Source organism: Durio zibethinus, chromosome 28 (assembly GCF_047325235.1).
Source record: "Durio zibethinus cultivar Kanyao isolate XHJ-2024 chromosome 28, ASM4732523v1, whole genome shotgun sequence".
NCBI classification, from domain to species: domain Eukaryota; kingdom Viridiplantae; phylum Streptophyta; class Magnoliopsida; order Malvales; family Malvaceae; genus Durio; species Durio zibethinus.
In genome coordinates, this window is record NC_143189.1 from 5124826 (window position 1) to 5255441 (window position 130616).

The 130616-nt window shown below is 30.2% G+C and overlaps 4 protein-coding genes and 1 pseudogene across 8 annotated transcripts; 2 read left to right on the forward strand and 3 right to left on the reverse strand.

Moving 5' to 3' along the window:
* Window positions 1–522: 522 nt before the first annotated feature.
* LOC111281043 (coatomer subunit zeta-3-like) lies at window positions 523–4771 on the reverse strand. The gene is made up of 7 exons (XM_089757105.1): window positions 4495–4771; window positions 3888–4079; window positions 1574–1733; window positions 1321–1468; window positions 1142–1219; window positions 928–1012; window positions 523–582 (listed from the first exon to the last, which is right to left on the reverse strand). Exons 2-7 carry the CDS (start codon window positions 3963–3965, stop codon window positions 523–525), a joined length of 609 nt encoding a protein of 202 aa, XP_089613231.1. The 5' UTR covers window positions 3966–4079; window positions 4495–4771.
* A 16886-nt stretch (window positions 4772–21657) lies between these two features.
* On the forward strand, window positions 21658–103113 carry LOC111280574 (IQ domain-containing protein IQM1-like; annotated as a pseudogene).
* A 10830-nt stretch (window positions 103114–113943) lies between these two features.
* On the forward strand, window positions 113944–116621 carry LOC111281246 (transcription factor MYB26-like). The gene is made up of 3 exons (XM_022868942.2): window positions 113944–114348; window positions 114555–114684; window positions 114839–116621. The coding sequence occupies exons 1-3, from the start codon at window positions 114216–114218 to the stop codon at window positions 115653–115655; spliced, it is 1080 nt and encodes a 359-aa protein (XP_022724677.2). The 5' UTR covers window positions 113944–114215; the 3' UTR covers window positions 115656–116621.
* A 721-nt stretch (window positions 116622–117342) lies between these two features.
* On the reverse strand, window positions 117343–118854 carry LOC111281247 (Ribosomal protein L34). Of its 2 annotated transcripts, none has more exons than XM_022868945.2 (3): window positions 118497–118854; window positions 117976–118069; window positions 117343–117689 (listed from the first exon to the last, which is right to left on the reverse strand). In XM_022868945.2, exons 1-3 carry the CDS (start codon window positions 118759–118761, stop codon window positions 117680–117682), a joined length of 369 nt encoding a protein of 122 aa, XP_022724680.2. In that variant the 5' UTR covers window positions 118762–118854; the 3' UTR covers window positions 117343–117679. The 2 variants fall into 2 exon arrangements, with proteins under 2 accessions (XP_022724680.2, XP_022724678.2); XM_022868943.2 differs by having other exon boundaries at window positions 117343–117657; window positions 118497–118852.
* A 1156-nt stretch (window positions 118855–120010) lies between these two features.
* On the reverse strand, window positions 120011–124405 carry LOC111280922 (uncharacterized). 4 transcript variants are annotated; one of them, XR_016334998.1, is made up of 10 exons: window positions 123906–124405; window positions 123362–123456; window positions 123045–123112; window positions 122913–122956; window positions 122585–122662; window positions 122337–122490; window positions 121187–121339; window positions 120931–121035; window positions 120499–120589; window positions 120011–120361 (listed from the first exon to the last, which is right to left on the reverse strand). XR_016334998.1 is itself a non-coding variant. In XM_022868462.2 (10 exons), the coding sequence occupies exons 1-10, from the start codon at window positions 124214–124216 to the stop codon at window positions 120352–120354; spliced, it is 1077 nt and encodes a 358-aa protein (XP_022724197.2). In that variant the 5' UTR covers window positions 124217–124405; the 3' UTR covers window positions 120011–120351. The 4 variants fall into 4 exon arrangements, 3 of the variants coding, with proteins under 3 accessions (XP_022724197.2, XP_022724196.2, XP_089613103.1); XM_022868462.2 differs by having other exon boundaries at window positions 120499–120557; XM_022868461.2 differs by having other exon boundaries at window positions 120499–120564.
* Between the last annotated feature and the right edge of the window lie 6211 nt (window positions 124406–130616).

The window sequence follows — 130616 nt, forward strand, 5'->3', positions numbered from 1 at the left end:
CAAAAAATGGCCAATAAGCGCAAGATTAAAATCTTTTGATTCATAGTTGGTGCAACATTTTTTTTTCTTCTAATTTATATGATCTCATAGTATACTTTTGCCAAAAGAAGATGGCATCCTAACTAAAAACAAATATGCCCAAGTATCATAACAGTCAGTCCAAGGCAACAAGAAATTCAAGAGGACCGACATGGTTGGGTTTTGAGTTTCTTTCAGGGTTTATAGCTATCAACTTTTTCTCTAATTTGGCTTTGTTAGCTTCAATTATAGGCAAGAAAAGATTTGAAATGATCATAGCAGGTGGAATAGATAAGATTTCTGAAAGATTTGGCACTGCCCAAACCAAAAATAATTGAGCAAAAATAGACAGAATTGCTATCTGTTTCATTTATTTTTGATTGGTTGGATAGAAACAGAGGCCATAACACATTGAAGTAGTCATGTATCAAAGCTCAGAAAAGAACAAAAAGGAATTACATATTGAAGAACTGACAAAATGGGATTTAAATCAAGGTTCGGGAATCATTTTAGAAGGGTTCTTGTCAAGTGTTCACGAGCTGTAGCCAATGCTTGAGTTATGGTCTGCAATATTATCAGAAATAGAATCAGTAATATTGCGGGTGGTAATGGGATGTAATATGTGCATAAAGAGAGAATACTGATATTGGTGTTAGGAATCTGATGTTTGTATAAAAAATTTTAAGGATTTTGAACCAGGCCTTAACTCGGTTTAGTCACAGATTCAAAATCGCCATCTTTTCTTTCGTGTTTAGGCCGCAACTTTCTTTATAACGAAAAAAAATATTTTAAGGATTTTGATAAGTTTGTTTTGGCAAATCTCTGACAGCTGACAGCTCTTCACTTGACACTTTTTTTTTTTTTTGGTCTCACTTAAAACACAAAAAAGAAAGATTAGAATAATGTTACCTGTTCAGACAATGGTGCTGAAACATCCATGCTCTGGATTGCCACCTTTCCTGCTAGAACATTTGCATCTGTTTCAAGTATCATCCTGGCCCCCCAACAAAAAAAAAAAAAAAATGAATTCTACATTTTATGCAAATTAAATAAATTCTGCCTATCAGCTGTTCAATGAAGGGCATTGGTATTGGATGATATCTTAAGTAATATATTTGCATACCCTTGATCAACAATTTCATCAATGCATAGGAGGATGAGATCTAAGTTCTCAAGTGTTTCCTTTTTATCAACAGTGTTCCTACAACGAAGAAACAAGAAATTGATTGATAAAGAAGAAGAAATCAGGCATTGCAAATCAAAATTACAAAATGATTGTTCAAGTTATTAGCTAAAGAAAACCTCAAAAGAAGAGAAATTGCATCAAATAGTCCCTGGAGCACACCGGCAAGTATGAGTTCATTTTCGTCATCACCCCCAGTTATAAAGAAGTGGAGGTCCTGGACAAACTTATAGATCACAATGTTGCTATCAAACATTGTGATCTCAGCTGCATATGTCACAGAACATATCAACAATGCAAGCCTATGATTAAAAATGAAAGGGTTGAAGAAGAGATTATGATTAAAGATTAACAAAAACTCATGCAGATGACCTTCTGTACGAGCATTTGATTTCTGTGTCTTTGCAAAGATGGATTTTTCAAAAGCTAACTTGGCACTATTTGTTGGCCATTCATCTGAGTAATACTTGACTGCTACACGTTTCCCTTCAGAGTCTAGAATAAGAATGTTCTTAACTGCAGGGCAGGAATCCTACAAGTAAAACAAATAAGGGTTAATATATAATTTAGTCATTGAATTATGCTATTTTTAACGATTTTATACCTATAAAAAAAATCCACAATTAAGTATTTGAACTTTATTTTCATAAAATATTTTGCACCATCAATTAAAATGCTGATGTAATAAATACTGACTAATAAAATGTGCCACGTGTATGATATTATAGGTTATTTTTTGACCCCATTTGCTTATTGTTAATAGAATTAGTGTGTGGGGTAAAATGTTTGATGAAAACAAAGTTTTAGTATCTAATCGTAAATTTTTTTATAGATATCAAATTGTGAAAAGTGATATATTTCGGGGGCTAAATCACATTAAACCAAAAAATAAACAAAAGTTGGATTGTTAAAAATTAAAGCATCATTTCCCAATTCGCTATTCAATTTACTTAAAATTGAACCCAACATTTTGAGATCCACTTAAAGTACCAGTACATGAATCACATTGTGCAAACTATTTACTGTTAATATCCACAGATATATTTAATGTAACAATTATAATATGCAGATCAATGAGAAAAACACAACCAAACCAAAAAAGGAAAACATAAAGCATGAATGAAGAAACTGAATTGTGGGTAAGAACTAAGAAAGAGAGACTTACCCTAGAGGAAAAGATGCCAGACATGTTTGAATGAAGAGAAGATTGCAGTTATTTGGGCTTTCGGTGTTTTCTTTTGGTTAAGGTGAGGGGAGATTTAGGGACTTTGATAAAAAAAATTTTACCAAAAAAAAAAACAGTTTGAATGACTAAAATAGTCGATGGAGAGTTTGATGTGATTTTTTTCGAACAATATCTTAAATTTTGGTCAAAATGTTTAGCTAAAAGAAAGGAGAAGAGATAAAAGAACCATTCAACTTAAAAATTTTAATTCACACAACTGACAACATTATACACTTTAAAAAAAAAAAATCATCCATTTCATTTTAATCATACGACTTTTATTCCATGTTCACAATCATTCCAACATGTTTCTGGTTATTTATATTTGTCTTAATGTGACATGAAACTTACCAAATTGTACTATGGTTGTAACTGGTTACATAACTTTTCTTTAACACTTTCTGTCCAATTCTTGATGGAGAATGGAAGTTCTGATATTGGTTCTTCAAATGAGGATGACTCTTATGAAAATGAACAAGTTCAAATTGTTCATTCTTTGCCTTTTTAATTTTTGCATGGTGTTAATTATCGCTGGAGCGATCTAGCACCTTCTCAAAAACGACGGATGTACCAGTAGCGCGAATCAAGATACTTTTGCAGGTAAACTATGTGATTTCTCCGCTACTTATCTGTTAATTTCTTCTTTTTTTTTTTCAAATGAGCTACCTCACTGTCCATTTCAAGTTGACTTTTTTCCCATCATAAGGTGGTGGATCGGAGTCAAAGTGGCAGTGATAGTCTAAGATGTATCCATTCGGGTCATCCTGCACATCAAGGGATTAAAGATGCCTTCAGGACAGTCTATAAAGGTGGAATGCGCAGTTTCTATCAAGGTATAGGTATGCAAGGCTTCTCTTCTCACAAAAATGAAAATATTGAATAGAGCATCTTGACAGCTTCAATCAATAATCATTAAAATCTAAAGGTCAGGTCCAACACTTGGAGGAATCCTCCCGTACATTGTTCTAAGGTTCTATGCTCATGAGGAGCTCAAGAGATGGATTCCCGAAGAATATCAAAGCTCCATTGCATTGAACCTTTCTTGTGCAGCTTTGGCTGCCTTATCTGACAGACTGTCATGTATCTATTGGATTTTGTTACTTGACAAATGCAGTAGTCCAATTTAATTTGCCTTTCCATTAAGCTAGAGAATTCTAATTATGTGTAAATTTCGTGTGATCTTTGCTGGTGATTTCTTGATGGTAACCAGACATACTTGCTTAAACTAGCTTTATGTTCAAACTTTAAATTCAATGGCTACAAAATTTTCTGAATCAAACTGAAAGAGAAAATATGGTGAACTCTGAGCAATGAGCAGCTTATATCAACGCAACTGTGGTTTAGTTCATGGGGTGTAAAAGGAAGGACCACACTTGCATTTCCAACTCTCAGGCTCATAATTGGCGTACTGCAGATCCACATTGCTGTGCTTGCTTATGGTAGGCCCTTGAATGGCTTCACATGGGATGCAGCCATAGCATTTGTGTTCACAGCTTGGAGGACTTGACCCGATACCCAGTTTGCTCTCTCCTTCAGCATGTGCTTCTTTATTTATGGCAGCCGTTCCTTCCTTGCTTTTAAAAGTCTGCAAAGAGATTTCTTTTGGGCTCGAACTTGGGCACAAGGAAACTTTTAAAGACTGTAGAGTCAGGCCTGTGATTGATCAAAATTAAGGTGGATTATTACATCTAGTTTGGATGCTATTGAACTCATCACACAACAAACAAAATGACCAAGTAGGGAAGAGTCAAGGTGTCGTCTAGAAGGTCAAGTGCCAAGCCAAATAATGGTGTCAAAGGTAAGAGACTGTTGAAGATAGCAAATGGAAAACAAAGGGACTTTTTTTGTTGCAGAAGGATTAATATTGTCAAAAGTGAAACTAATTAAAGTAACTTAATAGACATGATTGTCCCAACAGTCGTATGGTTTGTTGCACTAACTTAATTCACTTTCTTGATAGCCTCAAGTATAAAAGAAAAAAAAAAGACATAATCATTGAAAGAAAAGAGTGCACACTTTTGGTGGTGATAGATAAGAAGGCTAAGGCAGGCAAGTAGCTTTAGCTAACCTGATTGATGAACACCAAAACCATCATTTGGTGCTAAAGGCCTGCTTGTTGCAGAACTCCATCTCACTATTTGAAGAGATAACAGAAAACAAAACAACCTTCCCTCCATTTCTTCAAAACCTCAAAGGTTGATGTTGATTGACTAATTATGATGGCAAAGTGAGAGATCAAGGGAGCTGAACTGTTGGAATATAAGGTGGCTGGAAAAGCCTGGCAACCAGAAATCCCATTTCCCAAAGTGAAAGAACAAGCCCAAAACTATAATATTTCTTGGATTTTTTTCTACGTCTCCTTGCCTTGCATTGGCATGGAGATATTGCTTCACAAGCAAGTGATTCCGGTTTCTTGTCAGATGGTTAAAAGCGCCAGTAATTTCCACTGCTCATTTGACAACTCAACCTGAAGAAAGCCTTTAGATTCGTTTGTTTCTCTTTCTTTTCCCTTCTAACTTCTTTTGCTTATAAATGATACATTATTATTTATAAATTATTTAAATTAAATTTAAATAAAATTTAAATTTAATTTAATTATTATTGAATTAAATTTAAATTTAAATAATTTAATTCATGATTAAATTAAATTTAAATATTTTTATATTAAATTTAAATAATTCATAAATTTAATTAAAATTTTATATTTAAATATATTTTTATTATTTTAATTAATAAAATATTTTGAATTCAAATTTAAATATAAATAATTAAAATTTTATTAAATATAAAAATTAAATTTACTTTTATATATTAATCAAACAAACTCAAATAATTTAATTTTTATTTCAAATCAAATTTGAATAATAAAATAAAATTTAATTAAATTTTAATTTTTAATTTTTTAAATCGAATTTAAATTTAAATTTAATATTATATTAACTTAAATTCGATCTATTATACCTCTGCTTGCAATCTTGCTTCTCCGCACAAGAAAACTTCTCTCTCCTTCCCTCAAATCAATCTACTTATATAGTACTCTTTGAGGTGGAGCATTAGCCCCGGAGAACAGCTGCCTGTTTTGGGTCTATAAGAGAGCTCTTAATCAGTAGAAATCTTAGGTTTGCCTAGACTGCAGTGCCTTTTTACCTCTGATAGTTTCATTCCTATTAAGGGTAGGAAAATCCGATGGCAGAGTCCCATTTCTGTAAAGAAAAGCATCAATGTCTGAGACATTCAGGATTGCAGCAATCTTAAATGAGTTGGTTTAAACATTAGACTAAAGGTATAAAAACCTTTTAACGATAATTAAAAAATCATCTAAAATTTTATTTTTATTACAACCAAACTTTTTAATTTTATTTACATTTAATTTAATTTTTATTTGAATATAAAATAAATAAAAGTATGTTATATTGGTAGATTAATATATGTAAAAATTAAATACTTTTATTTTATTTTTTTATTTTAAAATTTTTTAAAAATTTAATTGATTATAATTTAATGATTGCTCGGTTTAATTTTTTCACATTATTAAATTTTATCTAATTAAGAGATTAATTAAATAAAAATTAAAAGTTTAATTAAAATATTAAAAATTTAAATGATTATTAAAATAATCTGAAGATATTTTTCACCTCTTCACTTAAAAATTGCTACCTGCGGTCAACTTTTCACCGGTTGGTTGGTGGGGATCACAGGCCTTGATCAAATCTTGATAGTCCATCTGGACAATCTGCCGAGATGCCAATTAAGAAATTTAGTGGTGATGTGCACATTTAATAGAGAGTAGTAAATCCTACCAGACAGCATCACCATCTTATTGCCTTTTAAGTTTTCTATTTTCTTCTAATGGTGAAAAAGCACCAGCTCCTACCCCATCAGCATGCAAATATCTTACAAGGCGATGCCATTATTCAATGTTATATCTAAATTTTAAACTTTGAGGTGATAGCTATGAAACTGAGCCAGGGAAGCAAAGCTCGAAATATGGAAATCTTGATTGCACCACTCAATGTACCTTTCCAGCTCTTTAGCTGATAGTCTGGTCAGTAGGCTGTGCTGCAGGCTAATTTTCTATGAGCTTGGGGAGAAAATTTTCCCTCAATGAAAGTGCCCAGGCCAGGGACTTTCAAAAGATTACTCAGATTTATCATCAATGAAAGCAACAACTGGCAAACAGCAAATGCTTTTTCTAAAATGTTTTCTATGGATTCGTGTCTGACTCTATTGATATGATCTTTCAGTACTGTACTATCCCCAGTATTTATCTTTTTCTATATGTACAAAAGTGAGAGAGAGCACTGCTGATTTCTCAATTATCACTGAACCGGAGTATAAAGACAGGTCTATGCTCTAAAGCATCCTGGTTATTGCAGAACCATCCACATTAAACACCATTTTGTCCATCACCACCACCACAATTTGAATTATGGTGAAGAAAACTTTAGTTGCTTTTACTTTCATTCATTCAATTTCACCAAGCACACCCAAACCATGAAAGACAACTTTAACTTGGCCTAACAGTGTCTAATGGTATCTTGCATTCATCACACACATATTCCAAAAATCCAAAAAAACAAAAAAGATGTATTCTATTTCTATAGTCTACAGCATTCGCCCCATCTTAAAAGATAAATCTGGATTAGGTGCAACTAAGCCGACATTATTGAGATGAAAGGCTGAGCTTAATCACTTTTGTGTTGATTTTCTATTGCATCTCATAATTTAAATGCTCTTGACGTTTTCTTTACCGTACTTGGTGTGGCAATCAGCAAATTTAGGAACTTTTGACTATTATGATCATTCTCCACATCGATGCAGTCATGCAAATGCATCTTAACTGTAGATTTACGTCGGGCCCCATCTTAATGATGACGTGGAAGGATCATATTCACCATTGATATTCTGAAATGGGTCATTTTAACTGGGCTACAAAGCCCACAGGGGTGCCTGGACTTCGGCTTGACCACTGGAGCTAAGTTAAACCCCAAATTGATAATTTCTCCTTTCTTTACGGTTTTCTTTTTCAGGAAATGGGTGGTATTTTCCTTTTTTAACCTTAGAAGTTTGAACTTAACATTTGTTTATGTGTCTCCAATTAACATATTAAAATTTTTTTTATGGCTGTACCTTTTAAGATGGATGAGGATTTTTTTAAACAAATTAATCTGCATCATTTTTAATTTCTTTTATACTAGAAACCCAAAGTTAACTTTAAAAAGTTTATATTTCGAAAAATTATCAAATAAATCCACCAACGAAGTCAGAGAATTTTCACATATCTCATTAAAATATATTTTTAAAAAATTAAGAATTAAAATAATAAACAAAAGGTACATGACATTCTTTTAACTCTGTCGAAGTTTAAAAACTTCATCAACAATATATGAAATGATAAATTTATATTTAATTAATTGCTAATTAATAAATTTTACATTGTTACTGAATTACAATTTATAATGTTAATAATTACAAGAAGCGAAAATATATATATATATATATATGCTTCATTGACAACTTAAAGATTATACACTAACAAACTACATTTGTAAGTGGCATGTTCCACTCATAAATTTATTTTTTAAGATAATATTTGATATGAAGTGATCATTGCAAAAATCATAATGATCTATATATAGTGATTAAATCATTGTGTTTGATAAATATTTGATTATCTTATTCTTTTGTGACAATATTTAAGATAATCAAGAGTTATTAAATCACTATCTTAAAAGGTAATTTAATTACTATCCAAAAATGTGAAAAATTTTTGTTATTGAAATGAAGTGATATGTAAAATTAATAATAATCAATGTTATCCATTTAGTTTATAAATTTAAAACTTACTTTCTTTTAAAATTATAATTATTTTATATTATAAACTTTTATATTTTCAAACTAATCTTTATTGTAATAAGGTAAAAAATAATGTTTATTTTTTTTTTTTACTTTTTTAATGTTTTATATGTAATATAATCTTTTTGTTTTTTTTATTATGATTTTTTTAGAATTTTTTTATTATATATGATTTTAATATATTAGTTTCATTTTTAATTCAAATTTTTTTACATAAATTTTATTATAAAAATTAGTTTACCTAATAAATAAATATATTTATTAATTTAATTAAATTTTACTATAAAGTAAACAAAATATTACTATATTTTATAAATTATTATCTTTAAACAATATTAAAATCATTAACTTGTGTAATTATTATAATATACATGATTATTTTCATATTTTTAAATAAATAATATTTAATTTTTAGTAATAAAAAATATAATGATATTTAATTCTTTATGAATTAATTGTAATTAACTAAATAAAATAATTTCAAATTATGAGTGATAAAATCAATTTAATAATAATATCAACTCACTGATTACATTATTATGCTAATTTTAAAAGTCATACCAAACACAAAATCCACCTATAGACAAGCTTTCCATTATAAAATTCATTAGAATAAGTAGTTTTAGCTTTTATAACGTGAAGTCAGTTTAATTATAATATGATAATTTATTTACCGTAATAGAAATGATCTTGGGTTCAATATTAGCGATCATCATAAATGTTATTCAAAATGTAAATTCTTCAATAAAACAAGTAAAAGATATGTACATCCATTTCGATTTTGCGTTGATTCTAATTTAAGATAGAAGTAACTTGTTTGTTCCTAAATTTTTTATTACCAAATAAGAAAATTAATCTAACAAATCACTTTTTAACATGATTGATTGGTTTTGAATAAATCTATCCATGAATCGAGTCAGTTAACTTTTGAAATCTCTTATTCAAAGTCTAACCTGATCAATTGAGTTCAAATATATTTAATTACTATTTAAAATATATAAAAACAATTGTATTACATAAAAAATAAAAGCATGAATAAGTTGTAGTTGGTATGTATTATATATTACATATATTACGTAAACAATATAAGTATTTTGACTTTTCACACATATCGATCATGGAAACCAAATTCAATTATTTGGACAAGTTTAATATCATGGATTGAAGTCATCCAAACTGTTAAAAGTCATCCAAAAGTTTAATTTGTAATTTTACCTTTTAAAGCCAAAAATAGTCTCAAATAGACATAAAAGATAACTTTTTCATACATATCAACTGTAAAAACTAAGTTCAATCAATCGGACAAGTTTAATATCAAGTATTGAAGCTATCCAAACTGTTAAAATAGAACAATAACAATAAATTTATATTTTTACTTAAATAAACGTAAACAATAACTTTTTTATACATATCAACCGTGGCAACTAAGTTCAATACTTTCAATAAGTTTAATATCATGTATTGAAACTATCAAAACTATTAAAACAAAACAATAATTGTTAATTTGCATTTTTACCTTTTAACGGTACAAAAAGTTCATTCATTGGAATAAGTTTAAAATCATAAACTTACTATTTCTTTTTACTTTCTTATAAAACTTTTTGATCCACTTGTGTGGCTATATTTCTGTTGCTTTTTGTTATCAATCCCAATCTATTCTCTTTTCTGTCATAAAAAATAATTTCGTATATGATAGAAACACAAATAATACCAACTTAAACCATAAAACACTTTCATTATTTCATTTTACTATACAAAGTTATAAATTAATATCTCTCCTTTTCTTAAGAACCAAAATCTAACTAATTGTTCATATTGTGACTTTATCACATTACATGATAGATTTTTCATTGTGGCCTTTACAGTAGTATTTCAATCGAAATACTTATTCTTCAAATTATGCTTATAGTTTTTCTATTTCATTCCCAATGACTTAAGCACAAATGAAGTTGGTATTTCAAGTACAAATCTTGACTGTAATAATATAATAAGAAAAGTTTGAATAAGTAAACCAAATATAAAATAATTATATTTTTATATGTAATTAATTATACTAATACCTCAATAAAGTTTAAAGCATCAGCCTTAACTTTTGCTGAAACTTTATGCCATGTTTCATAATGAATAGGCAATTTCATTCCATTACGGGCAAATATGCCTAGAAATCCAGCCAACAGTTGAGCCTCTTCACCATTGGTTGCCTATAGGAGTTTGTAGACACTACAATACGCTCGTTCAAAGGTCATGCAAACAATTCCTTCAAAGTTGTCCGATTATTATCAATTGCAAAAAATAAAAAATCAATTTGTAAAATGCCAATACTTTAATCATTATAATCGAATTCTAAAAATGGGGTATATGATACTTGCATTTAAATTTAAAATAGAATTAATTGATGGGATATTATCTAAACCTAGACCTCTCATATTGCCAGATCCAATAGCAGTTGAACGGTTAAAAGTAACTGAGTTAGAACCGATAGTACATTCATTCTCCTCCAAAGAATTCAATCCATAGCCAATATCAATAAGTGCTACAGACAGTTTTGAACTAATATCTCTGATATGTATTCTTTTCAATCTACTCATTCGCATTGTAGCTTACCTATATCATAAAAATGAATATATAAAAGACATTAGTTTAAAACATATATAAAGACATTGAGAAGTTAAGAAATCATAACCTATGATATATAAAGAACATATCAATTTAATTAAATTAAAAGATAATATATGATTTACAATACAATAAATATACAATAGCAAATACGATATTAATTACATACAAGCATTTACTATATTATGTTTTAAACACTTGAATTACAAAATATAGATGATCCATCATGGTTCATAAATGTCTTCATTAATATCTTCACAGACCCACTCAGTAGAGGTATTGGAGATATTTTCATCCAAGTTTTGTTCAACAAAAAGATAACATTCAGTTCTATGTTCAACATCATTTTGGTATCTGACCCCATATCAAATAAGTCTCTAGGTGTGTTTCGAAGAACAACAAACTAACCTAATTTTTTGGGATCTTCAGAATAAAAAATTTGTTTGACTTGAGATGAAAAATATAAGGTTTATTGATGAGCTATTGTCCTATGTGAATTAATTGAAAAAAATTCACAAGTGTAAATCCAAATTGATTTTTCTTAATACCCATCGTACTATTCACATCAGCCCAATCACACTGAAATAAGACACCTTTCCACTTTCCATAATAGTCCTACCCAATGATGTCATTAATCATGTCATAATAGTCAACATTTTTCTCTAATGGGTTTGTATCCCTAACATTAGTATAACTAGTAGTTAATGAAGTAACAACAACTCTTGAATTTTGTGTACTTCTAAATCTCTTATGGGATTTAGTGTGAAATCTAAATTCATTGATAATGAAACCTTTGTATTGTTTCACAATCCTATTCGGACCTTGTGAGAGATACTTCACCTCTTCACTAACAAGTTTTCCACTCCAAACCTATAAAGGTGGAATATATATATATATATATATGTTATTAATGTTAGCTATACCATAAGCATTTTAAGTAGATTTCTCATAATGAGAAGTATGACATTATTTACAGTTGCTCCTAACCATTCATGAAAGTTTTTAATGAAAAACTTATTAAGCTCTTGAGGGTTTGATTGTCGATAATGTGCAGGAGCTCTTAAATCATTTCTATACTCACTACAAAATATCATGATAAAGTATTAATAATAAAAAAATACAATAAATTATGCTTAATGGAATGAATAATTTTCTTGCAAAAAAACTTATATGCGAAATGATTCAATTGAGTCATGATGGAAAAAAACATATTAATGTGCTTGTGCCCAAGATTTATCATCTAACTCTACCATTTCAGCTTTGCCTATTGTTTGTCCAAAATTTTAAAAAGATAATTGTAGGTAAAGTCAGCATGCTGCATACCAACATTGCTCGATAATCTATTAAATCTCATTTCGATATCTTTCAAATAACAAGAACAAAATATCATACACTATTCTGCGAAATATCCTTCAGCAATAGAACCTTTTGGATAGCATTTGTTGCGACAATAAGACTTTAACATCCTCAAAAACCTGTTGCATAAAACATTAGTCATATATCTTTTTAACTAGAGTGGTATGATCAACAATAACAACCTAATCAATCTATTAACAAATAATACCTTTTGATAGGATACATCCATCGATAATAAATTGGCTCATTGATTTTTATTTCATATGGAAGGTAGATAACCAATGCATCATAATAGTGAATAAGTTTAGAGGAAAAATCTTCTCTAAATGGCATAAAGTAATCATCGCTCAATCTTCAAGTTTGTCAAGCTCTTCCACACTCAGACATTTCTCACATAGAGATTTAAATATGTTACTCAATTCAATTACCACAGAAATGACTTGCTTTGACATTGATAAACATAAAGCAATGTGAAGTAAGTCTTGTATCAAAATGTGATAATCATGTGACTTCAATGAAAAAAGTTTTCGCTATACATCTTGATATATTTGATGCATAGCCATCCAAAACTTTGACATTTTTCAAAACCTTACAAAACACATCTTTCTTAGCTTTAGAAATCTCAAAACAGGCAGGAGGCAATCGATATTTACCATTATGAAGCAACTTCGAATGTAAGTTAAGGCAAATCCTCATATCAACTAGGTCAAGCTGACTCTTTAAGTCATATTTGATCTTCTATTCATATTGAGAATTGTCCTGATAAAATTTTAGCTAACATTTTTTTCTATGTGCATCAAATCAAGATTATGACCTAATAAATTACATTTCTAATAAGGCAACTCAAAAAAGATATTTTTTTTTCACAACTCAGATTTATTGGGGTCATCTTCTTTGTCGTCTTCTTCATCACTTTGAACATCAAGATTATCAACTTAAGTATCAATATCACTAACTTGAGTAATATAAGGCCAGACACCTTCAAAGGTGTCTTTCACTTTTTGCCTTCATAAAGTCATTTTTTTATAAGTGAAATTGATATAGTTTAACTTTGACAAGATATTAGACCCACTAATTGGTAAAGGCGATCTCCTCACCTCTTCAGTTTTATCAAAGAAATATTTTTGAAATCTAAATCAATGATTATCATCTAACCATCGATGATGTCCCATATAACAGAACTTCTTACCATTAGGTAACTACTTCGAACATGTTTGTCCAGCATAATATGGATAAGCATAACGACCTTTTGTACTCCAACCAGATAAATTTATATAAGCAAAAAAATTATTGATAGTCCATAATAAAGCAGCATGTATATTAAAGTTTTTTTTTTTTATGCATCATAGGTCTTAACTCTTTTCTGTAATTGCTTTAACTTTTTAATAAAAGATTGTAAGTAGATGTCTATATCAGTACCTAGATCTTTTTCTCTGAAAATTATCATAGACAAGATAAATGACTATTGCTTCATAGCAATCCATGATGACAAATTATAAGAAATCAATACAACTGGCCAAATACTATGAGAAGTACTAAGCATTTTGAATGAGTTAAATCCAGTGCTAGTCCAAGCATAATATTTTGAGGATCAAATACAAAGTCTAAAAACCTAGAATGAAATAATTTTCATGCCAAAGAATTTGTAGGATGCCTTAATGATCCATCATCCATTTGTTTCTCATGATGCCACCTCATTGAATCTGTAGTTTTGGAAGACATAAAGAGTCATTGAAGTCTTGATATTAATGAAAAATAACGTAAAACCTTAATAGACTTCTTTTTGACATAGACCTCATCATTATCCTCATTCAATTTTTCATCAAATTTTTGTCTACCAACGAGAAATACCACACAAATGACAAGATTTTTTATTTTTTTTTCACCCCAATACAACATGCAATCATTTGGACAACTATGAATTTTCTCATATCTGAGACCCAAATCTTTGATCATCTTTTTTGATTCCTTATAAAATTCAGAGAGTTTTGCAAGAGGAAACATTTTTTTCATAAACTTTAATAATAAAGTTAGAGGTTTCTCGTCCATCCAGATAAGCATTTCAAGTGAAAAAGATGAGCATAGAAAGATAACCTTGAATTTTTCGATCTCTCATAAAGTTCTTTATTCATATCCTCAAGCGACTTATAAAACTTTGATGCTTCTCTTCTAGGTTATTGGCCACCTACACCTATCCATATTCACTAAATTCATTCATTTCAACATTGAACAGATTAAATCCATTATTTTGGGAAGATGGATTATGAAAATATTGGTTATGAATGTTAAAAGCATATCGCAACATGCCTTTAATTCATCTGCTATAAAATGATCATGTTGCTATTGGAAAGCCTTTGAATTTGAAAAAACTCTAGTGAAAGACCTTGATGGTATAGATTTTCTATAAAAATACCAATTAATATATCCTGAGGCAAATCCAATACAAATTAAATATTCAAAAACAACTTCACACATTTGCCAATCGATATTAACACATTTCACACATAGGCATAATATCATATTATCTTCACTTGTATTCTCAAATGCAAAATTAAGAAAATTATCAACTCCATCTTTATACTCTTGACTTAATTTTGATTTTTGTATCTAACTATTATCCATTTAGTATTTGCTACATTATTAGACCAAATTTATATAAATAATTTATATGAAAATGAACAAAATACTTAAGTTTGTTATATTTTAAACAAAAAATAATAACAAGACCAGTACTTACAGAAGACCAAAACTCCTTATTGTAAAGTATTTTCTCAGTTACCTAATATAAAGCATTTAAAACTCTACTGCTAACTCAGATATTGTCTTAGAGTATTTGTAATTAGGGTTGAAATAAGGTAAAACATGTTTAGAAGAAACCCCAAAAATGAAAAAAATGAAAGGGAAAGGGAAGTGGATGATGGGTTTCAAATGGGTATTTGATGAATGTGTGTTTTGGAGAAAATTTTTAAACCAAAAAAAATATCGCGAATTGCAAAAGTTGAAGGAATAGTAGAATGAAGTAAAAGCTAAAGTAAATAACTAATGAATAGTTAAAATGGGGTTCTAAACGACAAAGCTCGAATACTAAAAGCTGAAGGAAAGAGAAAGTAAATTGTAGTTGGTCTGAAAAGAGAAATAATAGAATAATGAATATGAAGCTTTAAGTTGGTGATTGGTTGCGCTAAGTTTGGGGACAATTTTATTGGACTAGATTATTGAAGGCATTTACTAGGAAAAATGCCTTTAATAATTTTCTCTTAAATATTGTTTAGGTATATTATAGACGCCTTCAATAACCTCGTAGCAAAATTTTAAGGGGATTATTAAAGGCATTTATGCCAGAAAAAAGTATTTACTAATTGCTTCTAATTTTTTGAAGGTATTTATTGAAGGTATTTTTGGCATAATATGCCTTCAATAATTCATTCCATTTTTATCAGTGAATATCAGTAAAGGTGATTTTCTACTAAAAACGTTTTCAATAATTCACTCCAATTTTTAAGAGAAATTTATTAAAAGAGTTTTATGCATTATATGCCTTTAATAATTTTTGTACAAAATTATTAACGGTGAAATTTGAAAAAAAATACCTTCAATAATTTTTTTTTAAAAATTATTTGAGATTATTAAATGCGTCTTTTAGTAGGAAACGCCTTTAATATTCTATTACTAAAATTTTAAGGGGGTTATGAAAGGTGTTTATTCCAGAAAAATACCTTCATTAATTCGTTCTAATTTTTTAAAAGAATTTTTTGAAAGCATTTTTTGCATAATACGCCTTTAATAATTTCCTTCATTTTTATCAGGTGAATATCAATGAAGGCGATTTTCTACGAAAAATGCCTTCAATAATTGACTTCAATTTTTAAGAACAAACTATTGAAGGCATTTTTTTTTGCATCAAACGCCTTGAATAATTTTCTTTTAAAAATTATTTGAGATTATTAAAGGCGTCTTTTACTAGAAAATGCTTTCAATATTCTACTAGTAAAATTTTAAGGGTTTTATGGAAGGCGTTTATTATAGAAAAATACCTTCACTAATTCGCTCTAATTTTTTGAACAAATTTATTGAAGTCATTTTCTGTATAATATGCCTTCAATAATTCACTTCAATTTTTAAGAAAAAATTATTGAAGGAGTTTTTACATCATACGCCTTTAATAATTTCTTTTTAAAAATTGTTTGAGATTATTAAAGGCATCTTTTACAAAAAAAAATACCTTCAATAATTTTAAGAAAATTATTGAAGGCATTTTTGTCCAAAAAAATGCCTTTACTAATTTGTTTTAATTTTTTTAAAAATTTATTAAAAGCATTTTCTACATAATATGCATTCAATAATTCACTCTAATTTTTAAGAGAAAATTATTTAAGATATTTTTTGCATCATACGCCTTTAATAGTTTTTATACAAAATTATTAAAAGTATTTTTTTGAGAGAAAACGCTTTCAATAATTTTCTTTTAAAAATTGTTTAGGATTATTAAAGGCATCTTTTACTAGAAAATGCCTTCAATAATTTTAAGGGGATTATTGAAGGTATTTTATCCAAAAAAATACCTTTACTAATTTGCTATAATTTTTTTAAAAAATTTATTGAAGACATTTTTTGCATAATACACTTTCAATAATTCTCTCCATTTTTATCAAAGAATATCAGTGAAGGCGATTTTCTACTAAAAATACCTTCAATAATTCATTCCAATTTTTAAGAGAAATTTATTGAAGGTGCTTTTTGCATCGTATGCCTTCAATAATTTTTGTACAAAATTATTAAAGGCAATTTGTTTAGGAAAAACACCTTCAATAATTTCTTTTGAAATTTTTTTTGGGATTATTAAATGTGTATTTTAGTAAAAAATGCCTTCAATAATCTTGTAGTAAAATTTTAAGTGGATTATTGAAAGCTTTTTTACTAGAAAAATGTCATCACTTATAATTTTTATATTCATTCTCTGTCTTGAACATTGGAATCACAAACTGCTAGTACAAAAAATGATTAAAAGCTGTATTAATCAACCAAACCAAACCCATAAACACTTTTAGATTGACTTTTGGTTTCTTTATATTTATCATTGCCACTGCCTTTTAATAACTCAATGGCATGCACCTCTTTATTTACTGATATATCTTTTTTTTGTTTACTGTATTATTTATATTATTCGATAGAGGTTTTTTTTTTTTCAGTTCCTTACTATTTACATATGTAAATATATTTTTATTCATTTCACCATAACCATAGTTGTCCAAGCACCTTTCATTGCATGTATGCTATTTTGGTGTAGCTTTCTTTAAATATTGTGGTTTGCTGAATGGTATTGTATGATATTGTTTTGCTGAATGGTATTGTATGATATTGGTTTATTGAATGGTTTGCTAAATGGTTTGCTGAATGGTATTTCTGAATGGTTTCCTGAATGGTGTTTCTAAACATATTGTTGATTGGTTTGTTGAATGATTTTTTGTACGCAGTATGATATTAGTTGTATTTTATTACGTACAGTCTTAAAGTTAGACAGTCATTTTGGTGTATTTCATATAATTATGATCAAAATTACAAGTATTATAGACTCTAAATAACATAATTCTCTTTGTACTGAACATGCACAAGATACATCTGTAGGCCAAAAAAAAAGAAAAGTGACAAAATAAATAAATTAAAGTGAGTGACATAAAAATTCATGTAGACTTCAATCAAAGTGGATAGCTTGTGTCTGATGAAATTGCCAAGTTGGCTACTCATATTGGTGCCGTCATTCATAGTAGCATTTTAATTACATACACCAATTGATGACGAGTTCTTGATGATTTAAATGATGGTATATGGTAGTCAATTGTGGTATGTTTATTTAACTATTTCGTAAAATTTGTTAAATGATTATTTAATTGAAATTCAATGTGTTCATACTAATTGTGTTAAATTATTTAGGAATGGTTCGACATCCCAATTGACTGTAAAAAGATTATGTTGTAATTTGTTGAAAAAACATTCAGAGATTTTAAAAGTAGATTGACAACCCAATATATTTTACCGCTCGCTGATTAAGGTGATGTATTAACTATTTCACCTACGTCATATATAGATGTAATAAGTGTTGAAGATTGGAAAAATTTTGTTCGAGATTGGCTATCAGACGATTTCTCAGTATGCAAACCCATTACCAAAAAAATTGTTTATAAGATTTTATGCAATATATTCAATATCTTTATATGTGATTGACGTAATTTTTTTATTTTGTAGAAAATCAAAGAAAACCAAAGGAACATTCGGATCAAACAAATATATCACAATCGAACAGCGAGAAAGGGATATGCAAATATGAAGTATGAGCTTGTAAGTATTTGTAGACTTATTTTATACTCATAAATGAATATTTATGAACATTCATTTCATAGATTCTAATTTTTATATTGCAGTAATTTATTAGAAATTAGCGAGTTCTGGCACTAAAGTTTTCAGATAGGATGTCTGAAAATAAAGACATCTACGAAAGGATGGATCTTTTACAGATAAAGCAACTGAAGAATTGGCTAAAAAGATTGTATGTATAACTACTTCTTTAATATCATGTATGATTGACATTGTGATTGTGTATGACTCTATATTAGCTTGTATAGATTTGTTGTTATAGCCTATCTTATTATTATTTTTTAGTCTGATTATGCTGTCAAAGTTAAATCCAATAAACTAGCAATCCAGTATGATGAAGATCGATTGTCTTTAGCATTAGGAGCTAAAGAAAGGCCTGATAGAGTTAGTGGGGTTAATAAATTTGTATTGCCATCAAAGTTTTTTAGTAATCAACCCAAAACCCTCGTGAATGAAAAATGCATAATATGAATCAATCATTGAGCAACAACAGTAATGACTTGATGACCAGGTAATGCCTCAATGAGCAACAATAAAGACTCACTGCTTTAGAGGTCATGTTGGCAGTAATGCAGCATAGCATGCTTGTAGGCCAGTCGAATAGCATCATTGACCTAGGACAAGCTTTTGTTGCAAGTTAGGCAGAGAACCCAACCTTCGTTACTAGCCATGAGTATGATTTTGTTTATAAGTTTAATATTAATTTGTTTATTATATTTATTAATTTGATTTTAATACTTATATTTCATTATATATTATAGCAGGATGTTAGGACTCAGAGTATGACCTTTATTCAAGCTATCATGGATGAGTTATCTAATTATTCACTTGATAATTTATCTGGAGGAAACTGTATAACCATTGAGTCTGAGAAAAAGTTATTTGATAAACCATCATTTTCTCACATTGGAGTGGATAAGGTTAAATAATTTTATGAACTGGATGAAATATCAGCTGTTGATATTGTTACTTATATGAGGTTAGCTTATAAATACAATTATTATTTGCTATCGTATAATGCGCAGTAAGTTATATTCATACGAATAATTATTCAAATCTTACCCAAATATGATATGATGCCTAATATGAGTATATCATTCTTATTATTTTACAGTTGTTATTGGGTGCTTATTATAATTGATACAAAATCCTTAACGCCATACTTACTTAATTCAGCTAAACCAACGGCGATGCCTAACCCCAAAATTCAAACTTTTATAAAGAGGTATTATATTTATTATATTACATATCTTCTGTTTCTTTATAAGTAATTTTATTTATGTAGTAAGTAATTTTTTTTCTTTTTAATTTAGGATAATATCTGCATTTGATAGGAATGCAAAGAAAAAATGGGTGTCATTATCAATAAATATAAAATTTATTCATTTTTGTTGAGTTTGTGTAGATAAACATTTCCTAAACCCACTCAATTTAATTTTCAAGTACCTTGTCAACTCAGATATACTGAATGTGGATATTATATCCTTCGTTTTATGCAAGAGATAGTTTTATATAATTTTATGATCACATAGTTTTATATGATTTTATGATCACATAGTTTTATATGATTTTATGATCACACCATTCAAAGTTAGTATAAATTTCATAAAGTCATTATATCTTCAAAAAAATAAAAAGCTAAATTATGTTCTTGTTTATTAATATTTACTTCTGAATTTTTTTAGTGGGAGAGGAAAAGAAAGCTCCACGGTAAAAGAACTTGATGAAGTCCGTAAAGAATGGTGTGAGTATGTATTATCATTTATTGATAAAACCTTGAGGTTAGACATTGTTGGTTGAATGTAAATATATTAGGATCATTTGTTATAATGTTTTTAACATGCCATGTTGAATGGATAATTTAAGTTTGTAGATTGGGGTATTGGCTTAATATTATTGGTATATATTTATTTTATATGAATACACATATATTGAGTACGATTATTTAAGAAAAGTATATTAATATGATAGTATTATCAGTTTTAAATTTGGATATGTGGTCAATTTATTGAAATACAACAATGTTCATAATGTAAATTTTAAAATGGAATTCGTACTATCATATATATAAACCAAATATTTTTTAAGCATAAACCTACAACTGACTTCAAATGTTTTCTGGACATAAACCCATAACTGACTTCACATATATAATTAAAACAAAGTTTTTTGGAGGGGATTACTGAAAGTATTTTTAACAAGAAAACACATTCAATAATTCCTAACAAAATGTTATTGAAGGCATTTTAAACCAAAACTGCATTCAATAATCCCATCTAAAAATTTATTATGTGGATTATTAAAGGCATTTTGGGTCAAAAATACATTCAAGAATTCGTTCAAACTTTTTTTATAGATTATTGAAGGTATTTTTTACAAAAACCACCATTAATAATCCCTCATGAAAATTTATTGATTGGATTATTGAAGGCACTTTCGGTCAAAAATGCCTTTAAGAATCCATTCCATATATTTTTCTATGGATTATTAAAGGTATTTTTCTGGTGAAAACACCTTCAATATTCCCTCTACAAAATTTTTTAAATCAATTGGTGAATGCGTTTTTACCCAAAACAAACCTAAAATAATCCATTACAAATAATCCATTCAAAAATCCAAAAAAAAAAAAACGAAAGGGAGAGATCGAGCCTACCACCTTATGGTTAACAAACTGTATGATCCTTAAAGTTTGATAGAATATTTATTGAAGGCGTTTTTGACTAAAAACACCTTCAGTAATCCCCTATTTATTTTTTTAACTAAATTATTCAAGCCGTTTTTTACCAAAAATGCGTTAAGTATTTACTCAAAATTTTAAAATAGGATTATTCAATACGTTTTAGTCGATAAACGCCGCTAATATCAAGTTTTGGGTGGCATTTATAAGTAAAAATGCTACTATTTGAATATTTAGTGGTGTTTGATAATAAACGTCTTAAGTTTTATAAAATTACGAAAGTTAACGGTGTTTGTAAGTAAAACGCTACTATAAAACTGCCACTAATTTTTCATTTTCTTATAGTGAAAAAAAGAAACCATGGAAGCTACAACCTCAAATGACTGTTCCAGCACTGGTTATCAAGAGTTACCGAACTCGAAGAAACCTTGCAGATTGTGCTGGCGTCGTTGAGGAGCTCTGGTTTGTTCTCTTAACCATCATTTCCTTCTTCCAATAAAGTTTTCTGAATTGGGGTGTTCATGATTTAAAATCCTTTTTTTTTTTTCTTTTCAGGTGGAAGGCATTAGAATTTGCAGCTCTTAGACGGAGTTCTGTGTCATTCTTTCATTCTAATAAATCAGAAACAGCTGTTTCCAGATGGGAACAAGCTCGGACAAGACTGGCCAAGGTATACTTTCTTTAATGTAAAAAAAAAAAAAAAAAAAACTCAACTCGACAAGGATTTCTGAAAATTTTCAGACAAATAGTCTTAATAATTTTGCTGGCACATGTTTCAACTTTTAGACAAATTTGATTCTCTGTATTAGATTAACGATGGAGACTATTATCAAGAAAAAATGTCAGTCAAATCCTTGTTTTATTCCTTGACCAGGTCCAGGATTTTATTAATAAATGATGACCAGGATAAAGTTATTCCAAAATTTAACATTTCTTGCCGCAAACTGATATTCACTTTCAAATTTGTATAGAATGGGAAATGGTCGTCGAAGGACGTGAAAGGTCGGCAGTTGGCTTTATGACACTGGCTTGAAGCTGCAAGTCAAAGTTTGGAGTATTGCTTACTAATTTCTACATTAGACTTTTAATAGGGATTTTGATTAAATTGATCATACACTTGACTAAACAATGTACCAACTGTTATTAATTTAGAATGTAATATATTTCATATTGGATAAAAAAGATTTAATTATTGATGAATTAAATTAATTTTTGTATTAATTTTTTTATATTTTAAATAATTATATTTATTTAAACAAAAATAATTATCATATGATAAATGGTTATAATTATTTGAATATAAATAAAGTATTATTTATAAAAGTTATAAATATAAAAAAGGTTATAATCATTGGAATAAAAGTTTATGTTTGTTCATTTATTATAAATAAATATTTTAGTATAACTATTTTCATTTATTTCTACTTTAAGAGTTTGAGGTTTTATTGTATCCTAAATGTATAATTACCTTTAAGAAAATGTTTTTCATGCCTTAAAGTTAAAATTCTTTTTTATTATTTTTATTCTCTTATTTATTTTTTTAACAATTGAAGGCAATTATGAAATTTCTATTTTGTACGGAAATTCACAAAGTTGGCAAAATTGACTTTTGAAACTAGCATGGAAAGCTTTAATTATCCAAATAGTTTCTTGGTGAAATAAATACTAAATATAAAATAAGTTTTTTGTTATTATTTTTTGTAGTTTTTTCTACTAAAAGAATTGAAAATTAATAATTCATAAAAGTCATTGAGCTGATTGAATTTTTTTTTTTTTATTAACTATCCTTTTAATCTTTTGATTTTGAATTAAATTATTTAATTTATGATTCATAATTTTATGGTATGTTATATGTGGATTTTCTTGATCATAGCATTGAATAGTCATAAGCATAAAATGAACATGGAGTACTGGCTAGCTTTGGCTATGATTTTTTATAGTCTTATTATATTTTGGTAAGACCATGGTTATCAAATCAAAATGATAAAATTCTCGAAAATTATTTTAAGGTATAAAAAAATTTGTGAATTTATAAATCTTTTAAAAAAAGAAGCAAGTATATATGTTCTTATCATAAAATAATATTTTATGGTCCATATTCCATAATTGCATTATATTGACAAGAGAATAATGGATGATTCATATTATTTGATTTATATAATATTATTTCGACAAGAAATAAACATATTATCTAATATTCTTTGTAATTAGTTAAAATGCTTTCTATTTGATGGGTGAAAAAATTTCATGTATTTTATAATTTGGACATAAAATTTATAATATTGTGGGGTTATACATGAAATATAGATTGTTTCTAATAACTGAACCATGGTGGATATGACTTTAGTATCCATGATTAAATAATTTTTAAGTATCCAAGAGTTGGAATAAATGTCTCAAAAGGAGACTACAAAAAGCATGAGTTTATTAGTTTTTTAGGGTTATTATATTTGGTATAATATATATTGATGCATACTCTCATATTGAGTTAAAATAAAAGTTTTGAAACTTTTATGAAAAGAAAATATTAAGATATAGAACATTTACTAGCTATCTTTCACTAAGAATGAATTTGGAGGCCTTCTACTTAAATAGAAACAACCACCAACTAATGAAAAGAAAAATGAAATAACAACTTGATTAAGTATATATAATATCTTAATAATTGAATGGAATATTCTTTAATAAAAGAATGTATATTTACACATGGTGGGGCTGATAAGAATCAAAAGAAGTAGAAATTGACATTATAGTGTTGTAAGATTTTAGTATAATTTTATAAGTTAATTATACAAACTAATAAGTTTAGTACACTTATTAAAGTAAAATCATAAAAAGGTCTTTAAATATCTTAAAAGGACTAAAATGGTTTGGTTTATTCATTGAGTTTGTCTAATTGTACTAGAAGTATAATTATATTAAAGATGTATAAAAGTATGGAGATAAAATGGTTGAAATTTATGAGTAAAAAGTTGTGGTCACAACCAAAACCATTTATTTCTTAAAATGACAAGAATGAGTGAACAATATCAAGAGCATATAAATGATATGCAACATGAAAATGTTTGGACATATTAACCTAAAGTGATTATATTAGAGATTAAATCTCAAATTGAGGTAATTACTATAAAAAAAATTAAATTATAAGATATTCAGTTAATAGTACTACAAGTAGAATGGATTTAAATACTAACTATTAGACACTAATAATGAGACCTAACTTTGAATTAGTAACATCTAATTAGAAAGTTTAATAGGTAAAAATAAGTTATTATTATGTATCTGTTAAGTATTAGTAAAATTTATTCAAAATTTATAAATTAGTGTGATCCATTACATGAGGAGAATGAGTTTTTATACTCTTAACAGAATTTTAAATATCTAAAGTAATAAAGATATAATAAAAACTCTACCTATATAAACATAAAAATGGTGCTACTTCAATAAAAAGAATAGGGGTTTCTCTTGTAAATATTTATGAATAGGATAAACACATGACCATAATAGTGCTAAAAATGGTTATAAACCTTTGACAAAACAATAAATAAGTATTATGTGTACTATATTTTTAATTCTAACACTAGAAGTTGAGGTTTAATCTAGGGACACCATCAATTTTATAAAAATTCTAAGATATATATGCTAATCGAAGATTTAAATTGATAGATACTTTTTTATATTCATAATATTTATTTGTGTGAAAGGTTAAAAGATTAAGCGCCAATATTCTAAAATAGTGGGGGATTGGTGGTAGTTTATAATGTAGTACATCTCATATTGGATAGAAAAGATTTAATTATTGATAAATTAAATTAATTTTTGTATTAATTTTATCTATATTTTAAATAATTATATTTGAACAGAAATAATTATCATATGACAAATATTCATAACTATTTGAATATAAATAGATTATTATTTATAAAGGTCATGATTATACAAAATGTCATAACTATTTGAATGAAAGTTTATGTTTGTTCATTCATTATAAATAGATATTTTAGTATAACTATTTTCACTATTTTTGGTTGGAGATTTTGAAATTTTATTGTATACTAAATGTATAATTACTTTTAAAAAAGTAATTTTTACGTCTCAAAGCTAAAATTTTTTTCTGTTATTTCTATTCTCTTATTTATTTTTTCTAACACCAAACACAATTATGCTTTTATCTAATGCAGTTGCAAATTATCTTTATTTTTTTTTCAAGTATTTTTGGGATGTTTTGGTAAGTAAATGTGTTAAAAAAATTCAAAACTTTCCTTTTCAAACCTAAATAATTTGAAATTTTACTTAGTGACGTTTGAGCTAGTAAATGCTGCTAAAATTTTTGCTTATAACAATGTTTGCTATACAAAATGCTGCTATTTAAAAATTTAGTCGCTTTTATGTATAGAACACCATTAAACTTATAAAATTACGAAAGTTAACGACATTTTTAAGTGAATTTTTACAAAAAAAATAATTCACTAAAAGTTCATTTCTATGTAACTGGAATCATACGTCCAAATTTATTAATATATCAATTAAGGTTTAAGTTGAGGACTGAGAAGATACCGCCCCTAGCTTATTCCTTTGCTACTATAATTTGGATGTGTAAATGCCTCGTAATGACTTATGATCATAAAATTCATTTTGTTGCGCAAATTGATCCATGCCATCGTTATGGTCACAATCTATTTGGTTTTAAAGTGGGAGTGCTCAGCCCTTCTTCTACTGGTAATTAACTAGAAAAAATCACAAAATTTTGCCAAAGATTTCATCTAGAATATAAAAATTATTTTAGTTTTCTTTTTTCTTCATCATAATTTCTTGAGTTAGTTATATGATTTTCATGATTGAAATGAAAGTTGGATATTGGAGATGGGAAAGAAGTTAATCTTGACAAATGCCCAAGGACCAATCTACAAAGGGAATGCATCAAATATATCGGACCTGTGAGGGCAATTTAATACCTATATTATATAGTAACTAGCCATTGACACTTCCCTACATTGGTAGACTCTATTCCAAATCTTAAATTTAATTTAATTGGTTCATATAATCATCTAATATTTAGTAAATTTGAGGTTTAAATCTTAATACTTGCAATCACTTTCTTTATCCCAAGCTGTTGCCATTTGATAAAGAAGAAATCTATTCTAATTGAAAGATATGGCATTCCAGGCAGCTATTTCCTTTTATTCAAGGCAATAATTTTCTCCTTCATTACTTCAGGATAATGACACTGATTTGCATAATATGTTTTAAGTTAAAAAAGTTTTTTTATTATATGAATATGATCACTTACGTATTAGATAATTCTAGGTAATTTTAGGATTCCAAAATCAAGTAAAAATTGAATTAAAAAAAATGCTATTTTGTATATTTGGCCTAACTAATTGATGAGGGAACGACTTTTCAATGGACAGCAAATAAAGCATATGGCTGAAAACTCTCCCTCGTCTCCCTTGCCACCTGTCTTCATCGAGGAAGAAGCAAAATTGCATGGAAGCATAAAAAAGTTAAGGGGAAACTGGAAAACAGTTCAGAAACAGGTAGTGGTACCCTTGTAAGCCCGATTGTTTCTTACAAAGATTCTCTCCTGGGTGCTAGCTACAGGGTTGATTCACAATCCTCATACCAGTCTGATGATGATGGCATAGAAACCGACTCGGAAGAAGAAGAAGATTACCAAGTGGCTGATCATGGCCAAGATCAAGACAATGTTAACATCTCACTTTCTAAGGCTAACAAGCAGCGTATCAGGTCAAGCTGGGCAAAAACCCTCGTCATTAAATCTTTGGCAAATCTGTCGGTTACCAATTCCTTGTTCATAAACTTTAACATTCTATGGTAACTGCAAGGTAAATTTTACACTATTGATGTGGGCAATAACTATTTTGTTATCAAATTTCAACAACCAGAGGATTATGATACTATTCTCAAGGGGGTCTTTGGTTTGTAGGTGGTCGATTCCTAGCAGTCAGGAAGTGGGAACCCAACTTTTGCGCTTCTAAAGCCTCACTTTCTATAGTGGTAATCTGGCTTAGATTACTAGAACTACCTATTGAATACTACGACCCAAACATCTTGAGAAAAATTGATAAGAGAATTGGCACTCTTTTTCACAATTAGAGGGGTAAATATGCCAGGCTTTGCGTCCAAGTTAACCAAGACAAGCCGCTGCCAAAGTTCATCACCATTAAAGGCCAAAACAGGTCATTATCTATGAAGGTATTGGCCTCCTTTCCTCCAACTATGGTAAGCTTGGTCATAAGAAGGAGACCTGCCATGATCAAGTCGTGCCAACTACCAACGTGGCATTACAAGTCAACACCGCTACATCCAGTAGTAAACCCCAAATCCCTACCTCAACAAAGACAGTCAAGGATCATGAAGATGAAGTCTACGGCCCCTGGATGTTGGTTTAGGGAAGTGGAACAAGGACAAAAGCTTCTAGCTCGAACCCAATAAAGTTAAGGCTAGAGACTCCTCTAATCAAACACGTACCCCCACCTGCCCTGACAAAAAGCTTGATGGCCTGTCTCCATCAATTACCCCATCTCAAGCTTGTCCCAATTGTTTTGTCGCCAAAAGTAAATCTTCCTCTCGATCCGTGTTACATGACCCGTTCTATCGTTCTTCAAACGCTGAACCTGACAAACCCTCCTTTGACTTTGCAACGTCTCATATTTCAAAATCATTATCTTGTGCATACAATGTCAACTCCTCTTTACCTCACATAAAAAAATCATTGCCATTTCCATGCAACGTCCCTTCCCTTCCTGAGGACACTTCCCAACATGCGCACTTATCCATGCATCCCCATGCACGTGATATCACCGACCACCCGTCAACCATCACCTCTCGCCTCTTCCCTCCCCTCCAATTCCACCCGTCATCCTCTCTACTCCTTCAAGCTCTCTAGTTCTTCACAATAATAACAGGTGGCAGGACTCATCACCGCTTCTAGAGGCCAGAATATCGAAACCTAAATGCCAGCCAAAGAACGAGAATATGTCTAGAACGTCAAAACAGGAGAGAACGCCTCAGAAATTCCATGAGCGAGACCAGTCACCTACCACCTCAACCATCGCCTTTGGTCTCACTGGGCTAGAACGAAGATCCAATGAGGAAAACCCTAAGTGACACGGAATCCATAGGAGATTCCAGCGTTCACTTTCGCCAAAAGGCAGCTTCAGATCAAGATCCCCACCTTCAACCCCTAACCACATTAAGAGTACAAACCTCATTGCGGCCTTTTGCACCGATTCTGATTTCACCATCGTCAGTGCAGCCATTGCTAACACCTAATTCGACACTATTACATGCACTGAATCTTCTTCTGTACGGCCTTCTTAGAGACTTTACCAATTGTCTCCTATGGCTGCTGACGACTCCAGAGATTCAACCTGCCAGCAAGTTGCTAGAAATCCATATGACAAAAATTGCAGTCAGTCACTTCATTCACCAACTCAGGGTCTTTGTGAGACCTCTCCTAATCCAAGATCCCAATATCCTGGTGCACAAGATGGAAGTATTCTCTTGGATTGAAATTGCCCTAATATGTCCACACCACCTTCCTCTTAACTTGATGGAACCTCCAGCCACTTTTAACAGCCCTACCCCACCTCTCTGTCACCCATGTCCATTATTGTTTGGAACTGTAGGGGTGCTCAGCACCCAGACTTCATCACCACTGTTAGAGACCTGGTTTCTTTCCACCATCCAGAGATCATGATTATCATGGAAACTAGGGCTCTTGACGAAGAGGTTCACCACATCATTGATCGTCTCTTCTTTGATGCATGGAGAGACACTATCACTATTGGATACAGAGGAGGCATCTAGTTGCTCTGGAACTCAATGCAGTTACAATCAATACCCTGTGCAACACTGAGCATGAAATTCATGAAACTGTCAAGGTACAATCTACAAATCTCTCTTGGCTCCTTACTGCTATTTATGCTAGTCCTACGTTTAGAGAGAGGAAAATCCTCTAGAATAACTTTTCTACTGTCGCTTCAAACCATAATCTACCTGGTTAGTCTTGGGGGACTTTAATGAGTGCCTTTCTTCAAATGATAAAATTGGAGGCTTGCTTATCTCTCCTAACCGTCTCAGCCTTCCACTTTTGTCTTAATGATTGCAAACTTTTTGACTTATCACTACAAAAAATTTTGTCATTAGTGGCATATTGAATAATGTCACTAAATATTTATTTTTCGTCACCTTATATATTTTATGACAAAAAATTAAATGTCATGACGTTCTCATATTCACTGTTGCTAAAAATCTAATGTGACGCTAGCAAAATATTATCATTTATTGTGAATTTATCATGACAATAAAATAAAACATCATCTTATGTTTTTTTGTAACATTAGTTTTCATCAATTTTTTATAAAAAAAAATAATTGAAAGTTATAATCGTCACAAAAAAATAAGAAAATATGATATATTAGTGACGAAAGTTAATTCATCACAGTCTTAGCGACGAAATTATTGTCACCAATGATTGTAAAATAAGATTTACCTTGACAATAAAATCAAACATCCATTTATGCTTTAATTTTTATGACGTTAGTTTTCGTTAGCCATTTATGAACAAAAACGTCATTAAAGGGTATAACCATAACAAAATAAATGATAAAATCTAATATATTATTAACAAAAGGTAAATCGTCATAATATTGGAAGCACAATTATTATCATAAATGATTATAAGATAATGTCAAACTTGACAATAAAATCAAACATCACCTTATGCTTTTTTTTGTGACGTTAGTTTTCGTCAGCTATTTATAAAAAAGAATACTATTAAAGGTTATAATTGTCACAAAATAAATGATAAAATCTGATAGATTAATGACAAAAGATAAATCATCATAGTATTGGTAATACAATTATTGTCACAAAATAATTATAAGATAATGTCAAACGTGACTATAAAATCAAACATCACATTATGCTTTATATTTGGTGACGTTAATTTCATTAGCTATTTATGAAAAAATGTCATTAAAGGTTATAATTGTCACAAAATAAATGATTAAATTTGATATATTAATGAAAAAAGGTAAATCATCACAATATTGATGACATAATTAATGTCATTAAATCTTATATATAAAAATATTTTTGTGGAATAATCCAATGTAGTGATCTTTCAAATCCATTAAATATTTAAATTGATTTTTAAATGTAGTATATCCTTTAAAGTCTACCCTAAAATCATACAAAAATAATATTGTTTAAAAAATAAAGAGTCATTGTAGACACCCCATTTTGTCCGAGGTCCTTTGTCAATTAAAACCGATCCAAGCTCGATTGTAAATTTTTTTTATTTCAGATTTTTATTTCAGATTTATCATTTTTTAATTTTTATCTTATGATCTACTTATTGTTTATTTTCTTTTTCTATCTTCATTATCTGATTATTTAAAAAAAAAAGGATTGAGATTAGGCTTGATGATGATTAGAAAGTATAATTAGTTGCTAATCTTTAGCATTGGATGACTAAGTGGAATTGAACTGAAACTCTATAAAAAATAGCATGGTTTTATAAATCAAGGGGGATTCACAGTTTGGAGGGGGGAGGAAATATAGAAAAAGAATCCGAATAGGAGAGGAGGAAGAAAGAAGAAAAATAGATTTGAGGGAGAGATATAGAGAAAAGCATACGGCAACCATAAAAGAGAGATTACAGAAAGGCATGGGAATCATCGAGCGAAAGTGTAATGACCCAATCTGGAACAGAGGCTGAAGTAGAAACATTTAGATTTCTTGTTGATATCTTCCATCGAGGTACAGAAGAAGATCCTGCAGATCACCCAAAAGTCGAAATCCTTCATGATATGTTGCTTGAATACACAAATGATTTCAAGAATTCTAGCTAGGAGCATTTCTCTCATTTGGTGTAAATTTAGATCAATAGAGGCTGCAGCAAAGGTGCGCACTTTTGAAATAACATTCAAGAAGTTTAGCTTCAGAAGCGTTGATTTGGATGCTCTTTTTGATATGTCCACTGATGAGCTGGTCAAGTTATTCCCTACTTGTGCCTGCAGAAGATTCTAGAGGGGTTTCAAGTGAAAGCCCATGGCTTTGATTAAGAAACTTCACAAGGCGAAAAGAGAGGCCCTATCTGACGAAAACATTTATTTTGGAGTCATTGAGTGTACGAGATTTCATGTGAATGGGGCAAAGAAAAGGGTTTATCATGCTAGGTTTTCTTCTATGACCAAGAAAAACATCTTAAAAGCTATGGACAATCTAGTGGAATCGAACAGACATGAAGCATTACAACTCCAAACAGTAAAATCTCTGAAATCTTCAAATTTGAAAGCACGTTTTCCTGTCTTAACCATGCGGAGGTCGGGGCTGCATAGGCAACATGAGAGGCAAAGAGAAGAAGGAGAACTAAAGGGAATTTACGCCAAGCTCGCGATTGTTGTTATGGTACTTTTGATCTGCACACTCTCACTTTTGTTTTCGGCCACAATTGGTAGAAATCGTGGATCTCTCCAGCCTTTTGGGATCAATGCAAAAGAACTTTAGAAAAGTGCCAAGTCTAGTGGCTGGAGGCCATTATCTACTCCATGATCTGATTGGCCTCTTCCTCAAAGGGAAACTAATGGCTATCTTTGAGTTCGTTGCAATGGCGACCTAAATTGGGAAGCCTGAAAGAAATAGCTACTTTATTCCATGTAAACTCAAATTTGATTAATAGAACCATTGAGGGTTTCTTGATTGCAATAAATTACAGTTGCCTAGTTGGCCATGATGAGTTTACTTGGCATGTGGAGTATGAAGTCCAACCTGAGGATACATGGGATGTCATTTCATCGAAATTTAGGTCATTTGTTGTGGAATATCCTGTAAGGAAACTGATTCCATCACAAATTATGATTTTAGATATTTTATATGACTGTTCTGGGAGTACAGATACTATCACGTACAAAGTCACAAAGGGAGATACACTCTATACAATCCGTTCACGATTCGGTGCAAATCTAAATAAGACTGTCAAGTTGAATAGGATTGAGAATCCAGAGCTTATTCATAACGATGATGGTGTTGAAAAGTCGTTAGAATTCAGAGAAAGTAACGACCACCATGAATGGAAGCTTAAGGAAAGTTTTCGAAAGCATCAGTGAGGGAAAGAGAAGGCTAAAAAATAAAAAAAGCTTGAAGAGTTTTAGAACGGGCCCGTTTCAAAAGAAAAGAAGATAAGCTCACCCAAAACCTTAAACCCGAGCCATTCATTGATCAAAACCAAAGCCTTGAGTCGGAACCCATTCAAGAAACAATCTAGGCTTGATTCAAAAAGTTGGTCTAAATTGGTTTTGATTTGGGATTAAGCTCAATTTTTTGTAAGATTTTTTTTCCCATTTTGATTTTTTTTTTGGTTCTAGCATGTCATTTATTCACTCATTTTATTTTATGTTTTCGTAATTTAAAAACATTGGTTAATAATAAAATAATAATTTCAAAAAAAAATTCTCGAGAAAAAGTTGAAAGTATCAATTTTCCTTAAAAATAAACTTTCCAAAAAAAATATTTTTAAGAAAAAGTTGAAAGTATCAATTTTTCTTGAAAATAAGCTTTCCAAAAAAAATATTTTTGAGGAAAAGTTGAAAGTATCAATATTTCTTGAAAATAAGCTTTCCAAAAAATATTTTTTAGGAAAAATTAAAAGTATCAATTTTCCTTAAAAATAAATTTTCAAAAAAAATTTTTTTTTGAGGAAAAGTTGAAAATATCAATTTTTCTCAAAATTAAAGTTTTCAATAAATATTTTTGGGAAAAGTTGAAAGTATCAATTTTCTTCGAAATTAAAGTTTCCAAAAATATTTTTGGGGAAAAGTTGAAAGTATCATTTTTCCTTAAAAATAAATTTTCAAAAAAAGGTTTTGAGGAAAAGTTGAAAGTATTAATTTTTCTTGAAATTAAAGTTTCTAAAAAATGGATTTTTTTGAGGAAAAGTTGAAAGCATCAATTTTTCTTAGAAACAAGTTTTCAAAAGTTTCTAAAAAATGGATTTTTCTCGAAATTAAAGTTTCTAAAAAATATTTTGAAGAAAAGTTGAAAGTATCAATTTACCCTGCACAAAAGTAATCATTTTTTTTCTTCTTCTTTTTTATTTTTTTGAATTTTTTTTAATGTTAAATAATTCGACGATGGAGCCTCTGCAAGTGAAACAGTAGTTTTATTGCATATTTTTGAGGTGAGAGAATTTTTTTAATTTTTTGCTAAAAGTATTAGAGTCAATTGAGAATAATTTCTAACAACTAATTACTTGATAAATTTTTAAGGCTTATTGGATAACACAAAATTAAGCAGGTACCATCTTTCGATGGACGTTGTGAGGGTGCTATAATCTTTCTCACATGTAACCGAACTCCCGAACCCTGTTTTGGTTAGTAGACTCGAACTATTCTTTTAGGGACCCTTAAACTTAGGTGTTCCCTGAAAGGATAGATTCCTTAGGTGGCCAATCACACTTAGATAAAAAAGATTGGTGGCAACTCCTTTAAGTCAATGTCTAACGATAGATCCTCGGATATAGACGTTATGATAGCTTGACAACTCCATTGAGAAAGTCCGAGAGTCAGGCCAGCAAATAAATTTGTGTTATCCAAAAGCCCAATAAAATTGAACCTTTTTGTATAGATTTTTTGTTCATTCATGTTTATTTATGTTATTAATTATGTCATTCATATGCATATGCATAACATGAGCTCTATACCCGAGCTCCGTCCTTCTAGGAGGAAGTAAAATACCTATTGCTTTCATGAGGTTTAATGCCTCTGCAGTGGCTAGCAAAATACTTTCACTCAAATTGAACCTTTTCCGCTTGTAACCTATAATGGGTGAGGATTAGGGTGCCTTACTAGTCTGTGATGGACAATGATGTAAGGAGCAATTTGGAAACCTTTAGATTTTAACCTTGAACTATATATGTTGAACCTTAGAAGTGCCTAAACCTAAGATAGAGCCTTTTCTACCCAATGATAGATATACCCTGAAACTAGGACATAAGAAGAATGTTTATCTAATTATTTTGATTGTCTGATTTTATGCATCATTTTTATTATCATATGTAACATTATGCATTGGTATCACTTTCATTTCATCTATAAAACTAACCATGTTGTTTGTCTGATTTTGTGCATCCACATGATCATGTTTTAATATTATCATTTGCATCCATTTCATATTATATTTTATCTATGAAAATGTACATTTCACTCATCAACGTCTCATACATGAAACATAGCATAGCATTTCTAATCATAATTATGGTGCTAAAGGTTCAAGGATAGCCCCACCAAGCAACTTAACTCATCGATATAACACAAGAGCTAGAGCCAGACAAATGGAGTAGAAAAACTCTCACAGATTTGAAAAATTAGAAAAAGCTCAGGAAAAGATTGAGAATGAGTTAAGTAAAATTTTGGATGCTCTCAATAAATTAAATAAAAGGAAATGAGTAGAAGAGAACACAAGCCAACAAGGTCCTATATTGCAAGAAGTGACTGACCCCTTATATCCACCTGGTTTTAGTCCACCTCAAGCCCAGTCTACACAAGAGGTTCCACCACAACACTACACATATCCTATATATCCTAGAATGCCATCAACTTCTAATCTAGGGCATTACCATAGCTATGTGAATCTTGTCTTTACTGAAAAGGCAGTTGAACCAATTCAACTCCCTGATTTGGATGAACTGAAAGGAAAAGACAAGAAAAAGATAAAAATGAAAGCTCAGAAAAATTTTAAAATTAGTATGCTAGAACAAAGGCTACGAGCTATGGAAGTAATTAATTTTTATGATTCAATTGATGCTATTGGGCTTTGTTTAGTCCCTGATGTGGTCATTCCTCCTAAGTTCAAAGTACCAGAATTTAAAAAATATGATCGCACAAAGTGTCCAAAAACTCATATTACCATGTATTATCGAAAAATGACAGCCCATACTCATGATGAAAAGCTACTAATACCTATTTTCCAATACAGTCTTACTGGTTTTACTGTTAGGTGGTATATCCAGTTAGACAGAAATCACATCCGTTTTTGGAGTGATATGGCCCATGATTTTATCAGTCAATATCAACATATCATGGATTTGGCCTCTGATCGTTTGTCTTTACAAAACTTGAAAAAAAAAACCAATGAGACTTTTAAAGAGTATGCCCAAAAGTGAAGGGATATTGCTTCTCAAGTACAGCTTCATCTGACTGAAAAAGAAACTACAGTGTTATTTGGTAGCATTTTAAAATCCCCATATTACGAAAAGATGATAAGGAATGCAAGCCGACATAGTGATATCTAGAGAAATTATTGAAAGTGCCATAAAAAATGGCAAGTTAAAAGGAGGAGAAACCAAAAAGGCATAAAAAAGAAAGAAACTGAAGCTTAAGCTGTGAGCTTTGATAGACAATAATTTAGAGGTTACCAATCCTATCCACCTCAAAGTTACTCTCCGTACTATCTTACTGTGAATAATGCCTCATCCTATCCATACCAGCTAGTTCCACAACCACCTTATTCATCCACACATCGATCAATTTTTGGCCCTCAAGATCTTACATATAGCCTTAACATTCAAGCTCCTGCAAGAACCCAAATTGGCCCTACTAACCCAGTAAGTGGTTCACAAGAACAGCAAATTACTTGAGAAAAACTTATATTTGATCCAATCCTCATGACTTATACGAAGTTATATCGAGAATTCTATAATAGCCATTTGATTACGCTCAGCCATATGGAGCCACTTAAGCCTCCCTATCTTAAGTGGTATGATCCTACAGTCCACTGTGACTACCACTATGAAATTACTGGTCATTTTATTAAAAATTGTACTGCTTTAAAGTATAAGGTGCAACGGTTGATCAATGATGGAATGACAAGTTTTGATCAAGAAAAAGCAACAATACCTAATGTTAGTGCTCTGGGTGTCAATCATGAACACATTGGTCAGAAAGGGTCCGAAGAGTCACAATGAATTGAGGGGCAAGATGTCAATAGTGATTCTTCATCTGATCGCATAGGGGGACAATTTTGAAGAATGGAGATAAGGCTAGTTAAAGGTTTTTTTTTATCATTTTAGGATTTCCTTTCGAGTAATGTTAGATTTTTTTTTGCAATATGACTTCACTTATTATCATTTTAATAAAGGCAAGTTAATGCATTTCATTACATTTTCTCTTTCACTCGACCATTACTCCATGCTCTATTACTTTTCATAAATTTATATTCCCATTATTAAATTTTAGATGATGAATATTTAGACAATGATAACAATAATTTTGAGATTTATTGTGCAGAGATGATTTGAGCAAAAAGTAAGCTATGAAATAGATATGTCTTGAAGATATGCAATCTTTTATATAGGTTCATGAGCTTTGTTCAATAGATGATGTTCAAGAAAGGCATTCACAATTGAGATGAAAAATGGTCATCTTTGTTTTACCATTCGAAAAACCATTTATTGTTACCCCTTTGAGCCTATTATGATTTTTTTTTCTGAAGAACCCTAACCAAGGATCACCCTCTACACTGGAGGGTAATTTTTGAAAAAAAATCATAAAAGGTCTCAAAGATGAAAAGAGAAAGAAAAGCAAAAGAAAAAAAATAAATGCCACACATGATTTGGGGTAAAATAATGAGAATCTTTTATGTGAGAAAAAAAAATAGTGAAATGATGTGGGGCAAAATACCAAGTTGCATCAAATGATCCTTGGTTTTGAATTTTTTTAATACATTTTTGAGCCTATTATGTCCATTTCTTTTATGACCCTTTATCTTGACCTACATTTCAACTTTGAAAAGTCCATTTGGATCAAGTGTGAATGCTCAAATTGAATGATCATATATTAGGCAAAGACATGCTTATGATGAAACAATGGAATCATGCTACATTGCTCTAAAGTTTGATGTATGGAAGATATCAACAATGGATGAAAAATGAGGAAAAAGAAAAAAAGATGATGAAAAAAATAAAAAAAATAAAAAAAAATGAAAGAAAGAAGAAAAAAAATGAAAAAATGAAAAAAAAAATCAAATTGAAAACCTAAAAGGTGATTTTGGTTGAAAAAGGTCCAGGTCAAATGGTTCACATAGATGGAAGATCAAAGACATCTGAAGATCCTTCAAAGACTAGGGTAAAGTTTGCCAAGCTCAAGATGACTTCAACAGTAAATGGAATGAGTTTTTGAAAAAGAATCCTAGATTAATGTTGAGAATTGTCTGAATATTCATCATTTGGACATACCATTCATCCCAATGACATGTATCCAATTTATTTCCTTTCTCATTTGTTTTGTACCAAAATAGATCTTCATTGATTATCTTTACCATAATTCACCTTGTGTTCTCTTATTGTTACATCCATAGAATAAATCAAGAAAATGTATGAATGCATTATAATTGTCAAGAATTGAAATGATGATAAATGAAAGACAATGTGCATAAAAGAGTCTTGCATTCCTTTAAAGAGAAATCTAAGATGATGGTGGTAACAAAATGAAGAAATGGTAGAAACCCAAAAGAGATGATTTGAAAGGATATATGATGTGACCAAGTGGAGAATATAATGATAGATTGGACAATAAAATGAAGATGAGGCAAATCTTAAAAAGTGGTATAACCAAGTGATGAGTAGAAGGATAATTAGTCGATATGACTTACAAGTTATGATTGAATGATGAAAATAATCAGTAAACAAAGTTTGTTTTGGGATGGTTAATGCTGAGATGTCTATGAGTAATGACCCGATAATGGTGGATGAAACTTGTTCTGAAATTTGTTAGTGCTGCGAAGTCTATGAATGGTGGTCAAGTGATGATTGATTGATGAAACTTGTTCTAAAATATTGAGAAACTAAACAAGAAAGACATGTGAAATGGTGAAGTTTTGAGAGCCATATTACCATAATTATTTAAAATTTTGTGACATAGATGTCTGCATTACATGTATCATGGTGGCATCATTGCTTGAATAGTACATGCACATAATTTGATGAATTAAATTTTATTTGGACATGCATGGCACTATGAAAATATAGGTTGCCACATTTGCATTATTAAGAAGGCATTTACATCTTTGGTCATAACATTCATTCATGCAAATTTTTGAGTCACTTGAAAAAAAATTTATGAATATTTTGATGAGAATTTTTTAGAACTCAAATGAGAATATTTGAGTTTCAAAATGAGAATCTTTGAGGAGTGAAACCCTAAAGTTCGTCGAATGTGAATCTTCGAACAAATGAAAAGTTTTGAACTTTTGGATGTGAATCTCCAAAATACAAAGCTTCAATTTTTTTTGATATGAATTTCTAATGTTTTAAATGAGAACTTTTGAACTTAGATGCAAAACTCTAAGTTTTATTGCATGTGAGCCTTTGAATTCAAATGAAAAACTTTGAATTTTTTTATGTGAATCTTCAAAATTCAAATGAAAAGCTTTAGATTTTTGGATATGAATTCTAAGTTTGCCAAATGAGAACCTTTGAAAAACCTTAAACTTTTGGATGTGAATCTCCAAAATTCAAATGAGGATCTTTGATGCAAGTCTTGCAAGTTGCAAATGCAAATCTTGAGATCTTGTAAATTTGAACGAAATTGAAATTTTGAAAATCAAATTTCAGTAAATTTTTACAAAGTTGGAAGGTTCTTGCGAATCTGAACCTCTGAATGTTGAAATCAAATTGTGAATTCTTGAGTTCCTATTACAAAATTCCTTCAGTCACGATCTATAACTCCTTTGAACATGATTGTTAAGGAGTAATTTATTTTCCAAAGTCGTGGTTGCCTTTATTTAGAGGAGCAATTTACTTTTCAAAGTCATGTTTGTCTCTATTTAGATGAGCAATTTATTTTTCAAAGTTGTGGTGCCTCTGCTTAGAGGAGCATTTATTTTTAAAGTCATGGTGCTTCTGCTAAGAGATTTTATTTGTTTTTCGAAGTTGTTAAGTCTCTGATTAGAGGAGCCATTTCTTTTTCAAAAGTCATTGAGCCTCTATTTAGAGGAGCTTTGATCAAAATTTAAAAAAAAATTAAAAAAAAATAAAAAAATTTACCTATGAATAGAGGAGCTTTGTTTATTTTTCAAAAGTCATTGATCCTCTACTTAAAGGAGTTTTGATCAAATTAAAAAAAAAATAAAAAAATTACCTCTATTTAGAAGAGCTTTGTTTAATCTTCAAAATCGTTGAGCCTCTGATTAGAGGAGCTTTATTTATTTTTCAAAGTCGTTGAGCTTCTACTTAAAGAAGCTTTGATCAAAATTAAAAAAAAAATTACCTCTATTTAGAGGAACTTTGTTTATGTTTCTCAAAGTTATTGAGCCTCTGCTTAAAGGAGTTTTGATCAAAATTTAAAAAATAAAAAAAACAAAAAAAATACCTCTGTTTAGAGGAGCTTTGTTTATGGTTGTCAAAAGTCGTTGAGCCTCTGTTTAGAGGAGCTTTGATCAAAATTTAAAAAACAAAAAATCCAATTGAGTCTTGAATAGGTGTCTACGTCTTTATACAATTTCTGTTTCACAGAAAATGTGCAAAGAGGGGCAGCTGTAGACACCCCATTTTATCCGAGATCCCTTGTCAATTAAAATTGGTCCAAGCTCGATTGTAAATTTTTTTTTATTTTAAATTTTTATTTCATATTTATCATTTTTTAATTTTTATCTTATGATCTACTTATTGTTTATTTTCTTTTTCTATCTTCATTATCTGATTATTTAAAAAAAAGGATTGAGATTAGGCTTGATGATGATCAGAAAGCATAATTAGTTGCTAATCTTTAGCATTGGATGACTAAGTGGAATTGAACTGAAACTCTATAAAAAAATAACATGGTTTTATAAATCATGGGGGATTCATAGTTTGGAGGGGGAGAGGAAAGATAGAAGAAGAATCCAAATAGGAGAAGGGGAAGGAAAAAGAAAAACAGATTTGAGGGAAAGATATAGAGAAAAGCATACGGTAACCAAAAAAGAAAAATTACAAAAAAGCATGGGAATCATCGAGCGAAAGTGTAATGACCCAATCTGGAACAGAGGCTGAAGTAGAAACACTTAAATTTCTTGTTGATGTCTTTCGTCGAGGTATAAAGGAAGATCCTGCAGATCACCCAAAAGTCAAAATCTTTCATGATTTGTTGCTTGAATACACAAATGATTTCAGGAATTCTAGCTAGGAGCATTTCTCTTATTCGGTGCAAATTTGGATCAATGAAGGCTGCAGCAAAGGTGCGCACTCTTGAAATAACATTCAAGAAGTTTAGCTTCAAAGGCGTTGATTTGGATGCTTTTCTTGATATGTCCACCAATGAGCTAGTCAAGCTGTTCCCTGATCATGCCTGTAGAAGATTCTAGAGGGGTCTCAAGCGAAAGCCCATGGCTTTAATTAAGAAACTCCACAAGGCAAAAAGAAAGGCCCCACCTGGCGAAAACATTTGTTTTGGAGTCATTGAGTGTACAAGATTTCATGTGAATGAGGTAAAAAAAGGCGTGTTAGGTTTTCTTCTGTGACCAAGAAAAACATCTTGAAGGCTATGGACAATCTAGTGGAACCGAACAGACATTAGGCATTGCAACTCCAAACAGTAAAATCTCTGAAATCTTCAGATCTGAAAACACATTTTCCTATCCTAACCATGCGAAGGTCAGGGCTGCATAGGCAGCATGGGAGGCAAGGAGGAGAAAGAGAACTAAAGGGAATTTACGCCAAGCTTACGATTGTTGTTGTGGTACTTTTGATCTGCACACTCTCGCTTTTGTTTTCGACCACAATTGGTGGAAATCGTAAATCTCTCCAACCTTCTGAGATCAATGCAGAAGAACTTTGGGAAAGTGCCAAGTTTGGTGGCTGGAGGCCATCATCTGCTTTACGATCTGATTGGCCTCCTCCTCCAAGGGAAACTAATGGCTATCTTTGAGTTCATTGCAAAGACGACCTAAATCTGGGAAGCCTGGAAAAAACAACTGCTTTATTCCATGTAAACTCAAATCCGGTTAATAGAACCATTGAGGGTTTCTTAATTGCATTAAATTGCAGTTGCCTAGGTGGCCATGATGAGTTTACTTGGCATGTGGAGTATAAAGTCCAACCTGAGGATACATGGGATGTCATTTCATTGAAATTTGGGTCATTTGTTGTGGAATATCCTGTAAAGAAACTGATTCCATCACAAATTGTGATTTTAGATATTTTATATGGCTGTTCTGAGAGTGCAAATACTGTCACGTACAAAGTCACAAAGGGAGATACACTCTATACAATCCGTTCATGATTCGGTGTAGATCTAAATAAGACTGTCAAGTTGAATAGGATTGAGAATCTAGAGCTTATTCATAACGGTGATGGTGTTGAAAAGTTGGTGGAATTCGGAGGAAGTAACGGCCACCGTGAATGGAAGCTTAAGGAAAGTTTTCGAAAGCAACAGTAAGGGAAAGAGAAGGCTAAAAAATAAAAGAGCTTGAATAGAGTTTCAGAATAGGCCCGTTTCAAAGGAAAAAAAGATAAGCTCACCCAAGACCTTAAACCCGAGCCATTCATTGATCAAAACTAAAGCCTTGAGTCGGAACCCATTCAAGAAACAATCTAGGCTTGATTCAGAAAGTTGGCCTAAATTGGTTTTGATTCGGGATTAAGCTCAATTTTTGGTAAGATGTTTTCTTTCCCGTTTTGATTTTTTTTTGTTCTAGCATGTCATTTATTCATTCATTTTATTTTATGTTTTCGTGATTTAAAAACATTGGTTAATAATAAAAATAATAATTTCAAAAAAAAAATATTCTCGAGAAAAAGTTGAAAGTATCAATTTTCCTTGAAAATAAGCTTTTCAAAAAAAAATATTTTTGAGGAAAAGTTAAAAGTATCAATTTTCCTTAAAAATAAATTTTCAAAAAATATTTTTTTTTGAGGAAAAGTTGAAAGTATTACTTTTCCTCGAAATTAAAGTTTTCAAAAAATATTTTTGGAGAAAAGTTGAAAGTGTTAATTTTGCTTAAAAATAAATTTTCAAAAAAAGGTTTTGAGGAAAAGTTGAAAGTATCAATTTTTCTTGAGATTAAAGTTTCCAAAAAATAGATTTTATTTTAGTAAAAGTTGAAAGTATCAATTTTCCTTGCACAAAAGTAATCATTTTTTTCTTATTCTTTTTTATTTTCTTGAATTTTCTTTAATGTTAAATAATCCGACGATGGAGCCTCTGCAAGTGAAACAATAGTTTTGTTGCATACTCTTGAGGTGAGAATAATTTTGCTAAAAGTATTAGAGTTAATTGAGAATAATTTCCAACAACTATTTACTTGGTAAATTTTTAAGGCTTATTGGATAACATAAAATTAAGCTGGTACCATCTTTCGATGGGTGTTGTAAAGGTGCTATAACCTTCCTCACACGTAACCGAACTCTCGAACCCTGTTCTGGTTAGTAGACCCGAACCTATTCTTTTAGGGACCCTTAAACTTAGGTGTTCCCTGAAAGGATAGATTCCTTAGGTGGCCAATCGTACCTAGATAAAAAAGATTAGTGGCGACTCCTTCAAGTCAATGTCTAGCGATAGATCCTCGGATCTAGACGTTATGACAGTCATAACTATGAAAAAGGCATTTATTGAGATCCTGTCTTCAAGTTCTCAATCCAAGTCTTGTGCTGAGGGAGATTGTGTTGATGGTGAGTTTGTGTCACTTGAAGCTGCAATAAATAAATAATAGCAAATATCAAAACAAACCACAATACACACAATAAGATCAAAACAAATGTAAAAAACAAACTAATACATTTTATGCATATGAAATTTTTAAATAAGGCCTTACCCTATATTAAAGAATAGTTTTTGTCAAGAAATTGACAAGTAAACTTCTCAATCTACAATGTTGTTACTAATAATAGGAAATAAACAAAAGATGGGTGGTTCAAGTTTAAATAAGTAATCACTATTACCTCAAGCCTTTTTTTAAATCAATTCGAATAAATCATGGGAAAATTACAATCGCACCTACTTTTAAGGAGCCTATGTTATTATCATACTTTGATATATCTTGCATCAAATGAATAATGTTTTATCATCCAAATCAAGATATATCATGCTCTTATATAGCTTGCACCTAAGGCTAGTGCATCACATAAGGATTTTGTTAGCAATTGATAAGAAATAATGCAACTCAAAACTATATTAAAATTCTTAGTTGTTTTTTGTTTTTGACAATCTTTAAGTAGTTCAAGCCAAAGAAAGAACTTTTTTTGACAATCTCTGCAATAGAGTAACATGTTGCAAAACATATTAAATTACAAACAAGTAGAAGTAGAAGTATAACTAAGAAACAAAGGCAATAAAGTAGCATAGTCCTTTGAACTCTACTGTTACAATGAGAAACACAATGAAAATTGACTACTGTATATTAAAAGAACTAGACAAGCATAGTTCCAATTTCTTTTTGGAGTTACGAGTGTGTTTGAAATATAAATGATGGCTAAATGGGGCTAGAAAGGAAGCCTAAGACATTTTTTGTATGAAGCTTATAGGATATTTCTTGATTACTTTATTGTTACCAAAGAAAATTATCCATGATCAAAAGTCAAAGGTTGTTGTTACCAAACTACCAATCATAGCCTTTAGTAAAAGCTTTTTACAATGAATGACTCCATCTACTTAAGGATTAAATTACATAACATCTAATGCACATGAAGGTGATGTACTTTTCTAATCTTCGAATTTTTTAGAGGAAAAAAAATGCTAAAGCAGGAAGTATAAGAGGTAAATTTAGCATACACTGATGTGGGGTAGGTAATATAAGATAAACTCAATGATTAACACAGCATTTCAAGGCTTTATCTCATACATCCATTTCATCCATACCAATCACGTACATGTCTTAGCAAGATTATTAGCTCATTATCTTAGTAACTGTAGAGTATTACAATTCAAAAAATAATAACCAACATTTGCAACTCACATGAAGTTTGACCACAACATTTGGATTATTTTCTATCAAACCAACAAATAGAATATAAAGGCACATTAGAATAAAAGTTGCAACAAATCAGTAGCCCATTTAGCAAATGATAGAAAAAACCTGCAATGATGCCTCACAAGAAGTCCTTGTCTTGCTCCATAATTTTTAAATACACATATATACATGTACATCTATATGTATATGTATATGTATATGTATATGTATACATATATATAAATTGTGTAGCTCATGATTCTATCTATTAGAGATACTAATAAGTAATAACATAGGCCTTCTTTTGTGTATTATTATTTGATTGCTATGCCAAAAAAAAAATGTAACAAAAGGAAATACAATAGGCTACATCCAGGGAAACAGGGGCATATGTTTAACTATATAATATTGTAAAGCTTGAAGAGTAAAACCCCCATTTATAATTTAGATATGCAACTATTAGACAAAACTTCATATCAATTTATCATCAATTAGGCTTTCCTAAATGGCTATCCTTTCTAAAGAAATAACGATATGGGTAATCCAATTAGTAAGAAAGTAAATTACTATCAAATCTTTATAAAATATTAGTATTGTTCATGCTATATGCTAAAAGAGAATCTAGCATGTTTATGTTCATTCGCAAGATTAGTACTGTTCATGCTATATCCACATCTCCAATGGATGTTATTCTTCAATCAAACTAAAGACTTTGTTTTATACAATATTATGCCATTGAGTAACAAATAAACAAACATTGAAAAATGAAATTGTTTTTGCATGTGATGTTTTATAATTTAGTAGAAAAATGGAATTGAGGTATGATGAAAACATGGAATAAGCTATTTAAGCACAAAAAGTGAGTCAAATTAGAGATAAAAATGCCAGTGAAAACCGTTGTCATTAACTAACGTGGCCTTTCTATCATGCCAAAAATATCAAAGTACACACAAAAAGTGAAACATAAATAATTGTTGTAATTGACCGAGATTCTTCTTCATCCTAATAGGGAAATATTGCTCTTATTAGCACATGATCCTTTTTTTTTTGTCACCAAAATTTTTATTTCCCTCATTATGCTATTTTATGTTGTGCTCTCTTGTCTTCAAAACATATTCGCTCACTACAGGCAAGGACACACCATTATCCCCTTTGGCCCTTCAACTTTTAGCTTGGCACAATATTATGAAATCTTTGTTAAATTTTGGAATCAAGAAGATGGTGCTCAATTCCAAAAACCAAATCCAAATCTAGATTTTTCCTCTTTAGTTTCAGAGATCTATGAAATTTTTGTTAAATTTTATAGAAGTGAATATTAACAAGCTTGATAATGGAAAGTCATCTTTTTCATTTTAGGCAAGTGAAAAGATCTCAAGTAATTGTTAAATGCTTTTTGATTTCCATAGAACCTTTCCAAAATTATAGATGTACATATTTGAAAAGAACTTCTTACCATTTTTAGAGATTTTGTGAAAAGAGAAATATAAAAGAACTCTACCACCAGTGACGATCAAGCAGCATGATCAACTAGTGAATGATAGTGCACTAAGGTTATTTCAAAGTTATAAAGAAATTAAGAGAAGTTCCAAATTGGATAGGTGAAAAGATGGTGGATTTTCCATAACTAGAAGCCAAAGTTCCTTTTTTTTCATTTCATATTTATAATCTTGATTGTTAATTAATCCATGAATTTGAAGAATCTATTATTATAGTGATCAAAATCTTGTTCGAAACTATCTGTATCAAATGAATTTGTCCATATATCTAGAAACATTACTATAGTATGATTTAAAGATTACCAAATAAAAAGAATATTGGTATTTAATCTTAGCTACATGGTACAAATTTTTTTGCATTATACTTTTAGGAGCTAATGTTGTATCTTGTCAAAACCTATAGTTACTTCTCCAAATCTCTTTTCAGCTCAGTTAGAATTTAATCCATATTCTAGTTAATTCATGAAGTATTAATAATAGTAGTGCTATTAGCTTATCATAGTTACTTCACATAAAAAGCAAAATAAAGCCATACAAATATTCTAACTAACCAAATAGTGGTAGGCAGATGGTAAATGCCCACCATTGTCAATTTCTATGTCCCTGCCATTGTTAATAGAAAGTAGAATAGAATAGAAATCAAACTTCTATTCTTAATTATGTTAAGTATTATGAACAAATGCTTGAAGTATACCTCGTTAAATTTACACTACTTTCAACCCAATTAGAAACAATAGCCAAAAATCCTTAAATGCCAAATAGCCAAACAAAAAAATAAGGAAAATGAAGAGATTAGTGCATACAACATTGATTTTGGCCAAGAAAAAACTGACAACCATAATACCTTATAATGCTACAACTTAAGATTTCCTAAACTCAACATCAGAATTTATCCCTTACTTCTATTTTAAAATAAAAATTACCAAACACAAATTCATTACATTAAAAAAAAAAAAAGCCTAAAACAAAATATTAACTAAATTTTGCTTCAATCAACATGTAAAAGAGATGAAGGCAAACATTTAGGCTTCTAGTCGATGAGCGATGGCTAAATTTGCTTCACCTGACTATGGTCGACAACAGCTTGAGAAGAGCAAAGGAGAGTGGCCTCTAATTGACAAGGTATGGTTTCAATATCATTAACCACCGAAAAGAACAAATGAAAGCAGAAGAGAGTTTGAAAGAGAGACAAGTTTGGAAAAAAAATAACCCACGAGATTGTTAGCATAGGTTTTGGAAAAAGTGTGAAAAACCTAATAAAAATCTAAAATGGTATAGTTTAGGAGTTTCTGGGAAACTTGAATTAAAATTATTTTTTTATATAAAAGTTACAATTTGTGGTTCAAGAGTCATATGCCAAGGAAATATTTGATTTCTTAAAATTTTTTATATAAAAGTAACAATTTGTCATATTTGATTTCAAGGAAGTATTTGATTTCCTTTTGTTTTTTAAAAGTTTTATATGTCAATGAAGTATTTGATTTCCTTCAAGTCAAACAAAAAGTCAGAGTAATTAAATTATGACCACATTTAACTATATAAAATTAAGCATTTACAAAGCAAAAGTTAATAAAATATTAGCTTAGTAATTAATCGACCGATTAAATCTACATCCGATTCAACCTATGATCCCATTATTACAATTTTGCTAGTAGCAATAAGAATTCTAATAAAATAGTCAATTATCGTCTTATATACATTTGATTCAACCTATGATCCCATTATTACAATCTTGATAGTAGCAATAAGAATTCTAATAAATTAGTCAATTATCATCTTATATAAATTGGTGTGTTGAAGTTTAAAAATTTTAGTTGCAATAAATTTTTTTGTTAATTTTACCTAAATAAATTATACGTTATAAAATTATGAACTTGTTTATTGATAAAATTTAATCTCAATAGGATCAATCTCTAAGTAGGGATATTAATGGGTAAGATATGGATGAGTAGAGTATCATCCATTCTTAAAGGCAATGCCTCATTGGAGCTTAAGGGACCATGACCCCTAAAAATATTTTGAAAAAATTTTTATACATATATATTTAAAAATGATTTTTTGCTTTAAAAAAATTTTTTAACAAAATTTTTAAATTTTAAAAATTTCTTTTAAAATTAGAAACAAAATGTGTATTTTAAAATTTTTATTTATTATATGTAATATTTAATTCATTTTTTTTAATTATAAAATTTTCATATATGAATACATAAATAAATTATGCTCAATAAAATAATTATATTCTTAAATAGATATAATTAAATGTATATATAGGCTAAGTCAAATCGTTATTTAAAAATTATACATTAATTTGAACTTATTAATGACGGATAAATAACATCACCTACAATCCAAAATGTCATGAAAAAAATTTCCCATCAAATTACTTGGCAGTAAAAGTTTGTTATATTTATGTTATTGTCATATAACACTAAATATTGATATGACAAAATTATAATGTCATTAATAGTTAACTAAAGTATTCAATCTATGACAAAATTAATAACATCAAAATTTATTAGAAAAAATTTATCACAGATAAAATTTTAAATTGATGACAAAATTATAATGTCACTTAAAATAAAAAATCTCATAAAAAAATTTCTCATTAAATAAATTTGGTGGTAAAAATTTGTGAGATTTATGTTATTGTCATATAACATCATACATTAATGTGACAAAATTGCAATATCATTAATACTTAACTAAGGTATTCAATTTGTGATAAAAATTAATAATGCCACCTAAAATCTATCAAAAAAAATTCGTCACAGATAAAATTTTAAGGTAGTGACAAAATTATAATGTCACTTCAAATAAAAAAAGTCACAAAAAAATTTTTCACCAAATAAAATTGATCGTAAAAGTTTATGACATTTATGTTCTTATCATATAATACCATAAAATAAAGGTGACAAAATTGCAATGTCATTAATAGTTAACTAAAGTGTTTCATTTGTGAAAAAAAATTGATAACGTCACTTAAAATCTATTAAAAAAATCATCACAAATAAAATTTTAAATTAGTGACAAAATTTAAACATCATATAAAATAAAAACATCACAAAAAAATTTTTTACCAAATAATTTTGGTGGTAAAAGTTTGTGACATTTTTATTATCGTCATATACCATCATACATTGACGTGATAAAATTACAATGTTATTCATAATTAACTAAAGTGTTCAATTTGTGACAAAAATTAACAACATCACTTAAAATCTATTAGGAAAAATTCATCATAGATAAAATTTTAAATTGGTAATAAAATTATAATGTCACCTAAAAGAAAAAACATCACAAAAATATTTTCGACCAAATAAATTTGGCAGCAAGATTTTAGTGACGTTATCATGTTACGATTTTATATATTGTTATATAAAATATCAAAACAACATAAAAGAGTGATAAAGTATATTTTTCGTTACCTTTTATATACTTTGATTAACAAAATATAATGCATCACTTAGAAAAAACATCAAAAATTAGCAAATTTGTTGTAAATTAGGTTTCTTTGGCCTAAGGTTTACTTGGACTAATCTTAGAGAACATAACATGTTAATACAAGAAAAGATCAATTATGCTCTTGCAAATGCACCCTAAAAAACCCTCTATCTGAATGCCATCGCTAAACATCTCTCTCACACTCGCTTTGATCATTGTCCCTTACTCCTTAACCTTGCCCACATTGACCTTTAATTCACAAACAAGCCTTTATGATTCCAATCCATGTGGCTTGATCACCTTAATTCCACTCTATCCTCCATAAATTTTGGTCCCTAAATTGCACTTCTTTACAACAAACCATCATTTCCTTTATGGATTAGTTGAAGGTTTGGAATAAACTTGTTTTTGGTAATGTGCATGTACAAAAAAGAAAGCTCTTATCAAGGTTCGAGGGTGCACATAAAGCTCTTACCTTCAATCCAAACCCTTACCTTATTAATTGGGAAAAATTCTTTTTTCTTGATTATGAACAAGTTCTTAAGAATGAGGAAGAGCTATAGGCCTTAAAGTCCAATATGAACTGGATTTTTTGAGATGGTCAAAATACTAAATTTTTCCACACAACCACCTTTGTCTATAGAAGCTACAACAAAATCTTAAGGTAATTGGGTCACCTCTTATGCTAATCTTCAGGGTCTTATCCTTACTTACCTCAAAGACCTCTACAAGACTAACTACCCCCATGTTCCACTACACATGAACTCTCTTATTCCTTTTGGCCCCAACTTTGAGAATCCAACATTACTACCTTAACCTAGCCTATTACTCCTTTGGAAATCCATAAAGCATAATGGACTTTCAAACCATACAAAGCTCCCGGTCTTGATGGCCTTTACCCACTATTCTACCAATGCTATTTAACTTTAACTAAGTACGAAGCCTATCAAACTATCCAAAGCATTTTTCTCAATTTAAAAATGTCTGATGCTCTTAATGCTGTGCTTAAAACCTTGATTCCAAAATACAAGTCCCTAACTCTCTTATAAGAATGTTAATGGATAGAGTATGAGAAGGGTAAATCATTCCCAATTCCCATCCTCGAATTTTTATGTTATACTTACCTCCGTATCCATACCTAACAGGTATTTTAAATTTATCCCTATCTCCATTTAAGCAAGTATTTAATTGGTATATGTAATCCCCATAACCACAGCTTTTAAAAAAATAAAAACCAAAATTTATTGTTTTAACTAATTTTAATTTTTATCTTATATATTTAAGTAATTTTATATATATATTAATATATTTTTTTCAGTAAAACTATATTAATTTGAGTTATTCTAAAGTAATAATTTATATTATTTAATAAAAATTTATTTACTAAATATATATAAATATACATCTAGTGTACAGGTATGGGACATGTGCTATATTACCCGTCCCCATCCTCATATCGAATAAAAGTTTAAAATCATATCCATCTACATCCCCATACTCACAATATAATACCAATCCCCATCCTTATTCAGGTAAAAATCAAGTTCTCTATTAGGTATGATTAAGATTGACATCTCTCCAAACTTGTCACCAAGATTATTGTTCTCTATCTTAAACCATTCTTGGATTGACTCATCTCCCATGTGCAAGCTAGCTTTATCCTGAGTAGGCAGTCCATTGACATGTGATCATTGCTAAAGAACTTATCCACACAATGCAAAAAACCAAAGGTAGAAGATGATAGATGGCCATTAAGCTTAATTTCTAAAAGGCCTTCAATCGACTTAAATAAGGCTTTATCAGAAAGGTTCTGAAGTTTTATAACTTTCTTGAATCCTTGATATCCCTTATCATAAGCTGTATTTCCTCTCTATCCAAGGAAATTCTTATCAATAAAGGAAAACTTGACAGCTTCCATCCCACTAGGGGTATATGGTAAGGAAACCCCTTCCTCCCTTATCTTTTCATACTATGTATGGAGCTCTTATCCCATAACATTTATAAGGCATGCAAGAATAAAAATTGGTTCCCTATTAGCTCTTCTAAAATTGACCCCAAGTTCTCTCATTTTTTTTAACAATATTTTGCTCTTCACAGGAATCAATAAGAAATCAATCATAACCATCCAAAGAATACTTGCTGACTTTTATGCAAAATCTAGCCTAAGTATCAACCTTCAAAAGTCTAAAGTTTTCTTTTCTTCCAACACTTCTTAGGAGCAAAATCTCGAATCTCCTCCTTACTCGGCATAAACCCAATCAATGATCTTGAGAGATATCCCAGTTTCCCCATTTACCACCATCGAGTGAGAAAGCAAGATTACAACTTCATCATTAATAAAGTTCGTGCCAAACTAGTAGGCTAAAAGGTAAACCTCTTTTCTCATACAAGTTATCTCACCTTCATCCAATCAACCATTATAGCCATCATTGCTTACTATATGCAATACATATCTTTTCTTTCCAATACCTACACCAAACTTGATAGGCTTAATTGAAACTTCCTGTATGGGAGACACTAAGAATGGAAGAAAACTTCATTACATAAACTAGCACATTATCACCAAATCAAAAAAAGATATAGGCCTTGGTATTAAACATTATATGCCTCAAAACTTAGCCCTCCTTACTAAACTTAGCTAGAGACTATTACATCACACTAAGAATAGAAAGAAACTTCAGTGCATAAACTAGCACATCATCTCTAAATAAAAAAGGATAGAAGCCTTGGTATTAAACGTTCTAAGCCCCAAAACATGGCCCTCCTTACTAAACTTAGTTGGAGATTATTACATTAACCTAATGAGCTTTGGGCTAAAACTTTATTTGCTAAATACCTTAACCCCAACGGCACTACCAAAAGAAACTCCACTTTCTCTATCATTTGGTAATCATTGAAAGTTTCCCAAAAGGTGCTTAAAAATGGTTTAAGATGGATCATCAAGGATAGAGCTAATATAAGCTTTTGGCATAATAACTGGACTATTTTAGACTCGTTATGCTCCTACCTTATTGGCCTTCTTAACTCAAATGAAGTCAACTTTAATGTTAAAGACTTTCAACTTTTATTCCAACCCATAAGAGTTTTCCCTATATCCTTTTATCTCCTCTTCAACTTTCTTAACAACATCATTGCTATCCCACTACCTTGACACCTTTTTAGATGAGATACTATCTGCAAGAATTATAAAAAGGATAACCTCTTCACTACTTTTTTTACCTACAATCTTGCCCTTAGTTCATCCTCTCTTCGTATCAACCAAGGCTGAAAGTGGGTCTGAAAACATAACATCTCCCTGAAACTTAACTTTTTTTTCTTTGGCAATGTATTCACCAAATTCTACCTGGTAAGACACTTCTTGCTTGATGTGGATTCACCTTGAAGGTTTTTTGCCTTTCTTGTCAAGTCAAAAAAGAGAGCCTAGACCACATCTTTAGGTTTTACCAAAATGTTAAACCCCTATGGTAACATTTAAATATCCCTACCCTCTCTTGATCATTTTTTACATTTTTTTCACTATCTTGCTCGAACTCTAAATGACTTCTAAACTATTTTATTATGGTCATAATATCTTATGAAAACTTATTTTCATTCACCTCATTTAGGAAATTTGGTTAGCAAGGAATGTCACTGTATTTAGGGACACCAACCTAAGCTTATCCATTGTTCAATGAGCCTTAAGTAAAGCCATAGAGTTTTATGCCATCTTTGATCACCAACCTATCATTCTTTTCTCTTCATTCATTTTGATCAAATGGAGCACCTTTAATACTTGGTACAAACTTAACACGGATGGCTTAGCCATTGGAAACCTAAGCTGAACTGGTGCAAAAGGCATTATCAAAGATCATATGGGCAACTAGGTAGCTAGCTTCCATAGATTCATTGAAAAAGCTACTAGCGTGGAAGCTAAGCTTTGGGCACTTAAAGATGGTCTTACTATTACCATCATCAAGTGAATTGAATGCTTGCAAATTTAGCTTCATGCCACTGCAGTTATTAGCCTCATTACTACTCTATATGCTCATTTTATTAACCTTATGCTTGAATCGCTCATTCATGATTATAGGATTATGTTGAACCAGTTGCAACATAAAAAGATTTTGCATATCTTTCATAAAGCCAATCAATGCATTGATGCCTTGGTAAGGAAAAATGGTGGCTATGACCCCAACAAAGGGGACTTTTATAATACTAGCTTTAATGCTGACATGAGCAATCTATATTTTATAATGCATTTTAAACCTCCCAACTTTTTACAGCCATTAATAATGGCTGATGCTGTTGGAACTATTTTGTACCATACCTTATTTTAATTATTAGCTTATTCTTTTATCGACCAAAAAAGAATGAGTTTTCAATGGTCAGTATATTATTGCTTGGTTTGGCAGAAAGAAAGGGAAACATATGAAGTTATTCTTGAAAAATGGAAACTTGTTTACAAACAAAGCTAAGTGATAGTCAACACCATAGAAGGAACTAAGTGAATGTTTGTTCTTAGTACATCAAAAATCCTATATGTTGGGCAAAAAGAAAAAGGTCACTTTTAACGGTACTCTAGTTTCTTAGCTAGGGGAGCAACCATACATCTAGTAGATTGGTTGTCCATCATAAAACTCTCCATGTATGTTTCTTTATAATTCTTGTCAATGCATAAATATTTAATACTTGTACACATATACAATCAATAATATTATAACTGATGAAATGAGCCACATCTCTTAACCATCAATTGTCAAAAGGTGCAACACTTTTTGACAAATTTTACAAAACTTCATAAATGAAAAAAACACCATTTCTATTGACTTAGTACAAAAGAAATGAGACATCATAATGTGGGATTAAGAAGCTTTGAGTAAATTACCAATTAAAAAAATATCATTATTGATGAATGCTTTCTTATGCTCTATTTGAATTTAGTAAGCTTTGGACAATTAAAATACCTACAAAGGTTCAATGCTTTCTTATTGGATAGAATTCATACTAAGTCTTTTTTGGTGAAACATGGTATTCGGATTGTTTACTCCCAAAGTTTATGTTAATAGTGTCAGTGTATAAAGGATGAGTGTATGGATCATGTTTTATTTTCATGTGTACCGCTAGAAAGTTTTTGTTATAAGTTTACAAAATGGTGGAGTGTGAGTGGGTGCCAACCACGAACATTAATGACTTTCCTACTAGGATGTTTTGACACACTGTTCATTGGACATTGCAAGAAGTGGTGGTTAGTTTCAATATCAGCAACATTGTTGACTATTTGGTTGGTTAAAAATGAAATGGTATTTGTCACAAAACCTATTAGGAATATGGTGTCCAACCCCATTGGTTTAGGCTAATTAAAAGGTAAAAAACTTTATTACCTTTGACCATGAAATAAAGCCTAGCATCTTAAATGGGACAGTTTTTTATATGAAAAAAAAATGGAGAGAAAGGGCACAGAATAAAAAAAAACCCAAAAAAATAAAAAAAGTGAAGGAAAAGTTGAACAAAAGTTGATCCGTGGTTCGATTGAGTTGAAATTTTATCAGCAAGCTTATGATTTAGAGTTTTACATTATGAATAGTGAAGATCGGGGCTGAAGTTCCCTATAAACAAATTTGGAGTGTATTTGTTGAGTCACCTATTTGGTAAGATTTTTCTAATTGTTTCTCTAGTTGTTGATTAACTCTAATTTTAGCTATTGGAGAACTTTGTATATCTATTATTTGATAGTAAAGATTTTTTTAGTGGTTCATAGTTTTTCCTCTTTACATTGGTGGGTTTTTCACGTAAATTTTGATGTGTTTTATTTTTTCACCATGGTTGATTGTTGATTGTTGTCTATTGTTATGGGTTTATTATGATATATTATTTTTGCATTATTACATTTGTTGCTTCAGCCCAACAAGTGATAATAGAGTAAGGGTTATTTTGAGACATTAACACAAAAATAACCCAAGATAGAAGTAAATTTTGTTTGAGATCGTGAAAGGTGATACAAGTTCTATGATAAAATTGATAGCATCAAATTATATAATTTGGAAGCCCATGATGGAAAATCATTTATACTGTAAAGATTTATACGAGACGATATTAAGTGAATTGATTAAACCAGCATATACGGAATATGAAAGTTAAAAAAAGTTAGACAGAAAGACACTGGCTACAATAAAAAAAAGTTAATATTAATGTGTTCTATCATATAATGCAGGAGATAGATGCTCATACTATTTGAAAAAAATTGGCAGCATTGTATAAGAGAAAAACAGGCATGAATAAAGTTATGTTTATTAAAAAATTTCAACTTTATAGTATAAGGATGGACGATCGATTACAGAGTACTTAAGTGATTGTCAAGATATATTTAATTGGATGACTACTATAAAGCTTAAGAAAGATGATAAAATGAAGGCATTATTTCTTTAAGGTTCATTGGTAGACAACTGAAATACTCTAGTTGTGACTAATTCAACTTCTGATTATAAGGCGACATTAAATATGATAAAGGATAATATGCTTAATGAAAAAGCAAGGAGAAAAGATTTAGACCTTGGGAATCAAGCTTTAGTCACAAAGAATAAGGGTAAAAACATCGATAGAGGTCAAAACTTAAAAGGTTGTAGTAAGTCCAAACATAGATCCAAGTTCAGATATAAAGTGAAGTATTTTCATTGTGGTAAAACAGGTAATATAAAGTGATAATATAAAATCTTAAGCAAGAGCGAAAAGATGAGAAAAATAAAAGTGCAGATGATGGGAATGTTGCAACAGTGAATTCATATAGTGATTTAGTTATTTTGATTTGTATACATAGTGATTATAATCATGTTAGTGATTCTGGCATTGAGTGGATATTTAACACATGAGCGGTATATCATTGTGTTCCTAAGAGGGAGTTTTTTATAACTTATAAAGCATAAGACTTTGGTTACACCAAGATGAAAAATAAGAGTGTGTCATAGATTGTTGGGAATGGTGATATTGTTGTACAAATTAGTACAGACTGCATGTTGACTTTGAGGGATATCAAATACATTTCAAATATGAGAATGAATTTGCTTGCTATTAATGTCTTTGATAAAAAAATATATAAGAGTCGATAAAAGAATTGGTAGTGGAAGTTTTTCAAAAGATCTATGATAGTTGTAAAGGGAAAATTATGTTGCACAATATACAAGACATAGATGCAATTGAATCGCCACCAGATAAAAGTTGTTGAAGATGATGCTTTACAAACTTATAGCACAAGAGGCTAGCATACATGATCAAGAAGTGGTTACAAGTTTTGGCAAGGTAATCCTTCATTACCTTGACCAAAGGTATGTCTCTTGAGTCATGTAATCATTATTTATTTGACAAGCATTGTAAGGTTTCTTTTCGTAAGAGTTCTTAAAGAAAAGAAAACATATTGAAATTGATTTATTTCTATGTATGTGATCTCATTGAGGTTGAGTCATTGATTGGTGTAGATATTTATTCTTTTTATTGATGATGCTTCACATAAAATGTGGGTGTATATGTTGAAAAATAAAAGTTAGGTATTACAGTATTTTTAAAAATTTTATGCCATGGTGAAAATGATGACAGGGTTGCCATTGAAGTGTATTTGGACTGATAATGATGGAGAATATACATTTAAAAACTTTGAAAATATTATTCAAAGTATGAGATCAGGCATGAGATGATAGAACCCAAAACACCATAACATAATGGTGTAGCTAAAAGGATGAACCACACTATTATGAAAAAAGTTAGATGTATGTTGAAGATGAGAAAATTACCAAAGCCATTTTAGGGTGTTATAGTCAATGTAACTTGTTATTTGCAAAAGAGTTCCTTTAGGTTTTGACATTTCAGAAAGAGTGTGGACATAGAAAGATGCTTCATATTCTCACTTGAAAGTTTTTGGGTGTAAAACATTCATGCATGTACCAAAAGAGTAAAGGTCAAAGCTTAACAGTAAAGCAACACATATGTTTTTGTAGGATATGGCGATGAAGAATTTGGCTACAGGGTATGAGATCCAGTGGAGAGAAAAAAGTCAACAGTAGAGATGTGATCTTTCATGAAAAAAAAACTATAATAGACATTAAGAAAAATAAGAAGACTACACAGGTTATTATTAAGTGTGATGTTTCAATATCGACAAGGATTCCATAAAAAAGAGCCATAAATGGTAAAAATGAGCAAGAGACAAAACTTGGAGATACAAATGAGTTAGCCATAGTTAGTGATGAGCCAGATACAATTAGTTTTAAGCAAAGATAGCAATCTTTTTTACCTTAGAATGTTAAACAGAGTAAGCAGTCCTCTCTACCAGAGAGTATTGAGTAAGGGTAGCTACCTTTGAAATCAAGTAATGATTAGCCGAATACAATTAATTTTGAGCAAAGGTAGCAATCTTCTTTACCTGAGAGTGTTAAACAGAATGAGTAGTCCTCTATACCAGAGAGTATTGAGTACAGGTAGCTACCTTCAAAATCAAGTAGTGAAGAGTTTTTACCTAAGAGATCTACAAGAGAGCATAAGCCATCAATCAGGTATCTAAGTTCATATTTTATTTTAGTTATCAGTGAGAGAGAGCCAGATAGCTTCCAAGATGTACATGCTATTTTGGATAGAGAGTACTAGTTACAAGCAATGAAACAAAAGATGAAGCCATTATGAAAAAATAGCACATATGATCTTATTAAACTTTCGAAAGGAAGGAGGCCGTTAAAAAATAAATAGGTGTTCAAATTGAAAACAAATGGTGACAAACTAGTGAGGTACAAAGCTCAATTGACGATGAACGATTTTTCTTAGAAATTTAACATCGATTTTGATGAGATTTTCATTCCAATTGTGAAGATGAGTTTCAATCGAATGGTACTGAGATTAGTAACTAGTTTGAATCTTGAGCTTAAGCACCTTGATATTAAGACTGCATTCTTGTATGGTAATTTATAGAAGACTTTTATATGGATTAACTTAAGGGATTTGAAGTGAAAGGGAAAGAGCATTTAGTTTGTAAATTGAATAAAAGCTTGTATAGCTTGAAACAAACTTTACGACAGTAGTACAAAAAGTTAATTCTTTTATGGTGACCACAGCTATAAAAGAATGGTAATGGATCTTTGTGTGTATATCAAAAAATTTTCTGATGGTAACTTTATTATTCTCTTATTATATGTTAATGATATGTTAATTGTAGGACAAGATGTTGGTATGATTCGCAGGTTAAAAGAACAATCATTGTCTAAGTCCTTTGACATGAAAGATTTAGGTCTAGCAAAGTAGATTATCGGTATGAATATTAACAAAGATAGAAGAGTTGAAAAGCTATGGTTATCATAAGAAAAATATGTTGAATAGGTGCTTAGTAGATTTAATATGTAACATGCGACATGCGACATGCAACATGCAACATGCTAAATAGGTTAGCAGTTCACTTGTTAACCATTTTCATATGAATAAGAAATCTTGTCTAGTGACTAAGGAAGAGCAAATAGCTATGTCAAGTATTTCTTATTCTTCTGCAGTCAATTTTTTTATGTATCTTATGATTTGCACATAGCCTTACATTACTCATGCAATTGGTGTAGTGAGCAGATTTTTTCTTAATCTAGGGAAAGTCATTGGGAAGTAGTGAAATGGATTTTCATATATTTGAGGGACACCTCAAAAATATAGTTGAATTATGAAGTTTCACAACCAACTTTAGAAGGGTTTAGTGATGCTGACATGGCAGGTAATCTTGATGATAGAAAATTATTTCAGGGTATGTAGACATCAAATTTATTTGGGTTTTAAGTTAAGCCTTGATTCTAAAACTAAACTTGAGTTCGCTATTTTGTTTTGTTCTTTATTTTATTTTTTTTTCTTTTTATTTTGATTTTATAATTTAGCATTAAAATAAAGTCTTAATTAGATTATAATAAATAAATAATTAATTAATTAAACAAAAAAATAGAAAACAAAAAAAAAAGGCAAAAGGCTAATGCCTGATGCAGTGTCATGCACGGTACCACTAGCACCACCCATTCCTGCCATGCCGTATGTACCCACTCCCATACCTTGCCAACACCCTAAACTATCCAGAGCCATTGGTTTTACCCTATCATGGCACCCATACCTTGCCAGGCACGTACTCCACCCACCATCCCAAACACCCAGCCTCATAAAGCACCCAGCTTTTTTCTCTTTTAAAGCTCTCAAACGCCTAAAATCCTTAAGTTTCCCATGCCCAAAAACTCCAAGTCTCCCATGCTGAAATGACCTTGTTCTTCGCACGCCCCAATCCCTCAACACCTTCCTCCACCTAGCCTTAAAACTTGGAAACGACACTCATAGTCCCACAAACACCCATGAAACAAAAAAAAAAACCTACCAGAAACAAAAACAAAAGAAAAGAAACTAAACATCACAGTCCTTTTCATAAGAAGGAACCACCAGTGCCAAACTACCTGCAAATAAAAAAAAATCAATTTTAGTTTATTAAAAAAAAAAGAACACCGAAACTTTAAACACTGATCTACATTGATCGGGGTTATTTTCTGTAAAAGTAAGGGCAGATTTGAGTTCAAAAGATTAAAAGGGGTTTGTTTGGAGCATTTTGGGATTTTTCAACAATTGACGACCAGTAACCAACAATTGGCGACAACAGTTGACGTAATTGATGGCCATTGGCCAATCAACCTAGAAAGAGAAGCTTTAAGATAGGGAAAGAGGTAAAAAGAGAAAAAATAAAAATGAAAGAAAAAAATTTTGATTTTTATAGAAGGCTAAAACTCAAAATGACATCGTTTGATAAAAGGGCTGAAATGATAAGGTTTTAAGCCAATGAGGATCCGCGCATACCTATGACCCTACCCGAGATCCGCACAACCTAACCAGTAAACCTGCTGCAACCCTTTCAGTCGATTCAACTGAACTGCTTGTCAAACTGCCCTTTTGTCAGTCCAATTAAACCAATATTAACTAAACCATTGATCGATTCAATTTAGGTAAAAAAATTTTTTTTTCATTTTTTATTTTTTTTTTATATATTATTTTTAATTATTATTATTAATTAAACATGTTTGTTTTTTGTTAGAATAAATGTTTAGTATTTTTTAATATTAAAATATTAGTAAATAATAGTAAGTAATGATAATTAAAATATAAATCTTGATCTTTTAAATTTCATTAAAAAAACAACTTAAAATAAACCTTATAAAATTATAAAATAACAATAACTAAATAATAATAACAATAATAAGAATGAAAAATGATTTCAAAATTTTTATTTTTCTTCTTTAAATAATAATAAAATAAATAAATAAATAAAATAGTATAATAATAAAAATGCTAAAAATTTTAAAAAATAATAAAAAAATGATTAATAATAGTAATAAAAATTATTCATGCCTAGATGTTGGAGGGAATATAATCATGTTTTAAATAATAATAATTTTATCTAGATGTTGGGTAATTATTAAATAATAATAATAAAATTAAAAGTTAATAAATTAATAATTAATAATAAAAAAATACATAGAAAATTAATTTTTGAAAATTATAAAAAACGGATTGCTTCCAAAACTTGCCTAGATATTGAGGATTTTTAAAAATGTTTGTAGTTTCTTTAAACCCTAAAACCAAAACCCTAAACCCTTCAAACTCCAAAATCAAAACCCCAAACACTTGAAACCTCAAACTTCCAAACCCTTAAAACCTTGAAATCTAAAACTCTAAAAACTTTTAAACCCTTAGAATTCTAAAATCCAAAACTCTAAATCCTTCAAATAGTAAAATTTGAAACCCTAAACCTTAAATTCCAAAACCCTAAAACATCAAAACCCTGATCTTAAAATCAAAACCTTAAACCCCAAAACCATAGACCTTTAAGACCCTAAAATCCAAAATCCCAAACCTTAAAATTCAAAACCCAAAAATCATCCAAACATTAGAATATCGAAACCCCAAAAAAACCTAGACCTTAAAATCCCGAAACTTTAAAACCTTAAAACCCTAAAAATCTACTAAGACCCTAAATTTAACCTAAACCCTAAATTTGGCACACAACCCAAATCATTCTCGAAAAACCATTCAAACTTTAAAACTTCGACCTAAACTTTAACCAAGACCATTCTAAAATCCTAAGGATACGTGTAAAAATCTCACTTAAAATAATTGTTCTTGAATACCACCTAGATGAAGAGGTATTTAAGAAACTTTATTTCATTAAGCTTTTATGCAAGTCCTTAATTCACTTTAATAATGAGATTAAAATAAAAAAATGTATAATGAGATCTTAAATATAAATAGTCGCATCTAAACTCTTCATATATGTTGAAGAGTCAGGGTGGTCTCATTACATTTAAAAACCTAAATTTAAATTGCATTTCATCGCCTTGCATAACATCTATCAGCATGCATATGTCATCATATTATTGTTAACACTCATTTTGCATTCCTCTGTCTTTAATTTTTTGTTTGTTACCTGATAATACCATCATTTACTTTCTCATATAAAATATTTTACAAAACAAAAAAAATATATATATTTTAAAATTGTGATATTATAAAAGCAAACAAAAATAACATTTTGAAGGAAATAATTCTTAATACTTTGCCTTAGATGTTGGAGAGTCACAAACAATCATTTTCTTACAAAAAGTGTTATTTTCATTTTAAAGATTGTTCTATTAAATCTTAAGCAAAAAGAATTATTTTAAATTTTGCCTTGATGTTGGAGAATTTTAAGATAATACTTTAACTTAAAGATTTCCTTAATATTTCTAAATAAAGAATTTTAGCAAAAAGATATTTTTTAAATGAAAAGAATTAGTATTAAATTTAAAATCAAAATGAATTCATGCAACACAAAAATAGCGTATGATTAATTGATACCAATTTATGGGCGCTGTGGGCGTTCCTAAACTCAACATGATTTTTGTAGATCGAAAGTTATCTTTTTAATAAACTTTAGAGCTGCTTTTATAGTTTTATTAAAAAAATAAACTTTTTGGTGGTCAATCACACCTTAAAAAAGATTAATTCCTTCAATTTTTTTAGATTTTAAAATTCTTTACTTCTGGTAGTCTCAAAACTATTATGACAGCTTGGTGACTCTGCTAAGAAATTTTAAGAGTCAGACCAAAAACTTTAATTATGTGCTATTAATAATTATGATATATAATTGATTTTATTTGATATTTAATTTAATCCCTTTTATTTCAATTTTTCAAAAAATATATATATACAAGTTAATAAATAAAACAAATTGTATGTTAGTTATTATTTTGTTTTGATTTTGTGCTTATGATTTATTTATGATATATTGATTAATATGTCAGTTTGCACACTTTAGCATATGCAATTACAAACATGAGCTTTAAACCCAAGCTCTGTGCTTTTTAGGAGAAAGTGAAGTAACTATGCTCTCGTGAGGTGATAACTTTCATATTTGCTAGCGAAATACTTTCATTTAGATTGAACCTTTTCATTAGTAGTCTATAATGGATGAGGATTGGGGAGCCTTACTAGTCTATGATGGATAATGATGTAAAAAAGAGTTTGAGAACCTTTAGACGTATAAATCTTAGCCCAGCATATTGTTAGCTATAGAAAGCTTACTTAAGGTAGGGCCATACTGACCTTTTTATAGAAATAACCTAAAAATATATTACAATTTGAAAAAAAAAAAGAAATGGATAATAAAAGAAAAGCATTTTCCTGAAAAAAAATAAATTTTCTCTTAACATGTAGTTCATTCATTTGGTAATTATCCAAAATTCACATTTTCATAAAATATTTTAGAATAAAATGATTTTTTTTTAGCATTATCCAACAAGTAAAAAAACAAAATTTTCAAAAATTAAAGGTTTCTCTTAAATTCTTTGTTTATTGGCCAAGTAAAAATTAATTTTGAAGTCCTGCTTATTCTATGTGATAAAAAAAAAGTGTTTTTCCTTCTCAAAAAATTTTTTTTCTTTCTTTTTCAAATATTGTTTCATCTTTCATATTTTCATTTGATCTTTGATGTACCTCATCCCATTCGCTTTATAATAAGATAATACGTGCATTACATCTTATTCACGTCAATGGATAATACACGCATCTCATGTTAAGCACATGTTGATAAATGATACATGCCTACCATATGCATCTTAATAGGTAGTGCGCACACTCCATTTCATTACATATTTTAAGTTAGGGTCAATTTCATTAGGTTGACATAACACAAGCATTGCATTCCATGTAGAAATATAACATGCACTTGATAAGTTCATGCATTCCATACAAGTATATTGCATTAATTATAGGTATATATTTCATGACTCATATAACATTTCTTACATATGGATTTATGAATGGTAGTGTTTTATAAAACACGCATTGCATCTCATATTACACTATCCCTAACATTGCATTCCTTACATATACATTCATGGTTGAGGGAATCTTATCATTTAGGGTTTTGTACGTATAAAAATTCATTATCTTAGGCATATATACATTTCATGACATTCATTAGGCATCATTGTCACATTTATGAACATGCTATGTGTGCCATATAAGTTAAAAATTATTTTTGTGGCATTCATTCAATAAAGGTAATAATATAAAATTTTTGGTTTAAGTCCTGAAATAAAATATTTGCCTTGGTGGAAATTAGAATGACAAAAATGGAAGATTAATTTGAAGTAAGGATTAGTGCTTTGGAGTTGAATCAAAAAGAATTTTGGCTTAAGCTTCGGGAGACCAAACAACAAATGACTCAATTGATAGAAATGGTTAAAGGTAATGGTGGGGTTGAGTTTTTTACTCCTCAAGGATCGTTGTCACTTCCAATTTCATCAAATTAAAAATCAACTAGCTTTTATTGGTTCCAATAGTTTGCCTGAGCATACTAAAGCATTGGGTGATTTAAACATTGACCAAAGTTTAGGCTAGCTCAAAAAAGGAATGGATGAATTGGCCACGCAAATGATTGAACTTAAAAGTTTGATTTCCAAGATAAAGTCACCTGGTTTCAAACAACCTTCACCAACCATCTTGATTCCAAACTCGCACTTAAGTTTTTCTCATAGCTACTTTCAATATCTTTTCCAAGCACCTAAGATTCATCCTCCAAAATTTATGTAACCTCAAAGAATTCTACACTTGAATTCATTTTCACCACCTCATATTTCATAATCACTTGTTCAACATGCTATCCAGTCACTACCTTCTCAACTTAATTTCTAACCCAAAGTTTCCTAGTTCATTCTAAGACCAACTAGACTATTATTTTTCCAGCAAAGCAAACCTACCATAAAACAGAAAAACTCTAGCAATACCAAAGAAAAAGCCATTATTGACCCAATGCCCATGTCTTACACGAAGCTATACCTACTGCTCCTAGAAAACTACCTCATTGCCCTTATCCCTACTGAACCCCGCAAACCATTTTTTTCCAAATGGTATGATCCTAATGCTTGATGTGAATACCTTCTTGGTATTATGGGCCATTCTCTAGAAAGACTACACAGCTCTAAAATATAGGGTACAATGACTGGTGAAAGTCAGATATTTTGGTTTTAATGCTAAAATGAAGCCAGTTATTTACAGCAATCCTTCATCTATCCATGCTGAGATAGTAAGTAGTGCTGTAGCTTGTAGTCAAACTAGCTAAGACAATGAATAAAAAGAAGAAGCCTTAAAACAAAGGGTTATCCTTACCAGCAGTTATAATCAATCACTTTTGGATTTCTTAGGTAAGACAATGGGTAGTAAGAGCAGGACTAGCACTTTTTGTTCTTAGCCCTATGATGGTTCATGAAATGTAAACTTGAAACTTCTAGGAATGAATGTAAACTTCTTTTGACCTAAATTTTCTATGAATTGATGTCTCTGTTCACTTTTAATAATTGTATGTCTAAAAAAGCCTGTGAAAAAGAATGATGGTTGTAAATATGCTCTCACCAAACTTTTTAGGCATAAGAAATGTCTTTAGGTAACCTAACTTGAATATAGGATGAAAATCAAATTTTCCTTTAATAACACTAATAAAATTTAACCTGCATATCATGCATCATTTATTTGAATTCATTGTTTTTCATGCCAGCTAAGGACAAAAAATGGTGATTATAAGTATAATTTCGTCAAACCTTTGAAGTAAAAAGATATTTTTGATAATAGAATTCATATCATGCATTTTTTACTTCTAGTAATTAATAAAAGGTTTTGATAATAGAATTCATATCATGCATTTCTTACTTCTGGTAATTAATAAAAAGTTCAATGATAGTGCATCATAAAAAATTAGATCAATTAAGCCTGCGCACTGATAACACTAGAATCGATACCAAAATCATGAAAAATGAAAATGTTAGTCAATTGGACAAAGTGGCAAAGGCTTAAGGAGAGATTAAGGAAACAGTAATAGGAAAGCAACATAACATAGACAGACAGTTAGTAAAATTAAAACAGATGTTACTAGAGTTGACAATAGAAAAAAGAATTCTTAAAACACACAAGGCAAAAGAGAAAACAACTATTGAGATACCATCATATCCATCTGGGTTCACATATGTTCAAGACCCTATATGCTGTAAGCACTTCTAGTAACTCATCAACCTTATATTGGCACTTTTGCCAAGTTACCTTTAGTTTATACAAATGTCAATCCTGAGCCTACTCCCTACCACTCCACTGCTATGCCTAATGCAAATGATCCTAAAGAGTTGAAGAGATTGAAAGGGTGTCAGATCCATTAAGAGACATAGTGATGAAAGATAAGTATGACCTACTAGAAGAGAGACTAAAGGCAATTGAAGGCCATGATGTGTATAAGAATGTTGACATCGATGAACTTAGTCTAGTGCCTAATCTTGTCGTTTCATCAAAATGTAAAGCCTAGATTTCAAGAAGTATGATGGAATAAAATGCCCTTCAACACACATCATCATGTACTGCTGAAATATGATAGTTCACACCCATTATGATAAGTTGTTGATCCATTGCTTTTAAGATAGTCTCACCATATCTGTAATAAGATGATATGCTTAAATGGACCAAAATAAGATTTGCTCTTGGAATGATTTGGCTAGGGCCATTCTAGAACAATACAAGCATGTCGAAAATATAACACCAAATAGGTTGTCTTTGCAGAACATGAAAAAAAATCAATCAAAACTTTAAAAAAATATGCATACAAGAGGGACACAGTAGCCTAAGTACAACCACCCATGTCAGAGAAAAAATTATTGTTCTATTTGTCAATTCCTTGAACATTCCTTATTATGAAAGAATGATCGAGAATGTCTCCAAAAATTTTACTAACATGATAATTTTTGATAAAATTATAGAAAATGCTATTAAGAATGACAAGATTAAGTTTAAAGATGCATCAAATGGTGAAAAGAGTAATACATCAAAAAAGAATGAACAACAATTACAAGTAGTCATAATGGATGGGCATTTACCTAAGAGCTTCATCCTGTATAATCCATATCTAGTTCATCAACCTTATTATCCTATCACAAGCAAAATCTCTCAAAATATATATCTTTGCTAACCAAGCCAACATTTGGGCTTTCCAGTAAAATTTTCATCGTTAAATGACCATTCGCGATCTTGTCCTTAATCTTGAATATACCACCCAACCAACAAAAAACTAAAAGAGACCATGGAATGATCAAAAGAAACTGCCAATCCCTATTTTTCATATTTTACTTTTACTAATAGAAGGTCAGTACCTCACTCTTATGCTTCTAAAAATAACACCAAATCCATCAGTAATAATTTATAATCCCAATGACAAGTGTGATTATCATATAGAGGCATTCGATCACTCAACTAAAAAATACAAATAGTTGAAAAATAAAAGGTTAATGATCTTATCAAGAGTGGTATTCTGACTCTAGAAGTAATAGAACAATGGAAGTTGACTCCATCCAATTGCCAAACATGAGGAGTTTAGATGAAAAAAGAGGTCTCGAGTTTATGTATTACATGTGCATGGTGTCCCTAAGAGTAATATAACTTATTTTAGAAGAATTAAATGCTTTGGATCTTTTTTATGAAATTTTCTCTTTTATGCATTTATTTGAATACAAAGTCCCACATAAGTAACTTTCAAGAAAAAAAATTAAAACAAAGAGAAAGAGTAAAAAAAGAGAAAAATAGATTTTCTTTTATAATAGAGATGAAAGGATTCTTGAAGAAAATGGTGATTACTATTAGAAAAAAAGCCCATCAAATACCTTCACACCTTTTTTATTACTTTCATATCCATAATTACTCAAATAATTTGACTCATCAACCATAACTTTCAGGGAATATGAGTTTGAATTTATACTTTAAAAGGTGATAATTTTTCTTAGGCAATGAATAAAAGAAGTCAATTTTAAAAATTCAATTTTGAATTTTAAAAATTAGGTGAGATGCTCTTTCAAATTTTTAATTGGTAATTCTATGTGTGTCAAATTTTGCTATAACCATAGACACATAATTGCCTAAACATTTTCTCTTAAGTAACCTTTGTTTTATGTCTTAAAGCACATTGATTAAAAGAACTAGATTTTTTTCGTCTAAAACAATGTGTTTTTAATACCTTTATACCTTTTTTCTTCCTTTCACCAAGAAAAAGCCAAACAATTTGGAGCCTAAAAAGCCTTTTGGACTATGTGATCAATCCTATACAACTTGAATTTTATCATCATGAAAACCTTCAGTGGAAAACAAGATAGGGTATCACAAAAAAATAAAAAACACAAAAAAAACCAAAAACTCCTTTTATCTCATTCTTCAATAACTTGTTTTCCTAACTAAGTGATCATGTTTGAAATGATGAATGGCCATCTTTCTTTATCTTTCTCATTTAGAAAAATTATCCGTTTGCTACCCATTTGAGCCACAATGAACCCCGGCCAAGGATCATCTTCTACATTGAGATCAAAATATGGATACCTTTAAGAGACCAACTTCAAAAAAATGTTTAATATTAAAAACATCTAACATGCCTATCACAGATAAGAGTCAGGGGTAAAAAGTGAATAAGTCTTTAATTAGAATCTTAAAAGTTTAAAAAAATGAATAACTAAATATAAAGTTAGATATTTCTAGAAAGAGTAGAGTAAAGAAAGAAAAACATGCACATTAAAAAAATAAAAACAAAAAAAGAGAAAGAGACATGAACCTCAAAAATAAGAATTTAAGGCAAAAGAAAAAGGGTGAATAAAGTTATAGAAGTTAATATTAGACGTTTTAAAAAAAAAGAGCAAAGAAAAAAAGCTAGAGAATGCTCTTCAAGATCCTCACCTAATTACTTTGAATATCATATTTTGAGCCTATTTATCTATTCATTCAGAACCCCAAGCCTTGACCTACATTACATACCTTGAAAAGTCTATTTTGATCAAATGTGGACACTTGGATTGAAGAGCAATGTCTTGAAAATTTGTATATACTTGTTGGTATTTGACAAGAGTTCACCAAAGTTCTTCATTGTTATAAAATATAGCACTAAGGTGAAAACTCTAAAAGGGTAATTTAAAGCTAAAGTCACTCTTCAGGCCCCAAAAAAATTTTAAAATTTCAAGGTTCTATCCAAAATAAAAAAATCTCTATTCCAGACCTTTTGAAGGGTCAATACCCAATAAAGACTTTGCATTTCATCGAAAGGTGAAAATAAAAGAAAACCAGCCTTTTTCCCTTTCAAAATCTTGTTTGAAAAAATAATGGCTAGTTTTGGCATACATTGAAGTATCACATTTTCAATAAAAGAAAAGTGTTTTAGAAAATTATCTCTTTCATGAACCCAAGAGAAATCATTGCAACCCCCATCAAGCTTTCCATGAGATATGCCCAACAGTGAAAAGAATTGAATTATCAATTATCCCCTATTGATAAGAATTCCAAATAGTAATCATCAATTTTTAAAAGATTAGAAAGTTATGAGTTTTAACATTTTTCATTGATTGCAAAGATACTTTATGTCGGGCAATTTTCTGGTCACTTTTAAAAATTTTAGAGATTATTTGAGCATTTTGTATAGAATACTAAGATCATTTTTTATGAAAATTAAACATTGAAATTTCAATCGAAATCTTTCAAAAAAAAGTAAAAAGAGTCTTTGCATTTGCATCGCTTGCATCATAAGAAAGACATTTGACCTACAAATGAAAAACAAAAGAGAGACATTCATAGTTACATCACTTATCTGTGCATCATGAAAAGGACATTTGCATGTACATTATGATAAAGACATTTGTATTTACATCTACATTATGGAACAGACATTCGTAGTTGCATCGCTTGTATCTGTATTATAAGAAAGATATTTGCATTTGAATCATTACATCTACATCATAGAAAAGGTAATTGTAGGGGCATTTACATGAAAAGAACATTGTCATTTGCATTGTGAAAAAAAAAAGTCAAATGTATTTGCAGCAAGCATTCGCATTCTTGTATTCACATTGATATTTGCATTCGCATTGACATTTTCATTAGCATCATTTAATGAGAATAAATATCCGTATCATGATTGCATTTTTCAACTTTAAGAAAAAAAAATAGAAAGTTTATCATGAAAAAATGAAAAAAAAAAGAAATGGTTTAATAAGAGAGCAAAATTTCAAAAAGGTTTGAAAAGTCGAAAGAAAATGGATCTACAAAAAAAGAAAGGGTTGTTGAAAAATGAGTGAGAAAGGTGAGATATGATGCAAGATAAGAATTAAGTCTAGTTTAGTTGGCACACAGTTGAGATTTTAAGTCCAATTAAACTACCATCCAAATAAATTTTTAAGACCTTCAAGCATAATTTTTAAGACCTTTGGACAAAACATTTTAAATTTTTAAAGTTTTAATGCCTGTAATGTATGAGGAGCATTTAAAGAATTCGAGATTTTTAAGACTTTCGAGCAAAATTTTTGAGACCTTCGAGTAAAATATTTTAAATTTTTAAAGTTCGATGCCTCTAATACGTTAGGAGCATTCAAAGATTTTGAAATTTTTAAGACCTTCGGGCATAATTTTTAAGACCTCCAAGCATAATTACTAAGACCTCTAAGTAAACATTTTAAATTTTAAAAGTTTCAATGGCCCTAATGTATGGGGAAGACTTTCGGGCACAATTTCTAAGATTTTCGGGCACAACCTTTAAGACCTCCGGGCAAAAGATTTTAAATTTTCAAAATGCATATGCTTCTAATACAATGAACATTCAAAGATGTTCAGTTTTTAAGACCTCTAGGCATAATTTCTAAGACCTTCGGGCATAATCTTTAAGACCTTCGGACAAAAGATTTTAAATTTTCAAAGTTTCAATACCATTGATACGATGAGCACTTAAAGATTGTCATAACATATAGATCCATAAATCTATAGCTAGATTTAACAGATGGAATCACCACCAATCTTTTTTAACTAGGTGTGATTGGCAATCTAATGAGTCTATCCTTTTAAAGAGCTACTAAGCTTGACTAAAGGTCCCTAAAAGAATATATTCTAGTCCACTAATCAGAACAGGGTTTAGGAGTTCAGTTACATATAAAGAAGGTTATAGCACCCCCATATGTCCATCCAAATGATGGAATAATTTTATTTTAAATTATCCAAAAGTCTTGATTCTAATGGTTTTAAACTTTAATGTTGAATATAGGAAATAGCTTTTAAGATTCTCCATCAATTTGGTAGAATTTTTAAAAATATTTTCTCACCTCCAAAGTATTCAAAAATCCCATTTATTTTATTAAAGAGGCTCCATTATCAAAAAAAAGTTTAATCATTTTTTATTTTGGATTTTTTTATTGAAAATATATCTAACTCATCAACCATTTGGGCCAAAATTAAAACTATCTTCTCACCTAGAAATTTCTTATATAATCAACTATTTACAATTACTAAAAATTTCATTCTAAAAATTTAATTTAATTTTTATTTTACAAATTTTATTTCTAAAATTTTCACCATTTGGGCCAATTTAAAATTTTTCTTTTTGATTTCTAAATTTTCTTCCATTTGGGTTGATTTAAATTTTTTTTTTGTTTTTATCTTTAGAAAGAAAATAAATTGACAATTATTTTTGAAGTTTCATTTAAATTCTTCCACAATTTGGGACAAATTTAAAGAAATTCTTCACCTAGAGATTTCTTAGAAAATTTACTATTTGAAATTTTTAAGAATCTCATCATTGGATAATTGTCAAATATTTTTCACCAAAATTTTTTAATTGAAAAATAATACAATTGCTTTTGTTAAAATTTCATGTAAATTATTTCGCCATTTAAGATAAATTTAGAAAAAAATTTCTCATCTAAGAATTTTATAGAAATTTATCATTTGAAATTTTTAAACATTCCATCATGGGATAATTATTATTTATTCTAAAAAAAATTACTTTATTTTTTATATTTTATATTTTTTCTAAATTTAATCATGTAAAAAATACTTTAAAAATAAATAAAATAAAAAATACTAAACAGGATCGGCTTGGTTCAGCTGCTACGGTAGGCTCGGCTCGGTTCAACTCGACTAAAGCCAGGGATGCCAGGAATGGGTCACCTGACAAGTTCACAGGTCGTAACCCTTGGGTCGGGTCAGCTCTAATGTAAACACACGAATCCTTCAACCTTTTAATCCTTAAAATGACACAAATTTAATTAGCTATAAAAAGCCAAAATTCAGCACTTTGGCTCAAAATTCACCTTTACTCTCTCTCTCTCTTCCTTCTTTTTTCTCTCCTTTCTCTAAAACCCCTAAGAACACCAATTGAATCTTCACCACATTCTAAAAATTTTCATCAAAATTTGGGTTTGCTCATCAAAAGCTAATCGTAAGTTACCAATTTTTAGAAATCTATCATCAAAAACTGGGAAACTCATTAAAAACTGGAAATCTTGCTAGAAAGTAGCTAAAAAATTCAAACGTCATTGAAAAATTCCACCAGGTTCTAAAAATTCTCCAAAAATTTTCCCAAAAAAAGTTTATTTTTTAACCCAAAAAAATCTTTTTAACTGCTTTTTGACTTTCATTCGTGATTTCCTTTATATTTTCCTCTCCATGTACTTTCTCTAATATCTTGTGTTTTTTTTTTTTTGTGATGTGGGTCTATATTTATAGGGTTCTGATCCAAAGAACCCTAATCCGGATAGAAATCCCAATTTCTTTTAAACTTCAACTTCAAACTTCAAATTCAACTCAAACTTAGACAAACAACTTCAATCAAACTCAACCACTTGTATTTTTGTTTTTTTCATTTTTTATTATTTTTATTAACAAAAACAAAAATCAATTAGATCTTCATACAAATTGGGGTGCCTACAATGCCCCTCTTTGAACATTTTCTGTGAAATAAGAATTGTGCAAAGACGTAGATAACCCAATCAAGAATCAACTCGACATTTTTTTTATAAGCATACTCAAACTTCTGGAATAACATAAAAACTCCTTTAAACAAAAGCTCCACAACTTTCAAAAAATAATATGGCTCTTCTAAATAGAGGCTTAACGACTTTAAAAAATAAATAAAGTTTCTCTAAGCAAAGACTGAAAGACTTCAAAAAATAAATAAAGCTCCTTTAAGTAGAAGCTCAAAAACTTTCAAAAAATAAATAAAGCTCATCTAAACAGAGGCTCAATGACTTTCAAAAAATAAATAAAGCTCTTCTAAATAAAGGCTCAACAACTTTCAAAAAATAAATAAGACTCCTCTAAATTGAAACTCAACAACTTTAAAAAAAATCATTAAAGTTAAAACTTTGTAAATAATATCATTATAATGATGCAAATACTTTCTTAATGATGCAAATCCAACATATGTCATATTCTAAATCATAATTTAAAATTCATTGCATGATGTAAGTGCATAGCCAAACCAAAGTTTTAAATATTCTCCAAACAACAATGTAAATGCAATATATGTAATACAGATGTCACTAACATCAATATCATGAAATTCTAATTGATTGTGGTAATATGGTTCTCAAGACTCCACCATCTCTCATTTCTTTTTTTAGCTCCTTAACATTAGCCATTTCAGAATAAATTTTGTCAACTGATCCACATTATTTTCATCACTTGATCATAACTCACAAGCTTCTGAACACTAGTAATTTCAAAATAAATTTTATCCATTGATCCATATTATTTTCATCATTTGATCACAACTCACAAGTTATGCCGACCAATCCATCATCATATTCATCACTTGGTAACACCATATGTCTTCCAAAGCATCTTTTCAGATTTCTGCCATCTCTTTTTTTTTACCCCTATCATCCTGGATTTTTTTTTAAATGAATACATGAATCTTTTATGAACATTATCATTCATTCATTATCATTTCAAATCACGACAAATATAATGCAATCATACATTTTCTCGATTTATTATAAGGATGTAAAAATAAGAAAGCACAAAATGAATTGAGAGAAAGATAATCAATAAGGAGTGAGTCTGGTATAAAAATAAATGGGCAAAGGAACAAGTTCAAAGTATGTCACTAGGGATGGTATTGAATGGAGTAACAATGTCTAAACAATAAATACTTAGATAATTCTTAACATTAATCCAAAATTCTTTTTCAAAAACTCATTTCATTGACTTTCAAAATCATTTTAAGCTCATTAAACTTTGCTCTAGCTTTGAAGAATATTCAGATGCCTTTGATCTATCATATATTTAAACCGTCTATCCAACTCTCAGCACAAAAGTTTTTTTTACCTAAATTGCCCTTTCGAGTTTTCAATTTGAGTTTTTCTTTTCTCTTTTTTTTCATTTTTTTTTAAATTTTTTTAAATTTTTAAATTTTTTATTTTTTATTTTTTCATCCATTATTGATATCTCCCACACATCAATCTCTAAAATAATATAGTATGATTCCATTATTCCATCACAAGCATGCTTTAGCCCAACACATAATCATTCAATTTGAGCATTCACTTTTAATCAAAATTGACTTTTGAAGGTTGTAATGTAAGCTATGGCGATGAGTCATGAAAGAATTGGATAAAATAGGTTCAAAACACATGTTCAAAAGGTTTAAAACCAAATGATCATTTCTCATCATTTGATGCAACTTGGCATTTTACCCCATGCCACATCATTTCACTACTTTTTCTTTTTCCATTCATCTTACTCCTCACAAAAAGATTCTCATTACTTTGCCTTAACTCATTTGTGGCATTCATTTATCCTTTTTTATTCTTTTTTTTTAAGGGTTCTTCTTTCTCGCCCATTTTTTTTACTCTATCTTTGAGACCTTTTGCGATCTTTTGCCTTTTTTTTTTTTTAAGCATGTTCTTATCAAAATTTTCCCTTGAGTATGGAGGGTGATCCTTGGTTGGGGTTTTTTAGAAAAAGAAATCATAATAGGCTCAAAAGGGCAACAATGGATGGTTTTACGAATGGTAAAAGAAAGACGATCATTTTTCATCTCAAATATGAATGCTTTCTTTGAAAATCTTCTATTGAACAAAAACAAGCTCATAGATCTTTATAAAGGACTACATATCTATCAAGACATACTTAGTCTCCACAGATTGAACTTTATCAATGTGAATGAGTTTTCAAAATTAAATTCCAAAGTTATTGTTATCATTGTCTAAACATTCATTATTTAGAATTTGAGAACGAGAATAAAAAAAATATAACAAAGCATGGAATAATGGCTTGGATGAAAGAGAAAATGTAATGAAATGCATCAACTTGCCTTTTATTAAAATGATAAAAAATGAAATCTTATTGCATAAAAGAAATCCTAACATTACTTTGAAAAAAATCTTAAATGACAAGCAATTTTCAATTAGCCCTAACATCTTTCTCAAAATTATACCCCTATGTGATTAGGAGAAGGGTTTTTATTGACATCTAGCCTCTTAATTCGTTGAAGCTTACCAAGCCTTTCTAAATCAAACTCGTTCTTGATCCTCATTTGAAGCATTGACATTGTGATTGGGTAATGGATTAACACTAACATTAGGTATTGTTATCCCTCTTATGTCAAAGTTTATCATTCCATCATTGACCAATTGTTGCACTTTATGCTTTAGAGTAATGTAATTTTTAATGGAATGACTAACAATTTCATAGTGGTAGTCATAGTGAGCTGTAGGATCATACCACTTAGGATAGGGGGCTTAAGTAGCTTCAGACAGCTGAGGGTAATCAAGTGGTTATTAGAGAGCTTTTGGTATAATTTCGTATAAGTCATAAGGATTGGATCAAATACGAGTTTTTCTTAAGTAATTCGTAGCTCTCATGAATCATCTATTGGGCTAGTAAGATAAATTTGAGGTCTTGTAAGAGGTTGAGTGTTAGGATTATATATGGCAGCTTAGGGTTTGAAAGCGGGCTGATATGTTAGAAGGTAAGATGGTTGTTGGATGATACAGGTAAGGTGAGGTATTACTCACTGTAATATAATATAGGGAATAAGATTACGCTAGATAGGGTTGATAACCCCAGAATTATTGTCTTTCAAAGCTCACAGCTTGAGATTCAGTTTCTTTTTTCTCTAAGATTTTCTTAATGGAAACTTCTCTTCCATCCAACTTGTCATTCTTAATAGCATTCTCAATGAATTCGCCTAAGATCACAATGTTGAAAAAAAATTTTGTTGCATTCTCTATCATCTTTTCATAATAGAAAGATTTTAAAGTGCTAACAAATAACAATGTGGTTTCTTTCTCAGTTAGAGGAGGCTGAACTTGAGCAGCGATATCCTTTAACCTTTGGGCATACTCCTTAAATGATTCAATTACCTTCTTCTTTATATTCTACAAAGATAAATGATTATAAGCTAAGTCTATGATATGCTGGTACTAACTAATGAAGTCATAGTCATATCATTCCAAAACTACATACGGGTCTTATCTAGTTGGATATGCCACCTAGCAGTAGAGCCAGTGAGGATGTCTTGAAATACATGTATCAATAACTTCTCATTATTAGCATAGGCAATAATTTTTTGATAGTACATGGTAATGTGAGTCTTTGGGCACTTTGTATCATCATACTTCTTAAATTTTAATACTTTAAACTTTGGAGGAATAACAATATCTACTACTAAACAGAGCCTATCAGCATCTATAGAACCATAAAAACCAATTCTCTCCACTGTTTACAACATTTCTTCTAGCATACTTATCTTCTTATTAGCTATTGAGTTCCCTGGTTGTAGACACCTTATTTAGTCCGAACCCAAGCCCATTAGGCCTAGTCCAATAAGATTTGGGTCTAAGCCCATTAGACTCGGTTTAGGATCCAGTTAGTTGGTTCGAATGGCTTTTATTTTTATTTTTATTATTTAATATATATTTATTTTTATTTTTATTTTTATTTTTTTTCTATTAATATTTTTATTATTTATCTGCTTTTTTTATTTATCTATTTCTTTTATTTATCTAATTTTTTTTTATCTATTAATATATTTATCTTTTTATTTTGATTAATTTTCGATTAAGATTAGGATAAAAAAATTGGAATGAATTCGGCTGTGATTTGAGAATTTACAGAGTTGGGATTAGATCCAAAGATTGAATCCAAATCCTAAAAAGAGTTGGGATTGATCAGAAACTCTTCTGATCAATCCCTATAAATAAGTACTGAAAGAACATAAGAAAACACAAAAAAAGGCAGACACAAAAAAGAAACAGAAGTTAAAAAAGGGTTTTGGTGTGTTAGAATCCCGAGCCGAGTCTCCGAGCTATTTTTCTTCCTCAAGCCGAGCCGAGCCGAGTCGCTAAGCCCAATTGTTCCCAGTTTTTTTTTTCATTATTTATTTATTTATTATTATTATTATTAGATTAAATTTGTTTAATGTTCTTTTATTTTTATCTTTATTTTATTTTTATTTTTATTTTTATTTTACTTTTTTTTATCTTTATTTTCACTTTTATTTTATTTTATTATTTTATTTTCTTTAAATAAAATCTAAAAATATATTTTTGGAGAAAAGTTGAAAGTATCAATTTTCCTTAAAAATAAATTTTCAAAAAAAGTTTTTTTTTTAAGGAAAAGTTGAAAGTATCAATTTTTCTCGAAATTAAAGTTTTCTAAAAAATATTTTTCAAAAAAAGTTGAAAGTATCAATTTTTCTTTAAAATAATTTTTAAAAAAGGTTTTTGAGGAAAAGTTAAAAGTATCAATTTTCCTTGAAATTAAAGTTTTCAAAAATATTTTGGGGAAAAGTTGAAAGTATCAATCTTCCCTGCACAAAAGCAGTCATTTTTTTCTTTTTTCTTTTTATTTTCTTTTTAAATAATCCGACGATGGAGCCTCTATAAGTGAAATAGTAGTTTTCTTGCATACTCTTGAGGTGAGGAGATTTTTTTAATTTTCTGCTAAAAGTATTAGAGTAATTGAGAATAATTTCCAACAACTAATTACTTGGTAAATTTTAAAGGCTTATTGGATAACACAAAATAAAGCTAGTACCATCTTTCGATAGGCGTTGTGAGGGTGCTATAACCTTTCTCACACGTAACCGAACTTTCGAACCCTATTCTGGTTAGTAGACTCGAACTTATTCTTGTAAGGACCCTTAAACTTAGGTGTTCCCTGAAAAAATAGATTCCTTAGGTGGCTAATCGGACCTAGATAAAAAAGATTGGTGGTGACTCCTTAAGTCAATATCTAGCGATAGATCCCTGGATCTAGACGTTATGACAGCTTGACGACTCCACTGGAAAAGTTCGAGAGTCAGGCCAGCAAATAAATTTGTGTTTTCCAAAAGCTTAATAAAATTGAACCTTTTATATAGATTTTTTATTCATTCATGTTTATTTACTTTATTAATTATGTCATTCATATGCATATGCATAACATGAGCTCTATACCCGAGCGTCGTCCCTCTAGAAGGGAGTAAAGTACCTATTGCTTTCATGAGGTTTAATGCCTCTGTAGTGGCTAACGAAATACCCCAATTCAAATTAAACCTTGTCCGCTTGTAACCTGTAACAGGTGAGGATTAGGGTGCCTTACTAGTCTATGATAGATAATGATGTAAGGAGCAATTTGGAAACCTTTAGACTTTAACCTTGAACCACATATAGTGAATCTTAGAAGTGCCTAAACCTAAGATAGAGCCTTTTTTACCCAATGATAGGTATACCCTGAAATTAGGACACAAAAAGGATGTTTATCTAATCATTTTGATTGTCTGACTTTGTGCATCTTCATTATCATATGTAACATTATGCATCGGCATCATTTTCAGTTCATCTGTGAAACTAACTATGTTGTTTGTTTGATTTTGTGCATCTGTATTATTTTCATGATCATGTTTTAACATCATCATTTGCATCCAGTTCATATTAGATTTCATCCATGAAAATATACATTTCATTCATGTATCAACATATCATACAGCATAGCATAGCATTTCTAATCATAATTACGGTGCTAAAGGTTCAAGGATAGCTCCATCTAGCGAAAACCTTGTCCATCGATACAACACAAGATCCAGAACTAGACAAATGGAGTAAAAAAATTCTCACCGATTTGAAAAATTGGAAAAAGCTCAAAAAAAGATTGAGAATGAGTTAAGTAAAATTTTGAATGCTCTCGACAAATTAAATAAGGGTAAAAGAGTTGAAGAGAATACAAGCCAACAAGTTCCCCCATTACAATAAGTGGCTGACCCTTTGTACCCTTCAGGTTTTGGTCCACCTTATGCCCCATCTACACAAGAGGTTCCACTACCACACTTTGTATATCCTACATATCCTAAGATGCCATCAGCCTCTAACTCAAGGCATTATCACAACTTTGTAAATCTTGTCTTTACTGAAAAGGCAGCTGAACCAATTCAAATCCCTGATCTAGATGAACTGAAAGGAAAAGATAAGGGAAAGATAAAAGTGGAAGCTCAGGAAAACTCTAAAATTAGTATGCTAGAACAAAGGTTATGGGCTGTGGAAGAAATTAGTTTCTATGATTCAATTGATGCTACTGGGCTTTGCATAGTCCTTAATGTGGTCATTCTTCTTAAGTTCAAAGTACCAAAATTTAAAAAATATGATGGCACAAAATGCCCAAAAACTCATATTACCATGTATTGTCGAAAGATGGCAGCTCATGCTCATGATGAAAGGCTACTAATGCATATTTTTCAAGATAGTCTTATCGATTCTGCTGTTAGGTGGTATATCTAGTTAGACAAAACATGCATCCGTTCCTGGAGTGATATGGCCCACGATTTTATCAGTCAATATCAACATATCATAGATTTGGCCCCTGATCGTTTGTCTTTACAAAACTTGAAAAAAAAGGCCAATGAGACTTTTAAAGAGTATGCCCAGAAGTGGAGGGATATTGCTTTTCAAGTACAACCTCCTCTAACTAAGAAAAAAACTACAGTGTTGTTTGTCAGCACTTTGAAGTCTCCCTATTATGAAAAGATGATAGGGAATACAATAAAAAATTTCACCGACATGGTGATCTCTGGAGAAATTATTGAAAGTGCCATAAAAAATGGCAAGTTGAAAGGAGGAGAAACCAATAAGGCATTAGAATAGAAAGAAACTGAAGCTCAAGCTGTGAGCTTTGATAGACAACAATTCAGGGGTTACCAACCCTATCCACCCTAAGATTGCTCTCCATACTATCTTACTGTGAATAATTCCTCATCATACCCATACCAGCTAGTTCCACAACCACCTTATTCATCCACACACCGATTAATTTTTAGCCCTCAAGATCTTACATATAACCTTAACATTCAAGCTTCTACAAGAACCCAAATTGGCCCTACTAACCCAGCAAGTGGTTCACGAGAACAATGAATTACTCGAGAAAAATATGTGTTTGATCCAATCCCCATGACTTATATGAAGCTATATCGAAAACTCTATAATAGTCATTTGATTACCCCCAGTCATGTGGAGCCACTTAAGCTACCCTATCTTAAGTGGTATAATCTTACAGCACACTGCAACTACCACTATGGAATTACTAGCCATTCTATTGAAAATTGCACTACTTTAAAACATAAGGTGCAACGGTTGATCAATGATGGAATGGTAAGTTTTGATCAAGGAAAAGTAACAACACCTGATGTTAGTGCTCTAAGTGACAATCAAGAACACATTGGTCAGAAAGGGTCCGGAGAGTTACAATGAATTGAGGGGCAAGATGTCAATAAAGATTCTTCACTTGATCGCATATGGGGATAATTTTGAAGAATGGAGATAAGGCTAGTTGAAGTTTTTTTATCATTTTAGGATTTCTTTTCGAGTAATGTAAGATTTCTTTTTGCAATATGACTTCACTTGTTATCATTTTAATAAAGGCAAGTTAATGCATTTCATTACATTTTCTCTTTCACTCGACCATTACTCCATGCTCTGTTACCTTTCATAAATTTACATTCTCATTCTCAAATTTCAAATGATGAATATTTAGATAATGATAAAAATAATTGTGGGATTTAATTTTGAAAACTCATCCACGATAATATGAAAAGATGATTTGAGCAAAAAAGTAAGCTATTACCAGAGGTGAAATAGATATGTCTTGAAAGTGCGTAATCTTTTATACAGGTTCATGGGCTTTGTTCAATAGATTATGTTCAAGAAAGGTATTCACAATTGAGATGAAAAATGGCCATCTTTCTTTTACCACTCAAAAAATCATTCATTGCTATCCCTTTGAGCCTATTATGATTTTTTTTTTTAAAGAACCCCAACTAAGGATCACCCTCTATACTGAGGGTAATTTTTGAAAAACAAAATCACAAAAGGTCTCAAAGATAAAAAGAGAAAGAAAAGTAAAAGAAAAAAAATAAATGTCACACATGATTTAGGGCAAAGTAATGAGAATCCTTTGTGTGAGGAAAGAAAAAATAGTGAAATGATGTGGGGGCAAAATGCCAAGTTGCATCAAATGATCCTTTGGTCTTGAACCTTTTTAATATATGTTTTGAGCCTATTATATCCATTTCTTTTATGACCCCTCACCTTGACCTACATTACAACCTTGAAAAGCTCATTTAGATCAAGTGTGAATGCTCAACTTGAATGATCATATGTTGAGTAAAGACATGCTTATGATGAAATAATGGCATCATGCTACATTGCTCTAAAGTTTGATGTGTGAAAGATATTAAAAATGGATGAAAAATGAGAAAAAAATGATAAAAAAAAGAAAAAAAGAGAAAAAAAGAAAGAAAGAAGAAAAAATAAGAAAATGAAAAAAGAGATATTCAAATTGAAAACCTGAAAGACTGATTTTGATAGAAAAAGATCCAGGTCAAATGATTCACATAGATAAAAGATCAAAGACATTTGAAGATCCCTTAAAAATTGAGGCAAAGTTCACCAAGCTCAAAATGACTTCAACGGTAAATGGAATGAGTTTTTGAAAAAGAATCCTAGATTAATGTTGAAAATTGTCTGAATATTCATCATTTGGACATACTATTCATCCCAATGACATGTATCTAATTTATTTCCTTTCCCATTTGTTTTGGACCAAAATAGATCTTCATTGATTATCTTTACCATAATTCACCTTGTGTTCTCTTATTGTTACATCCCTAGAATAAATCAAAAAAATGTATGAGTGCATTATAATTGTCAAGAATTGAAATGATGATGAATGAACGATAATGTGCATAAAAAAATCTTTTATTTTTTTAAAGAGAAATCTAAGATGATAGTGGTAACAAAATGAAAAAATGGTAAAAACCTAAAAGAGATGATTTAGAAGGATATATGATATGACCAAATGGAGAATATGATGATGGATTGGACAATAAAATGAAGATGGGGCAAATCTTGAAAAGTGGTATAACTAAGTGATGAGTACAAGGATGAATTGTTCGATATGACTTGCAAGTTATGATTGAATGTTGAAAATAATCAGTGGACAAAGTTTATTTTGGAATGGTTAATAAACCTATGAGTAATGACCCAGTGATGGTGGATGAAACTTGTTTTGAAATCTGTTAGTGCTGAAAAATCTATGAATGGTGGTCAAGTGATGATCGATTGATGAAACTTGTTCCAAAGTATTGAGAAACTGAACAAGGAAGACATGCGAAATGGTGAAGTTTTGAGAGCCATATTACCATAATTATTTAGAATTTTGTGACATAGACGTCTGCATTACATGCATCATGGTGGCATCATTGCTTGAATAGTACATGCACATAATTTGATGAATTAAACTTTGTTTGGACATGCATGGCACTATGAGAGTCTAGGTTGTTGCATTTGCATCATTAATAAGGCATTTGCATTTTTTTGTCATAACATTCATTCATGCAAATTTTTGAGTCACTTGAAAAATAAATTGTAAATATTTTGATTTTTTTAGAACCCAAATGAGAATCTTTGAGTTTCAAAATGAGAATCTTTGAAGAGTAAAACCCTAAAGTTCGTCGAATGTGAATCTTCGAACAAATGAAAAGTTTTAAACTTTTGGATGTGAATCTCCAAAATACAAAGCTTCAACATTTTGGATATGAATTTCTAATGTTTTAAATAAGAACCTTTGAACTTAGATCTGAAACTCTAAGTTTTATTGCCTGTGAGCCTTTGAACTCAAATGAAAAGCTATGAATTTTTTGATGTGAATTTCCAAAATTCAAATGAAAAGCTTTAGATTTTTGGATATGAATTCCAAGTTTGCCAAATGAGAACCTTTGAAAAGCCTTGAACTTTTGGATGTAAGCCTCCAAAATTCCAATGAGGATCTTTGATGCGAGTCTTGCAAGTTGCAAATGCAAATCTTGAGATCTTACAAATTTGAACGAAACTGAAATTTTAAGAATCAAATTTCAGTAAATTCTTACGAAGTTGGAAGGTTCTTACGAATCTGAACCTATGAATGTTGAACTCACATTGTGAATCTTTGAGTTCCCATTACAAAATTTCTTCAATCACGAGCTATAACTCCTTTGGACATAATTGTCAAGGAGCCATTTACTTTCCAAAGTTTTGTTGCCTCTATTTATGGGAGCAATTTACTTTCAAAAGTTGAGGTGCCTCTGTTTAGAGGAGTAATTTATTTTCCAAAGTCGTGGTTGCCTTTATTTAGAGGAGCAATTTATATTTTAAAGTTTCGTTGCCTCTGTTTAGAGGAGCAATCTACTTTCAAAAGTTGAGGTGCCTCTGTTTAGAGGAGCAATTTATTTTCTAAAGTCGTGGTTGCCTCCATTTAGAGGAGCAATTTATTTTCCAAAGTCGTGGTTGCCTCCATTTAGAGGAGCAATTTATATTCCAAAGTTGTGGTGCCTCTATTTAGAGGAGCAATTTACTTTCCAAAAGTTGAGGTGCCCCTATTTAGAGGAGCCATTTACTTTTCAAAGTTGTTGAGCCTATGATTAGAGGAGCCATTTACTTTCCAAAAGTCGTTGAGCCTCTGATTAGAGGAGCTTTAGTTATTTTCAAAGTTGTTGAGCCTCTGATTAGAAGAGCCATTTATTTTTTCATAGTCATTGAGCCTCTGATTAGAGGAGCCATTTACTTTTCAAAGTTGTTAAGCCTCTGATTAGAGGAACCATTTATTTTTTCAAAATCGTTGAGCCTCTTATTAGATGAGCCTTGTTTATTTTTCAAAAGTCGTTGAGCTTCTGATTAGAGGAGCTTTGTTTATGTTTCTCAAAGTCATTAAGCCTCTACTTAGAGGAGCTTTGATCAAAATTTTAACAACCAAAAAAAAAAAAAAAAACAAAACAAAACAAAAACAAAAAGAAAAAAAAGTGTCAAGTTGAGTTTTGAATGGGTGTCTACCTCTTTGCACAATTCCTGCTTCACAGAAAATGTGCAAAGAGAGGCAGCTGTATACACCTTATTTAGTCCAGACCCAAGCCCATTGAGCTTGATCCAATAGGATTTAGGTTTAAGCCCATTATACCCGGTTTAGGATCCAATTAGCTGGACCGAATAGGCTTTTATTTTTATTTTCATTATTTCATATATATATTTTTTCTCTATTAATATTTTTATTATTTATCTATTTTTTTATTTATCTAATTATTATTTTTTTGTGTTATCGATTAATATATTTATATTTTTATTTTGATTAATTTTCGGTTAAGATTAGGATAAAAAAATTAGAATGAATTTGGTTGTGATTTGGAAATTGACAGAGTTGGGATTGGATTCAAAGATTGAATCCAAATCCCAAAAAAAGTTAGGATTGATCAGAAACTCTTCTGATCAATCTCTATAAATAGGTGCTAGAAGAACAGAAGAAAACACACAAAAAAAGGCAGACACAAAGAAGAAACAAAAGTTAAAAAAGGGTTTTGGTGCGTTAGAATGCCGAGTCGAGTCTCCAAGCTATTTTTTTTCCACAAGACGAGCCAAGCCGAGCCGCTAGCTGAGCCGTTCCTAGGTTTTTTTTTTCATTATTTATTTATTTATTTATTATTATTATTATTAGATTAGATTTATTTAATATTTGTTTATTTTTATTTTTATCTTTTTTTTATTTTTTTTATTTTTTTTATTTTTATTTTCACTTTTATTTTATTTTATTATTTTATTTTCTTTAAATAAAATTCAAAAAAAATATTTTTGGGGAAAAGTTGAAAATATCAATTTTTCTTAAAAATAAGTTTTCAAAAAAGGTTTTTTTTTTAGGAAAAGTTGAAAGTATCAATTTTCCTTAAAAATAAATTTTCAAAAAAAGTTTTTGAGGAAAAGTTGAAAGTATCAATTTTTCTCGAAATTAAAGTTTTCAAAAATATTTTGAGAAAAAGTTGAAAGTATCAATTTTTCCTACATAAAAGCAGTCATTTTTTTTCTTCTTCCTTTTTATTTTCTTTTTAAATAATCTGACGATGGAGCTTCTACAAGTGAAACAGTAGTTTTCTTACATACTCTTGAGGTGAGGGAATTTTTTCAATTTTCTACTAAAAGTATTAGAGTCAATTTAGAATAATTTCTAATAACTAATTACTTGGTAAATTTTTAAGGCTTATTGGATAACAAAAAATTAAGTTGGTACCATCTTTTGATGGGCGTTATGAAGGTGTTATAACCTTTTTCATACGTAACTGAACTCCCGAACCCTGTTCTGGTTAGTAGACTCGAACCTATTCTTGTAAGGACCCTTAAACTTAGGTGTTCCCTGAAAGGATAGATTCCTTAAGTGGCCAATCGCACCTAGATAAAAAAGATTGGTGGCAACTCCTTAAGTCAATGTCTAGTGATAGATCCCCGGATCTAAACGTTATGACACTGGTGACTCGTCCCCTTTTGGTTTTAATTTTTTTTCTCTTTTGGATCATCCAAATCAGGGACTTGGATTGGTTCCACTGCTTTCTCAGTAAAATCAAGATTTATAAGCTCTAATACTATAATGGATTTGAAGCTGATGACATTTTGGGGTTTATGTACCTTATAGGATATGTGAATTGTTATGGTGGTACATCTTATGTGGACTAAGCTTGATAAGGCCCAAAACTAGAAGGGTACAGAGGGTGAATCACCTTTTATGATGGATGATCCTATTGGCTAGTATTTTTTTTTATCCTTTTCCATTTATTTAACTTTTTAAAAGCATCCAAAATCTTACTCAACTCCCTTTCAAGCTTCTCTTGAGCTTTCTTTATCTTCTAGAAATGATTAGAATTTTTTTGTTCCATTTGTCTGGCTCAAACTTTTGTATTATATTGGTGAGTTGATCATGTGGGATTCTTATTTGGTGGAGTTATCATTAAACCTTAAGTACCACAATTGCGTTATTATTAGAAATACTATGCTTTATGTTCAATATTTCAATGCATGAATGTAATGTCCTAATATTTGCCATATAACTATCATTGATAAAAAAAATTTCAATTCAAAACCTTATTTAATAAAATTTCAAAACTACATCCTAACAAAGTCGAAACAATAATTTAAAGTCTTAAACATCAACATTACTCTAATGCCTCCTTATAAATTTCTTAGCTTGCTAGTAATGATCTTTTACCTCATCTAGGAAGTCAAGTAATCATTGCCTATGAGCTCTTACTGGTTGCACCAAGGTCGTCAAATCTTCCATTTTTTTCCATCTCTGATGCCTTGTCTGCAATATTGCATAACTAATCAAATAGGTGCCTTAGATGTTTTTATTTTTTTATGCACATGCCTTTCCATAGCTCACTCAATTTAGCATATTTCTTGCATTCATTAGTTAAAGCTTCTACATGTACTGTATGTTGATCCACTATCCCTTGTAACATTTGGCTATGTCTGTATCTCTTAACAGTTGCCTTTTTTCCTTTTTCCATCCTTGCTTCAATAATTCATTTTCTTTTAAGAGTCAAGCAAGCTCGGGTGGGACTAATGAATGTGTTTTGTCTAGATCATTGAATAAGGCTTTTTATTGATCTTTTTACTCAGTGAGGCTCTGGATTTTCTGTTCTTAGAGATTTAAACTCTTTTTCATTTCTACCTTCAATCATTTATTTTCTTGCTTCAGCTCATCCTTTTCAGTTTAAAGTTTTCTTTTGGCCATTTCCACTTTGAGTAAGGGATCTTGAGGAATCATCTTTAGAGAATGGTCCAATATTTGTTCTCTAAGAAACATAATATCCTTGCCCCTCCCTATATGGCACACAATATATTCTTAGGTGACATCATAAGTAAGCCTCCCCTGTTTAATCTTGATAGTTTATTTCTATGCATTTTTTATTATTTTGATCATTCCATATGCCCCTTTTTTTAGTAAAAAAATTCTCACTAGTTAAGTCCATAGGTTTTTGGAATAAATTGCTCACATCCTGATTGTCTTCTTACCAAAGTTGTGGCTTAAGTAACAGCAACCCATAGGCTTAATAAGAACACTCAAGGTTGATTCTCACAACTATATAACACAGTATCATGATGCATACAAGGTGCTCTCTAAATTATCTTTTGACTATCTAGTCCACGAAAATATGAAACCCATTCTTCTTTTGACTTTGCTTTACACCATGTGCTCTAACAAAACTCTTTGATTGGAACACTAGAATGATGGTATGGTTTGCAAAACTAACTTTCTTTACACTCAATATGACTCTTTATCTATACATAAAGCAGTTGTAAGCACCCATTAAACTGACTTTTACCATTTTTATGATAGAAATTCAAGGAACGAATATTTTCTACTAAAATGGTTGGTGTTGCATTGACTTTGTACGTTAACTGATCGACAAAGTCTATCACTGTGACATCAACATATCTAATGACTTTTGAAAAGATTACCAATCCATATGAGCTATGGCCATTGCCACTAACCCCTGATCATCATCCAAATACCCTTGGATGAAGTCTCACAAAAAACTTCATGGGATAGCCTTACTTTCACCTTTTATCTTAACACATGCATCAACTCGAGACAAGCTAAGTCCAAGTATTTGCACAAGCTTCTGACAATAACCCATCTTATTTGACCAATAAATCTTATCTGAGTTTGACAAATCAAAGCAAAGTAAGATCATGTACTTTTCAATTATTGGCACTATATCTACTTCATTAAAAATGAAACACCTATAAAAAAGATCCCAAAACTAGAAGATGACTTTGGTCAGATTGTTGTCCACATCCACTTGGAGCAGTAAAGCTATGTCTTCATATTTATTCTCAAATATCTCCTGCTTTGTTCTACTCATGCATCCCCAAACATTACTTAGTTTAGCCAAGTCATTTTGTTGGAGATCAAGATGAACTCTCTCAAACAATGATGAAATAAAACCCTTAGGCAAGCAATTACCTTGTTTTCTTTGCCCTTCCTCTGACTTGATTATCAATTGAGGAGCAGATTCATAACGAACTAATGTAAACTTTGATTGCATTTGATTTTCCATGGATCTAGGTATGAGATCTGATTTATCAATGACTGATATGTGGTAAATATTTCTTATATGAAAATGATGCAAATGACAATGTTAAACATGACCATGAAAATGATGCATAGAATGATATTAAAATGATGCAAATGCACAAAGTCACATAAACAAAATGGTTAGATTACAAACTATTCCTTTTTATGTCTTAATTTTGGGGTACGTCTATCAACAGGTAGGAATGGCTTTATCTTAAGACTGGCATCTTAAGTGTAAATTATATACAGGGTTAAGTGACTTTAACCACTAAAGGTTCCTAAATTGTTCCTTACATCATTGTCCATCACAAACTAGTAAGGCATTCCAATCCTCACCCATCACAGGCTACCAACGAAAAAGATTCAATTTGAATGGGAGTATTTCACTAGCCATTGCAAAGATTATCATCTCATGAGAGTGTAGGTACTTTACTCCCTCCTAAGAGGAACGGATCTTAGGTATAGAGCTCATGTAATGCAATGCATGTGATAGTATATGAAAGAACATATAGGTTTCAAACCCCATAAATCAAATGAAAGACAAAAAAGGAAAAACATTAGTAAACAGATAACACATCCTTACAATTTAACACCATTTTACCAAAAGATAGGATAAATTTAAAATTTATGGCTTGACTCTCTATGACTGGTCCCCAATAGAGTTGTCAAACTGTCTTAACATATAGATCCACAAATCTATATACTAGATTTAATAAATGGAGTTACCATTAATGTCTTTTAACAATGTGTGATTGGCCACCTAATGAATCTATTCTTTTAAGGAGCTCATAAGCTTGACTAAGGGGTCTTTAAAAGAATAAGTTATCATCTATTAATTAGAATGGGGTTCAAGAGTTCAATTACATATGGGGAAGGTTATAGCAGCCCCACATGCCCAACCAAAGAATGGTACCATTTTATTTTAAATTATCCTAAGGTCTTGATTCTAATAGTTTTAAATTTGAATTTTAAATATCACAAATAACTTTTAAGATTCTTTATCAATCTAGTAAAATTCTTAAAAATATTTATTTACTTCAGGCGTATTCAAGAATCCTATTTATTTTTTTGAAGACGCTCTATCATCAAAAAAATGTTTAATCATTTTTTATTATGGGTTTTTTTATTGAAAATATATCTAATTCATCCACCATTTAGTAAAAATTAAAAAAAATCTTTTCACCTAGAAATTTCTTAGATAATCAACATTTGCATTACTAAGAATTTCATCCTTGGATTTTACTTTTATTTTTATTTTACAAGTTTTATTTCTAAATTTTTCACCATTTTGGTCAATTTAGAATTTTTCTTTTTGATTTCTAAATTTTTCACCATTTGAGTCTATTTATAAATTCTTTTTTTTTTACCTTTGGAAAGAAAATAATATGACAATTATTTTTTAAGTTTTATTTAAATTCTTTCACTATTAGCGACAAATTTAAAGAAATTCCTCACCTAGAGATTTCTTAGAAAATTTAATATTTGAAATTTCTAAGAATCTCATTATTGGATAATTATCAAATATTTTCTACCAAAATTTTTTAATTGGAAAAGAATACAATTACTTTCATTGAAATTTCATCTAAATTATTCCATCATTTAGGACAAATTTGGAGAAAATTTCTCACTTAAGAATTTTATAAAAATTTACCATTTGAAATTTTTAAAAATTTCATCATTGAATATTATTATTTATTCTAAAAAAATTATTTAATTATTTTTATTTTTATTTTTCCTAAATTTAATCATGTAGAAAATACTTTAAAAATAAATAAAATAAAAAAAAGATCAGCTTGGCTTAGTGATTGCAACGCGACTCGACTTTAGATAAGAAAACCTAGAATGGCCCAAAAGTGGCTCGACTCAGCTTGGCTAAAGCCAGGGATGCTGAGAGCAGGTTACTTGATGAGTTCATGGGTCGTAGTGCTCAGGTCAGGTCAATCGTAATGTAAACACGTGGATCCTTAACCCTTTTAATCCTCAAAACAACGCTGTTTTAATTGGCTATAAAAGCCAAAGTTTAACCTTTTTGGCTTAGAATTCACCTCTGCTCTTTTTCTTCTTTCTTTTTTTTTCTCTCTCTAGAACCATCAAGAACATCGGTTGAATCTTCACTGAATTCTTGGAATTTTTGTTGGAATATGGGTTTGTTCATTAGAAGTTAGCTGAAAGTTATCGATTTTTGGAAATCTATTAAAATTGGAAAACTCAACAAAAACTAAAAATCTTGTTGAAAAATAACCAAAAAAATTCAAACATCATTGAAAATTTTCATCAAATTTTGGAAATTTTTCAAAAAAATTTTAAAAGTAAATCTATTTTTTAACCTAAAAAAATCTCCAAAATTTTTTGATTGCTTTCTGGTTTCCCTTGCATGATTTTTTTTTTGCTTTTCTTTCTTTATACTTTCTCTAATCTCTTGTGTTTTTTGTTTTTGTGTGATGTGGGTTTGTATTTATAGGGTTTTGATCCAAAGAACCCTAATCTAGATAGAAATCCCAATTTCTTTTAAACTTCAATTTCAAACCTCAAATTTAACTCAAATTCAGACAAACAACTTCAATCAAACTCAACCACCTATTTTTCATTTTTTTTTCATTTTTATTATTTTTATTAACAAAAACAAAAACAAGTAAATCCCCAGATAGATTGAGGTGTCTACATAGATGTCGAGATTTTTAAGACCTTTAGGCAAAGTTTTTAAGACCTCTGAGCATAGTCTGTAAGACCTTCGAGCAAAATCTCTAACTTTTTCGTGCAAGATTCATAAGTCTTTTGAGATTAATCTGTTTTACTTTCGAGATTTGTAAGATCTCCAGGCATAATCTCTAAGTCTTTTAGGCACGATTCATAAGTCTTCCAAGCTGAATTCATTTTAGTTTCGAAATTTATAAGACCTTTATATATGATTTCTTGTTTTTATTTTTGAATGATGTTAAGTCTTTTAAAAAAAAAAGTTTTCAAATTTGTTTTCAAATAAAAAATCCCAAAAAATAAAAAAAAAACTTTTAAAAAATTTTAAATGGTTGTTTTGGACAAAATTGATGTCTCTGTTTTGCCTAATTCCTGATTTTCAATAATGCACAAAGAGGGGTAGCTGTAGATACCAAATTTATCCAAGTTTTTAAATTAAGCCTTAATTCTAAAATCAGACTCGAGTTTACTATTTTTGTTTCATTTTTTATTTTATTTTTGCTTTTTATTTTGATTTTATAATTTAGTATCAAAATAAGTGTTAATTAGATTATAATAATTAATTAAACAAAAAAATAGAAAATAGAAAAAAATAGTAAAGGGCTGGTGCCTGGTGCTATGCATAGCACCCATGGCACCACCCACCCCTGTCATTCCCTGTACACTCATTTCCATACCTTGCCAACACCCCAAACTACCCAAAGCCACTAACTTTATCCTGCTATAGCACCCATACCTTGCCAGGCACTTACTCCACCCACCATCCTAGGTGTCCAGGCCTATAAAGCACCCAGCTTCTTCCTCTTCCAAAGCTCTTGGATGCCCAGAAACCCCAAGTCTCGGACGCCTAGAAACCCAAAGTCTCTCATGCCCAAAAACCCCAAGTCTCTCATGCTCAAATGACCTAGCTCTTTACATGCCCTAATCCCTCAACACCTTCCTCCGCCTTGATCAGCACTTGGAAACCATACTCATAGTCCCACAAACACCCATCAAACACCAAAAAAAAAAATTAAAATAAAAAAAAAACCTGCTATAAACAAAAACAAAAAAAAAACAAAACATCATAGTCCTCTTCATAAGGAAGAACCATCAGCACCAAGCTACCTGTAAAAATAAAAATAAAAAAAAACATCAATTTTGGTTTATAAAAAAAAAAAGAGAACATTAAAACTTCAAACCTCGATTTACTTTGATCGAGGTTATTTCTTGCAAAAGGAAGGGCGGATTTGAGCTCAAAAGATTGAAGGGATTTTTTTGGAGCATTTTGGGATTTTTTGGCAATCGATGACTAGCAACTGACAACCAACAACCAGTAATGATGGTCGATGTGACAAATGGCCACCAAGCAATCGGCCTATAGAGAGAAGCTTTAAGAGAGGGATAAAGGTAGAAAGAAAAAAAGAAAAAAAAATAAAAATGAGGTAATTTTTGTGAGTGCTTAATTCGCTTTAATAATGTGATTAAAATAAAAAATATGTATAATGGGATCTTAAATATAAATAGTCACCCTAAACTCTGTCAAGATATTAAAGAGTCAGGGTGGTCTCATTATATTTAAGAACCTAATTTTAAATTACATTTTATCACCTTGTATAACATCTATCGGCATATATATGTCATTATATTATTGTTAGCACTCATTTTGCATTCCTCTATCTTTAATTTTCATTTGCTACCTGATAATACCATTATTTACTTTCTCATGTAAAATGTTTTACAAAACAAAAAAAAATACGTATTTTAAAATTGTGATATTATGAAATAAAACAAAAATAACATTTAAAAGGAAATCATTCTTAGTACTCTGTCTAAATGTTAGAGAGTCACCAATAATCATTTCTTACAAAAAGCGTTATTTTTATTTTAAGAAATATTGTATTAAATCTTAAGCAAAAAGAATTATTTTAAATTCTGCCTAGATGTTGGAGAATTTTAAGATAATTCTTTAACTTAAAGATTTTCTCAATAATTCTAAATAAAGAATTTTAGCAAAAATATATTTTTTAAATAAAGAAAATTAGTATTAAATATCAAATCAAAACCATTTCATCCAACATCGAAAATAACGCATGATTAATTTGTATCAATTTATGGGCATTATGGGGGTGCTAATCCTTCCCCACACATAACTGACTCCCAAACTCAATCTAGTTTTCATAGATCAAAATTTATATATTTTGATAAACTTTAAATCTATTTTTATAGTTTTATTAAAAAGATAAACTTTTAGGTGGCCAATTACGCACTAGTGGTTTCTTATTTTTCTCAGTTTTAAAATACTTTACATCTAGCGATCCCAAGACCATTACAACAAGGTATTTGTTTACTTTTGCAGGAGAAGCTATGTCTTGACAGTCTAAGTTGTAAAAGTGTATTACCTTGTCAACTATAGAAGCTGAATATATTGCCGCAATAGAAGCAGGTAAAGCAATGCTTTGTATGAAATATTTTTTTCTTGAATTGAGGTTGAATAAGAAAGAGTATGTAGTGTTTTGTGATAGCCAAAGTACTTTAGATTTGAGTAAAAATGCTATGTACCATGTTAAAACAAAGCACATTGATGTTAGATATCACTGGTTATGTTCGATGATTGAAGATCAGTAGATGCAATTGAAAAAATTCATACTGATAAAAATGTAGTAGATATATTGACTAAGACACTTGCTAGAGAAAACTTGAGCTTTGCAGTAACTTGGCCGAAATGGATTCATTGGCCAAAGTAAGCTCTAAATGAAATTACTATGGTGATAAATCTCCTCTTAATGGGACTGGAGGGAGAGATTATTAGGAATATGGAGTCTAGCCATATTGGTTTTGGCCAATTAAAAGGCCTAAAGCCTTGTTGCCTTTGACCATGAAATAAGCTTTACATATAAAATGAAGTAATTTTTTGCATGAAAAGAAACGAAGATAAGGCTAAAAATAAAAAGAAAAGAAGTCAAAGAAAAATATAGAGAAAGGGATTAGAGAGAGTTAGTTAAATGAAAATCGATCCGTGGTTTGATTAAGATAAAATTTTGTTAGCAAGTTTATAATTCAAATTTTATATTCTAAACGGTGAATATTGGATTTGAAGTTCTCTAAGAATAAATTCATGGTGTATTTGTTGAGTCACTTATTTATTAAGATTTCTTTAATTCTCTCTAGTTATTTATTAGCTCTAGTTTTAGCTAAATGAGAACTTTGTATATCAATTATTTAATAGTGAAGATTTTTTTATTGGTTTATAATTTTTTTCCTCTAAATTAAAAGGTTTGTCACATAAATCTTGGTGTACTTTTTTTCTAGCATGGTTAATTATTGATTGTTGTCATTACTGTGAGTTTATTAAGATATATTATTTCTACGTTATTGTGTTTGTTGCTTTGACCCAATAAAACCTTTATGATTGATGATCTCATGTTCCTGGCGAATTTGAAGACATTACACCAGATAAAGGTCACTAAAGAGAATACGTCGATACAAGAATTAAAGTGGTGGGATTGTCCTCAGAATTGTGTCTCAAAGTTACAAAACATTAATAGAAAAGGTGGTATACAGCGGATCCCCCCTCCAAAAGGTTTCTTAAAGTTTAACATGGATGGCCTAGCAAAGGGAAACCGAGGACATGCTGGATGTAGAGGTGTCCTACAAAACAAAAATGGAGTGGTTCTTGCGATGTTTTCAGGGCTAATAGGGAATCAAGAATCCCATGTCACAGAATTACCAGCCATCAAGACAGCTTGAGAGGTGTTCACAAAGAAGAGAGGGAAGGACAAAGAAGGTTTGATAATAAAATCTGATTTTATAGTGGTGGTAGGATGGTGTGTAAAGGAATAAACAAGACCATGGTGTAGACACCCCAATCTATCCGAGGTTCTACTTAATTTGGTCTATTGATTAAATAAATGATAAATGGAAACAAATGGAAAAAAAAAAACTCTGGCAAGTTGAGTTTGTGCAGGACTATGTGTGAGGTGTTTAGATTAGATTTAAAGACTAAAATTAAAATTAAAACAAAGTGAAATTCTGTTCGAGTATAGGATTCTTTAAATCAAAACCCTATAAATAGATACTCTCACAAAGATAAAAAAGACACAGAAAAAAAAACAAAAACGTAGAAACACAAAACACAGCAAGCAAAAAGTAGTAAAAAAGTTTTGAAGATTTTTGGGTTTTAAAAAAAAAAGGTGATTTTTTTAAGAAAAATCTAGAAAATTTCCAAATTTTGACTAAATTTTTTTACACCGGTTGAATTTTTCGATGACTTTGTCAGCTCCAGTTGAATGTTTTGATAAGGTTTTCCAAAATCTGATGGTGATTCTGGTGAAGGTTAAATTTTTTAGCGACCATCTGATGAACCAACCCAGATTCCGGTGGCATTCCCCAAAATTCGATTGATATTCAATCAGAGTTCATCTAGTTTCTAGAGAGATGAGAGAAAATAAAAAGAATCTGAGGAAAGAGAAGGAATTTAGTTTTTTATAGCATCACCAAAATGAGTTACGTTTAAGAAGACCCAAGATCCGCACATTTTTCATTCGGACAACCTGACCCGAAACGTTGACCCGTTTTTGATATATCTCCAACTTTTGTCTCCAGTTGAGCCGAGTTGCAAGCCGTATCCCAAGCCGCATCGTTCCAGCCTTTTCTTGTGTTTGCAGCCAAGCCGTTCTAAGTCGCTCCAACCAAGCCATTTTGGTTTTTAGTATTTTATTTATTTATTATTTTTTTTAGTATTTTTGCATGATTAAATTTAATAAAAAAATAAAAAAATAAAATATTTTTTTTAGAATAAGTATTAATTATCCAATGATGGAATTTATAAAAATTTCAAATGGTAAATTTTTATAAAATTCCTAGGTGAGGCATTTTGTCTAAATTTGTCCCAAATTGTGGAATAATTTAGATAAAATTTTAATAACAATAATTAATATTCATTTTTAAACAAAAAAATAATAAAATACTAAATAATAAAAATTTGGTTGAAAATATTTGATAATTATCCAATGATGAGATTCTTAAAATTTTTAAATGGTAAATTTTTGAAAAATCTCTAGGTGAGAAATTTTCGTTAAATTTTCCCAAATTGTGGAATAATTTAAATGAAATTTCAATAAAAATAATTATCATATTATTTTCTTTCCAAAAAAATAAATAAAAAGAATTTCTAAATAATTTCAAATGGTGGAAAATTTAAAAATTTTTAAAATATATATTTTTAAATTGACCCAAATTGTGGAGAATTTAAAAATAAAAAAATAATAAAAAAAATTTTTAAATAGGCCCATATGGTGAAAATTTTAGAAATTCATAGTAAAAAATATTTCTAATTTGGCTCAAATAGAAAAATAATTAGATATATTTTCAGTAAAAAAATAATAATAAATAAATATTTTTTCAATAACGGAGCCTCTTTAAGGAAACAAATGGGATCCTTGAATACTCTTAAAGTGAGAAAATATTTTTAAGAATTCTACTAGATTGATGGAAGAATCTTAAAAATTATTTTCAATATTTGAACATAAAAATTTAAAACTATTAGACTTAAGATTTTAGGATAAATTTAAAATAAAATGGTACCATCATTTGGATGGGCATGTGAGAGTGCTATAACCTTCCCCACATGTAACTAAACTCTCAAACTCTGTTCTAATTAGTAGACCGAAATCTATTATTTTAGAGACCCTTAGTCAAGCTTAAGAGCTCTTTAAGAGGATAGATTCATTAGATGACCAACCATACCTAGATAAAAAAAAATTGGTGGCGACTCTATTTTTTTGTTAAGTCCTACTATAGATTTTTGGATCTATATGTTATAATAGTTTGGCAACTCCAGTGGGAATGCTATAGAGAGTCAAGCCATAACATTTTAAATTTATCATATTCTTTGGTTTAATGGTTTTAAATTGTAATGATTTGTGTTATCTATTTACTAATTTTTTTTTTTTGTATTTTATTTTTGGGGCATAAAACTTATATGTTCCTTCGCACACACTATCACATGCATTTACATTACATGAGCTCTATACTTGGGCTCCGTCCCTCTTAAGAAAGAGTAAAGTGTCTATGCTCTCGTGAGATGATAATTTTCGTAATGGCTAGCAAAGTACTCCCACTTAAATTGAATTATTTCCATTGGTAGCCTGTGATGGGTGAGAATTGGATTGGCTTACTAGTCCGTGATGGATAATGATGTAAGGAATAATTTGAGAACCTTTAACGGTCAAAGTCACCTAACCTTGCATATAATTAACACCTAAGAGGACTAGCTTTAGGATAGAGCCTTTCCTCCCTAATGATAGATGTAACCCGAAGTTAGGACACAAAAAGGAACAGTTTGTGATCTAATTATTTTGTTTGTTTGCATTATCATATCATGCATCATTTTCATTGTCAAATGTAACATTGTGCAACTCCATCATTTTCATATTAGATTTCATCCATGAAAATGTACATTTTATTCATACATCAACATATCATGTATAAAGCTTAACATTTCTGATCATAATTGTGGTATTCAAGGTTCAAGGATAGCTCCACCCACCAAGAATCCCACATACTTAACTCACCAATACAATACAAGGGCTTGAGTCAGATAGATGGAACAAAAAATTCTAACCACCTCAAAAGGATAAAAAAAAGCAGAAGAAAAGCTAGAAAGGGAGTTGAATAAGATTTTGAGGCTTTGAACAAGTTAAACAAGGGAAAATGTATAGAAAAAAGTACTAGCCAACAAAACCATCCATCACAATAGGTGGATGACCTACTGTACTCTCCTAGTTGTGGGTCACATCAAGCCCAAAAGTATGCCCAAAAGTGACTAAATCATTTTAAGAGTATGCCCAAAAGTGGAAGGATATTGCTTCTCAAGTGTAGCTCTCTCTGACTAAGAAAGATATCACGATATTATTTGTCAGCACTTTAAAGTCTCTCTATTATGAAAATATGATAGAAAATACAACAAAAAATTTCATCGACATGGTGATCTCAGGTAAAATCATTGAGAATGCCATTAAAAATGGTAAGTTGAAAAGAGGAGAAACTAAGAAGACGTCAAAAAAGAAAGTGACTAAAGCTCAATTCATGAGTTTTAATAGATAGTTTAGGGGATATCAACCCTATCTATCACAAGGTTATTTCTCGTACTATCCTGCTACAAATAATACCTCATCCTACCCATACCAACCAGCCCCATTGCCATCTTATTCATACTAGCCCATTTTTAACCCTCAAGCTCCCATCTACAGCCTTAACATTCAACCTCTTACAAGATCCTAGATTCAGTTTACTAACCTAATAAGTGGTTCACGAAAGCAACGGACTACTCAAAATAAGCTCATATTTGATCTAATTTTCATGACTTATATGGAATTATACCGAGAGCTCTACAATAACCATTTAATTACCCTCAGTCATCTAGAGCCACTCAAACTACTCTATCTCAAATAGTATGATCTTACAACCTATTGTGACTACCACTATAGAATTATCGATCATTTCACAGAGAATTATACTATCTTAAAGCATAAGATGCAATAATTGATTAATGATGGAATGATAAGTTTTGATCAATGAGGAGTAACAATACCTAATGTTAGCGAAATCTATTACCTAATCACAATGTCAATACTCTAAGTGAGAATCAAGAACATGTTGATCTGAAAAAGCCTGGAGAGCTACAATGATTCAAGGAGTTAGATGATAAGAAAAATCATTCACTTGATCGCATAGGGGCATAATTTTGGAAATAAGAAGGATGTTAAGGCTGGATGAATGTTGCTTGTCATTTTAGGATTTCTTTCAAAGTAATGTTAGGATTTTTTTTGGGCAATAGGATTTCATTTGTTATCATTTTAATAAAAGGCAAGTTAATGCATTTCATTACATTTTCCCTTTCATTCAACCACTGTTCCATTCTTTATCACCTTTCATAACTTTTCATTCCCATTTTTTAACTCTAAATGATGAATGTTTAGATAAGGATAAGAATAATTCTATGATTTAATTTTGAGAACTCATTCACATTGATCCATAAAGACTATTTGAAAAAAAAAAGTAAGCTGATGTGAGATTAGTATGTCTTGAAGATGTGCAGAGATCCATGAGCTTGTTTTTATTGAATAGATGATGTTCAAGGAAAGCATTCACATTTGAGATGAAAATTGATCATTTTTTTTTTATCATTTGAAAAATCATTCATTGCTATCCCTTTGAGCCTATTATGATTTTTTTATAAAAAAAAATCCTAACCAAGGATCACCTTTCGCACTGAAAAGTAAATTCTAAAAAAAAAAAGAGGTAAAAATTCACAAATTGTCTCGAACATAGAGAGCAGAGAAAAAAAAAACAAAGAAAAAAAAATGCCACACATGATTTGAGGCAAAGTAATGAGAGTTATTTTGTGAGAAATGAGATGGATGAAAAGAAAAAAGTAGTGAAATGAAGTGGAAAGGGGCAAAATGTCAAGTTGTTAAATGATGAGAAATGATCATTTGGTTTTAAACCCTTTAGATACATATTTTGAGCCTATTTTATCAATTTTTTTTCATGACCCCTCACTATGGCCTACATTACAACCTTTAAAAATCCATTTAAATCAAATGTCAATGCTCAAATTGAATGATCATATGTTAGGCTAAGGCATTCTTGTGATAGAATAACGAAATCCTGCTAGATTGCTCTAGAGATTGATAGGTGAGATATATCACTAATGGATGAAAAGAAAAGGAAAAAATGAGAAAAAATGAAAAAACGACAAAAAAATGAAAATGAAAAAAAGAAAAAAAGAAAAAAATGAAATAATGGAAAAGAAAAGATAAATAAGAGATAAACGAAAGACTCAAATTGAAAACCCAAAATGGTGATTTGGGTAGATAAATCTCTGAGCTAAAAGTTGGATGAACAGTTCAAATATATGAAAGATCAAAGATATCTGAAGATCTTCCAAAGCTAGAGCCAAGTTTGATGAGCTCAAAATGATTTCGACAGTCAATTGAATGAGTTTTTAAAAAAAAATCATGGATTAATGTTTATAATTATTTGAATATTCATTGTTTGGATATACCATTCATCCTAATGACATGAATCCAACTTGTTTCTTTCCCTATTTGTTTTTATACCAAACTCGTTCCTCATTTATTATCTTTATTGTAATTCACCTTATGCTCCTTACTGTTGCATCCCCAAAACAAATTAAAAAAATGTATGATTGCATTGTATTTGTCATAATTTGAAATGATAATGAATGAATGGCAATGTGCATAAAAGAATCTTACATTCATTTGAAAAAAAATCCAAGATGATAAAGGAAAAAATGAAGAGATGGTAGAAACCTAAAAAAAGATTATTTGAAACAACACATGGTGTGATCAAATGATGAATAAAATTTGATTCTATAGTGATGGTAGGATGGTGTGTAAAGGAAAAAATAAGACCATAGTGTAGACACCCCAATCTGTCAGAGATTATACTCAATTTGGTCTGTTGATTAAATAAATGATAAAAAGAAACTTTGGCAGGTTGAGTTTGTGTAGGACTATGTGTGAGGTATTTAGATTGGATTTAAAGATTGAAATTGAAATTAAAAAAGAGTGAAATTTTGTTTAGGTATAAGGTTCTTTGAAACAAAACCCTATAAATAGATACTCCCATAAAGATCAAAAGGACACAAAAAAGAAAAATAGAAACACAAAAACATGAAACACAGCAAGCAGAAAGTAGTAAAAAAATTTTGAAGATTTTTGGGTTTTAAAAAAAAAATTTTTTTAGAAAAATATGGAAATTTTCCAAATTTTGGCGAAATTTTCCAGTGCCAGTTGAATTTTCAGGCAAGGTTTTCCAGAATCCGATGGTGATTTTGGTGAAGGTTGAATTTTTCGATTACCGTCCGGTGAACCAACTTAAATTTTGGTGGTATTCCTCAGAATTTAGTTGATATTCAATCGAAGTTCATCTGATTTTTAGAGAGAGATGAGAGAAAAGAAGAAGGAATCTGAAGAAAGAAAAAGAATTTGACCTTTTTTAGCATCACCAAAACAACGTTGTTCTGATATTTAAAAAAACCTAAGATCCACATGTTTTCCATTCGGGGGACTTGACCCGAAGCGCTGACCCACTTTTGACCCATCTCTAACTTTTGTCTCCAAGTGAGCCGAGCCAAGTCGCGAGCCATGTCCCGAGCCACATTGTTCCAACCTCTTCTTGTGTATGCAGTCGAGCCATTCCGAGCCGCTCAAGCCAAGCCATTTTATTTTTTGGTATTTTTTAGTTTTTTTTAGTATTTTTGAATGATTAAATTTAGTAAAAAAATATAAATATATATATATTTTTTAGAATAAGTATTCATTATCCAATGATAGAATTTATAATAATTTCATACGGTAAATTTCTATAAAATTCCTAGGTGAGGAATTGTCTAAATTTGTCCTAAATGGTGAAATAATTTAGATAAAATTTTAATAACAATAATTAATATTTATTTTCAAACAAAAAAATAAAAAATAAAATTTGGTTGAAAATATTTGATAATTATCCAATGATGAGATTCTTAGAAATTTCAAATGGTAAATTCTAAGAAATCTCTAGGCAAGAAATTTTATTTAAATTTGTCCCAAATGGTAGAATAATTTAAATGAAATTTCAATAAAAATAATTGTCATATTATTTTCTTTCCAAAAAAATAAATAAAAAGAATTTCTAAATAGGCCCAAATGGTGAAAATTTAGAAATAAAAAAAATAAAAAAATTTTAAATAGGCTCACATGGTGAAAAATTTAGAAATTCAGAATAAAAAATATTTTTAATTTGGCTTAAATTGTAGAATAATTAAATATATTTTCAATAAAAAAAGAATAATAAATAAACATTTTTCGACGATAGAGCCTTTTCAAATAAACAAATGAGATCCTTGAATACTCTTGAAGTAAGAAATATTTTTAAGAATTTTACCAGATTGATGGAAGAATCTTAAGAATTATTTTTAATATTTGAACATAAAAATTTAAAACCATTAGATTCAAGACTTTATGATAAATTTAAAATAAAATGGTACCATCTTTTGAATGGGCATGTGGGGGTGCTATAACCTTCTCTACATGTAACCAAATTCTTGAACCTTATTCTGGTTAGTAGACTTAAACATATTCTTTTAGGAACTCTTAGTCAAACTTAAGAGTTTCTTAAGAAGATAGATTCATTAAGTGATCAATCAGACCTAGATAAAAAAAAAAAATTGGTGACAACTCTATTCTTTTATTAAGTCTAACTATAAATTTTTAGATCTATATATTATGACACATGGAAGTCGTGGGAGATCTTTTTAGCAATTGATAGTTTGATTGGGGAATTAGGTGAGGTGAAGATTATTAATGTATTATGTGAAGCCAATGGCATGGTTGATGCATTGGCAAAGCAAGGGTTACATTGTTTTTGGCCAGGCTGTAAAAGGCCCTGAGTTGACTTGTGTCTTGCTAATTGCATCTTGGACATCATTAATATAATAATATATCTTGACTTAAAAAAAAAAAGCACATTTCGGCCAAATGAGAAAGAAACATGCAGAAACTTAAAGTTTTTGGTTTGAAATGAGCTGAAAAATGCGAAAAATATATTGAATGATGAGTAGCTAACGTTTATGAGGGGAATTTGGAGCCTATAAATAAGCCTGAGTTATGAAGGTGAAGGCAAGCCAAAAATTCAAGAGTTTTGTTCTTGATCTTGATAAAGGAGTTGCGAGATATTATTTCTATTTCTTTAAGAGAGAGTATATTTGTTCTCTCTTAGAATAGAGAATAATTGTTTTTCTTATATTATTTCTCCGTGAAATTCTTTTTATAATTGTCTTTAGACGTAGTCAAATTGATGAATTACCTAAATTCTTGTGTATTTTATTTTTACTATTATTCTCTAATTTTTAATTTAACAGTTTGTTGTCGCTTCTAAAAAAAATACAATTATGAAAGCCTTTTTTATTTTTATTTTTTCTTCTTTTTCGGGCTAACTGGGCCTACAGTGATCATTATCGCCCGACCAATGAGAATTTCACGGAACTACGCGTTTTCTTGGAGGGACATCATGTCGACTTGACAAATGTTAAGGTAAAACTATTGGTAGCACTTCAGCTTCTTTCATTGAACTGAGCTACCATTATTTCAAGACATTTTTGTTGATTGAGCTAGATTGCTCTCACATTAAGATTATCTTTTTCCTCTTCAGAAATATCCAACAGATGGTGATATCCCAGTGAGTGAAGTTAAAATTCACAAGGAACTAAAACTTAAAGAAACGACTGGAAATGTTTCATCTACTAATACAGACCCATGCCGAAGAGAAACCCATAGGACAAGATCATGACAATGAAGAAAATGGTTACGGAAACAGGTTAGTTGACAAAGCTGCGGCGTACGATTTGGGGAAAGTTGTGAAATACAAATGGAGTACAGCGGTGGGTGCTCGCATTGTTTTGTGTCAGAGACTGCCAAGCACAGCTATAATTCAAGGCACTCGAACAGGCTAATTTATCATCCAGGGTCAAGCCAGGCCTTCCTTCGCTGACTTGTGGCTCAATTCCTTCTCCGAGACCAAGTCCCATTGTTCACTTATCTCCTAGGCTTGCCTATCTTGGATTCGCTAGCCCAAGAGTCCGGGTTTCGGCTAGTAATTAGTCGTAATTAACCGAAAAAAAAATCACCAAATGATACCTTGTTTTATGTCAACAATAGGCCTTTGTGTTTAACAGGAAGAACTCAAAACTCAATGTTCTTTCATATACTTAGAGTTCGTTTGTAAGCCGGATTAGGGGGTTCCCACTGCATCGACGCATGTGTTTTATCACTAGATTCTTAGTTTTTCTTTTTCTGACCTTTGACTTTGTAGGTCATTTTTGTGTTTTACTTGAAGTTTTCTTGTAGAATTCGTTACTTTTAGTCAAGGCTTTCTTGAGAAATTGTTTTGGATTAGAGTTGGTTATACGAAGCTTTCCTGTACCACTATTTTCAAATGATAAAAAGTCCTCATATCAAGGTAGACGACGAGGGAAATTCATTTATGTAACTTTGACAAGTAGTATATGTATCCTTCAATGAAATCCTACAAAAGACCTTTTTGCAGTATTTATTATGTAACTGAAACAAGTTTAAGAAAAGTTTGATTTTGCCCCCACTTAAGTTCAATTAGCATCTCATTTTAAAGTTTATGTTTGGCTTTGGCCAAAAGCCTTCAATGCCGGGTTTCTCTCAGTGCATGAAGAAACGAACACTTTTGTTAGGCTCCAAAATCCAGTAACTCTAGGAAATGTAGGAAGTTCAGACAACTTCAAAAGATACAAATTGATTCGAAAGAAACAAAGAAGGGTCAATGAAACAAATTGATTCTATTTGTAAAAAGAAAGAGATGGTGTAAGCAATGAGCAAAAACTTACATTAACTTTTATTGAATGAAAAGCAATGAACTAAAAAGTTGATAAACTCAAGTTGAGAACTGCAAAGTGATTAGAAATTAACCAAGTTTAATTAAATGAGATTGGAATTGACTTAAAGGAATAGTACATTCGGAATTAATCCTCTATATAATTATAAATCCATAATTGCTTAATTTTTACTGGGTGTCTAATGGACTCTTGAAAACCATTGATGAAAAACCTTCATCTTTACACATTCACTCGTTATGCATATTACAACAACAAAAATGATACTTGATATTGATCGATAAATATCATTGAATAAAAGAATCTTCACTCTGTCTAGAAAATTTATAATGTCATGGGCACTTTATTTTACAAAGTCATTGAACAAATGGAAATTTTGTATACAAAGGGTTTCCTACTATATAATTATGAAACAAAAATAGAAGCTGGGAAATTAAGACACTCCAAGATTAGCGGAGAATTGCAGAGGTTTCATCGTGAGAATGATAATTTGCCATAAGACTTCTCTAATCACGTGATTAGCAATAATTAAGTTTGATGACATGCACATGTCATCATGTAAGCAAACCTCTATCATCATCCACATCTTAGTATCATTAAAAAACAATTAATAATCGCATGCTGAATATAAATGTGAAAATCATGGCCCGTTATTCACGCTCCTTTTCAAAAGGACCACAACATCACCATCATCCCTTCCTTTCCCTCAATACTAAGAATCGCCTGCTCCTTCATTTTCTAAGCAATATAAAGTTATAGAAAATCAACCCTAGAACACATAAAAAGGGAGTTTTGAAAATCCATGTCATTGGTTAACCTAGTTAGACTGGTCGGCAAGTAAGTATATATATTCTCTTCAGTTTTTTTTTTTTATTATTTATATAATTTCGAATCTTCATATTGGTTAAAATAATGAACCATAGTTGATCGATGTACCTCACATGAGTTAAGTTTTAATTCCATTTAACAAGATTAATTATCAGTACTAATTTAATTGAATCGGGATAACAGGTAGTGCATCTAAAATTTATTTACTTAATGAGATTAGAGATTTCTTATAAGTAAACAAAATTAGTAAAGATTAAATATTAAGTATTCCATCTAAAATCAAATTAATAATAAATAGAGAGATCCAACTCGAATATAAAATTACAAATAACTTAAGACTCAAAAGATGGGAGATAACACCACTTAATAGGCCTTTATTATTATAATAAATGGAGACAAAGGCCCTTACCACAAGACAAACTCGAATAAAGTAACAAACAAGAACAACAGAATAAATTTGGATTTTGATATTATATTAAACATTCAACCTAAAACATATTAGTAATAGGTAAAGATGTCCAAATTGAATATAAAATCACATATAACCCAAGATTCAATAAATGTGGGTATATGATTTCAAAATAGACCACGCAATGAGATAGTTAAACAGTCATCTTCAAAATTGAGTGACAATATATTTTAAGAAATTTTAGACTATATGCTCAAATTCGTTAAAGTTTAACTTGTTTGTCAATGCATGGATCACTATGTCCTCGCAAAGGAACACTTGATCAATTCAATAGCTTCCCCATGTGAGGAATGTGCACTAACGAAGGCAAGAAATCAGGATATGCTACCAAAAGTGTAAAACTTCTTGGATGTCAACTTGATAAAGATTCTCAAGTGAAGGGGAAAAAGAAAAAGAAAAAAAAGGCAAGGGAAATTAGCTTTCTTCAATTTTGAGTAAACAAGTGGGCTTTCTTTCATGGGGGGGTTGCCATGAAGAGAAGGAAGGCTGTGTGGGGGCTAGTGGGGTCTTAATAGACTGCCTATTTTCTTGTATAATGGGGTACATTGTACAGTTTGTTTTCTCTACCTTTTTCGGTTTAAAGTTTTCTTTGATCTTCTTCGCCGCATCTACTTTGTATAAAGTGGAATGTTAAATGAAATAAATATGTACACTCACACACACACACACGCATATATATATATATATATATATATATAGTGAAGATAGCGTTGATTTTTATGAGGAGTGATCAAATTTGGAATGAAACCCATTTTTTTAATCTACCTACTTTCAATATTGCTGTGAAATTAAAGGCTTTAATGCAAGTTTATCAAGGTGAAAAGATAATGGGTAGTGGTTTAATTTTGCTGATAGCAAGAGTTGATCAACATTATTATTATTATTATTTTAATTTTGGATCCACATAAGCTTGATGGAATCTAAAAGTTAGGTAGAATTGGAGTAATTTAATTGTGCATGGATGACAGGAAGCTTATTGGAAGTTTAATTATACCCTTTTGTAACAAAAGTTCAGTTTAACCAAATAAAAAATAATAATTATTTGTTTCTTCGCTATATGACACTTGACATGAGCCAAATTTATGATAATTTGAATCTGAAGCTTAATTCAAAATTGATTCATGTAATTATCAATACAATATGCCTTCTTTATCTCAAGCCTGTGATCTCCTTTATATATATATATATATATATATATATATATATATAATTATATTGCCTAGTTTAATTTCGTGATTTTCATGTATTAATTTTTAACCTGTAGCTATGTATGAGTGACACTTTTGACATTTGCAAACTCCATTGGCGTTCCGGTGCCCCACCTCTCATCTTTTCTGGCTTTTGTAGGACTCAATTTGTTTTTTTATGAGCAAGTAAAAAAGTTAATTAGTTCATCTTGCCATAGTTTAAGAGAAATGAAATAAAAAGAAGCTATAAGGAAAATGCATTTTTTTCTCATATAGTAATCTTAGGTCATTTGAAGATCAGTTAGTTTTATGGGTGAAAAAAGAAAATGTTAATGAAAAATAATAGAACAAAGAGGAAGAGTTAAATTTAGGTGAGAAGTTTATGACTTACTGTAAAAATGTACACTCCTTTTCTTATGGTTTTGGGGCATTTTTAGTATGGAAAGGATAGTGCTTCCCTAAAATTCCCTATGATATGGAAAAACATTTTTTTTTTTCTAAATCACTATTTTTTTTTTATTTTATAAAATTTTGACTGAAAATGACCCATACCAAAACCAATTCTCTTTCAAGACAGGACAAATAATTAACTAGTTATTCTTTCATGTGTGCTTCTTTTGATGTCTCAGTGAGTTGGGGGAAAAAAACAAAGTTCTTCCACAGCTTGTGGCCTCTGATGGCTCAACAAACAAAGCAAATGAGGCTGGGGCTATTAATTGTTGCATGTGCAACAATAAATCAAGAATCTTGTTTGGTCCTATTTCTTCCATCACAAGCATTCCAATCTCTCTTTACTTTTTAGCAAGGGTAAAATGTAGCCTAGGTATATACAATTTTCAACCCTGTTTCGCCACGGGAAAGCATTTGCTTAAGGATTTTTTCAACCTTTCTAAAGTTTTTTCATTTTAAAAGTTATATTTTATATTTGTAATTGCATTTGCAAGGGAGATACTGTACATGCTTATTAACTTGTTGAGGTATGATTCTTTTTATTTTACATTAGTTTTAAACTCGTGCAACGCACCGATATACAATTATATATATATATATATAAATTAATTATAATATAATTAATAATTTTTATATAAAAATAAAAATTTTGATTTAAAATAAATAAAAAATAAATATCAAAGATCATTATGTAACTAAAATAAAATTTAAAGAAGATTTTGTAATAAAATTATTTACTATATTTACATGGAGATATGTATTAAGTACCATAATTAGAATAAAGTTTATAAAGTTAATAAGTCATGATCCCAACTTTATTTAAATCTTTATTTTGGTAAGTATATTCTTTTATCTCTTATATATAAAGAATGCACTATGACCAAAATTTAATAATTTTGATCTTCAAAAATTCTTGAAACCATAAAAGCATGAACCATACATAAAAATAATTTTCTGCTTATGGTTGATTGTATATTTGAATTATTTTAATGAAAAGAAATTAATTCAATAAAAAATAATTAAGCAATAAATCAAGTTTTGGACAATGTCATGTTAAAAACCAATAACATAACAATAAATGCAATTCAAGCTAATTAAACCAAGAAAGAAATAGAAACTAATCTAGAAAAGAAAAGTAGGATATATAATTGTAATATTAATTAAGACAAAATTGAATAGAAATGATACTTAATTTGACAATTTTGATCATTATTGTAGTCAAAATGAAAATATTTATATTATTAAATGTGAACATGATCAATATGATTGTGATTTTAATTCCTTCATAATGGAGAGTGATTCATTAATAATTATTTCTAAAATCACAAAAGTAGGTTATACACATCATGGGATATAAATTTTTGATATGTTGAATTTAACTTCTTCTCATTCATCTCGTCAGTTCATCCGTATCAAAAGAATTATTTTTTTTAGCACATCACATAACTAAGATTGAGTGCGAGATTAGCAACCAACATACCTTGTCAGAATCACTTCCAAACCTGATTTCTAAACTCATACTTCTTAATGTTAATGAAAGCTACTTTTTTTTATAAAAAAATTGAGTGAATAAAACAGAAATAATACCAACTACCGAATGTGATAAAAGGAAAGTATCTATGAACATAAAAGCATAAAAAAAAAAATACCTTGGTGATCGATATTTAGCATTGTGGTTAGTATAGTGAACAGTAACTGAGAAACTAAAATAATAATGTAACTTGACGAAAATACAACAATGAAAAAAAATCAAAATCAATATAATTCATTGTCATAAAAAATTAATATAATTGTATGACAAAAATTTACCTAATCACAAATTGATACATTTAGAGAGCAGTCTCCTAACACTCTTAGCTTACATGATTCTTTATTTATAATAAGAATTATAAAGCCTCTTATAAATTAATTGAGAGTAATTTATGTAGAGTAATTATAATGGATTATTAGAGAATACATTTTGAAATAGTAAATTATGTTGGTAAATATATGTGATTATAATTAATTCTTATATCGAAAGAAATATAAAAAATATATTTGAAATTAATGAGGCCTTTTATTTTAGGTTTGAATTCTTAACATTATATGACTTATATGTTCATTACATAAATTATTTCTTAATTAACTACTAAAATTATGGATATCAAATAATCAATTCTTCTAAAATATAGTTCTTATTTATATTGTTTATATATAGTATTTAAAATTAATAATTGAATTTATTCAAAGTGATTTAAGATAATTGAATTGTAACATAATTACAAAAGGTAATAATATTTTATATTTATAAGAAATAAATAGACCTAATTTAGTCAAATAAATATCTTTTAAATTAATAAAATTTATATGAAAATAAATCAAAATAATTAATACAGAACATATGGTGATTGTTTAAGACCATCCACATGTGAAAAGTATAGATCATCCACATTAGATTTTTTTCTTTTCTATTGAAAACTTTGACTTTTATATATTTATATAATATGAAACTTCTTTTTTTGTCAATTAAAATTTGATTTTTGTAGGAATATTTTAAAAATAAAATCATTAATGCATCAAGCTGATATGAAAAAGTGTACCTTTAAAATCATTCGGAAAAAAAATTAAATTTGGCCAGCAAAATCTGAAAATACCCATGACTGTAAAAAAAAAAAAAAGATGCTTTTACTCAAGGAAAATTTTCAATCTTATTTTTATGAGAAATTAAATTATATAACAATGATATCCAACGGCTAAGGCATATTGTTTCTCAAACTCTGGATATGATAGTCAAAATTTAAGGATTTTATAGGTTAATTTTAACTGGCACATTAGTACATATCGAGCTTCTACTATAATGACCATTATTTATATGTCACTTGCGTATCTGAGATTGTGAAAAATGTTTTATATATAAATATATATATATATATATGTATTCATCTTGAGAAGGTTACACGACAAGAAGAGTCGATAGTGAAAAGCAAAAGCCTACCTATTTTTGCAAACTATATTGTTTTTCATCATTTATCAAAATAAATGCATTAGTCGAGACTCACCCCTTTTTGTACCAATGCCTACTTCTCCATGAATTGCTTTGTCTATTCCTCCTTGTGAAACATGTTTAATTAGACTGATTTCAATTGATTAATGTTAGCTACGCCATAACTTTCACTATAATTCATTGTAATTAACCAACTTTCCTATGTTGACAACTCAGCTTATATGTAAACATCGGTGGATACTAAAAAATTGTTATAAAATTAATGATCTGTGAACACAAATTAAAAGAATCAAGTCTTCTAATTACAATTGTCATCGTAGGATTCTCAGTTTTAATGTAGCTGAATTCATAATAAAGTTTGATTAAGTTAATTATTCATAGATACCAACAGATTTAGTATAATTGTACCCCTATCATTATCTAGGTGCTGAACCGGTATATTCAGAGAAAAATAGATGTTGGTCAAAAGGAGATAAATTAGGCCTAAGTTCCCATTGAGCTAATTTTGGACGCCAAGTATCACAAGGAGGAAAACAACACAATTTTCGAACCCTTAATCTGTTTTAAGTTAAATACTTTGCTAAAATGAAGAGCTATCCGATTAAAATATCGATCAATAAAACAAACCTATATTCTTACATACATGCAAAGAATAGTGGTGGTCAAAAATTTCAAATTCTCTATCAAATATTGTAGTAAAGACCCATATTTTGATTTTACTAAAATTGATCTAGATTTTATACTACTTGAAGAAATGTGATGAATTTTCAGATGGAGGGTCTTATATTTGATTGGAAAATGGTTATGAATTTGCCAACTAACCTAGGTATATAATTCATCATAATTTTTCCCTGGAAAGGGATAGAAAGAAACCTTGCCCAAGAAAGTTATGTGATGTGGTTAGGACTTTCTTCTAGAGGAATTATAATTATGAATTAATGATAGTACACATAGCACGATACGTATTGATTTCATCTAAATCAAAAAATAATATATATGTATATGTGTGTATATATATATATATATATATATATATATATATACTTTCTCCACGCCGTCTCTTGTTTAATAATTTGATTTACTTTTGAATTTCGAAAATAATACAGAAATGAAAATTAGGGTATTCAATTTAAGACAAAACTTATTGCTATGTTTTGGGAGATCGAGGAAAGAAATCGTACTACACTCTAGCAGGGGGATTTTCTTTTCATTATAAACTGTACTAAGGTGCAAAGACAAAAGAAAATTCATCTTCTCAACTGCCTCGCCCTTGTTTAGTAGAAAATGTAAGCGTCATGATTGTCCTTGATATAATATATTTAATAGAAAGAAAACCGACTCTATTTGCGATTTAAATAATGATGTAGAATATTGTAAAAATGCTTTAGATAGAAGATGAACAATATAATTTTCCAAGATTTTTTTCAGTCATCTATTTTGAAGGCACACAATTAAAAACTCCATGTGATCTATCGTGGAAATTGCCAAATAACATGAACAAAGATTGAATTTCAAATAAATAGATAAATAAAACACCCAGCACAAATGGGTGCCCCAGTTGTAACCCAAAAGATCAAAAAAAAAAAAAAAAAAAAAAAAAAAAACGGATATAATCACCATTTCATGTCCTTAATCATTGTCTTCTTTAACATCACATTTTCTACCAATCAGCACAACAATTATTCATATTCATCCAAATCAATTGATTACTTTTTGACTATAGCAAACAAAGAATCAAATTTTTTATATGTTTGAAACTTATTTCGATATAATTGATTTCTACGAATTTACCTTGACAGATTAGAGAAAGGGTCGACTTAGAACAAAACATACCTAAAATTATGTCTAATTAAATAATACTTAATCCTAACAGCCTGAATTCAAGTAAAATTTAGATTTTTATAGAATGTTGTAACAACTGGGAATTTACTTGCAAAAGGTTATTTGTCATCAATTTCTTGTTGCCAATACCATTTAGCCTTTGTTTTGATGCTTATTAATGAGTATTCCAATATCATCCGTAGTAAGAAAAAAGGAGAATGAATAGAGTAATAAAAGATAAAGGTCAATAAATCCAGAACTTATTTAAGTTATTTTATACAACTACTCTTAGCATTTAATATGTTTTGAATCAACATCTGTAATCTTTATCTTTATCTTTAACTCACGAATTTATTTATACCAAAAAAAGATAAAGGCCAGCCTTTCATTCCAAGCCAGTCTTGTCCCCCTTCTTTCATGTTACCAAAAAAAAACTGTCTGATTAATTTGGAAAGAGCATGCATTTGTACTAGGTGACCCCAATTCAATCATAGCAAAGCCTTGATTAAAAATTCTTTTGACTCTTTCATCGATGATCATTGCTAATCATTTCTCTGTTGATCTATGCTTGAAATATATTATTATCTCGTTACTTAGAATAATATATAATTCTTTTAACCCACTAATGAACATTAATAATCTAGCTCAAAAGTAAATTGTTTTAAGCACCTCTGCTTTAATATATGTTTACATTTTTCATGGTATGGTGGCCACTCTTGCCCAAAGATATGGCCATCCAATCGAGTCCAATCCAATAAAAGCTGAAAAAATAAAGGAAAATAAATAGATTTGCATTGAATTTTTCAGTTCATTAAGCTTGTTTCCATGAAAAATGAAAGAAATTCTGCAATTACTACTGTAATGTGGTCCCTCAAGAGGAATAATTACTTCATCTAGTTTTTGCTGTTTTCCATTGCTTAAATGCCACTCAATGCATGATTTCGCTTTTCAATAGTGTTATTTAGAGATAATTTGGCCTTTAACGTTAATTATTTTAATATGGTAATCAATACTAATTGTCTAGTTTTGGTGCATATTTAAATCATGATGATGTGCAAGAAATTTTAGAGTATTGATTATAATAAATAACATTGGTAACAAAAAAATAAACACAATAATAAGTAAGAAATAAAAGTACTCTTGATATGATTATAAGTGCAAAGAATTAATTTTTTTTTCATATTTAAAATTGTCAGGAATATAATTTTGATAAAAAAATATATATTGTGACTGATGATAAAATATTGAGATTTCAGTTTGAAAATAGTATTCATTTTTCTTTTTTAGAAATACATGGTATTAGATATTAAATTTTAAAGTCATTTAAGATTAGTTAATGGTTCTTTGCATCATGATGTTATTAAAACATAACATTTCAACCTAGTGATTAATTTATAAACTTGAATTTTAGGACTCTATTTCAACAAAAATGAGGTTGAATTTTTCAAGAATTGAAATGACTGTTTTTCTCACATTGCATGACTTTGAAAGGGGGCTTTATGGACTTGATTACATACAAAGCTTCAGCAGAGAACTTCAACAACAATCTTGCTCTAGAACAAATAAAAGTAATAATAATAATAATAACAACTTGAATAATTAAGATGATAGATGACACTCCATTTTCAACAGTTAAAAGTCTACTTTTAGCAGAGAATAACAAAGAATCTATGGTGGGACAGTTCTAAAAACCTTGCTGTCAATTTGTAAAAGAAAGAGAGAACATATGTGCAAGGGTTACAGTCTGCAAATTATAAGGGGTCTGTTTTACTGTTTGATCAGTGATCCAATCATGACCCACACACGATCACATCAAAACTTTCATATACAATCGCAACCGTCAGATCAGCTGACCTCATTATTAGTATTGTTATTGTTGTATCAACTATCCTCCGGAAAACTCCCAGTGAGTCTTAATTTTTTAAACCATTGCATTGCAACAATGGGATCGGTGGTCAGAAGTCGGAAAATTTTCAGCCAATATTTCAACAAGTTTGATCCTACGTGAAGTTGATAAGTCCAAAGTGGGACCTGTCAAAATATGGGGTCCCACCAGCCTGCATGTGTGCCAAGTGTACAAGGCGGCCCCATCTCTGAAAAATGGACAGAGGTGGGGATCCCATTATAAGCCATACAGCCCTTACAGGTTGACACTGCAGATTTTAGCCTTTTGCCCACAAACCCTAACTGGGCCACCATGGTACTGCTCCCAACATTAAATTCACACCCTCAGTGTACTCTCATCAGTTTCCCAAATCACCCTCAGTTCAAAGTTTTTCACATTTTCTTGTAAACCAACTTCTAGGGCTTAGGTCTGATCTTCATCGTAGAAATTAAAACTACTCTCTCTCTCTCCATTTCTGATCTGCTTTTCTTTTTCTCTTTTAAAATAAACAATTCTCAGGACTGATTCTGGCCTGCCATTGGCTGCAATATTCTGGGAGAGAGAGAAAAGATGGGGCACCATTCTTGTTGCAACAAGCAGAAGGTGAAGAGAGGGCTATGGTCACCAGAGGAAGATGAGAAACTCATTAACTACATTACAACCTATGGCCATGGTTGTTGGAGCTCAGTCCCTAAACTTGCAGGTTAATTTTTCCTCTCTCTGGATGGTTTCTTGATTCATAATCATCCTTCTTTTCCTAATTTTTTCTTCTTTACCATCTCAAATTGTACTAGCTTTTCTAACCATTTTTCTTTTGCAGACTAACTGAAAAAAATACAAACTACATTTGATTCCTGTTTATTTCTTTTTTATTGTTATTGTTCCTTTTTGGGTTGTTTCATGATGCAGGCCTGCAAAGATGTGGAAAGAGCTGCAGATTAAGATGGATAAATTACCTCAGACCTGACTTAAAACGTGGGAGTTTCTCTCCACAAGAAGCAGCTCTCATCATTGAACTCCATAGTATTCTAGGCAACAGGTACCTAATTCAACTATTTTTCATTATTATCCTTACTAGTTTTATGAAAATTTAGTTAGCCATCATCATAGCAATCATCAGTGTCTTTTTTTTTTCTAACTATCATTTTATCAAGTATCGACACATTTGTTGTTTTTCACATTTTCTTAAACAGATGGGCACAGATAGCAAAACATCTACCAGGGAGAACAGATAATGAGGTGAAGAACTTTTGGAATTCAAGTATAAAAAAGAAGCTCATCTCTCATGATGTTTCAGCTTTAGCCTCTTTCGCTGATGTTCACAGTTCTACACCTCTAGAGGAAGGTTTCATCTCTCTAAATACAAACCCTAATTTGATCCTTAGTGCTCAACAAGACCAGCTCTATCTTTCCCCCGCAGCACCAGTGCTACAAAGTTTTGCACATGTAGATTTCAAGCCAAATCCGAACAATTACAACATTGATTTGGTTCATCATCATTTCCCATTAACTGCAATGCTCCCACCCCCTTCAAATACATCTCCCTTCGACCCCTCATTGCCATTGCCCTTTGTAACTCAACATGATTTTGATCATCAAAATCAAGAAGATCACGTCCAAATTATCAGCAATGAAGTAGTTCAAAATTTTGTTAGTGACAAGCTTATTATGAATCCAGCCACTGCAGTAGATCCTTATGACCATCCGTTAATGGACCCTTCAACAGTGCCCAAACTCTGTGAAATCCTTGAAGGAAACATCAACATGCCGCCAACATCTGTTTCACTAGAAAATTTCAATCCAGTAGTCGCCAGGCTTTCGTCATGTTTTCAATTATCAGCTGGTTCAACCTATGCACGTGACATACAAATGGCAACAAGCCAGATGGAGTGTATTGATACCATCATCACATCAATGCCATCATCTTCATCATCATCATCCTTATCAGCATTATCCAGCGGGCAATATAATACAAACCCTAATCTTCCTTCACGCAGCTGGGACCCTTAGGCATGGCGGATTCATAATTGGGAGTGGATTTAGCTAGGTATTTGTCTACGGGCTAGCTCATTCGATACGAAAGCAATTATTTTCTTGAAATATAAATATTATATGTGCAAAAGATATATATATATATATATATTAAGTGTTTCTAGTTCAAATATATATTAAGGATATTGCCGTCTGATGATATTCCATAAATAAATGTAGTTTCGTAATTTCACATGTTACTCGTCCAAAAGATATTTGTATACCACTTTATATATATTTCTCTAATGAGCTGCTTTATATTTGTATGTTATTTTCTCTATATATCATATGTAGGTGGGGGACATTAAAACAATGGGAAATTTCATATACATAAATTTTTATATTTAGGAATTGCTGACAATACTGAAGATTAATGTGTAGACTAACATATATATTCTTTTAAAACAAAAGGCTAACTTTCACCTTTTTGTATCCCCGACTTTTAGTCAACGTGGATCGTTTTCATTTCATCGTCAAATTTTGTGGTTTGGTATTGTAATGCAGCCAATGGGTCAGTATCCCATGATTATGAAGTATGTTGGTTCCGAGATACCAGCTACATGTTGTTTATGCCCCCAGGAAATCCGTTACAATGTTGGTAGTACTATTTACATATATACTAATAATTCCCAGCATTTAATAGTTTTCTTTCTATATGCATTGTGGGAAAATTTTTTTCTTAAAAATAGAAGCTAAATCAATTACTAGTCTTTTTTTTATTATTATTATTTTTGTATTTTTGAAGATAATTATCAATCAAGAAGGTTAAAAGAATGAGGACAAAGCAAGAGCAGGCCAACTTCGCTAGTGATACGGCACGTCATCAATGCTTGACACAGGTAGTAAACTGGAAATCGAACGCAGCCGGTTGGGTCCCAAAAGATAAGGCCTTTAAGGCTTTAACTGCAGCCTAATGTTAATGGCTCTTAGCAGTTAAAATTAGAAAGCGGAAGCAACAGACCAGACAGATTTCGCTTTGCTTGACTTGCATCTGACAATGAAACCCAGATAACTCCATTGTATGCCTAAAGGGGCCTTCAACTCCGCAACAGTACTACCACCTGGAGACCTTCTCCAAGAGCAATTACTATCAGTGCTTCCATTCATACGAACTGGAGAAGTGTTAAAAGGCAAAGGAATTGATTGATGCTAAGGCCTACGAACTTTATACACTAACTTGCAAACTTGGGAAAAGATTTACCCAATCGACAGCAGCCTTGGTTCTAGCTGATATCGCAGCAATCGAACACAGCATCTGCTACCACTTCTCATAGTACAGCAAGAAAAGTTTGCTCCAGATGACTACTAAGATTTGGCAAGAAATTCTGTGCAGTTCGTGATTTAGCTATTAAATTTGAACATTGTCAGCTTTTAGATACCAAGCATCCTCATTCTGAACCTTGCACTAGATCATGAGAATGAAGACCTAAGAAATAAAAACTACAATGATAGAATATTATTCAAATCATAATACTTCATCCAAGGGCTAACCAGCAGTTACACGTGCATTTTGTAATTAGCATGCACAGAGAAGGTGCACAACCTTGTGGAATCAACAAAGCTTATTAGCAGTCTACCAGAATCTTTGACATCTGAATCAGACTCAAATTTTGAGTTGTTCCAAATAGCCAGACACATATCAAATGAAATGCAACTACATTCTAAATAATGAACTACAAGGATTTTCATAACTTTCTGAATAACAATTAATTCTTGCAAGTATTTATATGATAAAAAGAAAATCTAAAAGTCAACATACATGAAAGAACAATATTCCTTCAACGGTGTCATCAGGAAAGGCAGTGCCAACAGAATCAAGCAAAGGTGCTTTGAAATTGCTTAGTTATACCCTATTTCAGGCAACTTCTAGATTTGATTCTGATCAAAACATCACCAAAAAACCAGATGCTAAGCAGTAATTCTTGCACGACCCTTTGCTATTCTTCGAGCAATGACTCTTCGGCCACCCTTAGTCGCTTTGCTGTCCATGCATGAAATGGTAATTATACAAGTCTAAGCACCAAAGTGAGTTTGTTAAAGAAAACATAGGAAAATTCTTGAAGATAAAAAAAAAGGCTTGCCATCATGTAGCAGAGGGAACCATTTTAAAGAAGGCCTATTCAAGGTAATAATTAGCTTAATCAACAACAAATCTAGCCTTAATCTTAAACAAAGCTACTCAGATTGTTCAAATCAAACTATATTTCAAACGAAATCACCGACTACTATACTATACTGATACTGTGACTTTTGGCACACCAAAAGTTAATGATTCGCGTTAAGTGAAGAAGAGGTTTACCGAGCAAAATATCCATGATTCCTCTTGCGCTTGATGGTACTAGGTTGATATGTTCTTTTGGGGAATAAGAGCACTGGCTCACTAGATGAATCTCCTGAACAACAGAAGAAATACATAAAGTAATGTAAGCAGAAACAGAAACCACAAAAGGAAGCAAAATAAGATCAGTTAACAAATTCATCTCCGTGACGACTTCAAACTTTAATCAAAGGATTTTTCAAGCAAACCTTCATGAAGATGTTCCATTTGAAAACAATTAATAAAAACTTTTTTTCCAGGATATGCCAAAAATTGAAAGGAGTTGCCAATACATAAACTAGAATCTGAACAACATAGGAATTAAATTGAACAATAACCTGTTGACTATGGAAACAATTATGATATCAACTAAAAACATTAACTTACAAAAAAATAAAAATTTATCAAGAAATACTAAAACCTAAGATTGAAAGCAGTAGAACTACTATTGCGTCACATGGTTTCAAAACAATCAAACAGAGAGAGAGAGAGAGAGAGAGTACCGTCGGGCAGGAAGAAGCGGAGAGAAGGAAGGCCAGTGGGATAGAGAAACCCGAGAGAGGAGACTTTAGAGAGGGAATCGGCGTCGTTTGGGGGCAAATGGAGAGCAGGTTTCGGCTTCGAGAGAGACGGGAACAGCTGAGGAGTGATTTGAAAGCCTTGATTGGCGACTCGGTGGTTAGAAATCGGATTCGGAATGAGAACTGGATTCGCTATCAGCCGGTTCATCAGCAAAGCTCCGGTTCTAATTACGGATTTAGTCGCCATTCTTTTTCTTTCTTTCTTTCTTTATTTCCGTTGAAGAGCTGGTTTTTGCTAAACCCTACAGAGTAGAGAGCCGGCAGTGAAGAGCGAGGAAATGGGTAAGAGGAAGACGAGTTTGTTAATGTTAATGGACCAACCTGTTAAGGCCCAAGAAAGTTGATTAGGCCTTTAATTAAGGCCAGCCCTGCCCCACCACTTTCGCTATTTGTGAAATAAATAAACAAAATTTTGCAATTTTTTTAAATAAAATAAAATTAAAATCTTAAGAGATTATTCCCCCAGTAAGAGAAATAACTCCTTTTTATTTTTTTATCAAATCAGGCAGAGTTTGATTCTTGCAAAAAATACTTAAAATTAAAATTTTAAATACATCAAACTAATGTATAAAAATGCACCTAGGGTTGGCATCGAGGCGGGTTTTGCTCGCCCCAAACCCGATCCGATTTAATACTTTATTAAATCCAAATCTGACCCTATTCGAAAATTTTTTTGATTTTTCATATTTGACCCTACCAGATTCGAAATTAATAAAATATTATTTTTTAAATATAAATATTTAAAAATATCATTATATAAATATATATAATAAAAAATTAAATAATTAATTAAAAAATAATTTTTTATATAATATCAGGTCGGATCGAGTTTTAAGCAAACTCGACCCAGACCCGACCCCAAAACCCGAATTTCAAAAAAAAAAATTAACCCCGTAGAGTCGGGTCGAACCGAAACCCGTAGAAAACAGGTTAGCTCACCATCCTTAAATGCACCATTAATATGGTTCGAAGAGAATTTAATTCAAATAAAACTGAAAATTACAGAAAATAAGTTTCGTGAAATGAAAGTTAGAAAAATAACTTTTCCTTAATGGCCAATGATTTATAAAAGGTTAATTCAATAAATTCAAAATCATCCTAATAAATCGTAAATTTAAGCTATGTTTACTATGTATTTTTACTTCTTCTTGGTGCCAAATAAATGAATGGAAATATTAAAAAATTAAAATAAATAAAAAAGGAAAGACAAATAACAACAACATTTACCAGTCAAAGCCCTTAGAGAATTAAAGGCTTATGATAATATTGCTCAAAAATTGGTCAACCACAAAGGTAAACTTTAAAAAAAATCATTAATAATAAACACCATCTAAGAAAATAATGACCAGATTACATACAAATCCAAATAAAAAAAATTTTAAAATGAAAGATAAAAAAAAAAAAAAAAGTGATCAGAAACAAAAAAAAAAAAAAAATTTGCAGGAAGCACAAGGTCATATAATGTACAGTTACACCAGGCTATATCCTTTGTATCAACAGCTGAAACAAACGGAGACACATCAACTTAATGATACTTTAGAACCCCCTTTGAAAAATGAAGAGGGAAGATACAAAACAAAGAAGAAAAAGAAAAGTAACAATAAAGCACAAATCAATTGATCACTAAACGTAATGGCTCCTGCAGTTGTGTTCAAATGACTTTCAGATTTCATGGTGGTCCCAAGGTTCTATTGCTCCCCATGAAGCGCACCGCAGATCCAATCCGATGCAGCCGTCTGAATGTCCGACTCAATTTGTGGAGAAAGTGATAGAGGAGTTACTGTAATCTATCATTTCAAGCAAAAATGGAAGAACCAAATCAACCAACTATTCAAGACAAAGTAACATATTGGAACCATATTGTATTACATAAGTCATGTTCATGACCACAATTTCTGGGAAAAAAAACAGCGTTTCAACTTACAAATCCGTTGTCAAGTGCCCTGAAATCCAAATCCTCATCTGTGTCTTCCTGCTTTTTATCTACAAACTGCAAATTATTATACTGGTATCAACTGTAGTTATTCATAACCAAAATAAAGCATTAATGGATATGGAAAAGGATTGATGAAAGAGCAAGCAAAAATTAGTATAAACAAAAAGCTATGGTTTTTGAAGCTTTTGAGATGCATATGCAACCTGTTTGAGATAACTGAACTTTCCCTTTTATAGATTTCTAAGTAGGAAAACACTGATTCTATGGAAATGCTCAAATATGTTACTGAAATCAGAAAATATTTGAAAAGCAAAGATGACAAAGAAAAAGATTGTCATTCTCGGCTTCACAACTATAAGAGCAATTAGGGTTTTATGGCAATTAAGAACTTTTAGATTTCTTAGTTGGAAGTTTACATACCTCCAGTTGAAAGTACTTTTTCAGTTTATTTGTATCAGATTTAGCAGCCCCAACGGACTCTACCTCCACATTCTTCCTTTGTGTGGTCAGGTGGCGAGCGGCACCCTAAGGAAAGTATGCATACATTATCAAAGAGTGAATAGTAACAAAGAGATTAATATGAATAAATGCAGACATGAAACTGAGGTGTCAAGGAAGGGCGAGTAAATGATAAAATTCCTATCAATAAGAAAAAAAAAAAAAAAAAAAAACTTACAGCAGCTGATGCATCTCGGCTAAGCTGTGCAAGTTGGAGCCCAAGGCTTTGTTGATTAGACATGTAATGTGCAGCAGAAGGATGCCGATTAGCTGAAACAGCTTGCCAACTTGGTGCAGATCTCCACATACTTTGCTTGGTCAATCTAAAACCCTGTCACATATGAATAACCAAGGAGGAGACTAGATAAGATTACATAATGAATAGAAAGAAATATAGCAGTACATATTGTTGTCTAATATCAAGAGATCCAAAACTTTAAGCATTCTAGGAGGATTTGCAGCATTGCCTCTCTTTTTATGCAAAGTATACAGCAAAGATGAAACAATAACTACACATAAAAGCAAGAGAGGGGGGGGGAGCATGTGGCTGATGTAAGAAAAATGATAGATTGTACTTGAAGAAAAAGGATACACTAATTGTGACAGTAATTTTCATGTAAAACACAATACAAATACACGAATTTTAGTATTATATAAAACACGAACACACGACTCACCAAGTTTAGAAGCAATGAAACTTCACCTATCCATTATAATTTAGAAAGTAAACCATTCTCTCATTGAAGTCTCTACATATAAGAAAATTAAAGGAAGAGATAAAGAGCTTCCATAAGGGATATTAATAAAAAAAATTCCAAGATCGTCCAATAATTTGAACCTGATAGTTCCCACACAAATTCATCCTATAACCTATAAACAAACAAATTAATATGAATAGATGAATCGATCTATTCCTCTAAGATATAAGAAAAGATCTTCCTCATTAAATCTAACAAAAGATTTTTTTTTATGACAAAAGCAAGCCTAAAATTTCACCTCGCCTAACATTAGAAGGACAACAGACAAACAGACAGTTGAAAAACAGGAAAACCCAACACCCACCCTAAGAAAATTATCATCACCACAAACTACAATTTTTTTCTCTAATAGAATGCGATTTGCCTTTAAATAGTTGTATATAAACAAGATTTGACGAGGATATATCAAGGAAGCAATGATACCCAAATATTCATCAGTAGATTCTTACCATAATTGAAAGACCAAAAGCACTTTATATATCATTTTAAACATGATAGACATCAGGATACATCACATCATTGTTATGGCAATCATATTTTATTTATGACCCTAAAATAAGGAATCCAAACCTTGTTTGCTGAAGGTGAAGTAGGAATTTCTATACTGAGAAAGCAACTTTTAGGGAAAACACCCTTTTCAATATCTCTGATGGCTGCATTTATTAAAGGTAAACAGACAGCAACTGCATCCTTAAAATCACTTTCTTGGCTTTCTTCTCTCTTCCTGCAATAGTATCCAACATTAAAAAAAAATTCAATTATGAAAAGGGAAAAGAAAATAGTAGAATCTAATCTCCATAAACAGGATTGTAAGTCACCAGTTCAGTGATATTGACAAAGATGGTACACCACAAATTAATGCTTCTCTAGCGCCAGCCACAACACCTGAATGAAACCTGGCGTATTGCACATCATAAATTTCTCCGCATCCAAAAGGAAGAGCAAATGATTGATGGTAAACTAACAAGATAAACCAACAATGACACATGCATGAAGCCATGTGAAGCTTTATCATCAGGAGATAAATATTCAAAGGTAAACTTATGGTATCTTTTCTAAAAATCAATTAAGAGTGTAGTAGTCCCACCTGTTAAAATCAAAGCAAAATTCAATTAATAATATTGTGCAGGCGAGTCAAAGACTTACATGTGATGACCACAGCTTGATCCCTGGTTGATTCCACTAATTGCCTGGAAATTACATCAAATATAGTAGTCAATAAATGCTTAAAAACAAAAATTATATTTTAGTTCATCGATAACAGGATGAAAGCCTAACCAGCAGAGGCTTTGACCATGAGAACAACGCCCCAGACAATGCTAAGGAGACACAATCCACAGGAGTCCCTGAAAGCAGAAAACCATCATTGAAGCCAATTATTATCAAAGCTAACTCAAAGTCTCAAATCCACATCAATTTTACACAAGCTTCCAATCATATATTGACGTATCTGAAAAAAGGGTAACAAATAACAGTCAGAAAATTTTCATTTTTAAAGCCAAATTTCATCATATAAATTATGGCTCGGACACACTGTGCTTGGCCTGGCTTATTACAATAATATGGTTTCATTCCCAATTAAAGAAAACTCACACCTGAGACTTCATATGCTGTGGCACCATCCATTTCTGCTGGAGTAACAGTAATTGTTTCTCGGACAGTCACGGAATGACCGGAAACAGATTTGTCCCTGAAGCAATCCATTCAGAAACTAATAAATCACAGAAAATTACCAAATTCAATAGCCAAAAAAGAAATTAGAAATTAAATAGTTTTAGACTCACTACATATAGAAATTAATTAAAAAAAGAAAAGCAAAACAACCAAATTTTGATCTAACCGATATTTCCAAATAAGAAACCTAAGACGCACACATAACAGAGGAGTTCTTATGAATGAAAATAATTGCATATTTGCCTATGCTGGTACCAAAGCCAATGAAGAAGAACAAATCATATTTGATAGACGATGAAAAAAAAAAGAAGAGACCCACATTTCCTGGTAAATAAACAATGAGAAGAAAACCAAAAGAAATTTAAAAATTCGAGAGGATGGACGTGAGCAAATGTAAAAATTACGACAAAACAAATCAGAAATCAAAAAATTTGAGATCTTTAAGGAAAAGAAAAAAAGACCCACGATTGAGGGGCGCAAACATGGACATTGTAGAGGCCTAAACGGACCAAAGCTTGAACGAGATAAACAAGGCCAAGGGAATCAATCCCTTCCGCATTGGTAACCAAGACAACAGGCTTGGAGCAGTCATTGTCATCAGGAGCGTTTTCATTACAAGTAGAAGCAGATGGCTCAGTAGAATCACCACCAACAGAATCATCCTTTTGTTGTTCATTGTTGTTGTTGTTTCCTCCTTTTCTGCTAAGAAGAACTTCTTGGAGATTGTTACCCAAGGCAGGAGGTAAAATGTTGTTCTTCACAAAAGTAGTCGTCATTTTCTCTTTCTAAATTAAAAATGATTGAATCAAAACCCTAAAGAAGATATTACAATAAATGGGAAAAGGAAGATGGAATGGATAGATAGATAAATGAGAGAAAGATAGATAGTCCGGGTCTAACGGAAGTTTGAGAAAGAGAGTGAAAAAAGGATTTTATGACGGAGAAAAAGCTTTCCAGATTGAGACACAGAACACTTTTGATACGAGATTAATAATTAAGAAGGGAGAGAGGAAGGGATAGCGTTTGTCGAACAGCAGGATGGCGTCTTTTTTTTTTTTTTTAAATCTCTCCTAACAGCTAGTTCCGGATTGGTCTTAAAAAAAACATCATGGTACTAAATCATGTCATGTTTTTTAGCTTAATATTTTTTCTTTTTTTTTTTTATTATTTGATGCAAAATTTTTTATTTTATGATGCCCTTAGTATTTACAATTATTTCTTTAATTTTTTATTTTATTATTATTTCTAACAATTCAATTATTCCTTGACTTTTTATATTTATCGAAATGTGATATCAATGTTTGTACATGTTCTTTTATTTATTTTTACAAGTTTTAAAACAATATATTATCTAGTAAATATGGATTTGAAATGAGATGCCATAAGTTTTTTTTTAATATCTTATAATGTTATTAATCAAAATATTTATTTCTTGTTTAAAATTTCATATATATATATATATATATATAAAAGATCTATTTAAAGAGATGTAAAATTAATTAATTTAGTTTTATATCTTTTATAAGATTTTCTATATTATTAAATTTTATATTCGATTCACATAATCAAGGATATTAAATTTTAAATTAATTAAAAATATTTAATTATTTATTTGATAATAATAAATTTTAATTATAAAGATATAATTTTAAATTAAAATGATAAAAATATAGAATTAACTCAAAATTTTATGTACATAATGAATGTAAATAAATTGTTAAATTTAATGATCGATTTATAAAAATATTAATTATATATAAAATTATAAAAAAAATAAAAAACACATTAATATAAAAAGATGTGGCTCTATTAACAAATTCCAAGTGTATAAGATAAGTCCTTTTTTCTATTGTTGATTTAAAAGGTACCTTTTTTTAATTATGTCGTATTTTATATATTGTATCTTTTCATGAAATTTTGAATTTATTATTTAAGGTATATATATAAGCTCATAAAGTAACCATGAAATTGTTTTTTTATAAAGTATATCTATTGATTTAGTTGGAGTTTATCAATTAATATATAAAATAATATTATATCTTCAACTGCTTGATTTAATGATTAACATAATTTTAAAAAAGATATTAAGATTGAGATTTGAACCTTAATTTCATTTATTTTCCTTTAATATAGGGTTTTATCATCGTTGAATGACAAAAAAAAAATGTAAACTAATATTATTGTTTTTATGGATTAAATATTTTTTTAATCTTTTTTTTCTGTTTATTTATTTATTTTGGGTACCTTGATTGATTTCCAAGGCTAGCTCTTGATCCGTTTCTCGATGCGGGTCTTTGGTTTAAATATAATTGAGAGACATCCTATAGGCTTACTTAAGAAAGGGGTTAGAATTTAAAAGAAGCATCATCAGCAGAGAGACGGAAGATCGCTGATGATCAGCATTTTACGTGAAAGCATATGCTTGCTTGCTATAACTACAATTGTTATATTAGGCTTAGTTAGGTTAACATATCAAATATAATTTACTTAAAATAACGTCGGTCTCCACAAATCAGAATTATTTGAAGTATCAATTATATATTTCTTGCTCTCTTATAAGATCGACTTTTACAAGTAACTTAATTAAGTGCAACGCATTTGTAGGAAACTTAAAAGGTGAGAAAGATTCCAATCTATGACCTTATCGCTAAATCAACCATTTTACCGCTAAGTTAGCTCTCATCAGCACTTGCTAATATCGTACTGCCGAGGCTTGGCCTTTAATCAACCATTTACTTAGGATAAATTTTATATCAAATTCTCTAAGTAAAATTTATAAAAAAATTTTAAAAATAATTTAATAAAAATTTTAATAAAAAATTCAAATCAATAAATTAATAAAATTTAAAGTAAAAATAAATAATATATAAAATTATTTAAAATATTATTTATAATTTAAATTTAATCGATAATTATTTAATAATAAAAATTTTATTAATATTTTTATTAAAAATATATATCAAATTTTATTTAAATTTTTTAAATTTTATATACTTAATTTATGTAATAAAATTTTTTAATCTATCCATTTTAATCTTCAAATTTATTTTTTATTTAATTATTTTTAATAAAAAAATTTTATCCAAACAAATTTTATTTAAACCTTTCCTCTCGTCCAAACAATATCCAGTCACACTATAAAAAATATGGTTGGAACAGAAACACATCATTCTAAACCTTTCTTCCTGTCTTGCTTCTCTCACCTTCTTAACTTGCTGATTTAAGGGACGAAAACTCTTTGGAAATCTCTGACAGACCAGGCCCTGACAATCTTTCCGCAAAGCATTCAATCATTCTTTCAAAAAAAAAAAAAACCATCAAGAGATGACGCCATATGTGAGAAAGAAGATTCAAACTTACTTTTTTTAATAAAAAATTGTCTAAATCAAATAAAATGGTAAGCACAAAATATATATATTAATTAAAAATATATATAAAATTACAAAAGTATTACCTTTATAAATTGACCTGTCTTCATTTATATATATGGACAAGATCAACTTATATTAAAAATTTTACGTATTTTTTTAATTATTTATTTTAATAAATTTAAAAAATGTAAAAGATAAATTATAAAAAAATTTATTTAATTTTATTTTTTAAATTATTAAAATTAATAATTAGATAAAAATATAAAACTAAAATATTTACACCGATTTAAGTTAAAATTTTCTCATTCATATATATATGCGCAGGAAAATTTTCTAGAAATTTATTTTTTACCTTTACTCTCCTGTAAAAAGAAAAAACTCCAAAGTCAGTTTTCCCTTTTTTAGTTGACAGAGTAGTATGAAATTTCTATGGGAGAAGGGATGATTTTGCATTGATCAGTTATTTGGTTCTGCACTTGTGCTATACTATGAAAGTTTATCACATTCAAATTTTTGATACAACAAAAACCATGAGGATTTATGTGAAAGTTTAGGCTGTGACTAGCTTGAATTGTTTCCCAGCTTCAATTAATCAATTGTTGATCTCCACAAACTTAAGAGGAATTTGCCTCCATGATAACAGGCTTGAGTTCAGATTTCTTGTTACAGAGATGTGGTGCCTATGTTTATCATTTGAGTTAAGCCTGTAAATTTGTGTTTGCGAGGTGCAATCGTGAAGGGTTTAGACTTTAGACCAAACAGAGTGTGCTGTCGTCTGTCAAGACTAGGGTGTACCGCTTATATACACGGTTAGAGCCGAGTTTGATTGGATTCAAATACTTGAGTTCAAAAATTGCAACTCGATCAATTTAACACATAATTTAATTAAACCGCTTGAGTTTGATTTAGTAAATTCAATTAAATTTGATAAAATTATAAATATTAATGATGTATTTTATATATTTTATCATTTACTTATTTATTAAATTGAAATATATTTAATTATTAAAACTTCACAAGCTTATCAAATTAAATATTAAACTATTTGAATTCAACTTAACTTGTTATTTGAATAATTTAAACTCGTTTTAACAATAAATGAGACAAGTTTAAGTTTTTTAACGAGTAACTTGACTGGTTCACAGCTCCAAGCTAGACTTTTGTCTTGAAAGAAGAACAATGTGGAAAAACTCTCTGATGTATATTCAAGCTCAAAATTTTGGTTGATGAATCCTTAAGGCTGCTAATGTAGTTTGCGTTAGCCCTTGGGATTCTAATAAACAATGCCCTTAACTTGCTTTTTCTTTATCATTTGCTTCAATGAACAGCAAGCTCAGGCTTCAATTGAAAACAGATTCTTCCGAACTCAGATCAATCTTTTGCAGCTGGAATTAGCAGCTTTGAAGTTTCCTTTTTTGAGGGCAGTAGTGAAGTCTAATCCCCTTCTTGGGAATGTTTCTGCAATGTTAGATGATTCAGGCGCAAGGATTCTCCTCTTTCACCCCAATTGCAAAGTGACTGCATCTTTTATTTACCCATTCAAACTTGAATGTTTCATTTTTGGTCTAACTCCAAGCCAGGGCCTTTGCAAAACAGAACCCGAATCAATCTGCGTATTAGAAAGCATAACTTCTAAGAAAGGGTAAGTGACCCATAACCATTTTCATGTGATTCACTAATTAATCCAAGGTTGAATATAAAAAAGTCCTTAAATTTAAATTAAATTATCAGTTAAATCTTTATCATTTTATCATAATTAATTGGATTCTTAAATATTTAATTTTGTTCAATTGAACACTTGAGAAATTAATTAATGTTGAATATATATATTTTTATTTTTCAAAATAAAAAGGGCTAAAATAGGAATATTTCTAAAACTTAGATACTACTACCATTTTTAGTAAAATTTTTTCGCTTGGCAATAGTAAAAGCATCCTTCAATGCAAAATTAGAGATGATCTCCCAGCCACCTTACTACTTTGCCCTGCAGGGAGAAATTATATTTTAATTGTAACCTAGTAATCCATGCCAATATAAAAAAAATGTTTTAAAGATTTTCTCTGTACTGTTTAAACATTTTAATATAAATCATAATTTAAATGCATTTCATAATTAAATTAATACTTTATCTCACATATCTCACGCGTCAATATTAAAAATAATATGATTGTCAATATATATATCTTATAAATAAAAAAAAAAACAATTATTTCTAAGATAAGCTTGGGTGAAGAGACAATCCAAATCCATTGCCACCTAATTGCCTTATTTGATTTTTTTTCTTTTCAAAATTAAAAAAAAAAAGTTAAAAAAAAATCCCAATTGCCAATTGGATAGTGGAATAAGTAACTGGCAACTTGTAATAATATTTTTCCATTTTTCAAATATTTTAAAAGTAAAATATACTACATCGACATTTAGCCTATATTTCAATTGAGAGGACGTGAGAGAAAGGAAATGAAAATTTCAAATCTATTTTTATATATTTTTTAAAAAGTATATATTTTTAGATATTATAATTAAGAAAGAGTACGAAGGTTTGAGAATGAATTACAAATATTAACATTGAAATTATAAATTTATTAAAAATTATTTTTTATAAAAATTATATGAATTAATTAAATTAAATTAAAAAAATATATAATTCAAAAGTAAAAGAAACCACTTTTATAAAAGCAATAACAATATGCCTTGGCCAACCCGTTACTCTAGTTTTATTTTAAATATCTACTATGTTGTGTTTTCGTAAAAAAAAGAAAAAATATTACAAAAATTAACTGAAAATTTTAAACATTTTAGAGTTTTTTAACATTTGTTTAACTCATCAAAGAGATTTTTTTTCACTAAATAAAATACCGCCAATAAATAAGTTAATTATATAGTTATTATAACAAACTTAAAAAAAAAAAAAGTTGGGTTTGGACGCCCAACCAAACCTTATTTATTTATTTTTTCTTGTTCAGGTTGATTTATAAGGGAATGTTGGCTTAAATCCTGTTCCTGGATACGCACGTGTGGGTACCACTCACCAGTTACCAGACCAGCGAAGCAGCCATGCCAATATCCACCTCGGTTAGCAGGGGTGTGACGCACTCGCTGTTAAAAGCACGCTGCGATCCGCCGACCAAACCGTCCACTTTGTGGAAAAACATAGATGGGCGGCCACTGGGCCCCACTAAAGTCGGTGATCGCGTGGAGGAATCGGCCCCAAATTCCCTACCAAAATTTCAGACAAACAAAAATACCGTTGATCTTTAACTGTAGAAACAGCTTTCCCTTTGTCTTGGACCAACCAATCAGATTCTTCCATGTCTTCACCTTGATTGGAAGCGTATGGGAAAAATTTGGGGATGCATGCATGTGAGTTAAATTTACTCTCAAATTGGGTAACAAAAAGCTTATTACAAGTGATTTTGTGGGATTAGTCTATTTCTAGACCAAGAGTTTGAATTTGGTATATTTCAACATTTAAATTTGAATGATGTCATTTGAAATTTCTTAACAAATTTAGTTGAGTTTCAACCTAATAATTTTTTTACAACAAGTGATAATCTAAAATAGAAAAAGCAATTTGTAAGTGACTGAATTTTAATTCAAACTTATGAAATATTATTTTTAAAAAAATATTATATAAATCTATTAAATAACATATTAGATTCATTAATGTATATTATTTAGTATATAATTAATTTTAATTACATATGATTTTATTTTTTATATTGAAATACTTAAATATGTGTGTAATCTTGTAATAGTAGCTTTTTTTTTAATTATTAATTGTTAATACATTTTTTAAAATAAAAAA

Excerpts from the sequence above, each read along its gene's own strand:
- LOC111281043 (XM_089757105.1), bottom strand. The coding sequence starts at position 3,965 with ATGCTGAAGGAGAGAGCAAACTGGGTATCGGGTCAAGTCCTCCAAGCT. Across the intron at positions 1,469-1,573 it reads ATCAAATGCTCGTACAGAAG|CTGAGATCACAATGTTTGAT; the intron begins GTCATCTGCATG and ends TGACATATGCAG. Across the intron at positions 1,220-1,320 it reads GCAATTTCTCTTCTTTTGAG|GAACACTGTTGATAAAAAGG; the intron begins GTTTTCTTTAGC and ends TCTTCGTTGTAG.
- LOC111281246 (XM_022868942.2), top strand. The coding sequence starts at position 114,216 with ATGGGGCACCATTCTTGTTGCAACAAGCAGAAGGTGAAGAGAGGGCTA. Across the intron at positions 114,349-114,554 it reads CTCAGTCCCTAAACTTGCAG|GCCTGCAAAGATGTGGAAAG; the intron begins GTTAATTTTTCC and ends TTCATGATGCAG. Across the intron at positions 114,685-114,838 it reads CATAGTATTCTAGGCAACAG|ATGGGCACAGATAGCAAAAC; the intron begins GTACCTAATTCA and ends TTTCTTAAACAG.
- LOC111281247 (XM_022868943.2), bottom strand. The coding sequence starts at position 118,761 with ATGGCGACTAAATCCGTAATTAGAACCGGAGCTTTGCTGATGAACCGG. Across the intron at positions 118,070-118,496 it reads CCGCTTCTTCCTGCCCGACG|GAGATTCATCTAGTGAGCCA; the intron begins GTACTCTCTCTC and ends TCTGTTGTTCAG. Across the intron at positions 117,658-117,975 it reads AATCATGGATATTTTGCTCG|CAAAGCGACTAAGGGTGGCC; the intron begins GTAAACCTCTTC and ends ATGCATGGACAG.
- LOC111280922 (XM_089756977.1), bottom strand. The coding sequence starts at position 124,216 with ATGACGACTACTTTTGTGAAGAACAACATTTTACCTCCTGCCTTGGGT. Across the intron at positions 122,663-122,912 it reads TCAAGCTGTGGTCATCACAT|GTTTCATTCAGGTGTTGTGG; the intron begins GTAAGTCTTTGA and ends GCAATACGCCAG. Across the intron at positions 121,036-121,186 it reads GCCGAGATGCATCAGCTGCT|GGTGCCGCTCGCCACCTGAC; the intron begins GTAAGTTTTTTT and ends TACTTTCCTTAG.